Source organism: Passer domesticus, chromosome 9, assembly GCF_036417665.1.
Source record: "Passer domesticus isolate bPasDom1 chromosome 9, bPasDom1.hap1, whole genome shotgun sequence".
Classification (NCBI taxonomy): domain Eukaryota; kingdom Metazoa; phylum Chordata; class Aves; order Passeriformes; family Passeridae; genus Passer; species Passer domesticus.
The window spans coordinates 5,367,935-5,508,668 of record NC_087482.1 but is presented as its reverse complement, the minus strand read 5'-3'; the positions used below and the strand labels follow the sequence as shown (position 1 = coordinate 5,508,668).

The 140,734-nt window shown below is 51.0% G+C and overlaps 1 protein-coding gene and 7 long non-coding RNA genes across 10 annotated transcripts; 6 read left to right on the top strand and 2 right to left on the bottom strand.

Moving 5' to 3' along the window:
- The first annotated feature begins 713 nt into the window (after window positions 1-713).
- LOC135307175 (uncharacterized) lies at window positions 714-1,788 on the top strand. The gene is made up of 4 exons (XR_010367898.1): window positions 714-775; window positions 980-1,051; window positions 1,139-1,240; window positions 1,672-1,788. It is a non-coding gene; the product is annotated as an uncharacterized LOC135307175 (long non-coding RNA).
- A 2,826-nt stretch (window positions 1,789-4,614) lies between these two features.
- Window positions 4,615-5,462, top strand: LOC135307229 (uncharacterized). Its single transcript, XR_010367948.1, has 4 exons — window positions 4,615-4,728; window positions 5,048-5,119; window positions 5,208-5,279; window positions 5,367-5,462. It is a non-coding gene; the product is annotated as an uncharacterized LOC135307229 (long non-coding RNA).
- A 1,665-nt stretch (window positions 5,463-7,127) lies between these two features.
- Window positions 7,128-8,969, top strand: LOC135307119 (uncharacterized). The gene is made up of 5 exons (XR_010367849.1): window positions 7,128-7,170; window positions 7,372-7,443; window positions 7,531-7,629; window positions 8,074-8,187; window positions 8,816-8,969. It is a non-coding gene; the product is annotated as an uncharacterized LOC135307119 (long non-coding RNA).
- Window positions 8,970-44,910: 35,941 nt separating this feature from the next.
- LOC135307127 (uncharacterized) lies at window positions 44,911-45,983 on the bottom strand. 2 transcript variants are annotated; one of them, XR_010367855.1, is made up of 4 exons: window positions 45,909-45,983; window positions 45,636-45,707; window positions 45,447-45,548; window positions 44,911-45,005 (listed from the first exon to the last, which is right to left on the bottom strand). It is a non-coding gene; the product is annotated as an uncharacterized LOC135307127 (long non-coding RNA). The 2 variants fall into 2 exon arrangements; XR_010367854.1 differs by lacking the exon at window positions 45,909-45,983 and having other exon boundaries at window positions 45,636-45,756.
- A 6,459-nt stretch (window positions 45,984-52,442) lies between these two features.
- On the top strand, window positions 52,443-52,927 carry LOC135307403 (uncharacterized). The gene is made up of 3 exons (XR_010368123.1): window positions 52,443-52,569; window positions 52,657-52,728; window positions 52,815-52,927. It is a non-coding gene; the product is annotated as an uncharacterized LOC135307403 (long non-coding RNA).
- Window positions 52,928-55,537: 2,610 nt separating this feature from the next.
- Window positions 55,538-56,437, top strand: LOC135307069 (uncharacterized). The gene is made up of 2 exons (XR_010367805.1): window positions 55,538-55,619; window positions 56,145-56,437. It is a non-coding gene; the product is annotated as an uncharacterized LOC135307069 (long non-coding RNA).
- Window positions 56,438-61,979: 5,542 nt separating this feature from the next.
- Window positions 61,980-66,112, top strand: LOC135307068 (uncharacterized). Of its 2 annotated transcripts, XM_064431740.1 has the most exons (10): window positions 61,980-62,208; window positions 62,310-62,381; window positions 62,469-62,573; window positions 62,873-62,971; window positions 63,140-63,211; window positions 63,855-63,941; window positions 64,145-64,216; window positions 64,303-64,401; window positions 64,982-65,147; window positions 65,678-66,112. In XM_064431740.1, the coding sequence occupies exons 1-10, from the start codon at window positions 62,175-62,177 to the stop codon at window positions 65,778-65,780; spliced, it is 909 nt and encodes a 302-aa protein (XP_064287810.1). In that variant the 5' UTR covers window positions 61,980-62,174; the 3' UTR covers window positions 65,781-66,112. The 2 variants fall into 2 exon arrangements, with proteins under 2 accessions (XP_064287810.1, XP_064287811.1); XM_064431741.1 differs by lacking the exon at window positions 64,303-64,401.
- Window positions 66,113-91,367: 25,255 nt separating this feature from the next.
- On the bottom strand, window positions 91,368-92,181 carry LOC135308383 (uncharacterized). The gene is made up of 3 exons (XR_010368821.1): window positions 92,098-92,181; window positions 91,912-92,010; window positions 91,368-91,467 (listed from the first exon to the last, which is right to left on the bottom strand). It is a non-coding gene; the product is annotated as an uncharacterized LOC135308383 (long non-coding RNA).
- Window positions 92,182-140,734: the final 48,553 nt, after the last annotated feature.

Here is a 140,734-nt window from a genome sequence, read left to right as displayed (position 1 = left end):
CCAGGGCTTTAGGGAGGGTTTCCTCTGTGGGAGGGAGAGAGACCCCACGGGCCCTGGGCTACTCCAGCCACCCCTCCGGAGATGTTGCAAAGGGCCTGCAAAGAGGTTGAAGAGTGACCAGGAGCCAGTCCAGAGCTCCACAGGCCCCTGTGCAGCATTGGCCATCTCCATTCGCATCTGGCTCCCACAGCCTTACCCAACCCCTGCAGTGACCAGTTCCCTAAGTCAGAAGGGGATCCCAGCACACCATGGAAATGGTTCTGATCTCTGCTCCCTTCTAGACTGGAATCATGACATGGGTTTTCAGGAAGTCCTGATGAAGGATGGTTTGAAGTTCCTGGAGGATGCTGGAGGCAAGTTTTCACTCTGCCTTTCCTGAGTAAATAATCAGGATCAATTCAACAAAAGCTCACTTATTAACCAGTTCCCTTAACATAATCTTAAGGTTGAAAGAATCTGGAAACCTTGCCCTGCTCCCTTCTGGAGGCCTGAGGGCTCCCACAGAATCACTGTCAGTGGGAGGAAGGAGCATTTAGCTTTCAATCTTCCTCCTGTGTGCAATGCCAGTGTGTCCTTCTGTGTGCTCTGTGCAGTCACAGAGAAGAGCAGAGAGGGAAGGGGCCGGGCCCAGGGCTGTGCCCCGGGGCTGAGCCTTGTGGGCAGCCTGAGGATCTCCTGCAGTGCCACAGGAGCTCTTCTGTCCTGCCTTTCTTTGCAGCTGAACCTGCCGGTGAAGGTCCCACATCCAGGACTGAGCCTCTGGGAGATGGTGAGGGTAGGTCAAGGCCTTTCCCCTGGGAGAGCTGCCAGCTCAGAGCCCAAAGCTGGGCCAGGGAGGCAGCGCTGCAGGTGCCAGCACAGAACCATGCACGTGTGTGCCCTCGCCCTGCACGATCCCCTCACTGCCGCTGCTGCGGTTCAGTGGTGCCCATGCAGATCAGCAGAGATGGCAGAAGCTTCTGTGGCTGTTGAGTTACAGGTGTGTCTGTGGGGAGGACTTCTCCAGCTCCAGGGCTGGATGCTTGGCCCCAACCCAGCTCCCATGGCATGTGTGAGTAGTGTGACCCTGCTGACCTCAAAGGCTGAGCCCTGCAATTGTGGGATCCATTCCTGGGAAATGGAAGTATTTTTCTCTAAGTTCCTCTGACAGGGAAGATGCAAGACACAAGAGACAAGATATCCCTGGAACCACCCAAACAGACGAAGCAAGAGCTGAAGGAAATGCGGCAGGGAGGACAAGGTGGGTGCATTGCTCTCATGCTTCCCCTGGGACTCAGCAGCCGGGAGCTTTGGCTGCACATCTGGACACGTCGTGCCCGGCACAGCAGGAAGGGATCCATGGCAGCTTCGCTGCCCCGCTGCTGCTTTCACGCCCTGCAGGGCTGTTTCCCAGCCTGGCCTGGCTGCAGCTTCTGCCCAGCCTCTGTATGAAGGCATTTGGCATCAGCTGACAGGCCATGCCCAAACTGCAACACACCCTGAGATCCCCCACAATATCCAACCCTGCAGATTAGGAAAAGGGTGGCTGTTTGGAGGTGGAAGTGCTCTCATTATGCCACTGTTATCTGGACATTTTCCTGCTCCATAAATTTCACAAATATTACCTCTGATGCCACCGCCCAAGTGGGAAACAGCCCCATCTGATGTATCTGTCTCCCTTCCTTTGTCAAGAGATGGACATAGTGCTTCAGTGGAAGGTGGCATTTCTTGAAGGAAGCACTCCATCTTCGGTGCCAGCCCCTGCTGCAGGAAGGAAGGCAATGCCAGACACGGGCACAGGCACAGCAGGTAATTGCTGTGCCGGGCTCAGGCCTGGCCGGGGCTGTGTGGCAGCAGCTCTTCCCCCAGGGCCTGCCCTTGCCCGGCCCGGCAGCAGCCAAAGCTGGAGGCGCCTGGGCTTCCAGGCCTCTGGAGCTGGTTCAGAGCCCCGGGGAAACGGGACTGCTGCAGCAACGTCCCTGGCGCTGCAGCTGCTGCGGAGCTGGCCCTGAGTGCCCAGAGGCCCAAGGCACAGGAGCAGCCCCGAGCGGGAGCCCTGCCACCAGCCCAGGGCCAGAGCCAGCCCTGGCACACAATGGAAACAGTTCTCATCTTGGTTTGCTTCCAGACTGGGAGGCTGGGAAGGATTCTCCATTAGCCTGGCGCTCTGAAGTTGTGAAGCCCTCCGAGCATTCTGCAGGTATGTTCTCACTATCTCTACAAGGCGTAATGTTTGACTGACTGGTCAGGACCAGGTGACAGAAGCTTCTGTGGCTGTTGTGTTACATGCGTGTCTGCAGGGACGACCTCACCAACTCCTACCTTGGATGCTGCACAAAAGGCCAGCTCCCATGGCAGGGGTGAGTAGTGTGTCCCTGCTGACCCCAAAGGCTGAGCCGTGCTTTTGGGAGATCCATTCCTGGGAAATGGAACTACTTTCTCTTAACGTCCTACAACAGGAGATGCCAAAGACATGGCAGGCAAGAAATTTCGGGACCCATTAGAAATCATGTGGCATATGCTGAAGGAACGTCTGCAGAGAAGACAAGGTGGGTGCATTTCCCTCATGCTGCTCCTGGGACTCAGTAGCCGGGGGCTTTGGCTGCACATCTGGACACGCAGTGCCTGGCACAGCAGGAAGGGATCCATGGCAGCCTCGCTGCCCCGCTGCTGCTTTCACGCCCTGCAGGGCTGTTTCCCAGCCTGGCCTGGCTGCAGCTTCTGCCCAGCCTCTGCAGGAAGGCATTTGGCATCAGCTGACAGGCAGCCCCAATTGCACCACAGTCCATGCCCACCCTCAGATGCCCCGCAATTTCCTGGTGTCCAGGCAGATCAGATGTTGGGGCTGTTTGGGGAAGGAAGCAGCCTTGGGTTGTCCCAAAATCCTGGGTGTTTTCTGATCCTTATGCATTCCTTTCACAAGTGATGCCTCCTGAAATTGTCCCCTTCCCCATTCCCAGTCAGGAATGTTTTCATCTGATGCAGCTGTCTCTTTTCCATTCTCCAGAAATCAAAGGAGAGCCTGCGGAGAAAGAAGCATTTCCCGGAGGAAGCAGTGGTTCTGTGCCAGCCTCAGCTCCAGGAAGGGAGGCCATGCCAGGCACAGGCACAGGAGGTAATTGCTGTGCCTCTGGGCCTGAGCCCTGCTGAGGCTTGAGCTGCCCTCTCTGCTGCTTGGCAGTGCGGGCACAGCCTGGACTAGAGCGGCACAGCCCAGGGGAATTATCCCGAGCAGGCTCAGGGCACTCGGGTACTGAGCAGTCCTGCTGGGGTGCCTCCATGGGAGACATGTCCTGAAACCTGGGAGTGACTGCACGGGGTGCCCACGGTGGGGAAAGGACAGAGGGGGAGAGCAAGGCTCCAGTGTGTCCTGAGAGGGCCTGGCTGTTTGCCCTTGGGATCTGGGGGGTTTCCCCACAGAAGGAGGGCAGGAGGGACAGAGGGAGGGCAGGATGGATAGCTGTGGCACTGCCTGCTGCAGTTTTCCCCCATGCTTTAGGGAGGATTTCTTCTGTGTGTGAGGGGGAGAGTTCCAGGTCCCTGCACTGCTGCAGCCACCCCTCCCAGGGATGTTGCTGAGGGCAGGGAAAGAGTGTGGAGAGTGACCAGGAGCCAGCCCAGAGCTCCCCAGGCCCCTGGGCAGCTTTGGCCATGTCTATTCACATCTGGCTCCCACGGCCTTACCCGACCCCCCTTGCAGTGCCCAGTTCTCTGTGGCAGAAGGGGATCCCAGCACACCCTGGAAAGTGTTCTCATCTGTGCTCCGTTCTAGATGAGGGTGCTGGGAAGGCTTCTCCATCAGCTTGGATGAATAAAGTTTTGAAGCCTTTGGAGCCTCCTGCAGGTATGTTCTCAGTGTGCCACCAAGGAAGAATTGTAGACAAGCGGGCAGGCACCAGGTGACAGAAGCTTCTGTGGCTGTTGTGTTACAGATGTGTCTACAGGGAGGACTTCTCCAGCTTCTCCAGCTCCTACCTTGGATGCTATACGCAAGCCCAGCTCCCATCACAGGGGTGAGTAGTGTGTCCCTGCTGACCTCAAAGGCTGAGCCTTGCTTTTGTAGGATCCATTCCTGGGAAATGGAAATATTTTTCTCTAAGGTACTCCAACAGGGAAAATCCAAGATACAACAGATAAGATATCCCTGGAACCATCCAAACAGATGAGGCAAGAGCTGAAGGAACCCCTGCAGACAAGAGAAGGTGGGTGCATTTCCCTCATGCTTCCCCTGGGACTCAGCAGCCGGGGGCTTTGGCTGCACATCTGCACACGCCGTGCCCGGCACAGCGGGAAGGGATCCATGGCAGCCTCGCTGCCCCGCTGCTGCTTTCACGCCCTGCAGGGCTGTTTCCCAGCCTGGCCTTGGCTGTTGCTTCTGCTCAGCCTCTGCCGGAAGGCATTTGGCATCAGCTGACAGGCAGCCCAAACTGTAACACACCCTGAGATCCCCCACTATATCCAGCCCTGCAGATTAGGAAAAGGGTGGCTGTTTGGAGGTGGAAGAGCTCTCATTATGCCACTGGAATCTGGCCATTTTCCTGCTCCATAAATTTCACAAATATTACCTCTGATGCCACTGCCCATGTGGGGAACAGCTCCATCTGATGCAGCTGTCTCCCTTCCTTTGTCAAGAGATGGACATAGTGCTTCAGTGGAAGGTGGCATTTCTTGAAGGAAGCACTCCATCTTCGGTGCGAGCCCCTGCTGCAGGAAGGAAGGCAATGCCAGACACGGGCACAGGCACAGCAGGTAATTGCTGTGCCGGGCTCAGGCCTGGCCGGGGCTGTGTGGCAGCAGCTCTTCCCCCAGGGCCTGCCCTTGCCCGGCCCGGCAGCAGCCAAAGCTGGAGGTGCCTCGGCTTCCAGGCCTCTGGAGCTGGTTCAGAGCCCCGGGGAAACGGGACTGGTGCAGCAACGTCCCTGGCGCTGCAGCTGCTGCGGAGCTGGCCCTGAGTGCCCAGAGGCCCAAGGCACAGGAGCAGCCCCGAGCGGGAGCCCTGCCGCCAGCCCAGGGCCAGAGCCAGCCCTGGCACACAATGGAAACAGTTCTCATCTTGGTTTGCTTCCAGACTGGGATGCTGGGAAGGATTCTCCATTACCCTGGCGCTCTGATGTTGTGAAGCCCCCCGAGCATTCTGCAGGTATGTTCTCACTGTCCCACCAAGGCGTAATGTTTGACTGACTGGTCAGGACCAGGTGACAGAAGCTTCTGTGGCTGTTGTGTTACAGGCGTGTCTGCAGGGACGACATCACCAACTCCTACCTTGGATGCTGCACAAAAGCCCAGCTCCCATGGCAGGGGTGAGTAGTGTGTCCCTGCTGACCCCTCAGGCTGAGCCCTGCTTTTGTGGGGTCCATTCCTGGGAAATGGAACTACTTTCTCTTAAGGTCTTCCAACAGGAGAGACCAAAGACATGGCAGGCAAGAAATTCCAGGACCCATTAGAAATCATGTGGCAAATGCTGAAGGAATGTCTGCAGAGAAGACAAGGTGGGTGCATTTCCCTCATGCTTCCCCTGGGACTCAGCAGCCAGGGGCGTTGGCTGCACATCTGGACACGCCGTGCCCGGCACAGCAGGAAGGGATCCATGGCAGCCTCGCTGCCCCGCTGCTGCTTTCACGCCCTGCAGGGCTGTTTCCCAGCCTGGCCTGGCTGCAGCTTCTGCCCAGCCTCTGCAGGAAGGCATTTGGCATCAGCTGACAGACAGCCCCAATTGCACCACACTCCATGCCCACCCTCAGATCCCCTGCAATTTCCTGGTGTCCAGGCAGATCAGATGTTGGGGCTGTTTGGGGAAGGAAGCAGCCTTGGGTTGTCCCAAACTCCTGGGTGTTTTCCTGATCCTTATCCATTCCTTTCACAAGTGATGCCTCACCTTTCCCATTCCCAGTCAGGAATGTTTCCATCTGATCCAGCTGTCTCTTTTCCATTTTCCAGAAATCAAAGGAGAGCCTGTGCAGATGGAAGCACTCCCCAGAGGAAGCAGTGGTTCCGTGCCAGCCTCTGCTGCAGGAAGGGAGGCCATGCCAGGCACAGACACAGGAGGTAATTGCTGTGCCTCTGGGCCTGAGCCCTGCTGAGGCTTGAGCTGCCCTCTCTGCTGCTTGGCAGTGCGGGCACTGCCTGGATTGGACCGGCACAGCCCAGGGGAATTATCCCGAGCAGGCTCAGGGCACTCGGGTTCTGAGCAGTCCTGCTGGGGTCCCTCCATGGGAGACATGTCCTGAAACCTGGCAGTGACTGCACGGGGTGCCCATGGTGGGGAAAGGACAGAGGGGGAGAGCAAGGCTGCAGTGTGTCCTGAGACGGCCTGGCTGTTTGCCCTTGGGATCTGGGAGCTGTCCCAGCAGAAGGAGGGCAGGAGGGAGTGTAGGAGGGAGGCATAGCTGTGGCACTGCCTGCTGCAGTTTCCCCCAGGGCTTTAGGGAGGATTTTCTGTGAGTTTGAGGGAGAGAGCCCCAGGGCCCTGGGCTACTCCAGCCACCCCTCCCAGGGATGTTGCTGAGGGCAGGTAAAGAGTGTGGAGAGTGATGAGGAGCCAGCCCAGAGCTCCCCAGGCCCCTGTGCAGCTTTGGCCATGTCCATTCCCATCTGGGTCCCATAGCCTTACCCGACCCCCTTGCAGTGCCCTTTTCCCTGTCGCATTAGGGGTTCCCAGCATGCCACAGATATGGTTCTGATCTCTGCTCCCTTCTAGACTGGAGTCGTGACATGGGTTTTCAGGAAGTCCTGATGAAGGATGGTTTGAATTTCCTGGAGGATGCTGGAGGCAAGTTTTCATTCTGTCTTTCCTGAGTGAATAATCAGGATCAATGCAACCAAAGCTCATTTATAAACCATTTCCCTTAACATTATGTAAGGGCTGAAGGATTCTGAGAATCTTTCCCTGCTCCCTTCTGCATCCCTGCGGGATCCCACAGGATCACTGTCAGTGGGAGGAAGGAGCATTTAGCTTTCAGTCCTCCTCCCGTGTGCTGTGCCAGTGTGTCCTTCTGTGTGCTCTGTGCAGTCACAGAGAAGAGCAGAGAGGGAAGGGGCCGGGCCCAGGGCTGTGCCCCGGGGCTGAGCCTTGTGGGCAGCCTGAGGATCTCCTGCAGTGCCACAGGAGCTCTTCTGTCCTGCCTTTCTTTGCAGCTGAACCTGCTGGTGAAGGCCCCACATCCAGGAATGAGCCTCTGGGAGATGCTGAGGGTAGGTCAAGGCCTTTCCCCTGGGAGAGCTGCCAGCTCAGAGCCCAAAGCTGGGCCAGGGAGGCAGCGCTGCAGGTGCCAGCACAGAACCATGCACGTGTGTGCCCGCGCCCTGCATGATCCCCTCACCGCTGCTGCGGCTCAGTGGTGCCCGTGCAGATCAGCAGAGATGGCAGAAGCTTCTGTGGCTGTTGAGTTACAGGTGTGTCTGCAGGGAGGACTTCTCAAGCCCCAGGGCCAGATGCTTGGCCCCAACCCAGCTCCCATGGCATGGGTGAGTAGTGTGACCCTGCTGACCCCACAGGCTGAGTCCCGCTTTTGTGGGATCCATTCCTGGGAAATGGAACTACTTTCTCTTAAGGTCCTCCGAAAGGAAAGACCCAATTATTTGCCGCCAAAACGTCTCATGACTCAGATGAATTCTGGAGACAAACACAGAAGGAAGCAACCCGAGGACAAGGTGGGTGCATTTCTCTCATGCTGCTCCTGGGACTCAGCAGCCTTTGCCTTTGGCTGCACATCTGGACACGCCGTGCCCGGCGCAGCAGGAAGGGATCCATGGCAGCCTCGCTGCCCCGCTGCTGCTTTCACACCCTGCAGGGCTGTTTCCCAGCCTGGCCTGGCTGCAATTCCTCCCCAGCCTCTGCAGGATGGAATTTGGCATTAGCTGATAGGGTGCCCCAACTGTACTGTGGGCCTGAGATCACCTGCCATTTCCCAGTCTCTGAGAAGATCAGGAGGTGCAGCTGTTTGCACAAGGGAGTGCACTGGCCCAGCCCCAATTACCTGGGCTTTTTCTTGGTCTTTACCTGTGACTTAGACAAGCATTGCCTCCTGAAGGTGCCACCTCCCCAGTGGGGAATATTTCCATTTGATCCAGTTGTCCCTTTTTTCCTTTTTCAAGTGATGGAACAAAAGGCTGTTCAGGAGGAGGAACACTCAGGGAGAAGCAGTGGCTCATTGGCAGCCCTAGCTGCAGGAAGGAAGGCAAAGCCAGACACGGGCACAGGCACAGCAGGTAATTGCTATGCCGGGCTCAGCCCTGGCCGGGGCTGTGTGGCAGCAGCTCTTCCCCCAGGGCCTGCCCTTGCCCGGCCCGGCAGCAGCCAAAGCTGGAGGCGCCTCGGCTTCCAGGCCTCTGGAGCTGGTTCAGAGCCCCAGGGAAACGGGACTGCTGCAGCAACGTCCCTGGCGCTGCAGCTGCTGCGGAGCTGGCCCTGAGTGCCCAGAGGCCCAAGGCACAGGAGCAGCCCCGAGCGGGAGCCCTGCCGCCAGCCCAGGGCCAGAACCAGCCCTGGCTCCCGAGTGAGCAGGGGCTGCGCTGGGTCCTGACAGGGCCTGAGCCTGTCCCCTGGGGCTGGGGGTGCTGTCACGGGGCAGGGAGGGCCAGGGCTGGCAGTGGCTGCTCAGGGATGGCTTTGGCCTGTGTCCCTGGCAGCAGCCACTGCCCAAGCAGCTGCGCTGCCCCCGGGCTCTCCTCCCGGCCTGCTGGGCTTTGTTGGCTGGCACAGCCTGTGCCAAGGGCCGGCAAGGTGCCTGCAGGCCCCAGCTCTGGGGGAAACAGAGGACGTCCTGCCCGTATCCACCGTGCTGCCAGCTCAGCAGTGCAGCACAGCATGGTCTCACGGTCCCCATCGCTCCCACAGATGCAGCCGGCACCACAAGACCTGTTCCCAATGCCCAGGATGGCCTCGGAAGGGGTTTCTATCAGGAAACAGGCTACTGGCTAGCAATACTGGCATTTCTGTTTTGTTTGGAGCTTGTCTTCGTGTTGTGCTTGTTTGGAATCCGGTATTTGGAATCGGGAAGGGAAAACAGTGAGTGTTTTGCTGCTCTCCCCCTCAAACAGCTTCTTTTGAAAGTCTAACATGGTCAGGGAACATTCCCATTGAGACTGCAGTGGGGTTGTGGCCAGTCCATGATTGTCCAAATAACTCTGCTGAGGGTTCTGCTCCTGCCCAGTGCTTCCACTGGCCTCTCAATTGCTGGGCCTTGTCCTGGGGGCCCCGCTGGGGCTGCAGCCAGTGCTGGCTCCCACTGAGGCTGCCTGGCCAAGAGCAGCCCCAGGGGCACGGGGCAGAGGCAGAGGGAGGTGGGGAAGAGAAAGAGCAGGGCCGAGGTTGCCCTTGAAAGGCAGAGGTGCTCTGGGGCCCGCTCCTGGCCAGGGACCCTGCCCAGAGCCGTGCCCTGCTGGCCGGGGCCTTGAGGGGCAGCTGTCCAGCTGGGCCCAGCTGTGCCAGCAGCTCCAGCCGTGCTGGGGAGCCTTGCCAGCTCTGGGCCCTGCTGTGCACGAGGGTCCCTGTGTGCCACTGGCAGCTGGGGCCTCAGCCACCTCCTCTCTGCACAGGAGCACCTCGGGACAGGAGTTGAAAGACGGTGGCTGCACCTCACACCCAGAGAGCGTGAGCAGCTCCTCCAGCAGCAGGAACGGCCCGGACAGCCCTCTCAAGTGTTCTGTGAAGAGGACCCCAGAAGAGCCGTCGACAAGGAAGCGTCTTATTGCCCCGTAGATCCCACTGCCACCTGCTCTCCCCATGGGCCTCCCCAAGCTTCCTTTATTCCTTTTTTTCTCTCCGTCTGTCCCATCCCAGCCAACCCGAGTTCCGCTAGGGACCCCAGGACCAGCCCAGCACCTTCCAGCACCTCCTGAGACCAACACATCCCTTCCTCTGCCCCTGAGCCCCCTGGCCTTGCCCTCTAGGCAACACTGAAGGTTGTGGAGGATTTTGTGAACAGCTGGCTAGCTAACAAAGGTCACACTGACATAATACCGTTAATTAAGCAAGAAGGAGACGAGGATAGGAGTCAGCAGTCAGTGTCCAAACCTGGCAAGGGCACTGTGCCCTTGGTGCAACATCAGGATGGGGGAGAGGATCGTTAGTTAGAAACATGAAGAAAATATGTAAACAGCTGCAGCATAGTAGCCTCAAGAATGATAAGGTAGGCGTAGTTAGCTGATAAGTAACTAACCAATAATGAGCTCGCTTTTTGCAATATGTATTAGCCTCATTAACACCAATATAAATGTATGTGCCTATCAATAAAGTTTTGAGATTTGCTGATCACTCATATTGAGTGCCGCATTTCTTCCGCCGATTACCACAAATGGTGACCCCAGACGTGATATCGGTAATGGCAACCACGGTGGATCGGTGAACGAGTTCGGGTCCTACAGCAGCAAGGACGGCGAATAAGCACTGCTGAAAAAGCGAAAAGCGCCGTGCCCTGGGTGACCTTATAGAAGAGCCCGGCCGATACGTGCTGCCGAAACCTTGAAGGGCTGCAACAGCGCTGACGTTCTCAAAAATGGAAATGGAAAGGCAAGCAGCATATGATTTATTTACTTGCTTTTTAAAAAAGCATCAGGTTAAGGGCATAGATTTGCAGAAAGAGCTCCCACAGTTGTTAGCCTATGGGTATGCACAAGGAGTTTTTCAAAATCCTCATACAGTGCATGAATTAACAGAGTGGCGTAAGCTCGGGGACAAGTTGTGGGAGGCAGCTATAGATGAGGATAAAACTGCAAGGAAGTTAGGAAAGCTATGGCGAGTCGTGCACAATGAGTTATTACAACATCAGGTAGAAAAGAAAGCTGCGCAGCAAGCTAGCGTAGCATATGATAAGAATAAGAGTCATGGGGACTGCTACGACTGTCCGTTACCCCCTACCACATCTACAGTCGTTTTGCCACCAACATCGGCTCCTCCTTCAAGCAGCAGCTCACCCCCCGCGGATGCTGTAACAGCACCGTCCGCACCACCTGTGCCATGGCCAGACCCTCCGTTTCCTCCTCCTTGTAATGAGCCGATCCCTGGGGCAAAAAGTGACCTAGCGGGGGCCGTCGCAAGGGAGCGAAGGGAGGCATGGGCGGCGGTAGCAAAAGAGATCATGGATTCGGGGGATAGTGGAGCTATAGCTGCAGCGGTGGAGGTTGCTTGTCCGGTGGTATTTTCGCCTGTGCAGGGGAACAGATATGAAGCCACAATTACAGCGCTGGACTGGAAGCTGCTGTCACAATTACGGTCCACAGTTAGTCAGTTTGGGGTGACCGGTGAGCCCACAAAACAGATACTTGATTACATCTGGGGGACTCAGGTATTACTGCCGGCTGATTGCAGAGGAGTAGCGAAGCTTATCTTCACTCAGCATCAGCAGCTCTTGTTTAATGCACACTGGCAGGCACTTTGCCAGGAATGTGTAGCGACACAACGGCAGCAAGGCGACCCGTTACACGGAATAACCCTGGATGAGCTAATGGGTTCAGGACCTTTTCTTCGTACAGAGCAGCAGGCATTAATTGGTCCTGAAAAATGTCGGGAGGCTATGCGCTTAGTACGAATGGCCATAGACAGGATAAAAGAGCCAGGCGGGGTCCCCTCTTATATGGGAATAAAGCAAGGAAGAGATGAATCATTTGGATCTTTTATAGATAAGGCAGCCGCTGCTATCGAAGGGGCGGGAGTCCCTGACTTTATGACAGGTGCTTTACTGAAACAATGTGCACTCCAGAATAGTAACCAGGCTACAAGGAACGTATTAAATACCTTAGGAGCTAATTGGTCTATAGAGGAAGCGTTAGAATGATTGGCAAATATGCCCATAGGGAATCAGCTGATGTTAGTAGAAGCTATTAAGGAGTTAGGTGTAGGATTGCAAAAACAAGCGGCAGCTTCGCAGAGTCAGGTATTAGCTGCTCTTGCACCCCTACAAGCGGCGGCTATAAATAAGCCACGGGCTCCATCTACTGGCCGATTTAAATGTTACCGGTGCGGAGGCATGGGACATACGCGACGAGACTGTCAGACAGCTGGCGTCTGGTGCCAGAGTTGTCGCTCGGATACCCACAGCACCGGAGCTTGCCGATACCGCTCGGGAAACATAAAGACGAGCGCGTTCAACAGCCGCCGCGCCCAGACACAAGTAGCTGCTGCCAACACCTCGGCCCAGCTGCACTCCAGCCAGCCACTGCCGGGAGCCTCGGGCTGGACGTGGCAGCCTCAGTAGCGATAACACTGATGACCACCCAACCGGAAAAGGTGCCGACTGGAATAAAGGGACCAAGCATCATTAATGGAGAACCTATGGGAGCTTTGCTTCTGGGACGATCGTCGGCCACCATGATGGGATTATTTGTTTTACCTGGAGTAATAGATGCTGATTATACGGGAGAAATCTACGTCATGGTACATACTCCTTTTCCACCGATACAAATCGAGAAAGGGCAGAGGATAGCCCAATTGGTTCCATTGGAGCAGATTGCTAAAACATTGCCCCCTTGTCAATTACAGTCGAGGGGAGAACGAGGCTTTGGTTCCACTGGAGGACTTACTTTATTAACAATGAATTTGAATGATCGGCCTAAGCGCACTGTAACAATAGAGCATCTGGGGGGGAGACAAACCTTGGAAGGTTTATTAGATACTGGTGCGGACTCCAGCATTATTAGTCCAGATTACTGGCCTCACAACTGGCCATTACAGCCAACCACAATGACAGTTACCGGGGTTGGGGGCCTGACACTTGCTAGAAAGTCACCCATGTTGTCTGTAACTATTGATGGAAAAACTTTACGGAATGTTTTTTCAATTGTACCCTTACCCCCTACAGTGCAGTGCCTCATTGGTCGGGACATTCTGGCTCAACTGGGAATAGTGTTGACAAATGAGCACCCTTTGGGCTAGTGGCCATTGCGTGGACTTTCCCGATCCCGCTGACCTGGACCACGGATGTCCCAGTATGGGTTAAGCAATGGCCACTAAAAAGGGAAAGTCTGGAGCAAGCACATATGCTAGTACAAGAACAATATAAGCAAGGTCATTTGAAGTTGTCGACCAGCCCATGGAATACACCTATTTTTGTCATTAAAAAGAAATCAGGAAAGTATCGCTTGCTACATGATTTACGGGCTGTAAATGAACAAATGGAACCTATGGGAGCCTTACAACCAGGCTTACCTAACCCAGCAATGTTGCCAAAGGACTGGCCATTGTTAATTGTAGATCTTAAGGACTGCTTCTTTACTATTGCTCTTCACCCTAGAGATACCCGAAGGTTTGCTTTTACTTTACCGGCATTAAATAGGGAAGAGCCAGATAAGAGGTTTGAATGGGTTAATCTTCCACAGGGTATGAGAAACAGCGCCACCTTATGTCAATTGTCTGTTGACAATGCTTTACAACCCTTACGGCAAGCCTGGTCCGAAACCATCATTTATCATTATATGGACGATATTCTATTTGCTCAGCAGCAACCTCTTACAGGTCAACAAATTCAAAAAATACATGATGCTCTGAAACTACATGGGTTGGTTGTAGCTCCTGAAAAAATTCAACTATCTGCACCCTGGAAGTATCTAGGATGGACGCTTACTGGTCAGGTTGTTACCCCCCAGAAACTGCAATTAAACGTTGAAATACGTACATTGAATGATGCCCAAAGGTTACTTGGTGATTTACAATGGCTGCGTCCTATTGTGGGCATCCCGAATGAGCTATTAGATAAACTTCGACCCTTACTAAAAGGAACTGATCCGGCACAGCCTGTTCATATAACCTCTGAGCAGGTTAGGACATTACAACAGATACTGGACTGTGTGACACAAGGCAGTGTCCGGAGACGAGACCTTTACCTCCCTATACAGCTGACAGTTTGGTGTGGAACTAAATACTTACTAGGTGCACTTACTCAGCAAAACAGAAAAACGGGGGAGGTGTGGGCTTTGGAATGGATATCTCCTCCACTTCAACAGCATAAAACCCTTCTTCAAAAAATTGAAATTTTGGCTGAGTTGCTCAAAAAGGGTCGTGAACGGACACTACAGATCATGGGAAAGGAGCCTGCTCAGATACGGGTACCAATGAAGAAAGATACATTGACCTGGTACCTGTTAAACAGTGTGGAATTACAAGAGGCACTGTTGGGAGCTGGAAGTGTGATTGCCACTGATGATATCCCCAATATACCGTTGAATTGGATAGGGCAACGGGGTTGGATTCAATGCCCAAAAAGGTCACAGAAACCCCTGTCGGATGCTGTAACAGCCTACACGGATGCAGGAAGAAAATCCAGAATTGCTGCAGTGACCTGGCAGGAAAAGGGACAATGGCACCATCACATTCTCCAGGCCTCCGAGTTGGATACTTTACAAACGATGGAGTTATTGGCTGTTGTTTGGGCCATGATGCATTTTTCTGGGCCCCTCAATATAGTGACAGATTCTTTATATGTCGCTGGAGTATGCGAGCGAATAGAAGATGCCTCTATAAAAGAGGTTCAAAACAGGAGGTTACATGAGCTGTTTATACAGTTACAGAGGGCAATTAAACTGAGGAAGTAATCCTTTCTCTGTCATTCATATCAGAAGACATAAGTGGGATATTGGTCTGGGAGAGGGTAATGCATGAGCAGATAAGCTAGTTTCAATCACACATGTGACTCCAATTCCCAGGCAGACTTTGGCCAGAGAGGCACACTCCATGTTTCACCAAAATGCAAAAGGCCTCCATAGGGAATTTCAAATATCTCTAGAAGAGGCACGGGCAATAGTCAAAGCCTGTCCCACATGTAGTCATCATAACGGGGGCTGCGGGTTAGGTCTAGGAGTTAACCCCAGAGGGCTGAATACAAATGAGACCTGGCAAATGGATGTCACACATGTTGCTGAGTTTGGAAGGATAAAGTATGTGCATGTTACTATAGACACCTACAGTCATTTTATATGGGCCACAGCACAAACTGGTGAGAAAGCAGGGCACGTGGAGAGGCATCTCAGTAGCTGCTTTGCTGTAATGGGAGTGCCACGACATATTAAGACAGACAATGGGCCTGCCTACTGCAGCAAAAGAATAAAACAGTTCGTGCAAATGTGGGGGATTGAACACGTGACAGGCATCCCTAATTCTCCGACAGGACAAGCGATTGTAGAGAGAGCTAATGGTACTTTGAAAAAATATCTAGGTAAATACAAAGATATTAGAGAGCCGCAAGAAAGGTTGCTAAAGTGTCTATTTGTCTTAAATCACCTGTGTGTTTTTGGGGAAAGCAAAGTTCCTGCTGTAATTCGTCATTATGTAACAGAGAAAGATAGTGTGAAGCAGGATGTATGGGTAAAGTATAGAGACCCCAAGACAGGACAATGGCAAGGTCCTGCTAAGGTATTATACTGGGGCCGCGGGTATCTTTGTGTTTCTACCCCTACAGGATCCTTGTGGGTAGCTGCTAAATGGACCCCACCAGCCGTGTTAGATGGAACCAGACCCCAGACAACTGAGCGAAGAGGACGGTCGGCGAGTGGAGGCAAAGCTGCTGATCACCATTTGACTGATAGTTCTCAAGCTGAAAGGACACTGTAGCTTTGCCATTGACCGAGTGATTGATCGGTGTCAATCCCTGGACAGTATACTAAGCCTGATTCCGGCACTTCATACATTTTATCATAGAAGGCCTAAGAGATTAGCTTGTATTAAGTGTCAAAATACTCAGTGTGCTGCATGGATATTGTTCTTTTGCGGGGGGTGTCAGCAAACTAAGTGGGTGCATCAGTCACAGTTACCTGAACTGTGGTGCAGAAGCTGTGCATTTTATTGGCAGCGGGACTCCTGGCCAGCAGAACTTCAGACCTTTACAGGATTACCTGGCCGCCAAGGGTTACAGTTGTATGAGTCCCCAGAACAGAAAATTCTCGCATGGTTTAGGTGGGAAACCCAGCACTTTGCCAGACGCGCTTTAGGGCAATCTCAGTCGTGTATCTTACAGTCTAAGTGTGGTCGGGGCATTCCCCTCTCCCAGCTAGATGTAGTAGGTCCGATTCTGAGGGATCAAGATCCTAATCAAGTGTGGGACGATTGTTTAAGGGCTCTAAAAAGATTAAGTCTGGGCAGCTCAAGAAAGAAAAAGGGGAGAGGAAGGAAGAGACATTCTTAACGGTTTGTGGGCAACCTGTTAATTCCCTAAATGTCTGGATGGTTCAAAACAGCGTCCGGGAAGATCAGGGTGATGTGGCAGACTTATGCTGCTGTTTTACTCGTATTTGCCCTCTTAATAGACAGCCCAGACATTGCCAAAGGAGTGGGAACCCACCAAGCATGGGCCCCACCTCAGCCCAAGACTAATATTTGGATCACCATGGCAAATTTAACTAACCAGGAGGCTATTTGCTTGTCGTTATCTTCTCCCGGTAATCCATTTACAACCTGTTTGGTTGGACTGCCGGCAGATCCCTGGCCATGCCCATCGAAAATACCCACCTGCAAAACCAATGACGCCAGGGTCAGTGTAGATAACTGGGACCAATGGATTTCTCATTTTCCTATAGCACCGCAGGAACCCCAAGAGTTGGAACTGTTAGGCTCAGTGATGGCGGATGCATGCCTTAGGTTTAAGCATAAAAGTCAGCTGCCGGCCAAAAACTATTCTACTATTGTAACCTCCAGCATGGCCATTTACCGTAATGCAACAACCTGGTGCAATTATACCACAAAGAGGGTGTCGATCTCATCAAACGACCCTATTCAATTACCAGCAGGTTACTTTTTAATATGTGGGGATCGTGCGTGGCCCGGTGTCCCATCGATGCTGAGCAGGGGGCCATGTACAATTGGAGAGTTGTCTCTCCTCACACCCAATGCGTCAATGATCCTTAATATGAGCCGCCGCTATCACAGAATTAAAAGAATGGCCCATGCGATTACTGCTGACTGCAAAGATGATGTAAAATTTTGGTCCCCAGGGGCCATAGTGGCAGCATCCTTTTTAGCTCCAGGGGTATCGGCAGCAGGTGCCCATGCCATTTTAAACAAGCTAGGATGCTGGCTGGCTAAACAAACTAATGCCACCTCTTTAGCACTTTCTAGCCTTTTGCTTGATGTTGATTCTATTCGCCATGCAACGCTTCAGAATAGAGCTGCAATTGATTTCCTTTTACTGGCACAGGGCCATGCTTGTGAAGATTTTGAGGGCATGTGTTGCATGAACCTCTCTGATCATTCCCAGTCCATCAACTCCCAGCTCTCTGAGCTGCGAAGGTTAACTGGAAACTTACAGGTAGAATCGGACTCTGGCATTGATGAGTGGCTCAAATCATTAGGCTTGGGATCATGGTTGCGCTCTATTGTTAGAGTCATTATTATAGTAGGCATTATGGCTTTGTTAGTAGTGTTAGTTTTGCCTTGTTTTTGCATGTGCTTACAGAACATGGTTCAAAGAATGATATTTGCTGCATCTAATCAGACTATGCTTGTGCAACAGAAAAACAGGGGAAGTGTGGAGGATTTTGTGAACAGCTGGCTAGCTAACAAAGGTCACACTGACATAATACCGTTAATTAAGCAAGAAGGAGACGAGGATAGGAGTCAGCAGTCAGTGTCCAAACCTGGCAAGGGCACTGTGCCCTTGGTGCAACATCAGGATGGATCGTTAGTTAGAAACATGAAGAAAAGATGTGGACAGCTGCAACATAGTAGCCACAAGCATGATAAGGTAGGCGTAGTTAGCTGATAAGTAACTAACCAATAATGAGCTCGCTTTTTGCAATATGTATTAGCCTCATTAACACCAATATAAATGTATGTGCCTATCAATAAAGTTTTGAGATTTGCTGATCACTCATATTGAGTGCTGCATTTCTTCCGCCGATTACCACAGAAGGTGACACCCCACCCCACCCTCCCCGCCCCTCCAACTCCCGCTTGCAGGGTAGGCAATGGCCCATTCCTGTGTTCAAGTAAAGAGATGGATTTGTGTCCTAGTTTGAAAGCAAAACCAGTGTGAGGCTCTCTTGTTTAAACTGCGACCCTTTGGACGAGGCACGAGGCTTGACTCCATTTTGATCAGAAGGCTGATTTATTATGTTATATATTATACTAAAATACTACATTACAACTATACTAAAAGGACAGAGAGAAGAAGATCAGAAGGCTACCAAGACAAGAATAGAATAGGAATCAATAACAAAAACCTGTGACTGCTCACAGCCTTGGCACAGGTGGCTGTTGATTGGTCACTGATTGAAAACAATCTACATGAACTAATGGAAGATGCACCCGTGGCATTCCACAGCAGCAGATAGCCATTGTTTACATTTCTTTCCTGAGGCTCTCAGCTCCTCAGGACAGGAAAAATCCTAGCAGAGGCTTTTTCCCTAAATTATCATGGCAACATCTCACCCTTTTAAATTATTAAATTAAATAGAAAAAGAAATGTTTGCAATTTCTTCTACTAGGGCTTTGTAGAAGAGAGAACAACACCTCTTGAGGTTCATCTGTTGCCAATCAAAATCTCAATCATTTGCTGATGTGGAATGGTCAGGGAAATTCTTCACCTGTAGAACATTCAGGGAAATTCTTCACTTATCAAACATCTAATTATATCATATCACTAAAACAATCTTAAAAAATAAGAAAATGCAAAAACTCATGCAAGGAAAGTTCATTGTTTCAAGTCCAAGCAGCTGAATTTCAGGACAGAGTCCATGGACTGAAGATGTTCTTTTTTGACATCTCTGGAAGTCCCCTTTGGTCCTGAAACAGGCTTGCAGAATTCTGAAACAAAGAACTGCTAAAGAAAACAAGAATTAGCAAACAATTCATTGACAGTCATGAAACAATTCAGAGAAAATTTCTGGAATGCCCTGGCCACAGCCCTTCATTGAACCGCTTGGGCTGAGGCTAATTTTTGGCTTTTCAATGCTTTTGAGCTGCTAGCTCTTTCCACTTTTCTTTATTATTATTATTATTTTTTTTTTTCATTAGAAGAAGAGTAGCAGCAGCAGAGTGTCTCTAGGACCCTTGGGTGGCTCTGGTCCTGGTGGGCGGACCAGAGAACTCAGACTTGGCTCACAGAATGGTGGCCTAGGTTCTTGTGGGGAAAGCAAAGCTTTTGAACTCAGCACTGGACGGGGCGATGGCCCCGGCCCAGGGAAATGAGTTAAACGGCTTAGAACTAGCTTGTGAGGCGGGCTCTGCACGCTCAGAACTTGGTAGGACTATGCTGCTAGTGTTTTGAGAGTAGAAATGACGAAATGTTTTTTTTAGAAGCACTGGTGCACACTGGCAGCTGGAGAAGAGAAGTTTTCTCAGGAATTGTTATTTTAGATTTGAGGGTTTCTTGTCTCCAGAGCAAGCGAGCAGTGCTTGCTTTGCTCTGTGTCTCTTGTTTTTGTAAGGTAAATGTTATTTTTTCTGCTTTTTGCTTTTTGGCACTACTTTTATCTCTACTGGGTTGGGAACTAGAGGTAGATGTTACAGGAGCCAACTCCCCCACGCCGCTGGGGCGCTCGGGGGAAGGCAGGCACTTTAACTTCTAGGGAGAAGCTCTCGACTATACGCAAAGTGATTTAAAAACTATATTGATTTTGAACACAGCCAGCCGAACTGCTCCTGCAGTCAGCTGGAGGGTTATGCTTTTTTTACGGAAGGACAGGCTTTTCGCAGGGTTTGATGTGAATGATGGAGTTTCGGAAACCTGCGGGACAACTGGGGTGGGTGGTGCAGGCAGCACGGGCGCTGGTGTCGACTTTTGAGGCGGTCCCGTGGGCTCAGCACTATTCTCAGCAAGCTCTTGCACTGCAATTGGATCGGCAGGGAGCGGCGGGACAGGCGGGGGCGGCGGGCTCGGAGCGGGGTCGGCCCGCGCAGGCGCCGCCTGCACCGTTGCGAATTCAGTTGCCGGCTGGGATGCAGAGAAAGAAGACACGGAGGCAGCTCCTGCAGCTCCCGGGAGCAGCAGCACAGCCGGGGAATCACTGTTGTTGATCGCGCTGCCTGGCAACACGGGCGGATCGGCGGGAGGCGGTTCCGGGTGCCGCGGCGCAGGCGCAGTTATCAGAGCCGGCGGAGCTGGCCCGGGCGGCTGCGGGGCCGCGGGCGGAGCCGGCTGAGGCGGAGCCGCGGGGTCCGGCGCCTCCCGCGGGGCTGGCTGAGGCGGAGCCGCGGGGTCCGGCGCCTCCCGCGGGGCTGGCTGAGGCGGAGCCGCGGGGTCCGGCGCCTCCCGCGGGGCTGGCTGAGGCGGAGCCGGATCCGCTCCCTCCCGGGGTGGGGGAAGCGGAGAATTCCGCGGTGAAGTGGGCGGGGCCGGCCCGGAAAGCGGCGGGCTCGGCTCCCCATCCCCCCCAAGAGAAGGAGCGGCGGGGGAAGGTAGATCTGTTTGCTCCGAGGGAGCGGAGAAAAACTTTTGCTCAGCTGTGGGCAGTGCGGGGGGAATGCAAACTCGCGGTTCGTCTTCTTTGAGAGGCTTCTCTCGTGCCGAAGCTGGCGGGGACAGAAAACGACTGCGCGCCCGAGCCATGATGTCCCTCGCATTGTGCCATTTTGCGAAAATAACAAAATAAATGTGCATGTGCACTAGAAACACCTCTGGGTACCCAACACCCTGGCCTTCTGCCCAATGAAAAGCAGTGTTCAAGACCTCCCAAAAATCTAAATCAAGGGAGTAAACGACATTTGTAAAAAAATCTATGAAATTTTGCCCATCTGAAAAACTCACAACACTCTCTCTCCCACGTATGATGAGTAATTCTGTCCTCGCGTCCCCATCTGCACCAGAATTTAATAACTTTCTCCTCTGACGCAGTAAACGGAACCTGAGCTTCCGAAGGTACATTTTCCCAACTTTCCTCCCACCTTCTGCGAATGGCAGGATCTTCAGAAAGGGAAAAAATAACAGTACCTCTAGACAGTGTCCTTGTGGATCCAGCTGTGCAGCTCTGCTGCTCTGCGGTCTCTGGACACAATCTCCAGGAAAGTCCAACAGGTTCTCCTGTTCGCCTTGGCTGTGAACTCTGCCCATCTTCAGGGTCTCGTTTCTTCAGCTCCAGGCTAGATTCCATGGTCACTCTTGGGGTGACCATCAGTTTCACACGTCCAGGGGTCACCAATTGTTGCTTTGACTTGGGCCCCTGGTGCGAGGACACGAGGCTTGACTCCATGTTGATCAGAAGGCTGATTTATTATGATATATATTATACTAAAATGCTACATTACAACTATACTAAAAGAACAGAGAGAAAGATCAGAAGGCTACAAAGACAAGAATAGAATAGGAATGAATAACAAAAATCCTGTGACTGCGCACAGCCTTGGCACAGGTGGCTGTGATTGGTCACTGATTGAAAACAATCCACATGGACCAATGGAAGATTCACCTGTGGCACTCCACAGCAGCAGACAGTTATTGTTTACATTTCTTTCCTGGGGCCCTCAGCTCCTCAGGACAGGAAAAATCCTAGCAGAGGCTTTTTCACTAAAAATCCTGGCAACAGAACGTTGTCAATACAATTTTTGTGAAATCTACATGAGAATCTGAGGAGATTACTACACAGCTTGGATGCTAGAGGAACTTCTGCAAATAGGTTACAGGGTATTTATTTAACTGATTCAGAACTTTGCTTCAGCTGGCAATAGTTCGAGAATTTTATTTTCTAGTGTCTTTTGGTGGCCCACATTAAAAAACAAAAAAACCACCACAAAACAAAAAAAAACCCAAAGAACAAGTTCTGTCCTTTTCCAATTTCAAACAGATATTCTTTTTCTTTACCCATGAATTATGACAAAGCAAGTGACGTTCAAAGTCAGCATTCAGAAAGAGCCCTGAGAAGAGACTAGATGTATGCCAATTCCCTCTTGCTATTCAGCTGATTTTATATACTAGCTTTCTGTGTCTCTAGCTTTTTATATGATCTCTGTTACTACAGCCACTTCCAAATCTTGGTAAAAATTAGTAATTTCTCCACCTTCACTTTGTGGGAAATTGTGGGGGCAAAAAAGTAGCATTGTTTAGTCCAAGTTCAAGCAGAAAAACAGAAATTCAGAAATACATTCTGACCCTTGGCCAGTTTTAATTTTTATTTAACAGCACCCACAAGGACACCGTCCCCAAGTGAGGGGAGTGGGGCACGCAGAACTCACCGATTGTGAGGTCACGGGCACATCTCCAGGGAGGCCTGAGGTATAACCGTTGCTGTACATCAACATTGCACTCAGAGCTGAGGACAGGATCCCGAGAGGGAGCTTGCCCAAGGCTGCTGAGCGAGTTTTGGTGTCTCTGAGGCATCTCCCTTCACTCAAGGAAGGATTGGAAGGCTTTGTCAGGAGGAGAAAGGCCGGCAGTGCTGTGGCACAGACCGTCCAGACATTCCTCCGTACCCACAATGGTGCAGCAGAACGCTGCTAAGAGGCGTCCCCCTGGCAAGGAGCGAGGTGAGAGCCAAGTCTCCCTCCCCACAGATGGCAGAGGGGGAGCGGCCAAGAGCAGCAGAAAGGGGAAACAGGAGATCCACAGAATCACCCCAGAGTAGAGGCCCTCCTCTCATGGGCCAGAGGAGCCAGGCTGGGCTGTGGGCACCGGCACTTCCCCTGCCCTTTAGCCAGCCAGCAGGGCCTTGGGGACAATGCTGCAGGGACATTTCCTGAGCTCTACAAGGTGCTCACTCCCCCTGCCCTCTCTCTCTCTCCCCAACGCACACCGTGTCACCGGGCAGAGGCAGACGCAGAGAGCGGCAGCTGCCTCTCCGGACATGCCAGGCTGGACCAGGCTCGTCGCCGTTCATGGAGACAGCAAGCACAAGACTCGGGCAGCCAGAAAGGAAAACGCATCCGGCTCAACCGCGTGCCACTGCTGCGTGCTGAGACCAGCAGCCCCAGCACCGCCCCTCAGGCGGTGTCAGGGCAGTCCCAGGCCGTGGGGCTGGTCACCAGCAGCAGCAGCAGCTTGCCCTGCCGAAAGCAGGGCCTGAAGCGAGGCCACCCACGGGGAGACACGGAGCCTCAGGCACCCAAGAGCCCACTGGCAAAGCGCCGCAGGTTGGAGGATGGTCCAGCCCCTCAGGAGGTGTCAGGGTGGTCCCAGGCCGTGGGGCTGGTCACCAGCAGCAGCTTGCCCTGCCGAAAGCAGGGCCTGAAGCGAGGCCACCCACGGGGAGACACGGATCCTCAGGCACCCAAGAGCCCACTGGCAAAGCACCGCAGGTTGGAGGATGGTCCAACCCCTCAGGAGGTGTCAGGGTGGTCCCAGGCCGTGGGGCTGGTCACCAGCAGCAGCTTGCCCTGCCGAAAGCAGGGCCTGAAGCGAGGCCACCCACGGGGAGACACGGATCCTCAGGCACCCAAGAGCCCACTGGCAAAGCGCCGCAGGTTGGAGGATGGTCCAGCCCAGAGTGCTGGTACCACCAGCCAGGTGGCATTGAGGCTGTCCCAGGAATCACAGTCTTCCAGGAAACAAACAGCCCCATACATACCCCCCTGGATCTTGCCCCGCTCCCAATCCGGGCCAATTCGTGTGAGGCACGTCTTGCGGCGGCAGCTGCGAGATAAAAAGCCCTACAGTCGGCCTGAAAACCAGGGCAGGACCAGACGAGCACCCACCCCTGTTGTTTGGCCCCCTCATCCCTCAAAATAAAGTTTTCTGGTTTGTTTCTTTGAACTGGGAGATGCCACATTCTTTTTTCCAGTCGTCTGCAGCTGATCTCCAAATAGGGGCCCCAAGCTCAGTGGGACAAGTGTGTGCCTTCAAGGACTCACCTGTCCCACGGCAACACCCAGCGTCACCACGTTCCATGGCAACACCCAGTGTCACCATGTCCCCTGGTCTGGAGATACCAGCCCTGCTTCTGCCAGGGAAAAAACAGAACTGTGCAAAAGGAGCACGGGGATTTTGCAAGCATTCCTGGCTGAGGCAGCCTCAGTGGGAGGGCACAGCTCTGCCTGCTGCAGGTGCCCAGGAGGGAAAATCATGGATGCAGTAGGATTATTCCCCTCCCAACCCAGCCCAGGCACAGTTCAATCTACCACTGCTGCCACTGGGGTTGCACGTACCAGCCTGGAGAGTAACTGGAATAAGAGAGAGTAACTTCCCAGCATCAGTGCAGCTGATGCTGGGAAGGTAAAACTAAACCCAGTCCCGCCCCCAGTAAAAATACACTGCACCTGAAAAAAAATAGCCAGCACCCTCCTGTTCTCTGCAAATGGGACCAAAAATTTCAAAAGCATTAAAAAACTTAACCAGGCTTTGGAGCAGTTACAGGTCAGACTACATGAGGCTGGAAAAGATTGTACAGGTGACAGTTCTCAGAGGAAAATTAGCAGGAAATCCCTTCTTTCTGCTATTAAAATCTCAGGCTGTTGCCATGAGACACTCAAGCCACAAGAAAAGTACTTCAGCACCAGCATCCAACTGAGCACCTGTTTGATCCACTTCAGTGGAAAGCCATCACTTTGCCAGCAGAATTCCTCCTCTGGGTTACACACAACATATTTTTTTTCTATCTGGGAGTGCCACTGGATTTTTTTACCTAGCATTTAATATTAAATTGTGGAAGTATTTTAAATTAAAAGGGAATGAAAAGATGGACCCACGAGATGGGACAGGAGGAAGCCGGGCAGCCCTTTAAAGAGGGAGATGCTAAGCTGTACATCCAGGAGAGCTCCTCTGAGCACAGAGCAGCCACAGAGCACATCTGACCACAACATTTCTAGTTCACCTGTGTCCTTATAAATGGGAAAAGAACAAAACAGTGGCAGGAAAGGAGGCAGAAGTCAACTGTGAGAGTTTCATTCACAACACATGATACTCAAAATCAGAATGAAGGCCTATCAAGGAACACCAATAGCTATGAAAATATATGTAAGCAGCACAGACAGGTGCTATGTATGTCCCTTCTGCTTCCCAGCCTCAATGCAGACTCAGTTTCAGGATGCAGCGGCATCCCAGGAAGCTGCAAATGCTCAGGAGTGCAGTGGCTCGTGCCTCACTGATAACCACTTGGAAAAACATACTGTTTCATATAAATTAGAGGAAACCTAGGAATCTAGCCTAAATCAAGTTCTAGGCAAGACCCCAACCAACATAAAATATGGAGAGGCACAAAAGTGCCTCCATTTTCCACTCCACCTCCCTTGAACTCAGCAAGAACTAATCCCCAAACCTCACAGCCGGAGGCAAATGCAGTTGGTTGGGAGAGGAAATCTAAAGTCTCCTTGCGAGGCAGCTTTCCAAGGCTGAGCCCCAGGAGAGGCAGCTCCCGCAGCACGTGTGCAGGTGGCACAAAAAGAACCTGTGTGCCATGACCAGCAGGACAGTGCCAGCCAAAGGGCTGCCTGAGGATGGCCACCGATGGTTTCACTGCCAGCCCTGGCTGAGGGGAAACCTGGACACAGGACAAGGCAGAGAGGGGCCATATGTTCTACTCCTTCTCAAAACAAGTTGCTGTTTTTGTTTCCAAGCCTAGCACTCTTTGGATCTAATTAAATTTGAAGAGGGAAATGAGGAGTAAGCAAAATTCTTGGACAGCAGGCTGGTTTGTTCAGCTAGCTGGGGCTGCAAGCCATGCGTGAAAAGCAACGTCAGGTGCTAAAGCAAATCTCTGTGTCCTTCAACAGCAACAAGAGAAGTGTGAACAAGACAGAGAATATACCTATTTTAGGAATGTAATTGTTTTATAGGAAACACACCAACACCCAGTGTTCTTCTAATCTTGCTTTTTAATACTCAGCGCTTGTAAATTTCTTCAATCTGGGAAGTCCAAGATTTCATCTGATAGCATAAATATTTGTTCCGCACCATTTGGGGGGTTTTTTTTAATTCTTAATGTTTATATAAATATCACTTAGCGAACACTGGACCTGTGAAGAATTAAGGAAATATGCCTTTAACTACTCTGTGTAGGTCACCTGCAACAAATTTCATGGCAGAGGAGCTTCTGGAAGCCCCTGGTTTACCATCACTACCAAAACTTGGTAGCGATCTTCCAGAGACCCACCATGGAGAGGCCAAACAACTGTTACTGGTCTCAAAACAAAAAGAAAATTGCTCCATGGAGCTTAAGAGAGCATGCTGTCTTGGCATTAATTCCTACCAAGTCTGCTGACAGTACAGGGCAGTAAATAATGCAGATTTCTAATTTATACCTCTTAAAGCACAGCCTAAAAATAGGAAAGACTCCTATAACAAAGAATCCTCCATTGAGTGCTCAAGAAGGAATTCTTACATCTTCTTCAAGACCACACATAAACCAGGTGGAATCAGTTCTGAAGTCAGATTTTAATAGCTCTGAGAGAGATTTTCTTTCACAGTTGCATTATTGAAGCCATGTAAACTCCTGGAATCCATATCATCTTCTAACTATAAGCTGCAGAGATTAAATTTCTCACTGTGTGGAGAAATACCTGATTCAGTTTGTTTTGAATCTGCTGCCTGTCAACTTTTTTTGATCTTGTCAAAGGCTGTCTGGGGAGAATGTTGTCAATACAATTTTTGTGAAATCTACATGAGAATCTGAGGAGATTACTACACAGCTTGGATGCTAGAGGAACTTCTGCAAATAGGTTACAGGGTATTTCTTTAACTGATTCAGAACTTTGCTTCAGCTGGCAATAGTTCGAGAATTTTATTTTCTAGTGTCTTTTGGTGGCCCACATTAAAAAACAAAAAAACCACCACAAAACAAAAAAAAAACCAAAGAACAAGTTCTGTCCTTTTCCAATTTCAAACAGATATTCTTTTTCTTTACCCATGAATTATGACAAAGCAAGTGACGTTCAAAGTCAGCATTCAGAAAGAGCCCTGAGAAGAGACTAGATGTATGCCAATTCCCTCTTGCTATTCAGCTGATTTTATATACTAGCTTTCTGTGTCTCTAGCTTTTTATATGATCTCTGTTACTACAGCCACTTCCAAATCTTGGTAAAAATTAGTAATTTCTCCACCTTCACTTTGTGGGAAATTGTGGGGGCAAAAAAGTAGCATTGTTTAGTCCAAGTTCAAGCAGAAAACAGAAATTCAGAAATACATTCTGACCCTTGGCCAGTTTTAATTTTTATTTAACAGCACCCACAAGGACACCGTCCCCAAGTGAGGGGAGTGGGGCTCGCAGAACTCACCGATTGTGAGGTCACGGGCACATCTCCAGGGAGGCCTGAGGTATAACCGTTGCTGTACATCAACATTGCACTCAGAGCTGAGGACAGGATCCCGAGAGGGAGCTTGCCCAAGGCTGCTGAGCGAGTTTTGGTGTCTCTGAGACATCTCTCTTCACTCAAGGAAGGATTGGAAGGCTTTGTCAGGAGGAGAAAGGCCGGCAGTGCTGTGGCACAGACCGTCCAGACATTCCTCCGTACCCACAATGGTGCAGCAGAACGCTGCTAAGAAGCGTCCCCCTGGCAAGGAGCGAGGTGAGAGCCAAGTCTCCCTCCCCACAGATGGCAGAGGGGGAGCGGCCAAGAGCAGCAGAAAGGGGAAACAGGAGATCCACAGAATCACCCCAGAGTAGAGGCCCTCCTCTCATGGGCCAGAGGAGCCAGGCTGGGCTGTGGGCACCGGCACTTCCCCTGCCCTTTAGCCAGCCAGCAGGGCCTTGGGGACAATGCTGCAGGGACATTTCCTGAGCTCTACAAGGTGCTCACTCCCCCTGCCCTCTCTCTCTCTCCCCAATGCACACCGTGTCACCGGGCAGAGGCAGACGCAGAGAGCGGCAGCTGCCTCTCCGGACATGCCAGGCCGGACCAGGCTCGTCGCCGTTCATGGAGACAGCAAGCACAAGACTCGGGCAGCCAGAAAGGAAAACGCATCCGGCTCAACCGCGTGCCACTGCTGCGTGCTGAGACCAGCAGCCCCAGCACCGCCCCTCAGGCGGTGTCAGGGCAGTCCCAGGCCGTGGGGCTGGTCACCAGCAGCAGCAGCAGCTTGCCCTGCCGAAAGCAGGGCCTGAAGCGAGACCACCCACGGGGAGACACGGATCCTCAGGCACCCAAGAGCCCACTGGCAAAGCGCCGCAGGTTGGAGGATGGTCCAACCCCTCAGGAGGTGTCAGGGTGGTCCCAGGCCGTGGGGCTGGTCACCAGCAGCAGCTTGCCCTGCCGAAAGCAGGGCCTGAAGCGAGGCCACCCACGGGGAGACACGGATCCTCAGGCACCCAAGAGCCCACTGGCAAAGCGCCGCAGGTTGGAGGATGGTCCAGCCCAGAGTGCTGGTACCACCAGCCAGGTGGCATTGAGGCTGTCCCAGGAATCTCAGTCATCCAGGAAACAAACAGCCCCATACATACCCCCCTGGATCTTGCCCCGCTCCCAATCTGGGCCAATTCGTGTGAGGCACGTCTTGCGGCGGCAGCTGCGAGATAAAAAGCCCTACAGTCGGCCTGAAAACCAGGGCAGGACCAGACGAGCACCCACCCCTGTTGTTTGGCCCCCTCATCCCTCAAAATAAAGTTTTCTGGTTTGTTTGTTTGAACTGGGAGATGCCACATTCTTGTTTCCAGTCGTCTGCAGCTGATCTCCAAATAGGGGCCCCAAGCTCAGTGGGACAAGTGTGTGCCTTCAAGGACTCACCTGTCCCACGGCAACACCCAGCGTCACCACGTTCCATGGCAACACCCAGTGTCACCATGTCCCCTGGTCTGGAGATACCAGCCCTGCTTCTGCCAGGGAAAAAACAGAACTGTGCAAAAGGAGCACGGGGATTTTGCAAGCATTCCTGGCTGAGGCAGCCTCAGTGGGAGGGCACAGCTCTGCCTGCTGCAGGTGCCCAGGAGGGAAAATCATGGATGCAGTAGGATTATTCCCCTCCCAACCCAGCCCAGGCACAGTTCAATCTACCACTGCTGCCACTGGGGTTGCACGTACCAGCCTGGAGAGTAACTGGAATAAGAGAGAGTAACTTCCCAGCATCAGTGCAGCTGATGCTGGGAAGGTAAAACTAAACCCAGTCCCGCCCCCAGTAAAAATACACTGCACCTGAAAAAAAATAGCCAGCACCCTCCTGTTCTCTGCAAATGGGACCAAAAATTTCAAAAGCATTAAAAAACTTAACCAGGCTTTGGAGCAGTTACAGGTCAGACTACATGAGGCTGGAAAAGATTGTACAGGTGACAGTTCTCAGAGGAAAATTAGCAGGAAATCCCTTCTTTCTGCTATTAAAATCTCAGGCTGTTGCCATGAGACACTCAAGCCACAAGAAAAGTACTTCAGCACCAGCATCCAACTGAGCACCTGTTTGATCCACTTCAGTGGAAAGCCATCACTTTGCCAGCAGAATTCCTCCTCTGGGTTACACACAACATATTTTTTTTCTATCTGGGAGTGCCACTGGATTTTTTTACCTAGCATTTAATATTAAATTGTGGAAGTATTTTAAATTAAAAGGGAATGAAAAGATGGACCCACGAGATGGGACAGGAGGAAGCCGGGCAGCCCTTTAAAGAGGGAGATGCTAAGCTGTACATCCAGGAGAGCTCCTCTGAGCACAGAGCAGCCACAGAGCACATCTGACCACAACATTTCTAGTTCACCTGTGTCCTTATAAATGGGAAAAGAACAAAACAGTGGCAGGAAAGGAGGCAGAAGTCAACTGTGAGAGTTTCATTCACAACACATGATACTCAAAATCAGAATGAAGGCCTATCAAGGAACACCAATAGCTATGAAAATATATGTAAGCAGCACAGACAGGTGCTATGTATGTCCCTTCTGCTTCCCAGCCTCAATGCAGACTCAGTTTCAGGATGCAGCGGCATCCCAGGAAGCTGCAAATGCTCAGGAGTGCAGTGGCTCGTGCCTCACTGATAACCACTTGGAAAAACATACTGTTTCATATAAATTAGAGGAAACCTAGGAATCTAGCCTAAATCAAGTTCTAGGCAAGACCCCAACCAACATAAAATATGGAGAGGCACAAAAGTGCCTCCATTTTCCACTCCACCTCCCTTGAACTCAGCAAGAACTAATCCCCAAACCTCACAGCCGGAGGCAAATGCAGTTGGTTGGGAGAGGAAATCTAAAGTCTCCTTGCGAGGCAGCTTTCCAAGGCTGAGCCCCAGGAGAGGCAGCTCCCGCAGCACGTGTGCAGGTGGCACAAAAAGAACCTGTGTGCCATGACCAGCAGGACAGTGCCAGCCAAAGGGCTGCCTGAGGATGGCCACCGATGGTTTCACTGCCAGCCCTGGCTGAGGGGAAACCTGGACACAGGACAAGGCAGAGAGGGGCCATATGTTCTACTCCTTCTCAAAACAAGTTGCTGTTTTTGTTTCCAAGCCTAGCACTCTTTGGATCTAATTAAATTTGAAGAGGGAAATGAGGAGTAAGCAAAATTCTTGGACAGCAGGCTGGTTTGTTCAGCTAGCTGGGGCTGCAAGCCATGCGTGAAAAGCAACGTCAGGTGCTAAAGCAAATCTCTGTGTCCTTCAACAGCAACAAGAGAAGTGTGAACAAGACAGAGAATATACCTATTTTAGGAATGTAATTGTTTTATAGGAAACACACCAACACCCAGTGTTCTTCTAATCTTGCTTTTTAATACTCAGCGCTTGTAAATTTCTTCAATCTGGGAAGTCCAAGATTTCATCTGATAGCATAAATATTTGTTCCGCACCATTTGGGGGGTTTTTTTTAATTCTTAATGTTTATATAAATATCACTTAGCGAACACTGGACCTGTGAAGAATTAAGGAAATATGCCTTTAACTACTCTGTGTAGGTCACCTGCAACAAATTTCATGGCAGAGGAGCTTCTGGAAGCCCCTGGTTTACCATCACTACCAAAACTTGGTAGCGATCTTCCAGAGACCCACCATGGAGAGGCCAAACAACTGTTACTGGTCTCAAAACAAAAAGAAAATTGCTCCATGGAGCTTAAGAGAGCATGCTGTCTTGGCATTAATTCCTACCAAGTCTGCTGACAGTACAGGGCAGTAAATAATGCAGATTTCTAATTTATACCTCTTAAAGCACAGCCTAAAAATAGGAAAGACTCCTATAACAAAGAATCCTCCATTGAGTGCTCAAGAAGGAATTCTTACATCTTCTTCAAGACCACACATAAACCAGGTGGAATCAGTTCTGAAGTCAGATTTTAATAGCTCTGAGAGAGATTTTCTTTCACAGTTGCATTATTGAAGCCATGTAAACTCCTGGAATCCATATCATCTTCTAACTATAAGCTGCAGAGATTAAATTTCTCACTGTGTGGAGAAATACCTGATTCAGTTTGTTTTGAATCTGCTGCCTGTCAACTTTTTTTGATCTTGTCAAAGGCTGTCTGGGGAGAATGTTGTCAATACAATTTTTGTGAAATCTACATGAGAATCTGAGGAGATTACTACACAGCTTGGATGCTAGAGGAACTTCTGCAAATAGGTTACAGGGTATTTCTTTAACTGATTCAGAACTTTGCTTCAGCTGGCAATAGTTCGAGAATTTTATTTTCTAGTGTCTTTTGGTGGCCCACATTAAAAAACAAAAAAACCACCACAAAACAAAAAAAAAACCAAAGAACAAGTTCTGTCCTTTTCCAATTTCAAACAGATATTCTTTTTCTTTACCCATGAATTATGACAAAGCAAGTGACGTTCAAAGTCAGCATTCAGAAAGAGCCCTGAGAAGAGACTAGATGTATGCCAATTCCCTCTTGCTATTCAGCTGATTTTATATACTAGCTTTCTGTGTCTCTAGCTTTTTATATGATCTCTGTTACTACAGCCACTTCCAAATCTTGGTAAAAATTAGTAATTTCTCCACCTTCACTTTGTGGGAAATTGTGGGGGCAAAAAAGTAGCATTGTTTAGTCCAAGTTCAAGCAGAAAACAGAAATTCAGAAATACATTCTGACCCTTGGCCAGTTTTAATTTTTATTTAACAGCACCCACAAGGACACCGTCCCCAAGTGAGGGGAGTGGGGCTCGCAGAACTCACCGATTGTGAGGTCACGGGCACATCTCCAGGGAGGCCTGAGGTATAACCGTTGCTGTACATCAACATTGCACTCAGAGCTGAGGACAGGATCCCGAGAGGGAGCTTGCCCAAGGCTGCTGAGCGAGTTTTGGTGTCTCTGAGACATCTCTCTTCACTCAAGGAAGGATTGGAAGGCTTTGTCAGGAGGAGAAAGGCCGGCAGTGCTGTGGCACAGACCGTCCAGACATTCCTCCGTACCCACAATGGTGCAGCAGAACGCTGCTAAGAAGCGTCCCCCTGGCAAGGAGCGAGGTGAGAGCCAAGTCTCCCTCCCCACAGATGGCAGAGGGGGAGCGGCCAAGAGCAGCAGAAAGGGGAAACAGGAGATCCACAGAATCACCCCAGAGTAGAGGCCCTCCTCTCATGGGCCAGAGGAGCCAGGCTGGGCTGTGGGCACCGGCACTTCCCCTGCCCTTTAGCCAGCCAGCAGGGCCTTGGGGACAATGCTGCAGGGACATTTCCTGAGCTCTACAAGGTGCTCACTCCCCCTGCCCTCTCTCTCTCTCCCCAATGCACACCGTGTCACCGGGCAGAGGCAGACGCAGAGAGCGGCAGCTGCCTCTCCGGACATGCCAGGCCGGACCAGGCTCGTCGCCGTTCATGGAGACAGCAAGCACAAGACTCGGGCAGCCAGAAAGGAAAACGCATCCGGCTCAACCGCGTGCCACTGCTGCGTGCTGAGACCAGCAGCCCCAGCACCGCCCCTCAGGCGGTGTCAGGGCAGTCCCAGGCCGTGGGGCTGGTCACCAGCAGCAGCAGCAGCTTGCCCTGCCGAAAGCAGGGCCTGAAGCGAGACCACCCACGGGGAGACACGGATCCTCAGGCACCCAAGAGCCCACTGGCAAAGCGCCGCAGGTTGGAGGATGGTCCAACCCCTCAGGAGGTGTCAGGGTGGTCCCAGGCCGTGGGGCTGGTCACCAGCAGCAGCTTGCCCTGCCGAAAGCAGGGCCTGAAGCGAGGCCACCCACGGGGAGACACGGATCCTCAGGCACCCAAGAGCCCACTGGCAAAGCGCCGCAGGTTGGAGGATGGTCCAGCCCAGAGTGCTGGTACCACCAGCCAGGTGGCATTGAGGCTGTCCCAGGAATCTCAGTCATCCAGGAAACAAACAGCCCCATACATACCCCCCTGGATCTTGCCCCGCTCCCAATCTGGGCCAATTCGTGTGAGGCACGTCTTGCGGCGGCAGCTGCGAGATAAAAAGCCCTACAGTCGGCCTGAAAACCAGGGCAGGACCAGACGAGCACCCACCCCTGTTGTTTGGCCCCCTCATCCCTCAAAATAAAGTTTTCTGGTTTGTTTGTTTGAACTGGGAGATGCCACATTCTTGTTTCCAGTCGTCTGCAGCTGATCTCCAAATAGGGGCCCCAAGCTCAGTGGGACAAGTGTGTGCCTTCAAGGACTCACCTGTCCCATGGCAACACCCAGCGTCACCATGTCCCCTGGTCTGGAGATACCAAAGGAGCACGGGGATTTTGCAAGCATTCCTGGCTGAGGCAGCCTCAGTGGGAGGGCACAGCTCTGCCTGCTGCAGGTGCCCAGGAGGGAAAATCATGGATGCAGTAGGATTATTCCCCTCCCAACCCAGCCCAGGCACAGTTCAATCTACCACTGCTGCCACTGGGGTTGCACGTACCAGCCTGGAGAGTAACTGGAATAAGAGAGAGTAACTTCCCAGCATCAGTGCAGCTGATGCTGGGAAGGTAAAACTAAACCCAGTCCCGCCCCCAGTAAAAATACACTGCACCTGAAAAAAAATAGCCAGCACCCTCCTGTTCTCTGCAAATGGGACCAAAAATTTCAAAAGCATTAAAAAACTTAGCCAGGCTTTGGAGCAGTTACAGGTCAGACTACATGAGGCTGGAAAAGATTGTACAGGTGACAGTTCTCAGAGGAAAATTAGCAGGAAATCCCTTCTTTCTGCTATTAAAATCTCAGGCTGTTGCCATGAGACACTCAAGCCACAAGAAAAGTACTTCAGCACCAGCATCCAACTGAGCACCTGTTTGATCCACTTCAGTGGAAAGCCATCACTTTGCCAGCAGAATTCCTCCTCTGGGTTACACACAACATATTTTTTTCTATCTGGGAGTGCCACTGGATTTTTTTACCTAGCATTTAATATTAAATTGTGGAAGTATTTTAAATTAAAAGGGAATGAAAAGATGGACCCACGAGATGGGACAGGAGGAAGCCAGGCAGCCCTTTAAAGAGGGAGATGCTAAGCTGTACATCCAGGAGAGCTCCTCTGAGCACAGAGCAGCCACAGAGCACACCTGACCACAACATTTCTAGTTCACCTGTGTTCTTATAAATGGGAAAAGAACAAAACAGTGGCAGGAAAGGAGGCAGAAGTCAACTGTGAGAGTTTCATTCTCCACGCATGATTCTATGCAAGAAGCACTGGAGAAGTGCATGGGGTAAGAGTTCCGCAAGTGCCAGGCTCTTCTGCAGCAGAAAAGGTCTAAAAAAATCAAAATTCTAGCAAGCAAAATAAATCCATCCTTTAGGGCTTGTAAATACTCCGATGAATCTCAGTTACTTTGGGACAAAAACAAACACAGGGCAAACTTTCCCAAGTATGGTTTCATGACAAAATTCCCATTTGTCTGCTCCTGTTTGTTGGAGAAGACAAGGTTACAAGCTGCCCAGCTCAAGAAGGAAAGGAGGATCTACACTTCCCTGTCATATTTTCCTACTGACAAAGGATTTAAGACAGAGAATTTGGGTAAATGGAAGGATAAGACTGGAGTACGGATGAAGTTTCACATCTAAGATACTTCATTTGCTAAAATAGAAGCACTTTTGTTGTACATGGATCTCCTTGCTAAACCTCTTTGTCTTCAAACTCCCTTCCTCCATGGCAGAACTGAGCAAGCTCCATGTGTCAGAGCTTCGAGTTAAAAGCTCTGTGAAGAGTTAGTTTTAATGGATCCATTTCCAGTCCGTGGGGTTGCTGTCATGAGGAGCTCAGGTGGCTTTTTGTTGAGATCAAAATCAATGAGCCATTTGTCCCAGCTCCACCTGTCCTGAGGCAGGACTGGCTCCACTGTGCCATTTCTAATGAAAATTGAACCTCCTAAAGAAGCCAGGCCAAAATCACAAGAGAGTAGTCACAAAAATTAATTTCGGCAGTTTACTGGGTATTGATCTAACAGCTACCAGCATCCCAAAGTCCAGGCAACAGTTAACAAGGCTCTTTGCTCTGTAAACGGCCTTTCAATTGGTAGTGTTTCATACCCATGCAGAAAAACAAAAAGCCACTTCCACTGTAGAAACATGAGCTGCAGCTATGCAGTAAGTTGTGCTCAGTAGCTGACCTGCTGCTTTAGTTTTGGGGCAAGAGATACTGCCATAAAATTTCACAAGGAAACTATCAAGTATCTAAACTATGCAGCATTATGTTATTTTCTACCTCCAGTATTGCCAGCACATAGCTTAAGGAAGACAGGTATTTACCAGCCACCATAGATGAAAAAATTAGAATGAAAAATGGCTTTTAAGGAAATCAGAGTGATGGCCACCAGTCATTTTCCAGCTTTGCAGGATTTTGGTTCACAGTCAATCTAAACAAGCCTGCATATGTCTAGCAAGAAGGAAATCACAGAAACATTTCATAGATTGTAGCAGTTTGTTTGGGGGGGGGGGGGTTCCCCGGGGAGTCCCCGGAGGGCCCCCTGGGCTGTGAGTTCGCTGGCAGCAGCAGGCACGCAAGGAGACTCCACATGGCTTCTGAGGGTGCTGATTAGATGAGGGTTTATTGGGGGCCCCAGCCCCGGGTGTAACATGGTTTCAGACGGAGAAGGGGGAAAGGCAAAAGGAAGGGGGAGAGAGGGCGAGCCTAGGGGAGAGATGGGCCATGAGAGAATCTGGTCTTCCTCGCACAGCTTAAGAGGAAAATTCAAAGTGGGCACGAAATAAGATTTGGGCCAATGGGATTGCAGATTCATGGGACTTCAGGGGAGGAACACAGCTTGGAATAAATCATACATTTTTGAGGGGTACGTTTTCAAGATAGAGCATACCATTTGAATGAAATGCAACACCACAATAGATTAATATGATAGATGATAGATAGATAGATAGATAGATAGATAGATAGATAGATAGATTGACAAGGAAAATAGAGATATATGAATGCACATGCCTGTATAACTATGTATAGAAAAGGATGGGGAAGTGAGAGGTTATTCTTTTCCACACATGGGAAACTGTCTTTTTCCCAGAAAAATCAGCTTCCTTCTTCAGTGACCACCAGGGTATCTGAAGACCCCACCAAGAAGGCCCTGTGATGCCATTGGCCTGTGCATCCAGCAAGTCAAGAAAGTAAGGCCTGCCTCTTAATACTACAGTGGTATTAAATAGGTTTATTCTTGGTTTTTGGTACAAAGAGGAACAAACTGAAGCCACTTGCCATAAAATGCCTGCACAAGCACCAGTGCAAATCACAGCCAAAGGAAGGATGAAGCCAAGGTGTCCCACAACCACAGCCCAAGCGGCCAGACATCCTCCTTCAACCCTGGCTGCATTGAAGCCCCACTGACTGCCAAGAAGAAAAGCACCCTACTGAGAGCTAGCAAACTTAACCCTCTGGCAGGACACAAATTCAGAGGGAAAAAAATTTTAAAATCCCCACACCACCAGACACACTTCCCAGTGAGAAGGGTTGGAACACTCTGCCCCTCAGCACTTCCCCGGCAGGCAGATTCCCAAAGGTGCTGGGAGCTAAGCTGTGCCCTGCGAGGGAACAGAGCCAGCCTCCCTTCAGTGGCAGAAGGCGCGGCCTCAGCTGTAGCCCCGGGTGCCTGCGGTGGCCCAGGGCACGGCCATGGCTGTCAATGTGTTGGGCTGCAGCACAGGGCAGGCCGGAGCTCAGCAGCCTCAGCAGAGCCCAGGGCCGCGGCCCTTCCCTGCCAGGGCCCGAGCCTGGCCCGGCCCGGCCCGGCCTGAGCAGCCCGGACTGGCCCAGGGAATGGGCTGCGCCCGCCCTCTCTGCCCACAGGCTGGGCCCAAGCCTTTGCAAGAGGCTTTCTCCCAGCTTGGCAAAACCTCGGCCAAGTGTCCCTGTGCCGTGCTGAGAAGAGTAAAAAACCACTTCAAATTTAACCCTGCTGCCCAACGCATGAGGGATCCCTGCACACCTGAGGAGAGGCCATCAATACTCCTTTGTGCCTCATGAGGGATCCCTGCACGCCTCTGCAGGGACCCCAAAATATCCCAGTGTGGCTCATGAGGTCCAGGCCCAGCTGATGCCAAAGAAGGAAACGTGTCCTCAGCGCAGGGACGCTCAGCATGGGCTCCCCCATCCCCTCGGGGCCCCGCCGCTGGGCACAGCAGCCCCTGCCTGGCTCCTGCCTGCCCACACCGTGGGCATCCACGGCTGCTCCTGGGCACGGAGCTCAGCCAGTGCTGATGCCGGGTGGGCTTTGCTGCTGCTACCACATGGACAAAACTGTGAAAACTCTAATTCTTTATTTAAACATAAAATGTGGGACAAGCCCTGCCCTGCCAGACAAGGGGTGCCCACCTTCAGTCCTGGCCGGGGAACAGGACCAGGGGGCTCAGTGGGAGAGGGTCTCGTTGAGGAGGGGTGGGTTTTGGGACGGCCGCATGCTGGGGATGCAGCCATGGCAAGGCAGATAGGGGCAGAAGTGAAGAGCTGGGGTAAACTATCAGGTTGTCATTGCCTCTGTTTGTAGGTTTGTCTTCTGAAGATACACACGATCACCTGTGAAGAGAGGAGGTGGCTGAGGCCCCAGCTGCCAGTGGCACACAGGGACCCTCGTGCACAGCAGGGCCCAGAGCTGGCAAGGCTCCCCAGCACGGCTGGAGCTGCTGGCACAGCTGGGCCCAGCTGGACAGCTGCCCCTCAAGGCCCCGGCCAGCAGGGCACGGCTCTGGGCAGGGTCCCTGGCCAGGAGTGGGCCCCAGAGCGCCTCTGCCTTTCAAGGGCAATCTCAGCCCTGCTCTTTCTCCTCCCCACCTCCCTCTGCCTCTGCCCTGTGCCCCTGGGGCTGCTCTTGGCCAGGCAGCCTCAGTGGGAGCCAGCTCTGGCTGCAGCCCCAGCGGGACCCCCAGGACAAGGCCCAGCAATTAAGAGGCCAATGGAAGCACTGGGCAGCAGCAGAACGTTCTCCTCAGCAGAGTTATTTGGACAATCATGGAGTGGCCACAACTCCACTGCAGCCTCAATGGGAATGTTCCCTGTCCACGTTAGACTTTGAAAAGAAGCTGTTGGAGGGGGAGAGCAACAAAACACTCACTGTTTTCTGTTCCAAGAATACCAGATTCCAATGCAGCACAATATGAAGACAAGCTCCAAAGAAAGCACGCCTGCCAGTAACCCTAGCCAACAGCCTGTTCCCTGACAGAAACCCCTTCTGAGGCCATCCTGGGCATTGGGAACAGGTCTTGTGGTGCCGGCTGCATCTGTGGGAGCAATGGGGAGCGTGAGCCCGTGCTGTGCTGCACTGCTGAGCTGGCAGCACGGTGGATACGGGCAGGACGTCCTCTGTTTCCCCCAGAGCTGGGGCCTGCAGGCACCTTGCCGGCCCTTGGCACAGGCTGTGCCAGCCAACAAAGCCCAGCAGGACGGGAGGAGAGCCCGGGGGCAGTGCAGCTGCTTGGGCAGTGGCTGCTGCCAGGGACACGGGCCAAAGCCATCCCTGAGCAGCCACTGCCACCCCTGGCCCTCCCTGCCCCGTGACAGCTCCCCCAGCCCCAGGGGACAGGCTCAGGCCCTGTCAGGAGCCAGCGCAGCCCCTGCCCAGTCGGGAGCCAGGGCTGGCTCTGGCCCTGGGCTGGCGGCAGGGCTCCCGCTCGGGGCTGCTCCTGTGCCTTGGGCCTCTGGGCACTCAGGGCCAGCTCCGCAGCAGCTGCAGCGCCAGGGACGTTGCTGCACCAGTCCCGTTTCCCCGGGGCTCTGAACGAGCTCCAGAGGCCTGGAAGCCGAGGCGCCTCCAGCTTTGGCTGCTGCCGGGCCGGGCAAGGGCAGGCCCTGGGGGAAGAGCTGCTGCCACACAGCCCCGGCCAGGCCTGAGCCCGGCACAGCAATTACCTGCTGTGCCTGTGCCCGTGTCTGGCTTTGCCTTCCTTCCTGCAGCAGGGGCTGGCACCGAAGATGGAGTGCTTCCTTCAGGAAATGCCACCTTCCACTGAAGCACTATGTCCATCTCTTGACAAAGGAAGGGAGACAGCTGCATCAGATGGGGCTGTTCCCCACTTGGGTGGTGGCATCAGAGGTAATATTTGTGAAATTTATGGAGCAGGAAAATAGCCAGATTACAGTGGCATGATGAGAGCACTTCCACCTCCAAACAGACACCCTTTTCCTAATCTGCAGGGCTGGATATAGTGGAGGATCTCAGGGTGTCTTACAGTTTGGGCTGCCTGTCAGTTACAGAATCACAGAATCATGAGGTTGGAAGAGACCTCTAAGATCATCAAGTCCAACCTATGCCCTAACATCTCAACTAGACTATAGCACCAAGTGCCATGTCCAGTCTTTTTTTAAACACATCCAGAGATGGTGATTCCACCACCTCCCTGGGAAGACAATTCCAGTGCTTTATTATTCTTTCAGTGAAAATTTTTTTCCTAATATCTAACCTATACTTTCCCTGACGTAGCTTGAGACTGTGTCCCCTTGTTCTGTCAGTTGCTGCCCGGTGGAAGAGACCGACCCCCACCTGTCTACAACCTCCCTTCAGGAAGTTGTAGAGAGCAATAAGGTCACATCTAAGCCTCCTCTTCTCCAGGCTAAACAACCCCAGCTCCCTCAAACGTTCCTCGTAGGGCTTGTTTTCCAAGCCCCTCACCAGCCTCGTTGCTCTCCTCTGGACACGCTCAAGTATCTCAATATCCTTCCTAAATTGAGGGGCCCAGAACTGGACACAGTACTCAAGATGTGGCCTCACCAGTGCCGAGTACAGGGGAAGAATGACCTCCCTGCTCCTGCTGGTCACACAATGCCTAATGCAGGCCAGGATGCCGTTGGCCTTCTTGGCCACCAAGGCACATTGCTGGCTCATATCCAATCGGCTGTCAACCAGCACCCCCAGGTCCCTTTCTGCCTGAACACTATCCAGCCACACCGTCCCCAGCCTGTAACGCTGTAGGGGATTTTTGTGGCCAAAATGCAGAACTCGGCACTTAGACTTATTAAACTTCATACTGTTGGACTCTGCCCATCCATCCAACCGACTAAGTCTCTCTGCAGAGCCTTCCTTCCTTCCAATAGATCAACACAAGCTCCCAGCTTAGTGTCGTCTGCAAATTTACTAATGAAGGACTCGATGCCCTCATCCATGTCATCTATAAAAATATTAAATAGAACTGGTCCCAGTACAGACCCCTGAGGGACACCACTGGTGACTGGCCGCCAGCTGGATGCAGCACCGTTCACCATCACTCTCTGGGCCCAGCCATCCAGCCAGTTCCTAACCCAGCGAAGAGTGCTCCTATCCAAGCCACGGGCTGCCAGCTTTTCCAGGAGTGTGCTGTGGGAGACAGTATCAAAGGCCTTGCTGAAGTCTAAATAGACAACATCCACAGCCTTTACTGCATCCATCAGACGAGTTACCTGGTCATAGAAGGAGACCAGGTTGGTCAGACATGACCTACCCTTCATAAACCCATGCTGACTTGGTCTGATACCCTGGCCATCCTGTAAGTGCTGTGTGATAGCACTTAGTATGAACCGTTCCATTATCTTACCTGGTACTGAGGTCAGGATAACTGGCCTGTAATTACCAGGATCCTGCTTCCCACCTTTTTTGTAAACAGGTGTCACATTGGCCAGTTTCCAATCATCTGGAACCTCACCAGTGAGCCACGACTCCTGGTAAATGATGGAGAGCGGCTTGGCAACCTCATCTGCCAGCTCCCTCATCACCCTAGGGTGGATCCCATCTGGTCCCATTGATTTATAAATATCCAAGTGTCCCAGCAGTTCTCAGACTGCCTCCTCTTGGATAATAAGAGGACCATTCTGATCCCTGGCACCACCTACCAACCCTTGAGGACAGTTGTCATGAGGATAAGCTGTCTTACCACTAAAGACTGAGGTGAAGAAAACTTTAAGCACTTCCGCCTTTTCCGCATCTTTAGTAACTAGTTTGCCTGCTCCATCCAATAAGGAACCGAGGTTGGTTATACCCTTCTTTTTACCATTAATATATTTGTAAAAACTTTTTTTATTATTTTTAACAGAAGTTGCCAAGTTGAGTTCAAACTGAGCTTTGGCCTCCCTAATTTTTTTTCTACATGCCCTGGCAGCACCCTTAAATAATTCCTCAGAAATCACTCCCTCCTTAAAAAGATGATACATCTTTTTCTTATTTCTAAGTTCCTTCAAAACCTCATTACTCATCCAGACTGGACGTTTGTCTCGTCTACTCATCTTTCGGCACACAGGGACAGTCTGTTCTTGTGCCCTCAAGATCTCTGCTTTGAAGCACACCCATCTCTCCTGGACTCCTTTGTTTTTAAAGGCTCTTTCCCAAGGAATTCTCTGGATAAGTCTTTTAAATAGGCCAAAATCTGCCCTCCGGAAGTCCAATGTAGAGATCTTATTGATATTCCTCCTTATTTCACCAATTATTGGGAATTCTATAGTTTCATGATCACTATGCCCCAAGCGGCCTACAACCTCCACATCACCTACCAGTCCATCTCTATTTGTAAACAATAGGTCTAACATAGCCCCTCCCCTGGTGGGTTTGCCCACCAGTTGTGACAAAAAGTTATCCTCCACACATTCTAAAAACCTTCTACATTGCTGGTTTTTTGCTGTATTGAGTTCCCAGCAGATGTCTGGTAGGTTGAAGTCACCCACAAGAACAAGGGCTGATGATCCTGAGACTTTGTTCAGTTGTTTATAGAATAAGTTGTCCACCTCTTCATCCTGGTTGGGTGGACGATAGCAGACTCCCAGTAGGATGTCAGACTTGTTGGCCTTCCCCTTAATTTTTACCCATAGGGACTCAACTTCATCATCATTAGTCTCAATACCTGTGACATCCAAAACCTCCCTAATATAAAGGGCCACCCCTCCACCTCTTCTCCCTTTTCTGTCTTTTCTGAAGAGCTTGTAGCCATCCAGTGCAGTGCTCCAACTATGTGAGTCATCCCACCACGTTTCTGTGATGGCAACTACATCATAGTCCTGCTGATGCACCATGGCCTCCAGCTCTTCTTGTTTGTTACCCATGCTGCGTGCATTGGTATGCATGCATCTCAGCTGGGCTGCTTTCTCCCCTAACACAGTCTTACCACCCTTGGGCCTGCTTCCAAACAGCCCAGTTGCATCCCCTTCCCCCTTCAAACCTAGTTTAAAGCCCTCTTAATAAAGTCTGCCAGTTCATGAGCTAAAAACCTCCTACCCTTAACAGAGAGATGTACCCCATCTGATTCCAGTAGAGCAGGTGCCATAAAGGTTGCTCCATGATCAAAGAATCCAAAATTTTGCCAATAACACCAACCCTTGAGCCATTTCTTACTGATATACGTTTTCCTATTCCTTTCATTATTTTTCTCTGCCACCAAAGGGACTGAGCAGAACACTACCTGTGCACCTGTCCTATCAACCACTTGACCCAGTGCCCTAAACTCCCTTTTAATCACCTTGACACTCCTCTTTTCAATCTCATCACTGCCAGCTTGGAGTATCAGCAGTGGGTAATAATCAAAGGACTGAATCAGCCTAGGAAGTTTCTAAGTGATGTTTTGTACCTGGGCCCCAGGGAGGCAGCAGACCTCCCTGTGGGATGGGTCAGGTCGACATACGGGGCCCTCCGTCCCCCTCAGAAGGGGATCACCCACCACGATTACCCTTCTTTTTTTCTTGACATTAGAGGTGGTAATCCTTTTTTTAGGCAAGTCATAATTGGGAGGCTCACTGGGTAGGTGATTTTCCTCTAAATCATCTCTCTGGCTGTCTAGATCCAGTGCCTCATACCTATTCTGAAGTGGCACCTGGCTAGCGGATGGGGGGCAGGAGGGACTTTTGTTATTACCACCCCGAGCAGGGACCCATTTCCACTCCCCTTCATCTACCAGCTGCCCCTCTATTGCCTGAGAGTGAAAGACATATGAGCCCTCTGACTCCTGGTGGACCTCCCTTAAAGATGTAAGGGCTGAACTCCACCAGTCTATTTCCTTTTCACTATCCCTGATACTCCTTAACCTTTCGACTTCTTCCCTAAGCTCAGCCACTAGCGAAAGGAGGTCATTCACTTCTTCACACCTCAGGCAGGCCTTCTCCATAACATCCCCTGAAGCCACTGATAAGCTCAAACACTCCGGGCAGGAATGGGTCTGTACGGACGCATCCTTTTTGGAGGGCTCTACTTGGTCATGTACACTTGTACCAACCACAGATTTTGACTGGGTTAAAACCATTGCCTAGGAGAAAGCCCAAAATCAATCAACCAGTAAAACAATACTTCACCAAGCTAGCTGGAACCTGCAGCCCCACCTGCTTGCCCTGCCTGCGCGAACTGCTGCGCAAACTGCTGTGACCCTGTTTACCTGCTCCTGTTCGCCGCACTCTGGGTCGCCGCGCTCCCCAGAGGTCTCCTATAATGGGTAACTCCGGAACAAGGAAGCTCCACCTCCTGCTCCTGAGTGGCTCACAAAGCAAAGCCCCACACCTGTTCAGTATTACCTATAATGGGTCACTCCGGAACAAGGAAGCTCCACCTCCTGCTCCTGAGTGGCTCACAAGCAAAGCCCCACGCCTGATGCCAAATGCCTTCCTACAGAGGCTGGGCAGAAGCTGCAGCCAGGCCAGGCTGGGAAACAGCCCTGCAGGGCGTGAAAGCAGCAGCGGGGCAGTGAGGCTTCCATGGATTCCTTCCCGCTGTGCCGGGCACGGCGTGTCCAGATGTGCAGCCATAGCCCCCGTGTGCTGAGTCCCAGGGGAAGCATGAGGGAAATGCACCCACCTTCTCTTGTCTGCAGGGGTTCCTTCAGCTCTTGCCTCATCTCTTTGGATGGTTCCAGGGATATCTTATCTGTTGTATCTTGGATTTTCCCTGTTGGAGTACCTTAGAGAAAAATATTTCCATTTCCCAGGAATGGATCCCACAAAAGCAAGGCTCGGCCTGTGGGGCCAGCAGGGACACACTACTCACCACTGTGATGGGAGCTGGGCTTGAGTGCAACATCCAAGGTAGGAGCTGGAGAAGTCCTCCCTGTAGACACATCTGTAACACAACAGCCACAGAAGCTTCTGTCACCTGGTTCCTGCCCGCTTGTCTACAATTCTTCCTTGGTGGCACACTGACAACATACCTGCAGGAGGCTCCAAGGGCTTCAAAACTTTATTCATCCAAGCTGATGGAGAAGCCTTCCCAGCAACCTCATCTGGAACGGAGCACAGATGAGAACACTTTCCAGGGTGTGCTGGGATCCCCTTCTGCCACAGGGAACTGGGCACTGCACGGCGGTCAGCTAAGGCTGTGGGAGCCAGATGTGAATAGATATGGCCAAAGGTGCACAGGGGCCTGGGGAGCTCTGGGCTGGCTCCTGGTCACTCTCCACACTCTTTCCCTGCCCTCAGCAACATCCCTGGGAGGGGTGGCTGGAGCAGCGCAGGGCCCCCGGGTTCACTCCCTCAGACACAGAGGAAATCCTCTCTAAAACCCCGGGGAAAACTGCAGCAGGCAGTGACACAGCTATCCATCCCGCCCTCTGTCCCTCCTGTCCTCCTTCTGCTGGGAAAGCTCCTAGATCCCAAGGGCAAACAGCCAGGCCCTCTCAGGACACACTGCAGCCTTGCTCTCCCCCTCTGTCCTTTCCCCACCGTGGGCACCCCGTGCAGTCACTGCCAGGTTTCAGGACATGTCTCCCATGGAGGGACCCCAGCAGGACTGCTCAGGACCCGAGTGCCCTGAGCCTGCTCGGGATAATTCCCCTGGGCTGTGCCTGACTTGTCCAGGCTGTGCCCGCACTGCCAAGCAGCAGAGAGGGCAGCTCAAGCCTCAGCAGGGCTCAGGCCCAGAGGCACAGCAATTACCTCCTGGGCCTGTGCCTGGCATCGCCTCTCTTCCTGCAGCAGAGGCTGGCACGGAACCACTGCTTCCTCTGGGAAATGCCGCCTCATGCCCAGCCTCTGCATCCACTTCTGGAGAAAGGAAGAGGGACAGCTGGATCAGGTGGGGCTGTTCCCCACTGGGGAGGTGGCGCCTTCAGGAGGGAATGCTTGTCAAAGACATGGCTAAGAATCAGGAAATCCCTATAAACTTTTTGGGAAGGCCAGGGCCCTCCCTTCTCCAAACTGCTGCCCTTTCTGTTCTACCCGGTGACTGGAAAATTGCAGGGGATCTCAGTCCTGTGCTGCAATTAGGTGGCCTGTCAGCTGATGCCAAATGCCTTCCTGCAGAGGCTGGGCAGAAGCTGCAGCCAGGCCAGGCTGGGAAACAGCCCTGCAGGGCGTGAAAGCAGCAGCAGGGCAGCGAGGCTGCCATGGATACCTTCCCACTGTGCCAGGCACGGCGTGTCCAGATGTGCAGCCAAAGCCCACAGATGCTGAGTCCCAGGGGAAGCATGAGGGAAATGCACCCACCTTCTCCTGCCTGCTGCATTTCCTTCAGCATTTGCCTCATGTTTTCACATGGATCATGGAGTTTCTGGTGTCCTGTAGCTTGGTCCTTCCCCCTCAGAGGACCTTAGAGCAACAGAATTCCATTTCCCAGGAACAGATCCCTCAAAAGCAGGGCTCAGCCTGTGGGGTCAGCAGGGACACACTACTCACCCCTTCGATGGTTGCCAGGCTTCTGTGTAGGAATCAGCAAAGGAGCTGGACAAGTCCTCCCTGCAGACACACCTGTAACTCAACAGCCACAGAAGCTTCTGCCATCTCTGCTGATCTGCACGGGCACCACTGAGCCGCAGGAGCGGTGAGGGAATCACACAGGGCGAGGGCACACACGTGCATGGTTCTGTGCTGGCACCTGCAGCGATGCCCCCCTGGCCCAGCTTTGGGCTCTGAGCTGGCAGCTCTCCCAGGGGAAAGGCCTTGACCTACCCTCGGCATCTCCCAGTGCCTCAGTCCTGGACGTGGTTTGGGAAGCTGCACCACCTTCACCAGCAGGTTCAGCTGCAAAGAAAGGCAGGACAGAAGACCTGTAAATCCACCAACAGAAACACCAGCCAAACCTCACTAAAAAGTCACCACTACTCCTTGAAGTAAAATAGACTGATGCATGTTAATACCTAAGCTTGTAAGCTGTAAAACCCATTGTTATGAGAAGTAAAATATTTTATTTTAAACTATATTATTCATGAGGTTGTTTTAAGTGAACTGAATATTTAAGGTGTGATATGCAACTTTATTTCAAAAAATAAAATATTTTAGTGCTTTTGTTATAACAGACAAAAGAAATAGAAGTAAAAGCTAATGAAACACTGTAAAGAATATATTAGAACAATAATATGATTCGTGAAAAATCGGAAAAAAAGTAAGTATATAAGATACAAACCAGATTTAAGTTCCAAGAAACACTAAAAGTAACATTACATCAGATAGGATATAAGAAAAGCCGTTAGATATTTAATAAGGATCAAATTAAAATAAAGGAAAAAAGCCAAGTATAGCTGAAAGAAAGAGAAGTGTACAGAATAATTACAACTTTAGAGCTAAAATGTCAAAGAAATAAAACTATAACAATTAGAAATAAGCAGATGCTAGCCTAAATCCTGAAAAACAATTTAAAAGGCTCTTATAAATCTTATGAAGTAAATACTGAGAATGAGACGAATGACATCAGTGACTAGATCCCAAGGTGTAAGCTCTGCTACCACGAAGATACACATCTTGGCCCTTTGGCTGCAACCCAAAGGGTCTTTGAGAGAGGTAGAGTGTTAAAACTGCAGAGGATTATTGTCACTGTATCAGTCATCCAAGCCCAAAAAGAATGAGCCATATGCACACTCCCAAGTTAGTGCAGTACGCTATAAGTTTAACAAAATCAGAATGTGCACTATGAGTAGTGAAAGACACTGGAATAAAGAAAATGTGAAATAGAGCAAAAAGAAGAAAATGGCAAAATTTGTAAGCAATATATTAAAACCTTTTCTTCTGTAAGAGCTAGAGAAGAAATAAATCCTGAGAGTTCGAATAAAGCAAATTGCTCAAGAGTTAAGAAAACAAGTACATGAGACAGTTCTAAAGACGTATTTTAGCAGGCAACATAAGAAAACATGAAAAACTTATTTTAGAAGTATTACCAGCCTTAAATGACTATGGAGTCAAAATATATCTAAAGTACAATAAGCACATGCATTGATATAAAAAAAATATGATTGACAATCCAAAGAAAAGAAATTAAAGATTTAGAATAATCTACCTTATGAGAAGAGCTGTTAATTTTAGACCCTGACTAGTAGTATAAAAGTGTACTTGTTAAGTTTTATAAATACTAAATATAAAATTCAAAAATAAGTAAGCTTTGTCAAAGTGTATCCTAAAAGTACAAATTTAATAAATTAATAGAGAAAGGGAGGGATTCTGATAGATTGTATGTACAAATTCATGCTGAGACTACAGTAATCTCGCCTAATGAAAATCCTAGCATACCAAAAGACTGTTCCGGGCAATCAATATGCACCAAAATCCTAGCCTGAATATTCATCCCCGGAAATGCTGATTCCAGAAGATTATTTCTCTGACCAAATCTCAGCAATGTGCATTCGACATGCATCATCTATAAGATAAATGTGTGCCTCCTAGAATGCATATTGCAGGAGATTTTCCTCTAACAAAGTGAATTTTTTACCAGTTTTGGGGAAACTCTCAGCAAGAGCTGCAGCAAGAAGGAAAAACTACATGAAAATGCAGAAAGGATAAGATCAACCATAAGAAAGCAGAAAAACGCCTGCCCCCAACAACCCTTGGAGCTTGGAAATGGACAAAAACACGTTGTGAAAGCTGTCCCTTCGTGGTGCACAGGGGAGAGAAATGCCCCACCTGTCTCACCTGACGCTGTCAGCCTGGTAGAGGGCCAATCTGATATTTGCTTCTAGACATTCTAAGACTGTATTTTAATTATGAAATAAATTCTCCTTATTAATCAAAAAAAGCTAATTCATTTAAAACATGCAGGACTCCTGGGACCCTCATCAGGGACCCCAAAATATCCCTTTGTGCCTCTTCAGGTCCAGGCCCAGATGATCCCCCAGAAGGAAATGTGCCCTCAGCCCAGGGACGCTCAGCATGGGCTTCCCCATCCCCTCGGGGCCCCGCCGCTGGGCACAGCAGCCCCTGCCTGGCTCCTGCCTGCCCACACTGTGGCCATCCACGGCTGCTCCTGGGCATGGAGCTCAGCCAGTGCTGCTGCCGGGTGGGCTTTGCTGGTGCTACCACCAGGACAATGTGGTCACAGCTGCATCTCTCTACTGCAACAGAAGAGCTGATTTGGGAAGTGCTGTGCTGCCCCATTTCTTCAGCCCCACTAGCTGCCCACACCCACAGTGGCACTGGGCCGCCCCCAGAAAACTGTCGAATCTGGGCTGTGGCTGCAGGGCACAGCTGCTCTACAGCACAGGTGGACTGCCTTGGGGGTAGGACTGCCCTGAGGGTAGGGACAAGGAACAGGGTGAGGTCTGCTCTATGTTTTCCGAAGGTGATTACTCTACAGGCCATCAGGGCCAGACCAACACTGCACTAAAGGCATACACCAACTTACAAACTTGGGAGACTCCCAGGGGAGGATCCAATCTTTAGCCAATTGGGAGAAACTGAGGGTGGAACACCAGGCGGGGAATACAAGGTTTAAACCAATTGGGGATTACAGGGGAGGGGAAGAACTTAAACAAACCAATGGGGTTCTGAAGGATACAAAATTGATAGGAAAATTTCTAGAGAAAGGGGCAGGCTTGGAGAGGGACTGACATGCAATGGGAGGAGGAACAGTGAACAAAAGGGCAGGTCTTTGGGGAGATGGACAAGTGGGGCAAAACCAACACATGGGGTAAAGGAGCAAGCCCTTGGTAATAAAATATGCTATAACAATAGAAAATAAGGGGAGGGGTATAAAACTGACTGCTAGGACCGAATTACAATCAAAGACATGAACTGCAATGCCGAAGCTCTGAGTTGAGGTTCAGTTGAGCACTTCCAAATAATTTCCTGGCAGAAACAGATAGCCAAACTTGCCTTTATCACATGCAAACAGAGGGTTCCCCAACAGCAACCCATTCTGAGGCTCTTCTGGGAATGGGAAACACGTGTTGTGGTGCTGGCTGCATCTGTGGGAGCGATGGGGAGCGTGAGCCCGTGCTGTGCTGCACTGCTGAGCTGGCAGCATGGTGGATACGGGCAGGACGTTCTCTGTTTCCCCCAGAGCTGGGGCCTGCAGGCACCTTGCCGGCCCTTGGCACAGGCTGTGCCAGCCAACAAAGCCCAGCAGGCCGGGAGGAGAGCCCGGGGGCAGCGCAGCTGCTTGGGCAGTGGCTGCTGCCAGGGACACGGGCCAAAGCCATCCCTGAGCAGCCACTGCCACCCCTGGCCCTCCCTAACAAATTCTAGGTTCCATCTGTGAATTGCATGCTACACTTTCCTTCATGTTTTTCCCAATACCAGGAAGTTTCTATATATAGTAATGCCCTTGAGAATCTCTGATTATTTTCAGGTTTTATTTTCTTTTTTTTTTTTTTAATTGAGACAGATGAAACAGCCTTATTGGTTTTAGTTTTGGCAGGTTTTTTTTTTTTTTCTCAGCATGATGGTTTACTTATTATCTACATTTAAACTTGTTTTTATTTATGGTTATTTTTGTTCCCCAAGCAATTATTTTGACAGTCTTTTGTTCACTTCTTACTTAATGTTCCATAGATGAATAGCTTGGACTCTCTTTTTATAGGAATATAAAGATCTCAGAAAGCTCTATTTCTAATTTTGATAACATTCTCTCTCCCCGCTCCTAGCTTTTACAATGATCATTTTTGAAACATCACTGAGGATACGTGGAGTTATTTGGGAAATAACCAATAGTCTTGGCTTAACCTGGGTATTGGATTATTATTTTCAGTGCTATAAACCTACATTGCTTCAAGGTTCACACCACGGTCCTGATTTGTGGCTCACCGCATGGATGACTGTCTGAATTAAAAGAATGTTTGTGAGGCAGCTGAAGAGCTTAGACCTCAGAGATTAAAATTCCTGGGAGGAGGAGGTGGAGGAAGAAAGGATAAAATCCTGATTCAAAGGGTTTTTTCTCACTTCTAGTATGCCAGAAGTATGGTAGACTACACCTGTCTTCAGATGTCATTTACTTACAGAACAACTCTCTACAGTGTCAGACTCCAGGAGAAATGACTCAACACTTTGCCTCCCAATGCATCAGCTTTAATTCTAGTGAGAGATAGGCCTTAATTACAGTCCGATTAGAGCAAATCAACAAAGCAGTCTTGCCATTGTGAGAGTGGCAAGAGGAATTTGCTTGTGAAGAGATGACTATGTCACACTCAGTAATGAACAAAATTTGCCCTGACTTGGAAGAAAGTAGACAAGGAGCAATGCAGTATTTGGGTTTTATCCAGGGATAAATGGGGCAAGAAGCTGTAACAACTTAACCTGTTTTACAGAACACAAGTACTGATACGGCCAATAATGCACCCACATGAAGGGATCTTCAGGACATTCCTTTATTTCTCTAACCAGGAATGGGCAGCAAAATGCTGGCATTTATCTGAACTGGAAGCCGTGTTCCTCTCCTGTTTCTCCTAGAGCACACTGTGTGTTATTTGCAGACTTCACTGTCCAGCCCATCAATCCTCTCGTGGCCAATTGCTAAATGGCACAACTACCAAAATACAGATGCCAGCATAATCAGCCCAGCACTAATGCAGCACTGCTTTGATGGTGCACAGGAGCACAGAATGGCTTGGGTTGGAAGGGACATTTAAAGGCCATCTAGTCCCAATGGCCTGCAGTGTGCAGGGACACCTTGAACTAGGTCAGGTTGCTCTGAGCAGGAGTTTGAATGTCTGCAGGGATGGATGTCCACCTCTCTGGGCAACCTGTGCCAGGTTTTCATAACAAACAGTGTAAAAAATGTGTTTCTTTCATCTAGTCTGAATTGACCATCTTTTAGATTAAAACCATTCCCCCTCGGTTTGGTCACAGAAGACTCTACTAAAAATTCTGTCCCATCTGTTTACAAGCCCCCATAAGGCCCTGAAAGGCAGCAATCAGGTGTCCCTGGAGTCTTCTCTCTTCCAGGCTGAACACTGCCAGCTCTCCCAGCCTGTCTCCAAAGCAGAAGGGCTCCAGCCCTCAGAGCATTTTGTCCCTCCTCTGGACTAGATCCAACAGGTCCATGTCCTTCCTTTCTTGGGGACCCAGAGCAGGATGCAGTACTCTGTCGTGGTAGAGACGGAGACACTACAAAGCAACACAGTCCATTTCCAGAAGGCTTCAAACCCTGTTTTTATTCTAGCCTGCATGCTTTTTATGCATTCTTACAAAGCTCTTATGTTTACACTTTATTCATTGGTCACGAGAGACAAGCAAAATGCTCAATGGAAGAGGGATTTGCAGGTTTCTCTTATTTATTCTTTCTTTCTTGGTTTTCATGTCAAAAACATTGGTAGGAAATTCTTTCAGGGGTAAACATGGATCTTGTTATCAAACTTCTCGATGGCTCACAGAAATCACTATAAAACCTCTTCCAGAGTACTCCCAGTAGGGTCTCACCTGAGCAGAGGTGGGGAATCACCTCCTTCAACCTGCTGGGCACTGTCCTTTGGATGCACATGGCTGCCTCATGTCCAGCCTCTCATCTGGCTGCAACACCAAGTCCTTCTCGGCAGGGCTGCTCTCCATCCCTTCATGTCCCAACCTGTGAGATCAGCTGAGCTGGGACTGTGTCACAGCCCTTGGGCAGAGCAGCTGGACAGGATGAGTTCCCTTCCGAAGAAGGCAGATCCAGCTCCAAAAACAACTCCACCCTGGCCATGAGGTCACAGAAGGCTCTGAGATCACAGAGGTGCCAGAGCCCCGCGGTTGCACAGCAGCACAGGGAGCCAGCAGTCAGTCCCTGAGCACAACTGTTGCGGCAGCAGCAGCGGTGGCAGCAGCGGTGCTGACATTGGGACAGCGGTGTCGGGACAGCGGTGGCAGCAAGAGTTGCGGGACTGGCAGAGGGCAAGGCAGCATGGCCCTTGCTCTGCGCCTCTTCCTCCTGCTCCTCCTGGCCGTGGCCCTGTCTACCAGGGCTGCCCAGGCTGCTCCACTCCAAGTGTGGCGAGCAGGTGAGCCGGCAGCCTGGCTGCCCTTTCCCGGGACAGCGCTCCCTGCTCCCTGGGAAGTGCTGAGGATGGTTTTGCCCAGGGCTTTGGGGAGGGTTTCCTGTGTGGGAGGGAGAGAGCCCCCATGGTCCCTGGGCTCCACCAGCCACCACTCCAGGGATGTTGCAAAGGGCCTGCAAAGAGGGTGGAGAGTGACCAGAGATAGCCCAGAGCTCCCCAGGCCCCTGTGCAGCTTTGGCCTTGTCCACTGACATCTGGCAGCCAAGGCATTACCTGACCCCCTTCCAGTGCCCAGTTCTCTAAGGGAGAGGGGAATCTCAGCACACCATGGAAATGGGTCTGATCTGATCTGTGCTCGCCTCTAGATGAGCATACTAGGAAGGCTTCTTCAGCAGCTTGGCTCCATGAAGATTTCCAGTCTCTTAACCCTCCAGCAGGTATGTTGTCAATGTTGCTAAAAGAATAATCATTGAGAACCTGGCAGGAAGCAGGTGACAGGAGCTTCTGTGGCTGTTGAATTACAGGTGTGTCTGCAGGAATGACTTTTCAGGCTCCTTTCCTGGTTGCTGCACATAAGCCCCGCTCCCATCGCAGGGGTGAGTAGTGTGTGCTTGCTGACCCCACAGGCTGAGCCCTGGTTCTGTGGGATCCATTCACCTGAAATGCAAATGCTTTTCTTAAGGTCCTCCGAGAGGGAGGAACAAACCTAGAGGAGACAGCAAGTCCCTGGAGGCATCCAAACAGATGGACAGGATCTGGAGTGACCTGGAGAGACAACGTGGTGGGTGCATTTCCCTCATGCTTCCCCTGGGACTCAGCAGCCGGGGGCTTTGGCTGCACATCTGGACACGCCGTGCCCGGCACAGCGGGAAGGGATCCATGGCAGCCTCGCTGCCCCACTGCTGCTGCTGCTGCTTTCACGCCCTGCAGGGCTGTTTCCCAGTCTGGCCTGGCTGCAGCTTCTGCCCAGCCTCTGCAGGAAGGCATTTGGCATCAGCTGCCAGGGAGCCCAAACTACACCATGGCCCACCTGAGATCCCCTGCACTTTCCCAGTCTGTGAGCGCATCTGGAGGGGCAGCTCTTTGGAAGAGACAGGGCCCTGGTCTTTCTCCTTAATCTTATCCATTACTTAGACAAGCATTGCCTCCTGAGGATGCCACATTCCCATTGGGAAACAACCCCACCTGATTCAGCTGTCCTTTTTCCTTTCTGCAGACATGGAAGGAGAGCCTGTGCTGAAGGCTGAGTTTCCCGGAGGAAGCACTGGCTCCATGGCAGCCTCTGCCCCAGGAAGGGAGGCGCTGCCAGGCACAGGCCCAGGAGGTAATTGCTGTGCCTCTGGGCCTGAGCCCTGCTGAGGCTTGAGCTGCCCTCTCTGCTTTTTGGGAGTGCAGGCACACAGCATTACCTGACCCCCTTGCAGTGCTCGGTTCCCTATACAAGGGGATCCCAGCACAGCATGGAACAGTACCCATCTGTGCTCCTTTCTAGACTGGGAACGTGACTTGCATCACTGAGAAACACTGTTAAAGCACAGTTTAAGGATGTTGGAGCTTGGTGATGGTAGGTTTTCAGCAACTCTTTGCTAACAGAGCAATCATTGTCCAAGTGTAATCATTGTCCAGAGTAATATTCCTCTGTCATTTCCCTTGAGATCGTCTGAAGTTTGATGAATTGTGGAAATCCTGGCCTCCAAATTTCTACTCTTGTACCCAACAGTGATCCCACAGGATGGCTGTCAGTGGGAGGAAGGAGCATTTAGCTGTCCATCTTCCTCCCGTGTGCAATGCCAGTGTGTCCTTCCATGTGCTCTGTGCAGCCAGGGAGAAGGCCAGAGAGGGAAGGGGCCGGGCCCAGGGCTGTGCCCCGGGGCTGAGCCTTTGGCAGCTCCTTTGCCAGCCCCGGGGAGCCCGAGCTGCTCCTGCTGCCACTGCCAAGCCCTGGCCCTGCCCGGGTCTGGGTTTAGAGCTGCTGGCAGCTCCAGGGAGTCCTTTCTGCCCCGAAAGCCCTGCAAGGGGCTCCTTCCATCCCAGTGTGGGGCCATTGCAGGCACGAGGTCCCCCTGCTCCTGAGTGGGAGGCAGAGCTGAGGGAGTGCCTTGGAGGGCACCAGTCACCCAAGTGCCCTCACTTGCACTCGGGCCTGAGGGAGAACCTTCAACAGTGTCACAGCAGCTCTTCTGACCTGCCGTTCTTTGCAGCTAACCCGGTTGGTGAAAGTGATCTGGCTTCCCAACCCATGTTCAGGATTGGACCTCTGGGAGATGCTGAGGGTAGGTCAAGACCTTTCCCCTGGAAGAGTTGCCAGCTCAAGAGCCCAAAGCTTGGCCACAGAGGCACCGCTGCAGGTGCCAGCACAGAACCATGCACGTGTGTCCTCTTCCCCTGCGCGATCCCCTCATGATTTCTGCTCAGCCCTGGCAGCTGTCTGGGGAAGGGAGGGCCCTGGCACTGCCACAAAAGCCCAGATACTTTGTAAATCTTTTCCCAATTTTTGATAAGCATGCTGCCCTGAAGATGCCAGCAAAGGAATGGGGAATTGTTCCATCTGATCCAACTGTCCTTTTTTGTTTCTCAAGTGATGGACCAAAAGGCAGGGCTGAAGGAGGTGTTTCCCCAAGGAAGCAGTGGCTCATTGGCAGCCCCTGCAGCAGGGAGGAAGGCGATGCCAGACACGGGCACAGGCACAGCAGGTAATTGCTGAGCCGGGCTCAGCCCTGGCCGGGGCTGTGTGGCAGCAGCTCTTCCCCCAGGGCCTGCCCTTGCCCGGCCTGGCAGCAGCCAAAGCTGGAGGCGCCTCGGCTTCCAGGCCTCTGGAGCTGGTTCAGAGCCCCGAGGAAATGGGACTGGTGCAGCAACGTCCCTGGTGCTGCAGCCGCTGCGGAGCTGGCCCTGAGTGCCCAGAGGCCCAAGGCACAGGAGCAGCCCCGAGCGGGAGCCCTGCCACCAGCCCAGGGCCAGAGCCAGCCCTGGCTCCCGACTGGGCAGGGGCTGCGCTGGGTCCTGACAGGGCCTGAGCCTGTCCCCTGGGGCTGGGGGAGCTGTCACGGGGCAGGGAGGGCCAGGGCTGGCAGTGGCTGCTCAGGGATGGCTTTGGCCTGTGTCCCTGGCAGCAGCCACTGCCCAAGCAGCTGCGCTGCCCCCGGGCTCTCCTCCCGGCCTGCTGGGCTTTGTTGGCTGGCACAGCCTGTGCCAAGGGCCGGCAAGGTGCCTGCAGGCCCCAGCTCTGGGGGAAACAGAGGACGTCCTGCCCGTATCCACCGTGCTGCCAGCTCAGCAGTGCAGCACAGCACGGGCTCACGCTTCCCATTGCTCCCACAGATGCAGCTGACCCCACAACACGTGTTCCTGATGCCCAGAAAGGCCTCGGAAGGGTCTTCTATATGGGAACAGGCTGCTGGGCATGGGTAATGGCAGGCCTGCTTTTTTTGGACCTTATTCTCATGTTGTGCTGTGTCAAAATCTGGTGTAACTGGAAGAAGAAATGGTGAGTGGTCATCTTTCCCTGAAAGAGCTTCTTTTGAAAGTCTGATGTAGACAGGAAGCATTCCCATTGAGGCTGTAGTGGAGTTGTGGCCAGTCCATGGTTCTCCAAACAACTCTGCTGAGGGTTCTGCTGCTGCCCAGTGCTTCCATTGGCCTCTCAATTGCTGGGCCTTGTCCTGGGGGCCCCGCTGGGGCTGCAGCCAGAGCTGGCTCCCACTGAGGCTGCCTGGCCAAGAGCAGCCCCAGGGGCACGGGGCAGAGGCAGAGGGAGGTGGGGAGGAGAAAGAGCAGGGCCGAGATTGCCCTTGAAAGGCAGAGGCGCTCTGGGGCCTGCTCCTGGCCAGGGACCCTGCCCAGAGCCGTGCCCTGCTGGCCGGGGCCTTGAGGGGCAGCTGTCCAGCTGGGCCCAGCTGTGCCAGCAGCTCCAGCCGTGCTGGGGAGCCTTGCCAGCTCTGGGCCCTGCTGTGCAGGAGGCTCCCTGTGTGCCACTGGCAGCTGGGGCCTCAGCCATCTTCTCTCTCCACAGCCTCTGGAACTTCACAAGACCAGCCAAATACCTCCATCAGGGAGAAGTGGGCCTGTCATCGTGCATCTCAGTGCCAGTGTCCATTGTCCCTTCCAGAGGTGTATTACCAGATTGTAGCTGGAAGTATGCTACAACCAGTACCTAGAACAGAACCGACTCTCCCTGAAGGGACTGGCCTAGCTGCCCATCCAGGACAGGCGGTGCAGCCCTCTAGCCAGGGAATGGATTATTCAAAAAGTTGTATTTACTTGTAAAAATTTAAATGTTTATTAAAAGCCTTATTTGAAATATAACAGGACACTGAATATGGACAATGTTACGTGGCCGGGAGTAGAGGATTTTTCCCACCACGTGCTCATCCACACAATGGAGGTTGCACCTTTTAACTCTTTTGCCCTTCTTAAAGTTCTGTCTATCGACTCCTTCTTTGATGTCCAGTGCTGGAGTTTACTTCCTTACATCTCGCTTGGAGGTCAGGTGCTGTTGTCGTAGAAAGGTGACCCTCTTAAATATGCCAAACTCAGGTAATCCCAAGATAACAACACAACAGAGGGTAAAACATATCTATAAATGTATAAAACTTCTCTTAACATATATGCATGATATTTCTCCTTTATTGTGAGAGTCAACTGTCACATTGCTCATCTATCACAGGCTTGAGTCCAGCTTCAGCTCAGGTGTCTGTGTGCTACCACCAGCACTGGCGGAGCTGCTCGTCTGGGCACAGCCAGGCATGGGCAGGCAGCAGCTGGGCATGGGGCTCATTCGACCAACAGCACTCTCATGTTATCTTTGTCTTTCATTTTAAAACATTTAGATATGTTTTTCCTTTGTAGAATTGAGAAATGTTTTTCATAGAATACAGAAACCAGATATTTGTTCCCCTTTCCTCCAACAGTTCTGTATTTGACAAAGTAGTTTTACAGTCAGGGAAACCTAGAATATTCTGACACTTTGGCAATAAACGTAAAATTGCCTTTAATTCTTAATCTTTAGTCTTACACAGCCCAGACAAGACCAGCACAGCTCAGGGGAATTATCCCAAACAGGCTCAGGGCACTTGGGTTCTGAGCAGTCCTGCTGGGGTCCCTCCATGGGAGACACATCCCGAAACCTGGCAGTGACTGCATGGGGTACCCATGGTGGGGAAAGGACAGAGGGGGAGAGCAAGGCTCCAGTGAGTCCTTAGTGGGCCTGAGCCTGTCCCCTGGGGCTGGGGGAGCTGTCACGGGGCAGGGAGGGCCAGGGCTGGCAGTGGCTGCTCAGGGATGGCTTTGGCCCGTGTCCCTGGCAGCAGCCACTGCCCAAGCAGCTGCGCTGCCCCCGGGCTCTCCTCCCGGCCTGCTGGGCTTTGTTGGCTGGCACAACCTGTGCCAAGGGCCGGCAAGGTGCCTGCAGGCCCCAGCTCTGGGGGAAACAGAGGACGTCCTGCCCGTATCCAGCGTGCTGCCAGCTCAGCAGTGCAGCACATCACGGGCTCACACTCCCCACGGATCTTGTAGCGGTTCAAAGCAAGACAGGAACACATGCCCTGATTCCACTTTGATGAATCCCAATGATTTTCTGCTTGCAGGATGGGCACAAGCAGTGCATCATAGGAATAGCCAAGACTCTGTTCACTGTTTCACTTGCCATGGCCTCTTTCACAGTTGTATCTTTCTCCCTTCATATGTCCTGACAAACACCTAAGGGAGAACTGGACCTCTAATTGCGTCGCACATCTCCATGCCCATGCCTGATGTCCCTGTGCCAGCTGCTTTAACAGCTTGTTGCTGTGCAGATGCTGCCTCCAGCCAGACAAGGTCCTCTCCCCTTGAAGGCACTGGCCCTGCTCTCTGGCCCCTACTGAAGGTGGGCAGGGCTTGGCCCAGCTCTTCTCTTGCAATACAGAGATGGAGCTGTCACCCCAGTGTGCGGGTGGTAGCAGCAGCAAAGCCCAGCCAGGATCAGCACTGGCTGAGCTCCGTGTCCAGGGGCAGCTGGGGATGGCCACGGTGTGGGCAGGCAGGAGCCAGGCAGGGGATGCTGTTACCAGTGGCGGGTCCCTGGGGAGGATGGGGCAGCCCATGCTGAGCGTCCCTGGGCTGAGGGACATTTCCTTCCCTGGGACCATCTGGGCCTGGACCTCCTCCAGTGGCATGCCCAGGAAAAGAGGGAAGCCATCAAGAGCCTGTGAGTTACACAGGGATGGGGTGCAGCTTCCTCCCTCCTTGGTTAGCGGGCGGATTAAAAGAGGCCTCTAGGATTTGTGGCAAACAGGAGTGGGCAAACAGGGCCGTGGCATGTTTCTGAGGGACAATTCACGAGGCAGTGTGCACAGGCAGGGCAAGCAGGCAGGGTTGCAGGTTTTCTTGCTAGGAAGGTTTACTGTGTGTTGTTTGCAGTGTTTCTGTTGTTTGGGTGGTTTTGGGGTTTCTGGTAGTAGTGGTTTTTACACAATCGAAAACTGTAGTTAGTACAAGTGCATGTAACTAGATGGAACCCTCCAAAAAGGATGTGTCTCTCCTGACCCATTCCTGTGCAGAGTGTTTGAGCTTAGCAGTGGTTTCAGGGGGCAGTGTGGAGAAAAGCTGCCTGCGGTGTGAACAGGTGAATCATCTCCATTCACTGGTGGCCGAGCTTAGGGAGGAAGTTTAAAGACTGAGGAATATCAGGGAAAGTAAAAGGGAAATAGACTGGTGGAGTTCAGCCCTTCCATCCTTACGGGAGGCGCAGCAAGAGTCACAGGACTCCTATGCTGCCGGGGTCGGCTGTCAGTTGTCTCTGCCCCAGCATGGGAAAAGGTGGTTTTGGGCAGGCCGCGCTCTCGAAGAAGGAGTCTGGAATCTTGCTTTTCGGTCTTGAGTTGCGTTTATTGTTCCTTATCTACAAAGTTTTTCTCTCTGTCCAGCCGAGGTCTGATTAGCAAGACAGCCAAGGGCACTCTCTCCCGTCCATGGGGCGGTTGTCTATTTTATAGTGAAAACTACGTATTAGATATTTACCTTTAATTTCCAATAATTTCTGCCCTTGTTGGCAAGTGCACCTTCTCTATGAACCAATCCACACATGCCAACATCATCCTGAACATGGATGCCAAGGAGAAGAAAGAAGAAGGACAGGGCACGCCCAAATTCCTCTATCTTAGAACTCCTGACCCCCACGTACAGAATTTCAAACCCCCCTGTACAACATACAAAACCCCCCTGTACAGTGCTCCAAAGTTTTTCCCTTCACCCTGTGATTCCTACTACTATGCTACTTAAAGTTTTGTGGCCTGTCATTCTTTATATAAGGTTGGCAATTTGCTCTATGAATTAAGGTTGAATTTCCAGGTGTCTTTGGCTTCCTGCCAGGGTCTCTGAGCCCCTGCCAGGGCTTTGAGACATCCAGGGCATCCAGAGACATCCTCTGGGTTCCGACACTATGCTGCACACTGTCAGGCAAGAGAAGGACACCTGGTAGATGAAGGGGAGTGGAAATGGTCCCTGCACGGGGAGGTTATGATAAAAATTCCTCCCGACCCCCGTCCCCTAGCCAGGGGCCACTTCAGAATAGGTATGAGCCCCTGGATCTAGAGAGTCAGCCAAATGATTAAGAAGAAAATTATCTGCCCAGAGAGCCTCCAAATTATGATTAATCTGTAACATGGATTGCCACCTCTAACATCAAAAAGGAAAGACGGGTAATCGTGGTGGGTGATTCCCTTCTGAGGGGAACAGAGGGCCCCATGTCAACCGGACCCACCCCACAGAGAGGTCTGCTGCCTCCCTGGGGCCCAGGTGCAGGATATTCCTGAGGGACTTCCTGGGCTCATTCAGTCCTCTGATTATTATCCACTGTTGAAACTCCAGGCTGGCAGTGATGAGATTGAGAAGAGGAGTGTCAGGACCATTGAAAGTCACTTTAGGGCACAGGGACAAGTGGTTGATAGGACAGGGACACAAGTAGTTTTTTCCTCTGTCCCTTTGGTGGCTGAGAAGAATGGTGAAAGCAATAGAAGAGCTCATATCATCAACAAGAGGCTCAAGGGTTGGTGTCCTTGGCAGAATTTTGGATTCTTTGATTATGGCGCAGCTTTTATGGCACCTGGCCTGCTGGAACCAGATGGGCTCCATCTCTCTGTTAAGGGCAGAAGGATTTTAGCTCATGAGCTTGCAGAACTTGTTGAGAGGACTTTAAACTCAGTTTGAAGAGGGAACGGGATGCAGCTGGGCTGTCTGGAAGCAGGCCCAAGGGTGGTAAGCCTGAGTTAGGGATGAAATCAGCAGCCCAGCTGAGGTGCATGGATCGCAGTGCACACAGCATGGGTAACAAACAGCAAGAGCTGGAGGCCATGGTCCAGCAGCAGAGCTGTGATGTCATTGCCATCACAGAAACGTGGTGGGATGCCTCACATGGCTGGAGCACTACACTGGATGGCTACAAGCTCTTCAGGAGAGACAGGAAAGGGTCTCTTCCAACCTGGTCATTCTGTGAATTCTGTAAGAATTCTTAGCATCTCCAGGGACACAGCCTGACCAGCAATGTCAGTAGGCAAAAAATAAGGTTTCACTGAAGAATGGACCTTTGATGAAACAATATATTTACAGTCAGGGCAGTCCATTCATAGAGATGGAGGCACACTCTGGGGGTACAGCTGAGGCCATGAGGTCACAGCAGGGCTCTGGGGTCATAGCAGGCTGAGGTCACAGCAGGCCCTGAGGTCACAGAGGTGCCAGAGGTGCCAGAGCCCCGTGGTTGCACAGCAGCACAAGGAGCCAGCAGTCAGTCCCTGAGCACAACTGTTGCGGCAGCAGTGGCGGTGGCAGCAGCGGTGCTGACGTTGGGACAGTGGTGTCGGGACAGCGGTGGCAGCAAGAACTGCGGGACTGGCGGAGGGCAAGGCAGCATGGCTCTTGCTCTGCGCCTCCTACTCCTGCTGCTCCTGGCCGTGGCCCTGCCTGCCAGGGCTGCCCAGGCTGCTCCGCTGCAAGCGCGGCGAGCAGGTGAGCCGGCAGCCTGGCTGCCCTTTCCCGGGACAGCGCTCCCTGCTCCACGGGAAGCGCTGGGGATGGTTTTGCCTGTGGGAGGGAGAGAGTCCTGATGGGCCCTGTGCTGCTCCAGCCACCCCTCCAGGGATGTTGCAAAGGGCCTGCAAAGAGGCTGGAGCGTGACCAGGAGCCAGCCCAGAGCTCCCCAGGCCCCTGTGCAGCTTTGGCCATGTCCATTCACATCTGGCTCCCACAGCCTTACCCAACCCGTGCCCTGTTCTCTCAGGCAGGAGGGCATCCCAGCACACACAGAAATGGTTCTGATTTCTGCTTCCCTTCAGATTGGGATCCCAACTTGCATTATCTAGATGCCCTGTTGGATGACAGCTTCAGAATGTTGGAGAATGCTGGAGGCAAGTTCTGGTGTGCTTTCCCTGACAGGATAATCAATGTCCATGTGGCAAGAGCTCACTCATCCTCCATGTCCTTGAACGTAATCTCATGGCTGAAGAAATATGGACATCTTGCCCTGCTCCCTTCTGCAGTCCTGAGGGATCCCACAGGATCACTGTCAGTGGGAGGAAGGAGCATTTAGCTTTCAAACTTCCTCCCATGTGCAATGCCACTGTGTCCTTCCATGGGCTCTGTAGCAGCTGCCGAGAAGAGCAGAGAGTGAAGGGGCCGGGCCCAGGGCTGTGCCCCGGGGCTGAGCCTTTCACAGCTCCTTTGCTGGCCCCAGGGAGCCTTAGCTGCTCCTGCTGCCACTGCCAAGCCCCGGCCCTGCCCGGGGCTGGCTTTAGAGCTGCTGGCAGCTCCAGGGAGTCCTTTCTGCCACGACTGCCCCGCAAGGGGCTCCTTCCATCCCAGTGTGGGGCCACTGCAGGCATGAGGTCCCCCTGCCCCTGCTCCAGAGAGGAAGGCAGAGTTGAGGGAGTGCCTTGGAGGGCACCAATCACCCAGGTGCCCTCACTGCCACTCGGGCCTGAAGGAGAATCTTCAGCAGGGTCACAGGAGCTGTTCTGTCCTGGCTTTCTTTGCAGTTGAACCTGATGATAAAGGCGATCCAGCTTCTAAACCCATGTCTGTGAATGACCGTCTGAGAGATGCTGAGGGTAGGCCAAGGCCTTTCCCCCGGGAGAGCTTCCAGCTCAGTGCCCAAAGCTGAGCCATGGGGGCAGAGATGACAGAAGCTTTTGTGGCTGTTGAGTTTCAGGTGTGTCTGCAGGGAGGACTTTTCAGACTCCTTTGCTGGTTACTGCACGCAGGCCTGGCTCCCATCGCAGGGGTGAGTAGTGTGTCCCTGCTGACCTCACAGGCTGAGCCCTGCTCCTGTGGGATCCATTCCTGGGAAATGGAACTATGTTGCTGTAAGGTCCTCCGAGGGGAAAGAACAAAGCTACAGGACACAAGGAATCCCATGAGCCATCTGAACACATGAGGCAAATGCTGAAGGAAATGCAGCAGGCAGGAGGACAAGGTGGGTGCATTTCTCTCATGCTTCCCCTGGGTCTCAGCAGCCAGGGGCTTTGGCTGCACATCTGGACACGCTGTGCCTGGCACCCCGAGATCCCCTGCGATTTTGCAATTTCTGAGCAGATCAGGAGGCGCAGCTGTTTGCAGGAGGGAAGGCCCTAGGCAAAGACCCCAAAGCCCATCTGATTTCCTGAAGCCTATCCATGAGTTTGACAAACCTTGCCTCCTGAAGATGCCACCTCCCCGCTGGGGAGCAGCTCCATTTGATCCAGCTGTCCCTCTTCCTTTCTCCAAAAATTAAAGGAGAGCCTGTGCAGATGGAAGCATTTCCCAGAGGAAGCAGTGCTTCCATGCCAGCCTCTGCTGCAGGAAGGGAGGCAATGCCAGGCACAGGCACAGGAGGTAATTGCTGTGCCTCTGGGCCTGAGCCCTGCTGAGGCTTGAGCTGCCCTCTCTGCTGCTTGGCAATCCTGGCATGCAGCAGGACCTGACCCCCTCGCAGGGTTCAGTTCCCTAGAGAAGGGGATCCCAGCACACCATGGAACGCTTCCCATCTGTGCTCCTTTCTAGATTGGGATCGTGACTTGCATCATTTGGAAATGCTGGTAAACCATGGTTTAAGGATCTTGGAGCTTGATGAAGGTAGGTTGCCAGCAACCCTTTCCTAACAGAGTAATCACTGTCCAAGTGTAATCATTGTCCAGAGTAATATTCCTCTGTCATTTCCCTTATGATCCTCTGAAGTTTGATGGATTCTGGAAATCCTGGCCTCAAAGTTTCTACTATTGTGCCCAACAGTGATCACGCAGGATCGCTGTCAGTGGGAGAAGGGTGCATTTAGCTTTCAGCCTTCCTCCCATGTGCAATGCCAGTGTGTCCTTCCGTGTGCTCTGTGCAGCCAGGGAGAAGGGCAGAGAGGGAAGGGGCCGGGCCCAGGGCTGTGCCCCAGGGCTGAGCCTTTGGCAGCTCCTTTGCCAGCCCTGGGGAGCCTGAGCTGCTCCTGCTGCCACTGCCAAGCCCTGGCCCTGCCCGGGTCTGGCTTTAGAGCTGCTGGCAGCTCCAGGGAGTCCTTTCTGCCCCGACTGCCCCGCAAGGGGCTCCTTCCATCCCAGTGTGGGGCCACTGCAGGCACGAGGTCCCCCTGCCCCTGCTCCTGAGTGGGAGGCAGAGCTGAGGGAGTGCCTTGGAGGGCACCAATCACCCAGGTGCCCTCACTGACACTCGGGCCGGAAGGAGAATCTTCAGCAGGCTCACAGGAGCTGTTCAGTCCCGCCTTTCTTTGCAGCTGAACTTGATGAAGATGATGATGTCGATGAAGATGATCTGGATTCCCAACCCATACCCATTACTGAGCCTCTGGAAGATGCTGAGGGTAGGTCAAGGCTTTCCTCCGTGGGAGAGCTGCCAGCTCAAGAGCCCAAAGCTGGGCGAGGGGGGCATTGATGCAGGTGCCAGCACAGAACCATGCACGTGTGTGCCCTCGCCCTGCACGATCCCCTCACCGCTCCTGCGGCTCAGTGGTGCCCGTGCAGATCAGCAGAGATGGCAGAAGCTTCTGTGGCTGTTGAGTTACAGGTGTGTCTGCAGGGAGGACTTTCCCAGGTCCATTGGTGGATGTTGCACGCAGGACCAGCTCCCGTCGCAGGGGTGAGTAGTGTCTGCCTGATGACCCCACAGGCTCAGCACTGGTTTTGTGGGACCCATTCCTGGGAAATGGAAATATTTCTGTTAAGGTTCCCTGAGAATGGAGAAAATACCTAGAGGAGACAGTAAGTCCCTGGAGGCACCCAAACCCATGGAGAAGTTGCCGGGTGATCTGGAGAGACGCCGTGGTGGGTGCATTTCCCTCATGCTTCCCCTGGGACTCAGCAGCCGTGGGCTTTGGCTGCACATGTGGACACGCCGTGCCCGGCACAGCGGGAAGTGATCCATGGCAGCCTCGCTGCCCCGCTGCTGCTTTCACGCCCTGCAGGGCTGCTTCCCAGCCTGGCCTGGCTGCGGCTTGTGCCCAGCCTCTGCAGGAAGACATTTGGCATCAGCTGATAGGCAGCCCAAACTGCACCATGGGCCTGAGATCCCATGCGATTTCCCAGTCTCTGGGTAGATGCAGAGAGGCAGCTCTTTGCAGGAGGGAGGGCCCTGGAGCAGCTCCAAAACCCTGGGCATTTTCCTTGTCCTTATCCATGTCTTTGACTAGTATTGCCTGCAGCAGAAGGGCACAGCAGAGAGGAATTACAGCGTGCAGCCTCAGGGGCTCGGGCACTGAGCAGTCCTGAGCCAAGGGGTGGCAAGGTGCCTGCAGGCTTCAGCTCTGGGGGAAACAGGGAGTGAGAACGTCCTGCCCGTATCCACCGTGCTGCCAGCTCAGCAGTGCAGCTCAGCACAGGCTCATGCTCCACATTGCTCCCACAGATGCAGCCGGCATCACAACACATGCTGACAACATCTGGGAAAGCACGAGAAGAGTTTTCTGCTGGGGAACACCTTGTTTGAAGAAGTTGATGGCCATTGTGGCTGGTGCAGCACTGTGCCTGATGATGTGCTGTGCTGCAATCTGGTATTGCTGGAAGAGAAACTGGTGAGTGTTATGCTGATCTCTAGCTCAAACAGCTTCCTTTAAAGGCTGCTCATAGTCAGGGAACATTCCCAGAGAGGCTGCGGTGGAGTTGTGGCCACTCCATGATTGTCCAAATAACTCTGCTGAGGGTTCTGCTGCTGCCCAGTGCTTCCATTGGCCTCTCAATTGCTGGGACTTGTCCTGGGGGCCCCGCTGGGGCTGCAGCCAGTGCTGGCACCCACTGAGGCTGCCTGGCCAAGAGCAGCCCCAGGGGCACGGGGCAGAGGCAGAGGGAGGTGGGGAGGAGAAAGAGCAGGGCCGAGGTTGCCCTTGAAATGCAGAGGCGCTCTGGGGCCCGCTCCTGGCCAGGGACCCTGCCCAGAGCCGTGCCCTGCTGGCCGGGGCCTTGAGGGGCAGCTGTCCAGCTGGGCCCAGCTGTGCCAGCAGCTCCAGCCGTGCTGGGGAGCCTTGCCAGCTCTGGGCCCTGCTGTGCACGAGGGTCCCTGTGTGCCACTGGCAGCTGGGGCCTCAGACACCTCCTCTCTCCACAGGCATCACATTGAAGAAAAACTGAAAGCTGCTGGCTGGTCACGAGATCTTTACTGCTGGAAGAGCAACAGCAGCATCTCCGACTCGGACGAGTTTTCGTTTTAGCACCTCCAATCTCTACGGTGACTCAAGGTCGCCTCCTTCCAGGGCTGAAGGCGAAAGTCTCCAGGAAAGGCTGTGGGAAGTTCTCAAGTGAAGACTGACTGAGAGCTTCCAAAATCAGCTTCAAAATTTTCAAAGTAGTTTTGGAATCTGGAGAAGACAACCTTATTTTCTATTAGCTTTTAATTTTTAGAAATATTTAGAAATAGTTTTTGTAGAGACAAATCCCCCAATGTTTCTTCCCCATTTCCACAATATGTCTGTGTTTTTGAAAGTAGTTTTATAGTTCTAGAAAGGTTTTTTGCACTAATACAATAAAATAAAATGGCATTTCAGTGGTAATCTTTACTCTGCAAAGAACTAAGACACCCTAAGACACCCAGCCTGGTGCAGAGGCAAAGATCTTTTCCCACGGGAACTTTGTACCTCGTCACAACCAAGTCACGTAAAACCTTTTCCCAGATATTTCCTGGGATTCTTGACCAGCTCACCTCTTAGGCTTCAGAGGCAAACTTTGAGCACAGTGGGAATCTCTTCAAGTCACCATCTTTGTTTGCTTCTGCAAGAACTGCCTCAGTTCCAGAGCAGGGGCTTCACTCAGCTTCCTGCTGCCCCCGGGCTCTCCTCCCGGCCTGCTGGGCTTTGTTGGCTGGCACAGCCTGTGCCAAGGGCTGGCAAGGTGCCTGCAGGCCCCAGCTCTGGGGGAAACAGAGAACGTCCTGCCCACATCCACCATGCTGCCAGCTCAGCAGTGCAGCACAGCACGGGCTCACGCTCCCCATCGCTCCCACAGATGCAGCCGGCACCACAACACGTCTTCCCGATGCCCAGAAGGGAATTGGTTTCTGCCAGGGAACACACTGCTGGCTAGAGTTAATGACAAGCCTGGCTTTTCTATGGCATGCAGGGCACTAGGGGACCCCTGTAAGGATGGCACTTGGCCGGGGTCCCTCATGAGGCACACCAGCTGGAGGGGGGGTTTTGTAGGTGTTGGGTTTTGCAGGAAGGCATGCAGGGCTTTGCGTCCTTTGTAGAGTGGTGCATGGGGCTGGGGTTCCTCGTCAGGTTCTCAGGGGATTTGATATCTCTTCTGTGGCATACAGGGGACTGGATACATCTGTAAGGCTGGCAGGGGCATGAGTACCTCGTGATTAACGTGGTGGTTTAGTGCTTGCCATCAAGGCCTGGAGAGGAGCTGAGTCCTTCCTAAGGTGGGCAGGAGGCTGGGCTCTTTTGTGAGGCATACGAGGCTGTCCTGGGGTCTCTGCACTGGTGTGCACGGATTCCCTGTGAGGCACACAGGGATATTTTGGGGTCTCTGCTGAGGGGTGCAGGGATCTCTCAGGAGGCATAAAGGAGTCTTGATGGTCTCTACTAAGGTGTGCAGGGATCCCTCATGAGATGTGCAGCGGGGTTTTTCAGTCTCCTCAGCGCAGCAAAGGGCCACTCTGGGTGGAGGCTGTGCAAAGTGGGCAGAAAGCTTCCTGCCAAGCCTTGCGGCCGGCGGGCGGGCGGAGCCCATCCTTGGGGGTCGGGCGGGGTCTCTGGAGCCGCCGCACCCTTGTCGGGCAGGTCCCGGCCCCGGCGGGGAAGGGCCGCGGCCCCGGGCTCCGGCGGCGCTGCCGAGCAGCGGCGGAGGCACAACAAGGGCCCCACTCCGGCCTGGCCCTGTGCTGCAGCCGAGCACAGGGACAGCCACGGCCGCTCCCTGCGCCACAGGCGGCACCGGGGCTGCAGCTGAGGCCGTGCCTGCTCCCACTGAGGAAGGAGCTCCTTGCAATGCCCACTTCCCTAAAGCACGTGGGCAAGCCAGCACAGCATGGAAACGCTTCTGAACTGTGTTCCCATGGACACTGGGATCGAGAGATGGATTGACTGGAAGTCCTGGTCCGTCACTGTGTGAAGATCATGCTGCATGCTGGAGGCAACTTCTCCATGTCCCTTTGCTGACAGAACAATCACGGATTAGCAATTGTGGCCAAGAGCAGCCCCAGGGGCACGGGGCAGAGGCAGAGGGAGATGGGGAGGAGAAAGAGCAGGGCTGAGATTGCCCTTGAAAGGCAGAGGCGCTCTGGGGCCCGCTCCTGGCCAGGGACCCTGCCCAGAGCCGTGCCCTGCTGGCCGGGGCCTTGAGGGGCAGCTGTCCAGCTGGGCCCAGCTGTGCCAGCAGCTCCAGCCGTGCTGGGGAGCCTTGCCAGCTCTGGGCCCTGCTGTGCACGAGGGTCCCTGTGTGCCACTGGCAGCTGGGGCCTCAGCCACCTCCTCTCTCCACAGGAGCACCTCGGGACACGAGTTGGAAGACGGTGGCTGCACCTCACAGCCAGAGAGCGTGAGCAGCTCCTCCAGCAGCAGGAACGGTCTGGACAGCCCTCTCAAGTCTTCTGTGAAGAGGACCCCAGAACAACCAACTACGAGGGAACCTCCTTTTACCCTGTAGATCCCACTGCCACCTGCTCTCCCCATGGGCCTCCCCAAGCTGCCTTCATCCCTTTTTTTCTCTCCATCTGTCCCTTCCCAGCCAACCCGAGTTCCTCTAGAGACCCCAGGACCAGCCCAGCACCCTCCAGCCCCTCCTGAGACCAACACATCCCTTCCTCTGCCCCTGAGCCCCCTGGCCTTGCCCTCTAAGCAACACTGAAGGTGACACCCCACCCCACCACCCCACCCCCCCCCGCTTGCAGGGTAGGCAATGGCCCCTTCCTCTGTTCAAATAAAGAGATGGATCTGTGTTCTGGTTTGAAAGCAAAACCAGTGAGCGACTCCAAGTCAGAAATACAATTTTTTTGGAAAAGGGGAAAAAAACCCTCAAAACACATGCAATAATACAAAAGAAAAACCACTGACAGGGTCAGAATACAGCCTGACACCCTGCTAGTTGGGGTGGTGGTAGCAGTCCAGATGAAATGGACTTGTGGAAGTGGTGATCCTGTAGAAACCATCTGGTAGCTCTCATCCTCTGGAAAAGCAGTGGGTAAGGGCGGCGGTTCCTCTGGGAATCCAGTGGAAAGACTGCTTGTTGTGTCCCAAAACAAGATTATATCCAGCTGGGGATGCTTAGCTCCTCCCCCATGGGCAGAGCATCTCACAGTGGGCTGATATCATTCTGCCTCATGCTGTGGGTCCTTGATTAGCCATTAAACAGAAATGGCTCTGGGAGGGAGTTATCTTTGAGTCAGGTTGCAAGACATTGATGGGCCCATTAACAGGAGATAAGGAAGAAACAATGCCCCTCCTGGTTTCAGCAGCTCTTCAGGATGGGATTAGAACACATTTTTATATTGTAACCTAGGACATAATCCACCCCCTATTCTATTACCATCTATACCCAAACTAATATCCTCTTACTATATTTATGTGTATATATATATATATATATATATGTATAATATAAAATGAAACTTTACACACAATTGTCGCTTAAAATTAGGTTAGATTTTCTTGTGGTACACAACGGCTTTCCTTGTCCTTCTGCATTACCCAGCCAGTGCAACCAGGTCCTTGAGCAAAAAAATCGCACAGATGGGTTTGGCCCTGCTTGCAGTGGGATTAATCCAAACAGTCTTTCCTAAAATACCTTTCATGTGTATCACAGGAACTTTGTCTCCATCCCCTGTGTGCAGGGGTTCAGACTGGGCAGCACCAGGATTGATAGGTCCTCAGGTGTTGACCATCCAGATGGCTTTTGCTAAGTTCAGTTCCCAGTTCCTGAAGGTTCCTCCACCAAGTGCCTTCAGGATAGTCTTAAGTATTCCTTTGCATGGTTCAACTTTCCCGGCAGCTCGTGCATGATAAGGAATATGATATGTCCTTTCAATACCATCTTCTCTGGCCCAGGGGTTGATAAGCCTTTTCTTGAAATGAATTCCATTGTCTGACCTAATTCTCTCAGGGGTGCCTTGTCTCCACAGGATTTGCTTTTCCAGGCCCAAGATGCTGTTCCAGGCAGTAGCATGAGGCACAGGGTAGGTTTCCAACCACTCTGTGGTAGGTTCTACCATGGTCAGCATGTAGCGCTTGCCTTGGCGGGTTTGGGGAAGCGTGATGAGGTCAGTTTGCCAGGCTTCCCCATACCTGTACTTCAACCATCGCCCACCGTACCACAGAGGCTTCACCCGCTTGGCCTGTTTGATTGCAGCGCAGCTCTCGCAGTTGTGGATGACCTGTGAGATGTTGTCCATAGCAAGGCCCACCCCTCGGTCACGGGCCCATCGCTATGTTGCATCTCTCCCCTGACGACCAGAGGCACCGTGGGCCCAATGAGAGAGCTAGGAATGATTCTCCCTTGTGCTGCCAGTCTAGATCCACCTGTGATACTTTCACCTTGGCAGCTTGGTCCACCTGTTTGTTGTTGTGATGCTCTTCATTAGCCCGACTCTCGGGTACATGCACATCCACATGTCGAATCTCACGGTCAGCCTCTCTACTCGGGTGGCAATGTCCTGCCAAATCTTGGTGGCCCAGATGGGTTTCCCTCTGCGCTGCCAGTTGGCCTTTTTCCAGCAATGCAGCCATCCCCACAGAGCATTAGCTGCCATCCATGAATCAGTGTAGAGATAGAGCCTCGGCCACTTCTCTCGTTTGGCAATAGCCAAAGCCAGCTGGACGGCTTTAAGCTCTGCAACCTGACTTGATCCAGCTTGTCTCTCAGTAGCTTGTGCAACTTGTCCTGTGGGGTTCCATGCTGCAGCTTTCCATTTCCGGTTAGTGCCTATAATTCAGCAGGAACCATTAGAGAAGAGGGCATATTGTCTGTCAGGCTCCGGTAGCTCACTATATGGTGGGGCTTCCTTGGCACGTGCCACTTGCTCCTCTTCTTCTTCAGAAGACAATCCAAAAGTCTCCCCTTCAGGCCGGTTTGATAGAATTTCCAGAATGCCAGGGCCATTCGCATTTCCAATCTGGGTGCGCTGCGTGATGAGGGCAATCCATTTGCTCCATGTGGTGTCGGTGGCGTGATGTGTGGAAGGAACATTTCCTTTAAACATCCAGCCCAGCACTGGTAGCTGGGGTGCCAGAAGCAGCTGCGTTTTGGTGCCAGTTACTTCTGAGGCAGCTTGAACTCCTTCGTAGGCAGCCAAGATTTCCTTCTCTCTGGGAATGTAGTTTGCTTCAGAGCCTTCATAGCTCCATCTCCAGAGTCCTAGTGGTCAGCCTTGAGTCTCACCAGGCACCTCTGCCAAAGACTCCAGGACAAACCATGGTTCCCAGCTGCAGAGTTGAGCACATTCTTCACCTCTGGTCCCATCCTGACTGGGCCAAGAGCTACCGCATGAGCGAATGCCTGCTTAATCTGGGCAAGGGCTTGTTGCTGTTCAGGACACCAGTGGAAATCGTTCTTCTTGTGGGTAACAAGGTAGAGAGGGCTCACAATCTGCCTGTCCTCGGGAATATGCATTCTCCAAAAGCCTACGGCACCTAGGAAAACTTGTGTTTTCTTCTCCTTGGTAGGTGGAGACAGAGCGGTGATCTTGTTGATTAACAGGATGATAAGGAAGAAACAATGCCCCTCCTGGTTTCAGCAGCTCTTGAGGATGGGAATAGAATACATGTTTATACTGCAACCTAGGACAAGTGGTCACCCCAGTGTCCAGGTGGCAGCAGCAGCAAAGCCCACCCAGCACCAGCACCGACTGAGCTCCATGCCCAGGAGGAGCCGTGGATGCCCACGGTGTGGGCAGGCAGAAGCCAGGCAGGGGCTGCTGTTGAAATGGAGGTTTTGGGGGATTCAATTAAGTTAGCAATATATGGACTAAGCATTTAAATTTTAAATTGTAGAATTATGTGTTGAATTTTAACCTTTTACTTAAGAAACCTCTGCCAAGGTACAAAGGGCATAGGAAAATGCAAATTTCTGAAGCTTCTTGCTATGAAGGACAATACCAGTGTCATAAACAAGGCAGGAGATCTTTCTCCTTTTTAATGCCTTTATTAAAAACATTCAGCTCAGGCTGGGGAGAAAGGACAGGTCGCCCGCACCCCTGCTGCTCCCAGGAGTGGCACAGAGGAGGAGGATGCTGCAGCTGTGTCCGCTGGTATGCAGGCAGAGCTGGGGCTTCCATCCTCGAGGGAGTAGTGGGAATTCCACTTTTTTGGTCTAACATTCCAGGTCCTCTTTCTAGCTGACATCCTTTCAGGTTAGGGTGAGGAGTAAAAAGGATCTTAGCAGATACTAAGGATTAAGTTCCTCGCCTTTAGACATTACTTAGGTTTCTTTATTCCATGTTGGCTTCTTGTTTTTAGTTTTTTTTTTTCCTGGAAAATTGCAAACTGTGGTGAAATGCATTCTTATCTGCATACTAGCTCTGATGTCACCTCCCCCTGCTACCTTCAGGCTCCTGGGAAGCAGCAGGGGGACAACTGCGCTTGATTTCTAACCATTAACAGGTAATTGAAGAAAAACTATTAACAAGAGGTGATTGCAACATGAAGCTATCAACAACAAATAGTCAACATTTCAACTCTCAGCAACTGGCCCAACCGGTTTAACTTTGCAGCCTTAAAAAAAAAATGGATAATTTGTTGGGGAGAACACCCCAGGTGTGGAGACACGAGGCTTGTCTCCATTTCAGAAGGCTGATTTATTATATATTCTATTAAAATACTACGTTAAAACTATACTAAAAGAACAGAGAGGAAAAAATGACCAGAAGGCTACAAAGAAGAAGAACAGAATGGAATGCATAACAAAAATCTTGTGACTGCTCACAGGCTCAACACAGTTGGCTGTGATTGGTCATCAAGTGAAAGCAATCCACATGGACCAATGGAAGATGCACCTGTTGCATTCCACAGCAGCAGATAGTTATTGTTTGCATTTCTTTCCTGAGGCCCTCAGCTCCTCAGGAGGGGAAAAATCCTAGGAAAGGATTTTTAATAAAATATCATAGCTCCAGATTACTTTTTTACTCATAAGACCAGGAGAAGACCAGGGAATTCAGGAAACCTAGACTAAGGAGCTCCTCTGTCTCCAAGCTGATGGACAGAAGTGGTATGTATTCCTTTCACTTTTTTTAGGGTTGGCTACTGATAAGTCACATAAGAGACGTCTTTGTGTGCAGTTTTGCACAAGCAGTTTGCAAGCCATCGTCTGCCGGGGAGAGGCCGGTGGCTGGGGGTCCCCAGCTGACAGAGCAGCTGGCGGAGCGTTGGTTTGAACTGTGATTGTGTATGGTTATCACGTCTGGACGTGCGTGCTTGTGTGTGTGTGTGGGTGTGAGTGAACGGTGAAACACGCTGCGGGGAGTGAGGTCTTGGTTTAGTTTCTCTGGTACCTGTTATGAATAGAAAATTGTATTTTTTTTAGTTTCAGAGGTAAAAAAAAAAAAAAAAAGCAAGTCAAACAGGTCATACTCCTTTAGGTTCCCTGCCAAAGAAAAGCTCTTCGAATACCTGTTAATGGCCGGTGATTAACTGATTGTTTCCCTGATGCTGGCCACTTACCAAAAAAAAAAGACACCAGGACAGACCCCTCCGAGGTAACGAAAATAGGAGTGACATCGGAGCCAGTATGCAAATAAGAAATGCAGTGCACCTTGGGTTTTTACAGTTTTACAGTTTTTACAAGAAAAACCCCTAAAATCACGAGCCAACAAGTGACTTAAGTGACGTCTAAGGATGGGAGCATAGTCCCGTACCTGCTTGGACCTTTTTATTTTCTCACCCTAACCTGAAAAGAAACTGTTTAAAGAGACCCCCCAGGTTTTTAAACAAACAAACCAAGGACTCCACGACTCTCCCGTGAGGACAGAGTCCCCAGTTCTGTCTGCAGACCAGTGGACAAACCTGCATCATCCTCCTCCTTCGTGCCAAGCCTGGGAGCAACGGCGGCGAGGGCGCAACCCGTCGATTTCTCCCCACCTGAGCTGATTCTTCTTAATAAAGGCATTAAAAAGGAGAAAGATCTCCTGCCCATTTATTTCAGTAACTGTGGTTTTTCAAAGAACATTTCAAGGGCGCCGGGTCGCCATGAGCGTGGCGCAGGTCGGCGCAGCGGGCAGAGGCGGCGCAAAGCCGGGACAGCGGCCGCCAGCCGGCAGCGCCTGGGAGAGCAAGCAGCGCATGCCCAGCGCAGGCAGCCCCTGGCCGGCAGCACATGTGTGGTGCAGGGCGGCTCTAACGAGTGGGGCCAGCGCGGTGCAGGGCCATGAGCTGGGCCTTGCCAAATTGCTCTCGGGGCAGCTGGCCGACAGCACGGCTGGCAGGCACTCGGGGCATAAGCTGCGGTTTGTAGGGTTGCTTTGAACACCGCTAGCTGATAGCACAGCTAGCAGGAGCACGGCACAAGTCGGCATTTGCAAGCAAGCGCCGCTGGTTGGTAAGGGGCAGGAACCACCTGAAGGCAGCCAGCAAGCCCGCCTGGGCTAAGAGTTAAGTGTTTGCAGTGCGATAACACTGCCCTTCAGTCTTGACAGCTGTTACTAGGAGAGCCTTTGCATTAAGGGGTTTGCTGGGGTTGTTTTGGGGTTTGTTTTTTTTTTTCTACAAGCGAGAGGTGATTTGCCCACGGTGGCTGCCTAACTTCAAACCTGGGCTGGGAGAGCCCGGCCTCCGAGACATGCTCTACACAGGTGGTTTCAGCTTGAACCCAGTCAGTCTCTTCATTCGTCAGGGGCTGGGTAGTCATAGAACGGGAGGACGGAGGGAGAGACAGAGTGTTTTTGGGAGGGATATACCCCAGTTCAACACGTTGCTGTCGAGCCTTTGACTGGGAACACCCCGCAGCTGAAAGAGTGCTTAGAAACGCCTTGACCTGGGGGCTTGAAGGGGTGATTCCCTGTTTTGTGTGCAGACTGACAGCTTTTCACTGGGAGTCAGACTGGCACACAGCTTGGGTTCTCCTTCAGTGCAGAAAGTGTCAGAGGAGGTGGTATTGTGTTTCATATAGACAAAGGCCTGCATGCCATGCATGTACCCCTGAACTGCCAAGATACTATAACCAAGAGGTACATGCAAGGTGTGAAATAGTGAATTTAATCTGTGGAAAAAGTCACCTAGACCCTGAGACATGGGAAGACATCTTTGAAGAGGATTGGGAAAGGACAAAGGAGTGGCACAGCCGTATTAAAAGGAAGAATTAAGGAATTTTTTCCTTTTCTTTTCTCCCCAGTGGTTTGGATTGTACCCGTAGGAGTTTGTAACTTTGTGTGGGACAAAGTTTGGAGCAAACAACAAACAAGGAAAAGTTAATGGTGGATTGTTATATATTAATTATTAAATTAAGTTGTATTTAATGTAAATAACATATAATTAATTAAAATATTATTGATTGTTAAATTGGTTATAAATATTTCTATACATTGATTATTTGATTAATTATTACTTTTTAAAAATAACTCAGGAGAAGGGGGGAAAAAACGAGTTTTGATTTGAGACTCACATCTGGACATTCGGAACTGAGTAAGCTAAAGCTTGCTCTAAAAAGACATCATGGGAACAAGGCAGAGTAAGGAAGTACCTAAAGCCAGCCCATTAGGGTGTGTCTTAGCACATTGGAGAGAAATAGCAGGCAAAGGGGGCACTCAAAATTTTAAAAAGCCTAATTATATATTGCTCCCATTGGTGGCCATTCTATCACCTGGAGGATGGGGCAAGGTGGCCTCCTACAGGTACATTGGGATATAATATCCTGTTACAGCTAATGTTGTTTCTGTGGAGGGAAGGGAAATGGGAGGAGGTTTCTTATTGTGATATGCTTTTCTCCCTCCAAAATAACCCTGATTGGCAAAGGGACTGTGGCATCAGAGCCCCCTCTGACCCCCTCGTTTTGGCTCTTGAAGGAGAAAACAGAAGCAAAATTGGAGAACTGAAATGGGGCTGCTCAGCCTGTAGCATAAGACAGAGATGCAGCAGGACAGATAAAGTTTATCGCACAGCACTAGAGGAACAAGAACAAGATCTAGCTGACCTATTTAGCCCTCACTTGGGAGGGCAGGGGGGAAGGGGTAGAGACTTGGGAGGGGCTCCATCTACACCACCTACACCTTCTACACCACCTCCAGCAGCTAGTCAACCTCTTCCACTATTCGTCCTACTCCTCCTCCTCCTCCTTTGGAGAAGACACCAGCTCCAACCCCTCTAGGCAGCCCAATAGCATCCCGAACCAGAGGACAAATACTGCAGGCCCCTTTGCAGGTGACAGTAAAACCAGGCAGAGAAAAGATATTAGTTAAGGTGCCCTTCTCCACCCTTGATTTGGACGCTTGGAAAAGGATTGCAGGAAATTACCAAAATCACCCAATAAACATTGCTAAATGTCTAGGATACATTATGAAGCAGCACAATCCAGACTGGGGTGCTATTCAATTGTTATTAGACACATTCACTGAAACAGAAAGCTAGATGGTTTTAAAGACAGCCGGGAACCAGGTAGCAGACCACTTTAGACAACAACCAGGGGATCTAAAGGAACATTTTCCACTTCAGGACCCAGGCTGGAACCTGAACCAACCAGTGCAAAGACAGAGGCTAAAAAATTATAAGGATTGGCTTCTATTGGGAGTGGAAAGAGCAATGCCTGAAATTATAAATTGGTCAGCTTTATATGCTATTAAACAGGCACCCTCAGAATCCCCCAGAGAGTTCCTAGACCACCTGAGAAACACAATGTGATGCTATACACCACTGGACCCTGCATCTGATCTGGGGATATGCTGGAACCCAGGACACCCCTCTGGGTGCCCTGGATGACACGTGCCCCTGGCAGAGGGCTGGGGAATCCTGGCAGGAAGCCAGAGACACTTGGGATTTTGATCTTAACCCATGGAGCAAATTACCAACCGTTGTATGAAGAATCACAAGTCACGGAAGTTTAAGTAGAGTGATAATGAATTAATCCTAGGGTGAAAAGTGGAATTTCAGGGATTTTACTAGAGAGGATCTAGGAGGCAAGATGGAGGGATTTGGGCGTTGTCCTATTTTTCTTCCTTCTTCTTCCTGGCTTCCATCTTCTTGGTGATGGTGGCACATTTGGATTGGTTTAGACTAGAAGTAGACAGTCTAACAGAGGTGATAGGTATTGGAAAATAATGACAAATAAAGTACATGTAATTCCTCGTATAAAATGTAGACACCAGCCCAGGGGCGGGCAGCGTGCCCATGACAGACCTGCAGATCAGACCTCTGCAGTTCTGAAAAAGAATGGTTTAGATAAGAGACAATAAACAACCTTGTGAACCAGAGCTGAAGAATTGCAACTCTTTCTTCCACCGTCGGGCTGGGAAAAAAGAACCCTCGGGGAGGGTCATCCTGACTGCAGGAAACCCGAGAGGGATACAACAACTAATTAATCTATTTTTGGGACAGTCCAAGGGGGATATTTGGTGCAAACTCTAAAAAGTCTGAGAAGAAGATATACGGAATTTAGAAACTTTATTGGTGGAGGCTTGGAGAGTCTTTAGCAACAGAGAAGAAGGGGATAAACAAGGGATGAAAAACTTAATAGCAATAGTGCAGGAGGAATGGAAAGAAAGACGTGAAAGCGGGCAGGGAGCACCCAGGCAAGGCCCTCCTCGATCCGGCAGAAATCAATGTGCAAACTGTAAGAAACAGAGCCATTGGAAGAAGCACTGTCCAGAGCAGAAAGAGAATGGTCAAGGGAATCAAAGGAGAGGAGGGGTGGTTGCCCATGTGCAAGACGATTAGGGGGGACTGGAGGAGACTACCCCAGCAGGCTCTCTGGTTGTCAAACTAAAGCTGGGGGAAATGGAAAAAGAAGGGAAATTCCTAGTCAACCTTTAAAAGCGAGTACCTTCCTGGGGCAAGGTACTCGCTTCTAAATACAGCCTTGATGCCCGTAGGGGATGATTATGCTACAGTTACGGGAGCGACTGGCCAAACTGAAAAGGCATTTTTCTTTAGGCCACTAAAATACAAACTGGGAAAACAGTGGGGGATCCACAAATTTCTATATATGCCCAACTCCCCTGAGCAACTTCTGGACAGAGATTTGCTGGGACAATGACCGCCAACTATTGCATTCAAAAATGGGGAAATTACTCTGGAGGGAAATGATCAAGAGTATGTAGAAATATTGAGTTTGATATTAACCACTAGTCAAGTCACAAGGGAAACTGAAATCGATGAAGACGTAAAGAATCAGGTGTTCCCTGGGGTATGGGCCTCTGATGTATCAGGGAGAGCAAAAAATGCTCCGCCTGTTCAGATCAGACTAAAAGAGGGAATGCAACCTGGCAGAGTTAAACAGTATCCCCTGAGGAAGGAAGATAAGGAAGGAATTAGCTCAGTAATTGAGAAGTTTTTGCATCTAGGATTATTAAAAGAATGTCAATCTGATTTTAATGCCCCTATCCTACCAGCCAGCAAACCTGATGAGTCATACAGCTTAGTACACGATCTGCAAGCCATGAACAAGGTAACTGAGGATCTGTATCGTGTGGTGGCCAATCCCTACACGATATTAAATTGCTTAACACCTGAACTAACTTGGTTTACCGTTTCAGGTTTAAAAGACGCCTTCTTCTGCCTTCCTATCCACCTAGCCAGCCAGAAAATTTTTGCATTTGAATGGGAAAGTCCTAAAAGTGGGCAAAGAATTCAACTTACATGGACAGTACCCCCACAGGGATTTAAAAACTCACCCACTTTGTTTGGAGAACAACTTGCAAAGGAATTAGAGGCCTGGGAAGCCCCTCCAGAGGAAGCGAAGCTGCTACAAAGATGACATCCTCATAGCCACACGGACAAGTGAAGCATGCGTGGCCTGGACGGTAAGCCTCTTGAACTTTCTGGGACTCCAAGAGTACCGGGTATCAAAGAAAAAGGCTCAAGCAGTAAAACAGAAATTAACTTATCTGGGATACAAAGTCAGTACTGGACAATGTACCCTGGGCCAAAGCCGGAAGGAGGCAATATGCCAGACCCCAAAACCTCAGACTGCAAAAGAACTAGGAACTTTCCTGGCGATGACGAGGTGGTGCAGGTTATGGATCTGTTACTATGGACTGTTTGTTAAGCCCTTATATGAACTTATTGCAACTGAAAGCAGGGAAATCCAATGGACAAAGGAAGCTATGCAGGCCTTCCACCAGCTGAAGAAAGCCCTCATGTCAGCTCCAGCTCTGGGATTGCCAGACGTGAGTAAGCCTTTCCTCTTGTTCTCCAATGAGAAGCAAGGAATGGCCTTGGGAATATTAGCACAGGACCTTGGCCCATACCGGAGACCAGCTGCTTACTTCTCTAAGCAATTGGATGCAGCAGCTAAAGACTGGCCTGGATGCCTCAGAGCTGCTGCAGGAGTTGTACTGAATATCCAAGAGGTAAGTCAATTCACCCTGGGCCACAAAATGACTGTGCCAGTGTCTCACACGGTGTCTGCAGTGCTGGAGGTGAAAGGCAGACATTGGCTTTTCCCACAACGATTTCTGAGATACCAAGCTATTATGGTGGAGCAAGATGCTGTGGACATTGTGGTGACTAATATTGTCAATCCAGCCTCCTTCCTCAGTGGAAACCAAGGGGAGCCAGTGGAGCATGACCGCCTGGAGGTACCCCCGGTACTCGGGGTACAGGGCTCGATGCATCAGTACATGATGTGCAGGCTGGAGACTATGTATATGTTAAGTCTCTTACAGAGAAGGCCCTGCAACCACAATGGGAGGGACCATACCAAGTGCTCCTTACTACCTTCACTGCAATCAAGACTAAGGAACAAAGTGCTTGGATCCACCACAGCCGTGTTAAGAAAGCTCCAGAAGCCCCTTGGAGAATAACACCGGGTGATGGTAAACTGAAACTGAAACTTACCCGCACAAAATGAATGCATCATGGTGGGTGGGGATTTGTGCTGAAGTGTTGTTTACAATCATTGCTGTAATCCAAAAATTAGAAAGTACTCCTAGCCAGAACAATGCTGAATGGCCTTGGTCCCAAGCCCTTACTCAATAGACCGGATCCATGGGTAAACCTTCCCATTTAAAAGGTTTAAACCTAACAACTGTGGTCATGTGCAAAAAGCAAATATAAAAAACGCTGCAGTGGCAGAAACAGAGGTTGTGGTGACTTCAAGGGACCATGGGGGAGGTAATTAAGATAGAGTGTAGAATGATTATTGGGACTACCTATAGTAAAGCAACCCAAATCAGTGTAAATAAGCACTGGAAGATTTGTAATCGTCCAAATGAATTGGACTGTTGGCACAACTTCACATTAAGACAAACCGTCAACATGGTTTGCCTCTGGGCCTGCAACACTATTGGGCTGTCTTTCAAATTTAAAATAAATGCTATAGCTAAGCCTGTTACAACCCACCCCAGCACTCAAGGACAAACCCAAAATATGCCATTGAAGCTTGAACCTAGAGTTTATGAAATTGGCCCATACATAATAAGGAATACGGGTCAACAACAACTGTTATTTAATCCAGAATTATGACATGTCAAACTGTTAATGCAAACTACTATCTCGACAGTTCAGCCAGCTTGTTCCCCCTTCATAAGATCATCCTTCAAGGGATGGACAAGATGGCTACAAAAACACGCACACTTCAGAGACAGAATGCAAAGGGATTTAACCAAGATGTTAGGGACTGGGCTAGGGGTTTTGAATAGGATTGACTCAGAAATATTAATGAACAAATTAGCTGTAGCAGCTAGCCATCCAATAAAATTAAAACAGCCTTTACAGTCATCTCTTTTGGCATAGGAAAACAGTCAGTGGCAAGTCTTGAGGGTGCTGCCGAAATGGAGAGATATTGAAGATCAAGACCATAGCTTGCTAGCAGACACATTAAAGGGGGCACAGGATAACATATCTTCAGCCCTCAGCTATATGCAAACACAATTATGGGTACAGTCAACAGCTGCTTTAATCATAAGAGAAGGAAGTGAAAGAGTCTTTCCCACTGAAGTGCAAAAGGTGGTCTGGGGCAGTGCTACAGACATTGAGAAAGATTTCCAGTCTTGGTGGACCATGGTAATTTTACATATAATCCCTCCACTAACACAGCTCCAGCCTTCGTGCTCACTCTGCATAATGGCACAGTTCACGCTATTCACGCCATTGCTGCCTTAGGGCTCAGTCACGAGCAGCCAGCATTATACCCCTCAGAATACAGGGTATGGGCTTGGAAAATCCAGGGGAGATGGCAAACCATAAACTTGGAACCTTGCATTGCTCAAGAACAACAGGGATTCATCTGTGACAGTAATGTGATTAGTGCTCAAGACATATGCCTTGACAATGACCAAGGCATTTGCCACTTTGAGATCCACCCAGATACCAACCAAGAAACGGTACTAGTGTATATAGGTGATGGCTGTGTGTGTTTAAGGACTGTGTGTGTGATGTCATAGAAATTGATAAGAACAAGGTTGCCGGGGTCAGGATTTTCACCCGCTCGACCCCGGCTAGATGTTCCTCTTCACTAGATAGAAGGAGGGCAGCTTGAGTCCTGGATAATTTCAACTGATTTATTGCAGGGTCCAAAAAGGATAGGAAAACATGGAGGGTAGGCTGAGGGACACACAGTGAGTCGAAGGGACAGCAGGGATGGTAACACCAGCAGAGGGATACCAGGGCGAGTGCGAGATCTCTGGGGAAAGTTACAGATTTTGTGCACAGCTACATGGAGGGGGATGGGAGGGGAAAATTTTCACAGGAGTAACTAATGAAAGATACAAAGGGTACAGGATGAGTGAGGTGGGAAAGGGAGTACAGCATTCGAACCATGGGAAAGGAATGAATTTTCCCTGACTTAGACAATGGTGCTTTCCCAGGGCATTCCTGAGATAGCTTTCTCACCCATGACCCCCACATCTCCCCCTTCTTTCTTTATTAAATAAATTTTTCCAAGTGACTTTTCTATTACTCTTTTCAAACAACTCAGGGCAACCATTATCATAAAAATGACAACTAAAATCCACACCAAATTTTTGAGAATTGGTACAAGCCACCCGGGGATTCCCCACTGTGTGAGTGCTTTACCTACTACATTGATGTCTCTGGTCTCCGTCATGAGGTCTTGCACTTGGTTTCGAATTTGCTGAATGCTGGCATGTATGGAGGTGCTTTTAGATGTTAAATTAAAATAGCACAGACCAGCAAAGTCCTGACAGCTGTGACCGTGCGCCAGAAGGAGAAAATCAATGTCAGCTCTATTTTGTAGGGTGGCGTGCCTGGTGGTTTCTTCTTCCGTGAGCAGATCTGACAGGGCTGCGGAGGCAGCTTTGGCCTGATGGCTGAGCCAACACCCCAGGTGGGAAATTTCACCGAGAGCCTTTGCAGCTGCGTACCAAGGTAGAAAAATGGATGCAGAGACTCTTTTGGATTCGCTCCAATTATAAATTTTGTCATCGCAATTTGGGTCGAATTGACTGTAAGATTTCTTTTTGATGCCAATCGTTCTTGATTCTGCCAATTTATAATTTGTGATGTGTTTGGGGTGAGGACAGTCAGCTGTTCGAGGCTGCAGGGACCTCCTTTGATCTTTGATGGGATCCCTGCCCACACTCTGTCGCCGCAGATAAGAAACACGCCTCTCGGTGACACTCTGGGAACATTACTGGACTCAGATGGTGTGCTAGAGGTATACTTGCACCATGTGGCTGATTATACTTTCTGCTATTAGGTGTTACATCTTTCTGAGTTATTGTGCCTGAGACTGCAGAGTCATGCCAAATGGGTGTGTTTTGTAGATAGAAAAACCTAACACAGTATGCAGCTGGAGCAGAGCCCAAGAGATCTAACTCCTGAGGCTCTTGTCTGGCATGTGGTAAAATCTTTGTCCAGGTGTCCCAGGTGTCAACCGGATTTGGTTTCTTCCCCGCATATGGATAATCTTTTTGCGACAGAGGCATTCCCACCAGGCACGTAGATAGAGGATTGTCCACGCTGCCCATTGACAAGCAGATCTTGTTTCAGAGTTTTCGCCAGATTCTGCCATACATTTTCTGTCGGTTGTTGCACCATCCACCCTTCTGCTATCCACGGATGGAGCAGAATGGTGATTGCAGTGAAAAGCACTTGTTTGAATTTCATTCTTTCCAGGGTGGCCTTCCAGGGTGATTTTGCTGTAGCAAATAGCAAGAGAAACATATGACATTAAATTTCTGTACACTCTTTCAGTCACTCTCCTCACCCTCCCCCTTTTCTAATAATCGTAGGACACAAGCAGGAAAGAGAGGCGTGGGGACTTGTGGGATGGGTTGGGGGCAAGGTATGTGGGAAAAGGGATAGGGATAGTTGGGGAGGAAAGGAGGGGTTCTGCAGCAAGGTATGAGAGGGGAAAATATTTTTTTGTGATGAGAGTTCGTGCTACAATGTTGGGAATTCTGGTCTTCTTCTTCCGATGCTTCCAAGCGACTGCATCTGCTGCGGTGTCTGGCTGATCAGATGCAGCTTGGCTTTTCCTGGGTGGGTCAGCAGGCTGATTTGCATCCTGGTAGGTTTTGACAAAGTGGCCTGGAATCCAGTTCGGCCCTGTTTCTGTTGAAACGCACACGTACCATTGGCCCCAGGTTATTAGTGGAAAAGGACTTTTAATTTGGTGGGACTCAGGGTCTCTGATGAGCACAGGTGGGCGTTCTTTGAGATGGGCAAATGTGTTGTTATGCAAATGCCAAAGGATTGGAGGATTTGGCTCTTTTGAATGGCAGTTAAGAAAAGTGAGCACATATAGTGCTTTGCAGAGTCTTTCTTGAGGTGTCATTAAAAGGGCAGAATCTTTTTGTAAACCTAACAGGTTGTTAATTTCTTTGTGTGTGCCTTCTATTATTGATTGTCCCTGAGGGTTGCGAGGAATGCCGGTGGGATGGGGATTTCCCCAAGCTGAGAGAAAATTTTGAAATGCTTTGGAGGTGTAACTTGGTTCATTATCTGTCTTAATCTTTTTTGGAACTCCTAGGGTAGCAATGGTCATGTAAAAGTGCTTGGTGACATCTTTGGCTTTCTCTCCTACATGCAGAGATGCAAAGATTGCACCAGAAAATGTATGTATACATACGTGAATATATTTTAATTTCCCAAAACATGGGTAATGAGTAATGTCTGACTGCCACAGGTCAAATGCATTCAGTCCCCTAGGACTGATACCTGTTAATACTGTTGGAAGGGCATGGGATTGGCAATTTGGACATGTGGCTACAATGGCACGGGCTTGTTCTTGTGACAATTTCAACTGACGTGCCAGGGCTGGCATGTTTTGGTGGTAGAACAGGAGGCTCAATTGTGCTTGTTTAAAAATGTCAGGTAAAGTTGGTGAAGTAATTGTGGTGGTGACTGTCATTGCCAATGCATCTGCCCTCTGGTTCCCCTCAGTAAGGAAGCCAGGCATGTCAGTGTGGGATCTTACATGTAGAATATGATAGGGTTGCTCTCGATGAGAGATGAGCCAAATTAATTCTGAAAGCAAGGAAAACAGCTGTTTGTTTTGCACGTCTTTGAGCAGAGCATGCTCTGCTCCATCAGCTATCCCGGCAACATAAGATGAATCAGTCACTAAGTTAAATGGTTGCTGGAATATCCTGAAGGCCCTCACAACTGTAAAAAGCTCCGCAATCTGGGGGGAACCTTCGATGGTCTGAACATCAGATTCCCACTTTTGAGTGTTCATGTCTTTCCAGGTAAATACCAATCTGTAGGACCTGCCAGCCCCATCAGTGAACACTGTGACAGCGCCTTTAATAGGAAGATGACTTTGGAAAGTTTTTGGAACTACATGGAACGAATCTTTGAATAATTTGTGCTTTGGGTAGTGAATTGAGACTTTCCCGAGATAGCTATCTAAAGCAATTTGGATGTTTTCATTTGTTTTTAATAAGGCGTCCAATTGACCTAACTTCAAAGGCAGGTAAATGCATGAGGGATCACAGCCTACGGGGCTTCAGAGGCGATGGTGACTTTTGGCAATTAATTTTGCTAGCAACTCTGATGGTGTATACACTGTTTTCGCAGGCTGATGTGGGAGAAACAACCACTCGAGTATGATGAGTGGGTCTTTCTGTGTTGTGTCCCACTGAAATAGGAGCCCATGAAAGTGTGGGCACTTTCCCAGGATGACAAATTCAATCGGAAGGTTTTTTCTGACATGTTGAGCCTGTCGTGTCCTCATTGCCTCTGCTACTTTCTGCAATGTTTCCTCTGCCTCTGGTGTCAGGGTCTGTGGGGCTGTGGGGTCGGTGTCTTTCTTCAGCAAGGAGAACAGTGGAGCCAGCTCTTGCCTTGTCAAGCCGAGCAAAGGCCGGACCCAAGTGATGATCCCACAAATGCGTTGAATGTGCTCTAGAGCCTGTGGCTGTTCATTTATAGAAAAAATCTGTGGTGTTACAGTTCTCCCAGTGATGAGATACCCAAGGTATCTCCACAGTGCTGACATTTGTATTTTGTCCTGAGCAATTACAAAACCTGCTTTCTCAATAGTAGAAACAGTCTTTTCGAGAGCGGCACTAAGGTAACTTTTGGTGGCAGCACAAATAAGTATGTCATCCATGTAATGGACTATGATAGCTTCAGGAAACTGATTCCTGACAGGTGATAAAACCTGAGCAACCTACATTTGGCATAACACGGGGCAGTTTTTCAATCCTTGAGGATTGATACCCATTGATACCTTTTAAAAGTCTCACTTCTGTTCAGAGATGGTACTGAAAATGCAAATCTGAGGGCATCTCCTGGGTAAAGTGGGATGTTAAAGAAGCAGTCCTTGATAGCAAGGACAGCAAGCTGCCAATCGTGGGGAAGCATAGAAGGGGAGGGGAGGCCAGGCTGAAGGGGACCATATCCTCAATAACCTCATTAATTTTTTGAAGGTCTTGGAGCAGACACCAACTGCTTTTGCCAAGCTTTCGGATGACAAAATCTGAGGTATTTCACGGGCTAGTTGATGTAACTAATTGCCCGAGTTGTTCTTGCTCCTTGACTGATTCGATGAGCGCATTTAATTTGTCTGATGGGAGGGGCCACTGATCCACCCACATCGGAACATCGGTTTTCCAATTCAGTGGTGGGGAAATTCTCTCTGCAGTGGCCCATGCCAAAAATCCCACTTGGGGTCAGGGATATAAAGGCAGGCACCTCACTGGGATAAAACATCCCTGCCAAATAGGGAGATATTGGATGACACGACAAATGGTTGGATGGTGGAGACTTGCCCCTCAGGCCCCTCTACGCTTACAAGATGAGGACTTTGCATGGAATTGACAGCTCCACCAACACCGGAGATTGTGCCACAAGGGGACACCAGTGCCCAGTCGCGGGGCCACTTTGCCCTGGGGAGGATAGTAACGTCCACTCCTGTGTCAGCCATGAGATGAAGTTCAATGGATTTCCCATTTTTGGAAATACAAGAATCAATCAGGGGTTTGTCTTTACAAATCTAGTGACATGCAAACGCATCAAAATTTGAATCAGGTTCAACCTCTGAATCCTGGCCGGTTAAAATTAACATTTGTGCAAAAGGTGCAAATTTCAACAATGTAAATGGTGGATTGTAACAAACAACTGACACAGTAATTTCATTGCCTGGATTTACAGTCACAACTTCTGGTAATATACTTACCTGATCTGGAGTGTGTTCACTGTCCCCAAACAGCAGGACTGTAGTTGGTTGAGGGTGGAAAGGGGGCTCAAGGTACCCAGCTGGAACTCAAACTAGATCTTCGTCGGGGAAAAGCAGATGGACAGAACTTACTAACATTGGTCGGAGGCTTTGGGGAAAGTTCCGGTTCTGCGGAACAACTGGAGTCCGTCCTCATGACTGCGGTCCTCTGCGAGGAGCCTGTTGGGGCGGGGGACTCCTGGATGGCTGGCAGCTGAGGTGGGCTTTGCAGGCAAGGCCCGTAATTTGCTGTTGTTGCGCGGCGTGGCCCCATGCTCTGCTAAGCATTTCCCTGGGTCGGCTCATAATATTGCTGCTGAAAGTTGTATGTGGGCCGATAGGGCTGTTGGAAAGGAGGAGGCCTAGGAGGTGGAACATAGTTAATAAATTGCCCAACAGGAAGGTGAGGACAGTCTTTCTGGAAATGTCCAAGTTGGCCACAGTAAATGCAACGGACATTGCTAATGTTTGTCATGGCTTCCCTCACTCCCTTGCTCACTGCAAAAGACACCAGGGCCAGCACTTTGGGGACAGAGGCTCCTGTTCAGGGTGGTGGCACTATGTCCCTAGCAACAAGCTGATAATGCAGCTGTGGCAGGGATGTTGGACATGGCTTAGGGATGGCTGATGAGAGGCGCAGGTGCAGGTACAGGTCTCCCTGATGGAACTCTTTGGCCGGTCTTGTGAAGCTGCAGAGACGCTCCTGTGGAGAGAGGAGGTGGCTGAGGCCCCAGCTGACAGTGGCACACAGGGACCCTCCTGCACAGCAGGGCCCAGAGCTGGCAAGGCTCCCCAGCACGGCTGGAGCTGCTGGCACAGCTGGGCCCAGCTGGACAGCTGCCCCTCAAGGCCCCGGCCAGCAGGGCACGGCTCTGGGCAGGGTCCCTGGCCAGGAGTGGGCCCCAGAGCGCCTCTGCCTTTCAAGGGCAATCTCGGTCCTGCTCTTTCTCCTCCCCACCTCCCTCTGCCTCTGCCCCGTGCCCCTGGGGCTGCTCTTGGCCACAACTGCTAATCCGTGATTGTTCTCTCAGCAAAGGGGCATCGAAAAGTTGCCTCCAGCATGCAGCGTGATCTCCACACAGTGACGGACCAGGACTTCCAGTCAATCCATCTCTCGATCCCAGTGTCCATGGGAGCACAGTTCAGAAGCGTTTCCATGCTGTGCTGGCTTGCCCACGTGCTTTAGGGAAGTGGGCATTGCAAGGAGCTCCTTCCTCAGTGGGAGCAGGCACGGCCTCAGCTGCAGCCCCGGTGCCGCCTGTGGCGCAGGGAGCGGCCGTGGCTGTCCCTGTGCTGGGCTGCAGCACAGGGCCAGGCCGGAGCGGGGCACTTGTTGTGCCTCCGCCGCTGCTCGGCAGCGCCGCCGGAGCCCGGGGCCGCGGCCCTTCCCCGCCGGGGCCGGGACCTGCCCGACAAGGGCGCGGCGGCTCCAGAGGCCCCGCCCGACCCCCAAGGATGGGCTCCGCCCGCCCGCCGGCCACAAGGCTTGGCAGGAAGCTTTCTGCCCACTTTGCACAGCCTCCACCCAGAGTGGCCCTTTGCTGCGCTGAGGAGACTGAAAAACCCTGCGGCACATCTCATGAGGGATCCCTGCACACCTTAGTAGAGACCATCAAGACTCCTTTATGCCTCCTGAGAGATCCCTGCACCCCTCAGCAGAGACCCCAAAATATCCCTGTGTGCCTCGCAGAGAATCCGTGCACACCAATGCAGAGACCCCAGGGCAGCCTTGTGTGCCTCACAAAAGACCACAGCCTCCTGCCCACCTTAGGAAGGACTCAGCTCCTCTCCAGGCCTTGACGGCAAGCACTAAACCACCACGTTAATCACGAGGAACTCAAGCCCCTGCCAGCCTTACGGATGTCTCCAGTCCCTTGTATGCCACAGAAGAGATCTCAAATCCCCTGAGAACCTCACGAGGAACCCCAGCCCCATGTACCATTCTACAAAGGACGCAAAGCCCTGCATGCCTTCCTGCAAAACCCAACACCTACAAAACACCCCCTCCAGCTGGTGTGCCACATGAGGGACCCTGGCCTACTGCCATCCTTACAGGCTTTTATATGGCATGCCCAATGCCCGGCATGCCATAGAAAAGCCTGGCTTGTCATTAACTCTAGCCAGCAGTGTGTTCCCTGGCAGAAACCAATTCCTTTCTGGGCATGGGGAAGACGTGTTGTGGTGCCGGCTGCATCTGTGGGAGCAATGGGGAGCGTGAGCCCGTGCTGTGCTGCACTGCTGAGCTGGCAGCACGCTGGATACGGGCAGGACGTTCTCTGTTTCCCCCAGAGCTGGGGCCTGCAGGCACCTTGCCGGCCCTTGGCACAGGCTGTGCCAGCCAACAAAGCCCAGCAGGCCGGGAGGAGAGCCCGGGGGCAGCGCAGCTGCTTGGGCAGCGGCTGCTGCCAGGGACACGGGCCAAAGCCATCCCTGAGCAGCCACTGCCACCCCTGGCCCTCCCTGCCCCGTGACAGCTACCCCAGCCCCAGGGGACAGGCTCAGGCCCACTAAGGACACACTGGAGCCTTGCTCTCCCTCTCTGTCCTTTCCCCACCATGGGCACCCCATGCAGTCACTCCCCAGGTTTCAGGATGTGTCCCCCATGGAAGGACCCCAGCAGGACTGCTCAGAACCCGAGTGCCCTGAGCCTGCTTGGGATAATTCCCCTGAGCTGTGCTGGCCTTGTCTGGGCTGTGTAAGACTAAACATTAAGAATTAAAGGCAATTTTACTTTTATTGCCCAAGTGTCAGAAGATTCTAGGTTTCCTTAACTGTAAAACTACTTTGTCAAATGCAGAACTGTTGGAGGAAAGGGGAACAAATATCTGGTGTCCGTATTCTATGAAAAACTCTTCTCAATGCTACAAAGGAAAAATATATCTAAATGTTTTAAAATGAAAGACAAAGATAACATGAGGGTGCTGTTGGTCTGATGGGCCCCATGCCCAGCTGCTGCCTGCCCATGCCTGGCTGTGCCCAGACGAGCAGCTCCGCCAGTGCTGGTGGTAGCACACAGACACCTGAGCTGAACCTGGACTCAAGCCTGTGATAGATGAATAATGCGACAGTTGACTCTCACAATTAAAGGATAAATATCATGCATATATGTTAAGAGAAGTTTTATATATATATAGATATATTTTACCCCCTGTTGTGTTGTTATCTTGGGATTACCTGTGTTTGAGACATTTAAGAGGGTCACCTTGCTACGACAGCAGCACCTGACCTCCAATCGAGATGTAAGGAAGTAAACTCCAGCACTGGACATCAAAGAAGGAGTCGATAGACAGAACTTTAAGAAGGGCAAAAGAGTTAAAAGGTGAGACATCCATTGCGTGCATGAGAATGTGGTGGGAAAAATCCTCTACTCCCGGCACAGTAACATTGTCTTTATTCACTGTCCTGTTATATTTCTAATAAGGTTTTTAATAATCATCTAAAATTTTTACAAGTAAATATAACTTTTCGAATAATCCATTCCCTGGCTAGAGGGCTGCACCTCCTATCCTGGATGGGCAGCTAGGTCATTCCCTTCAGGGAGAGACGGATCTGTTCTAGGCAGTGGTTGCAGCATACTTCCAGCTACAAGCTGGTAATACACCTGTGGTAAGGACAACGGACACTGGCACGGAGATGCATGATGACAGGCCAAGTTCTCCATGGCTGAGGTATTAGGCCGGTCTTGTGAAGTGGGAGAGGTGCTCCTGTGGAGAGAGGAGGTGGCTGAGGCCCCAGCTGACAGTGGCACACAGGGACCCTCGTGCACAGCAGGGCCCAGAGCTGGCAAGGCTCCCCAGCACGGCTGGAGCTGCTGGCACAGCTGGGCCCAGCTGGACAGCTGCCCCTCAAGGCCCCGGCCAGCAGGGCACGGCTCTGGGCAGGGTCCCTGGCCAGGAGCGGGCCCCACAGCGCCTCTGCCTTTCAAGGGCAACCTCGGCCCTGCTCTTTCTCCTCCCCACCTCCCTCTGCCTCTGCCCTGTGCCCCTGGGGCTGCTCTTGGCCAGGCAGAGTCAGTGGGAGCCAGCTCTGGCTGCAGCCCCAGCGGGGCCCCCAGGACAAGGCCCAGCAATTGAGAGGCCAATGGAAGCACTGGGCAGCAGCAGAATCCTCAGCAGAGTTATTTGGACAATCAGGGACTGGCCACAACCCCACTGCAGTCTCAATGGGAATGTTCCCCGACCACGTTAGACTTTCAAAAGAAGCTGTTTGAGGGGGAGAGCAACAAAACACTCACTGTTTTCTGTTCCAGAAATACCCGATTCCAAAGCAGCACAACATGAAGACAAGCTCCAAAGAAAGCACGCCTGCCAGTAACCCTAGCCAGCAGCCTCTTCCCTGACAGAAACCCCTTCCGAGGCCATCCTGGGCATTGGGAACAGGTCTTGTGATGCTGGCTGCATCTGAGGGAGCAATGGCGAGCGTGAGCCCGTGCTGTGCTGCACTGCTGAGCTGGCAGCACGGTGGATATGGGCAGGACGTTCTCTGTTTCCCCCAGAGCTGGGGCCTGCAGGCACCTTGCCGGCCCTTGGCACAGGCTGTGCCAGCCAACAAAGCCCAGCAGGCCGGGAGGAGAGCCCGGGGGCAGCGCAGCTGCTTGGGCAGTGGCTGCTGCCAGGGACACGGGCCAAAGCCATCCCTGAGCAGCCACTGCCAGCCCTGGCCCTCCCTGCCCCGTGACAGCACCCCCAGCCCCAGGGGACAGGCTCAGGCCCTGTCAGGACCCAGCGCAGCCCCTGCCCAGTCGGGAGTCAGGGCTGGCTCTGGCCCTGGGCTGGTGGCAGGGCTCCCGCTCGGGGCTGCTCCTGTGCCTTGGGCCTCTGGGCACTCAGGGCCAGCTCCGCAGCAGATGCAGCGCCAGGGACGTTGCTGCACCAGTCCCATTTCCCCGGGGCTCTGAACCAGCTCCAGAGGCCTGGAAGCCAAGGCGCCTCCAGCTTTGGCTGCTGCCGGGCCGCACAAGGGCAGGCCCTGGGGGAAGAGCTGCTGCCACACAGCCCCGGCCAGGGCTGAGCCCGGCACAGCAATTACCTGCTGTGCCTGTGCCCGTGTCTGGCATCGCCTTCCTTCCTGCAGCGAGGGCTGCCAATGAGCCACTGCTTCTCCCTGAGTGTTCCTCCTCCTGAACAGCCTTTTGGTCCATCACTTGAAAAAGGAAAAAAGGGACAACTGGATCAAATGGAAATATTCCCCACTGGGGAGGTGGCACCTTCATGAGGCAATGCTTGTCTAAGTCACAGGTAAAGATCAGGAAAAAGCCCAGGTAACTGGGGCTGGGCCAGTGCACTCCCTTGTGCAAACAGCTGCACCTCCTGATCTTCTCAGAGACTGGGAAATGGCAGGGGATCTCAGGCCCACGGTACAGTTGGGGCACCCTATCAGCTAATGCCAAATGCCTTCCTGCAGAGGCTGGGGAGGAATTGCAGCAAGGCCAGGCTGGGAAACAGCCCTGCAGGGCGTCAAAGCAGCAGCGGGGCAGCGAGGCTGCCATGGATCCCTTCCCGCTGTGCCGGGCACGGCGTGTCCAGATGTGCAGCCAAAGCCCCCGGCTGCTGAGTCCCAGGGGGAGCATGAGGGAAACGCACCCACCTTGTCCTCGGGGTGCTTGCTTCTGTGTTTGTCTCAGGAATTCATCTGCCTCATGAGATGTTTTGGCTGCAGTATCTTGGGTCTTTCCTTTTGGAGGACCTTAAGAGAAAGTAGTTCCATTTCCCAGGAATGGATCCCACAAAAGCAGGGCTCAGCCTGTGGGGTCAGCAGGGACACACTACTCACCCCTGCCATGGGAGCTGGGTTGGGGCCAAGCATCCAGCCCTGGAGCCTGAGAAGTCCTCCCTGCAGACACACCTGTAACTCAACAGCCACAGAAGCTTCTGCCATCTCTGCTGATCTGCACGGGCACCACTGAGCCGCAGGAGCGGTGAGGGGATCGCGCAAGGCGAGGGCACACACGTGCATGGTTCTGTGCTGGCACCTGCAGCGCTGCCTCCCTGGCCCAGCTTTGGGCTCTGAGCTGGCAGCTCTCCCAGGGGAAAGGCCTTGACCTACCCTCAGCATCTCCCAGAGCCTCAGTCCTGGACGTGGCTTGGGAAGCTGCACCACCTTCACCAGCAGGTTCAACTGCAAAGAAAGGCAGGACAGAAGACCTGTAAATCCACCAACAGAAACACCAGCCAAACCTCACTAAAAAGTCACCACTACTCCTTGAAGTAAAATAGACTGATGCATGTTAATACCTAAGCTTGTAAGCTGTAAAACCCATTGTTATGAGAAGTAAAATATTTTATTTTAAACTGTATTATTCATGAGGTTGTTTTAAGTGAACTGAATATTTAAGGTGTGATATGCAAATTTATTTCAAAAAATAAAATATTTTAGTGCTTTTGTTATAACAGAGAAAAGAAATAGAAGTAAAAGCTAATGAAACACTGTAAAGAATATATTAGAACAATAATATGATTCGTGAAAAATCGGAAAAAAAGTAAGTATATAAGATACAAACCAGATTTAAGTTCCAAGAAACACTAAAAGTAACATTAAATCAGATAGGATATAACAAAAGCCGTTAGATATTTAATAAGGATCAAATTAAAATAAAGGAAAAAAGCCAAGTAGAGCTGAAAGAAAGAGAAGTGTACAGACTAATTACAACTTTAGAGCTAAAACGTCAAAGAAATAAAATTATAATAATTAGAAATAAGCAGATGCTATCCTAAATCCTGAAAAACAATTTAAAAGGCTCTTATAAATCTTATGAAATAAATACTGAGAATGAGATGAATGACACCAGTGACTAGATCCCAAGGTGTAAGCTCTGCTACCAAGAAGATACACATCTTGGCCCTTTGGCTGCAACCCAAAGGGGCTTTGAGAGAGCTAGAGTGTTAAAACTGCAGAGGATTATTGTCACTGTATCAGTCATCCAAGCCCAAAAAGAATGAGCCATATGCACACTCCCAAGTTAGTGTAGTACGCTATAATTTTAACAAATTCAGAAGGTGCACTATGAGTAGTAAAAGACACTGGAATAAAGAAAATGTGAAATAGAGCAAAAAGAATAAAATGGCAAAATTTGTAAGCAATATATTAAAACTTTTTGTTCTGGAAGAGCTAGAGAAGAAATAAATCCTGAGAGTAGAATAAAGCAAATTGCTCAAGAATTAGAAAACAAGAACATGAGACAGTTATAAAGACACATTTTAACAGGCAACATAAGAAAACATGAAAAACTTATTTTACAAATATTACCAGCCTTAAACGACTATGGAGTCAAAATATATCTAAAGTACAATAAGCACATGCATTGATATAAAAAAATATAATTGACAATCCAAAGAAAAGAAATTAAAGATTTAGAAGAATCTACCTTATGAGAAGAGCTGTTAATTTTAGACCCTGACTAGTAGTATGAAAGCGTAGTTGTTAAGTTTTATAAATACTAAACATAAAATTAGAAAATAAGTAAGCTTTGTCAAAGTGTATCCTAAAAGTACAAATTTAATAAATTAATAGAGAAAGGGAGGGATTCTGATAGATTGTATGCACAAATTCATGCTGAGACTACAGTAATCTCGCCTAATGAAAATCCTAGCATAACAAAGGAGGGTTCAGGGCAATCAACATGCACCAAAATCCTAGCCTGAATATTCGTCCCCAGAAATGCTGATTCCAGAAGATTATTTCTCTGACCAAACCTCAGCAATATGCATTCGATATGCATCATCTGTAAGATAAATGTGTGCCTCCTAGAATGCATATTCCAGGAGATTTTCCTCTAACAAAGTGAATTTTTTACCAGTTTTGGGGAAACTCTCAGCAAGAGCTGCAGCAAGAAAGGAAAAAATACATGAATATGCAAAAAGGATAAAAACAACCATAAGAAAGCAGAAAAACTGCTGCCCTCCACAGCGCTTGGAGCTTGGAAATGGACAAAAAAGACTTTGAGAGAGCTGTCCCTTCGTGATGCACAGGGGAGAGAAATGCCCCACCTGTCTCACCTGACGCTGTTAGCCTGGTTCAGGGCCAATCTGATATTTGCTTCTAGATTTTCTACGACTGAATTTTAATTATGGAATAAATTCTCCGTATTAATCAGAAAAAGCTAATTCATTTAAAACATCCGGGACTCCTGGAACCCTCATCAGGGACCCCAAAATATCCCTTTGTGCCTCTTCAGGTCCAGGCCCAGATGATCCCCCGGAAGGAAATGTGCCCTCAGCCCAGGGACGCTCAGCATGGGCTCCCCCATCCCCTCGGGGCCCCACCGCTGGGCACAGCAGCCCCTGCCTGGCTCCTGCCTGCCCACACCGTGGCCATCCACGGCTGCCCCTGGGCATGGAGCTCAGTCACTGCTGGTGCCGGGTGGGCTTTGCTGGTGCTACCACCAGGACACTGGGTCACAGCTGCATCTCTCTACTGCAATAGAAGAGCTGATTTGGGAAGTGCTGTGCTGCCCCATTTCTTCAGCCCCACTAGCTGCCCACCCCCACAGTGGCACTGGGCTGCCCCCAGAAAACTGTCGAATCTGGGCTGTGGCTGCAGGGCACAGCTGCTCTACAGCACAGGTGGACTGCCTTGGGGGTAGGACTGCACTGAGGGTAGGAACAAGGAACGGGGTGAGGTCTGCTCTATGTTTTCCGAAGGTGATTATTCTACAGACCATCAGGGGCAGACCAACACTGCATTAAAAGCATACACCAACTTACAAACAATGCAGGGTCCCAGGGCAGGATCCAATCTTTAGCCAATTGGGAGAAACTGAGGGTGGAACACCAGGCGGGGAATACAAGGTTTAAACCAATTGGGGATTACAGGGGAGGGGAAGAACTTAAACAAACCAATGGGGTTCCGAAGGATACAAAATTGATAGGGAAGTTTCTAGAGCAAGGGGCAGGCTTGGAGAGGGACTGACATGCAATGGGAGGAGGAACAGTGAACAAAAGGGCAGGTCTTTGGAGAGATGGACAAGTGGGGCAAAACCAACATCACAGGGGGGAAAGGAGCAACCCATTGGTAATAAAATATGCTATAGCAATAGAAAATAAGGGGAGGGGTGTAAAACTGACTGCTAGGACTGAATTACAGTAAAAAATTTTGTTATATTTCTCCAATTACTGTATCATGAAAGAAAACCAAGCAAATTAAATGTTGCAGCAATTTTAATGAAGTAGCTGAAAAGTATATGAAATTGAATCCACTCAAAATATTGACAATATAATTTGGTTATGATAAGGGATAATTTGGTTCTTATAATAGCACATAAGGAAAAATAACCGTGCGGGGTACACGGGGGGTACGGAGGGCAGGGCTTGACCCCTGTCCCCTCACATACAAATTGCCAAGCCTAAAATTCTCCTTTTTACACTGTACATCATCACCATCTCTTCCCATTTTCAATTTGTCACACTTGTATCTCCACATTCATTATCACTTTTACCACGCATGCTCCACCGTTTTTTAGGTGGTTGCACTGTTCTTTGGGGTCATCTCTGATGAAGGCCTCTCCTCTTCCTCAATGTCCTTTGATTCACCTTTTGGATTACACATGCGCACCAAGCTGGTATAATATAAGCCAAAGCTAATATCATACAAGCCAATACTATGTTCTAGCATCAAAGCAATAAATCTCCTATAATTAACATTTTCCTGGATGTCCAACCAAACTTTCCTCTCTTCCAACTAAATTCAGTAATACTTATCTCTTGCTTCTTCCTGTTCTGAACATCTGCAGGAGAAGGGGGGGAGCCCCTCCTCTCCCTTTCTTCCTTGGCATTACACCTTCTAACTGTTTTACTGTTTCCAAATATTAATTATTATATCAATATTGATTACTTTACAATTTTATCAGCAGGAATCACACCTATTTATTACAACATGAACTGCAATGGAGAAGCTCTGAGTCAAGGCTCGGATGAGCTCTTCAAATAATTTCCTGGCAGAAACAGATAGCCAAACTTGCCCTTATCCCATGCAAACAGAGGGTTCCAAAAATAGCAACACCTTCCGAGGCCCTTCTGGGCATCGGGAACACGTGTTGTGGTGCCGGCTGCATCTGTGGGAGCAATGGGGAGCGTGAGCCCGTGCTGTGCTGCACTGCTGAGCTGGCAGCACGGTGGATACGGGCAGGACGTTCTCTGTTTCCCCCAGAGCTGGGGCCTGCAGGCACCTTGCCGGCCCTTGGCACAGGCTGTGCCAGCCAACAAAGCCCAGCAGGCCGGGAGGAGAGCCCGGGGGCAGCGCAGCTGCTTGGGCAGTGGCTGCTGCCAGGGACACGGGCCAAAGCCATCCCTGAGCAGCCACTGCCAGCCCTGGCCCTCCCTGCCCCGTGACAGCTCCCCCAGCCCCAGGGGACAGGCTGTCAAAAAGTCCACAGCCAGCAAAGAGATTGTCCCAGGAATTGTGTGCTGCTTTTCCTTCCTGCAGTTGGTCCCAGAAACATCCATCAGACTGCTGTAAATGCCCACACATGGTCTGATCAACCCCTATGCTTTTCCAGTCTGCTCTCTGAAATTCTGCAACAAATCCACCAATAAATTCCAGGTTACCTCTGTTTATTGTACACTACAGTTTCCTTCATTTTTTCCGAATAGCTGGAAGTTTCTATATATAGCAATGCCCTTGAGGATCTCTGATTCTTTTCAGTATTTTTTTTTTCTATTCAGACATATGAAACAGCCTTATTGGTTTTTATTTTGGCAGGTCTGGTTTTTTTTTCTTAGCATGATGGTTTACTTATTACCTATATGTAAACTTGTTATTATTTATGGTTATTCATTCCCCAAGTAATTATTTTCACAATCTGTCATTCACTTCCTAGTTAATGTTCCATACATGAACAACTTGGACTCTCTTTTTATAGGAATAGAAAGATCTCAGAAAGCTGAATTTTTTATTTTGATGACACTCTTTCTGCCCACTCCCACCTATAACGGTGATTCCTTTTGAAACATACCTGAGGACATGTGGAGTTTTTGGAAAATGCTTAGCTTAACCTGGGTATTGGATTATTATTTTCAGTGCTATAAACCTACATTGCTTCAAGGTTCACACCACGGTCCTGATTTGTGGCTCACTGCATGGATGACTGTCTGAATTAAAACAATGTTTGTGAGGCAGCTGAAGAGCTTAGACCTCAGAGATTAAAATTCCTGGGAGGGGGAGGAGAAAGAAGAAAGGATAAAATCCAGATTCAAAGGGTTTTTTCTCACTTCTAGTATGCCAGAAGTATGGTAGACTACACCTGTCTTCGGATGTCATTTACTTACAGAACAACTCTCTACAGTGCCAGATTCCAGGAGAAATGACTGAACACTTTGCCTCCCAATGCATCAGCTTTAATTCTAGTGAGAGGTAGCCTTAATTACAGTCCAATTAGAGCAAATCAACAAAGCAGTCTTGCCATTGTGTGAGTGGCAAGAGGAATTTGCTTGTGAACACATGAATATGTCCCACACAGTAATGAACAAAATTTGCCTTGACTTGGAAGAAAGTAGACAAGGAGCAATGCAGTATTTGGGTTTTATCCAGGGATAAATGGGGCAAGAAGCTGTAACAACTTAACCTGTTTTACAGAACACAAGTACTGATACGGCCAATAATGAACCCACATGAAGGGATCTTCAGGACATTCCTTTATTTCTCTAACCAGGAATGGGCAGCAAAATGCTGACATTTATCTGAACTGGAAGCCGTGTTGCTCTCCTTTTTCTCCTTGAGCACACTGTTATTTGCAGACTTCACTGCCCAGCCCATCAATCCTCTCGTGGCCAATTGCTAAATGGCACAAGTACCAAAATACAGGTGCCAGCATAATCAGCCCAGCACTAATGCAGCACTGCTTTGATGGTGCACAGGAGCACAGAATGGCTTGTGTTGGAAGGGACATTTAAAGGCCATCTAGTCCCAATGGCCTGCAGTGAGCAGGGACACCTTGAACTAGGTCAGGTTGCTCTGAGCAGGAGTTTGAATGTCTGCAGGGATGGATGTCCAGCTCTCTGGGCAACCTGTGCCAGGTTTTCATAACAAACAGTGTAAAAAATGTGTTTCTTTCATCTAGTCTGAATTGACCATCTTTTAGATTAAAACCATTCCCCCTCGGTTTGGTCACAAAAGACTCTACTAAAAATTCTGTCCCATCTCTTTACAAGCGCTCAGAAGGCCCTGAAAGGCAGCAATCAGGTGTCCCTGGAGTCTTCTCTCTTCCAGGCTGAACACTGTCAGCTCTCCCAGCCTGTCTCCAAAGCAGAAGGGCTCCAGCCCTCAGAGCATTTTGTCCCTCCTCTGGACTAGATCCAACAGGACCGTGTCCTTCCTGCCTTGGGGACCCAGAGCAGGATGCAGTACTCTGTCGTGGTAGAGACCGAGACACTACAAAGCAACACAGTCCATTTCCAGAAGGCTTCAAACCCTGTTTTTATTCTAGCCTGCATGCTTTTTCTGCATTCTTACAAAGCTCTTATGTTTACACTTTATTCATTGGTCACGAGAGACAAGCAAAATGCTCAATGGAATAGGGAGTTGCAGGTTTCTCTTATTTATTCTTCTTTCTTGGTTTTCATGTCAAAAACATTGGTAGGAAATTCTTTCAGGGGTAAACATGGATCTTGCTATCAAACTTCTCGATGGCTCACAGAAATCACTATAAAACCCCTTCCAGAGTACTCCCAGTAGGGTCTTACCTGAGCAGAGGTGGGGAATCACCTCCTTCAACCTGCTGGGCACTCTCCTTTGGATGCACATGGCTGGCTCATGTCCAGCCTCTCATCTGGCTGCAACACCAAGTCCTTCTCGGCAGGGCTGCTCTGCATCTCTTCATGCCTCAACCTGTGAGATCAGCTGAGCTGGGACTGTGTCACAGCCCTTGGGCAGAGCAGCTGGGCAGGATGAGCTCCCTTCCGAAGAAGGCAGATCCAGCTCCAAAAACAATTCCACCCTGGCCTTGAGGTCACAGAAGGCTCTGAGATCACAGAGGCGCCAGAGCCCCGTGGTTGCAGAGCAGCACAAGGAGCCAGCAGTCAGTCCCTGAGCACAACTGTTGCGTCTGCAGCAGCGGTGGCAGCAGCGGTGCTGACATTGGGACAGCGGTGTCGGGACAGCAGTGGCAGCAAGAGCTGCGGGACTGGCAGAGGGCAAGGCACCATGGCCCTTGCTCTGCGCCTTGTCCTCCTGCTCCTCCTGGCCGTGGCCCTGCCTGCCAGGGCTGCCCAGGCTGCTCCGCTGCAAGCGTGGGGAGCAGGTGAGCCGGCAGCCTGGCTGCCCTTTCCCGGGACAGCGCTCCCTGCTCCCCGGGAAGCGCTGGGGATGGTTTTGCCCAGGGCTTTAGGGAGGGTTTCCTGTGTGGGAGTGAGAGAGCCCCCATGGTCCCTGGGCTCCTCCAGCCACCCATCCAGGGATGTTGCACAGGGCCTGCAAAGAGGGTGGAGAGTGACCAGAGCCAGTCCAGAGCTCCCCAGGCCCCTGTGCAGCTTTGGCCTTGTCCACTGACATCTGGCAGCCAAGGCCTTACCCGACCCCCTTACAGTGCCCAGTTCTCTAAGGGAGAGGAGGATCCCAGCACACCATGGAAATGGGTCTGATCAGATCTGTGCTCCCCTCTAGATGAGCATACTAGGAAGGCTTCTTCAGCAGCTTGGCTTAATGAAGATTTCCAGGGTCTTAGCCCTCCAGCAGGTATGTTGTCAATGTTGCGAAAAGAATAATCATTGAGAACCTGGCAGGAAGCAGGTGACAGGAGCTTCTGTGGCTGTTGAATTACAGGTGTGTCTGCAGGAAAGACTTTTCAGGCTCCTTTCCTGGTTGCTGCACACAAGCCCCGCTCCCATGGCAGGGGTGAGTAGTGTGTGCCTGCTGACCCCACAGGCTGAGCCCTGGTTCTGTGGGATCCATTCACCTGAAATACGAATGCTTTTCTTAAGGTCCTCCGATAGGGAGGAACAAACCTAGAGGAGACAGCAAGTCCCTGGAGGCATCCAAACAGATGGACAGGATCTGGAGTGACCTGGAGAGACAACGTGGTGGGTGCATTTCCCTCATGCTTCCCCTGGGACTCAGCAGCCGGGGGCTTTGGCTGCACATCTGGACACGCCGTGCCCGGCACAGCGGGAAGGGATCCATGGCAGCCTCGCTGCCCCACTGCTGCTGCTGCTGCTTTCACGCCCTGCAGGGCTGTTTCCCAGTCTGGCCTGGCTGCAGCTTCTGCCCAGCCTCTGCAGGAAGGCATTTGGCATCAGCTGCCAGGGAGCCCAAACTGCACCATGGCCCACCCTGAGATCCCCTGCACTTTCCCAGTCTGTGAGCGCATCTGGAGGGGCAGCTCTTTGGAGGAGGCAGGGCCCTGGTCTTTCTCCTTAATCTTATCCATTACTTAGACAAGCATTGCCTCCTGAGGATGCCACATTCCCATTGGGAAACAACCCCACCTAATTCACCTGTCCTTTTTCCTTTCTGCAGACATGGAAGGAGAGCCTGTGCTGAAGGCTGAGTTTCCCAGAGGAAGCAGTGGCTCCATGGTAGCCTCTGCTGCAGGAAGGGAGGCGATGCCAGGCACAGGCCCAGGAGGTAATTGCTGTGCCTCTGGGCCTGAGCCCTGCTGAGGCTTCAGCTGCCCTCTCTGCTTCTTGGGAGTGCAGGCACACAGCATTACCTGACCCCCTTACAGTGCTCGGTTCCCTATACAAGGGGATCCCAGCACAGCATGGAACAGTACCCATCTGTGCTCCTTTCTAGATTGGGAACGTGACTTCCATCACTGGGAAACGCTGTTAAAGCACAGTTTAAGGTTGTTGGAGCTTGGTGATGGTAGGTTTTCAGCAACTCTTTGCTAACAGAGCAATCATTGTCCAAGTGTAATCATTGTCCAGAGTAATATTCCTCTGTCATTTCCCTTGACATCCTCTGAAGTTTGATGGATTGTGGAAATCCTAGCCTCCAAATTTCTACTCTTGTACCCAACAGTGATCCCACAGGATGGCTGTCAGTGGGAGGAAGGAGCATTTAGCTGTACATCTTCCTCCCATGTGCAATGCCAGTGTGTCCTTCCATGTGCTCTGTGCAGCCAGGGAGATGGGAAGAGAGGGAAGGGGCCGGGCCCAGGGCTGTGCCCCAGGGCTGAGCCTTTGGCAGCTTCTTTGCCAGCCCCAAGGAGCCTGAGCTGCTCCTGTTGCCACTGCCAAGCCCTGGCCCTGCCTGGGGCTGGCTTTAGAGCTGCTGGCAGCTCCAGGGAGTCCTTTCTGCCCCCACTGCCCCCCAAGGGGCCCCTTCCATCCCAGTGTGGGGCCACTGCAGGCACGAGGTCCCCCTGCTCCTGAGTGGAAGGCAGAGCTGAGGGAGTGCCTTGGATGGCACCAGTCACTCAAGTGCCCTCACTGCCACTCGGGCCTGAAGGAGAATCTTCACCAGTGTCACAGCAGCTCTTCTGTCCTGCCGTTCTTTGCAGCTAACCCGGTTGGTGAAAGTGATCTGGCTTCCCAACCCACGTTCAGGATTGAGCCTCTGGGAGATGCTGAGGGTAGGTCAAGGCCTTTCCCCTGGAAGAGTTGCCAGCTCAAGAGCCCAAAGCTTGGCCAAGGAGGCAGCGCTGCAGGTGCCAGCACAGAACCATGCACGTGTGTCCTCTTGCCCTGCACAATCCCCTCATGATTTCTGCTCAGCACTGGCAGCTGTCTGGGGAAGGGAGGGCCCTGGCCCAGCCACAAAAGCCCAGATATTTTGTGAATCTTTTCCCAATTTTTGATAATCATGCTGCCCTGAAGATGCCAGCAAAGGAATGGGGAAATTTTCCATCTGATCCAACTGTCCTTTTTTGTTTCTCAAGTGCTGGACAAAAAGGCAGGGCTGAAGGAGGTATTTCCCCGAGGAAGCAGAGGCTCATTGGCAGCCCCTGCAGCAGAAAGGAAGGCGATGCCAGACACGGGCACAGGCACAGCAGGTAATTGCTATGCCAGGCTCAGCCCTGGCCGGGGCTGTGTGGCAGCAGCTCTTCCCCCAGGGCCTGCCCTTGCCCAGCCCGGCAGCAGCCAAAGCTGGAGGCGCCTCGGCTTCCAGGCCTCTGGAGCTGGTTCAGAGCCCGGGGAAACGGGACTGGTGCAGCAACGTCCCTGGCGCTGCAGCTGCTGCGGAGCTGGCCCTGAGTGCCCAGAGGCCCAAGGCACAGGAGCAGCCCCGAGCGGGAGCCCTGCCGCCAGCCCAGGGCCAGAGCCAGCCCTGGCTCCCGACTGGGCAGGGGCTGCGCTGGGTCCTGACAGGGCCTGAGCCTGTCCCCTGGGGCTGGGGGAGCTGTCACGGGGCAGGGAGGGCCAGGGCTGGCAGTGGCTGCTCAGGGATGGCTTTGGCCCCTGTCCCTGGCAGCAGCCACTGCCCAAGCAGCTGCGCTGCCCCCGGGCTCTCCTCCCGGCCTGCTGGGCTTTGTTGGCTGGCACAGCCTGTGCCAAGGGCCGGCAAGGTGCCTGCAGGCCCCAGCTCTGGGGGAAACAGAGAACGTCCTGCCCGTATCCAGCGTGCTGCCAGCTCAGCAGTGCAGCACAGGACGGGCTCACGCTCCCCATTGCTCCCACAGATGCAGCCAGCACCACAACACCTGTTCCTGATGCCGAGGATGGCCTCGGAAGGGGCTTCTATATGGGAACAGGCTGCTGGGCAGGGGTAATGGCAGGCCTGCTTATTTTGGACCTTATTCTCATATTGTGCTGTGTCAAAATCTGGTGTTACTGGAAGAAGAAATGGTGAGTGGTCACCTTTCCCTGAAAGAGCTTCTTTTGAAAGTGTAATGTAGACAGGAACCATTCCCAATGAGGCTGCATTGGAGCTGTGGCCAGTCCATGGTTCTCCAAACAGCTCTGCTGAGGGTTCTGCTGCTGCCCAGTGCTTCCATTGGCCTCTCAATTGGTGGGCATTGTCCTGGGGCCCCACTGGGGCAGCAGCCAGTGCTGGCTCCCACTGAGGCTGCCTGGCCAAAAGCAGCCCCAGGGGCACGGGGCAGAGGCAGAGGGAGATGGGGAGGAGAAAGAGCAGGGCTGAGATTGCCCTTGAAAGGCAGAGGCGCTCTGGGGCCCGCTCCTGGCCAGGGACTCTGCCCAGAGCCGTGCCCTGCTGGCCGGGGCCTTGAGGGGCAGCTGTCCAGCTGGGCCCAGCTGTGCCAGCAGCTCCAGCCGTGCTGGGGAGCCTTGCCAGCTCTGGGCCCTGCTGTGCAGGAGGGTCCCTGTGTGCCACTGGCAGCTGGGGCCTCAGCCACCTCCTCTCTCCACAGGAGCACCTCTGGAACTTCACAAGTCCAGCCAAATACCTCAGTCATGGAGAACTTGGCCTGTCGTCGTGCATCTCTGTGCCAGTGTCCATTGTCCCTTCCACAGGTGTATTACCAGCTTGTAGCTGGAAGTATGCTACAAGCACTGCCTAGAACAGATCCGTCTCTCCCTGAAGGGACTGGCCTAGCTGCCCATCCAGGACAGGAGGTGCAGCCCTCTAGCCAGGGAATAGATTATTCGCAAAGTTATATTTACTTGTAAAAATTTTAGATGTTTATTAAAACCCTTATTAGAAATATAACAGGACAGTGAATAAAGACAATGTTACTGTGCCGGGAGTAGAGGATTTTTCCCACCACATTCTCATCCACACAATGGAGGTTTCACCTTTCAACTCTTTTGCCCCTCTTAAAGTTCTGTCCATCGACTCCTTCTTTGATGTCCAGTGCTGGAGTTTACTTCCTTACATCTCGCTTGGAGGTCAGGTGCTGCTGTCGTAGCAAGGTGACCCTCTTAAATGTCTCAAACTCAGGTAATCCCAAGATAACAACACAACAGGGGGTAAAACATATCTATAAATATATAAAACTTCTCTTAACAAATATACATGATATTTATCCTTTATTGTGAGAGTCAACTGTCACTTTACTCATCTATCACAGGCTTGAGTCCAGGTTCAGCTCAGGTGTCTGTGTGCTACCACCAGCACTGGCGGAGCTGCTCGTCTGGGCACAGCCAGGCATGGGCAGGCAGCTGCTGGGCATGGGGCCCATCAGACCAACAGCACCCTCATGTTATCTTTGTCTTTCATTTTAAAACATTTAGATATATTTTTCCCTTGCAGCATTGAGGAGAGTTTTTCATAGAATACGGACACCAGATATTTGTTCCCCTTTCCTCCAACAGTTCTGTAATTGATAAAGTAGTTTTACAGTCAGGGAAACCTAGAATCTTCTGACACTTTGGCAATAAAAAGTAAAATTGCTTTTAATTCTTAATGTTCAGTCTTACACAGCCCAGGCACGACCGGCATAGCTCGGGGGAATTATCCCAAACAGGCTCAGGGCACTCGGGTTCTGAGCAGTCCTGCTGGGGTCCCTCCATGGGGACACATCCCGAAACCTGGGAGTGACTGCATGGGGTGCCCATGGTGAGGACAGGACAGAGAGGGAGAGCAAGGCTCCAGTGTGTCCTTAGTGGGCCTGAGCCTGTCCCCTGGGGCTGGGGGAGCTGTCACGGGGCAGGGAGGGCCAGGGCTGGCAGTGGCTGCTCAGGGGTGGCTTTGGCCCCTGTCCCTGGCAGCAGCCACTGCCCAAGCAGCTGCGCTGCCCCCGGGCTCTCCTCCCGGCCTGCTGGGCTTTGTTGGCTGGCACAGCCTGTGCCAAGGGCCGGCAAGGTGCCTGCAGGCCCCAGCTCTGGGGGAAACAGAGAACGTCCTGCCTGTATCCACCGTGCTGCCAGCTCAGCAGTGCAGCACAGCACGGGCTCACTCTCCCCACGGATCTTGTGGAGGTTCAAAGCAAGACAGGAACACGTGCCCTGATTCCACTTTGATGAATCCCAATGATTTTCTGCTTGCAGGACGGGCACAAGCAGAGCATGATAGGTATAGCAGAGCCGCTGTTCACTGTGTCACTTGCCATGGCCTCTTTCACAGTTGTATCTTTCTCCCTTCATATGTCCTGCCAAACACCTAAGGGAGAACTGGACTTCTAATTGCATGGCACATCTCCAGGCCCATGCCCGATGTCCCTGTGCCAGCTGCTTTAGCAGCTTGTTGCTGTGCAGATGCTGCCTCCAGCCAGACAAGGTCCTCTCCCCCTGAAGGCACTGGCCCTGCTCTCTGGCCCCTACTGAAGGTGGGCAGGGCTTGGCCCAGCTCTTCTCTTGCACTAAAGAGATGGAGCTGTCACCCCAGTGTCCGGGTGGTAGCAGCAGCAAAGGCCAGCCAGGATTAGCACTGGCTGAGTTCCGTGCCCAGGGACAGCTGTGGATGGCCACAGTGTGGGCAGGCAGGAGCCAGGCAGGGGCTGCTGTGACCAGTGGCGGGTCCCCGGAGAGGATGGGGCAGCCCATGCTGAGCGTCCCTGGGCTGAGGGACATTTCCTTCCCTGGGACCATCTGGGCCTGGACCTCCTCCAATGGCATGCCCAGGAAAAGAGGGAAGCCATCAAGAGCCTGTGAGTTACGCAGGGATGGGCTGCAGCTTCCTCCCTCCTTGGTTAGCGGGCGGATTAAAAGAGGCCTCTAGGGTTTGTGGCAAACAGGAGTGGGCAAACAGGGCCGTGGCGTGTCTCTGAGAGACAATTCACGAGGCAGTGTGCACAGGCAGGGCAAGCAGGCAGGATTGCAGGTTTTCTTGCTAGGAAGGTTTACTGTGTGTTGTTTGCAGTGTTTCTGTTGGTTGCTTGGTTTTGGGGTTTCTGGTAGTAGTGGTTTTTACACAATCGAAAACTGTATTTAGTACAAGTGCATGGAACTAGATGGAACCCTCCAAAAAGGATGTGTCTGTCCTGACCCATTCCTGTGCAGAGTGTTTGAGCTTAGCAGTGGTTTCAGGGGGCAGTGCGGAGAAAAGCTGCCTGCGGTGTGAACAGGTGAATGATCTCTTTCACTGGTGGCCGAGCTTAGGGAGGAAGTTTAAAGACTAAGGAGTATCAGGGAAAGTGAAAGGGAAATAGATTGGTGGAGTTCAGCCCTTCCATCCTTACGGGAGGCCCAGCAAGAGTCACAGGACTCCTATGCCGCACACTCTCAGGCAAGAGAAGGACACCTGTAGATGAAGGGGAGTGGAAATGGTCCCTGCATGGGGAGGTTATGATAAAAATTCCTCCTGACCCCCATCCCCTAGCCAGGGGCCACTTCTGAATAGGTATAAGCCCCTGGATCTAAAGAGTCGGCCAAATGATTAAGAAGAAAATTATCTGTCCGGAGAGCCTCCTAATTACGATTAATCTGTAACATGGATTGCCACCTCTAACATCAAAAAGGAAAGACGGGTAATCGTGGTGGGTGACTCCCTTCTGAGGGGAACAGAGGGCCCCATGTCAAGGGGACCCACCCCACAGAGAGCTCTGCTGCCTCCCTGGGGCCCAGGTGCAGGATATTCCTGAGGGACTTCCTGGGCTCATTCAGTCCTCTGATTATTATCCACTGTTGAAACTCCAGGCTGGAAGTGATGAGATTGAGGAGTGTCAGGAGCATTGAAACGGACTTTAGGGCACAGGGACAAGTGGTTGATAGGACAGGGACACAGGTAGTCTTTTCCTCAGTCCCTTTGCTGGCTGAGAAAAATGGTGAAAGTAATAGGAGAGCTCATATCATCAACAAGTGGCTCAAGGGCTGGTGTCATTGGCAGAATTTTGGATTCTTTGATCATGGCGCAGCTTTTATGGCACCTGGCCTGCTGGAACCAGATGGGCTCCAGCTCTCTCTTAAGGGCAGAAGGTTTTTAGCTGATGAGCTTGCAGAATTTGTTGAGAGGGCTTTAAACTAGGTTTGAAGAGGGAACGGGATGCAGCTGGGCTGTCTGGAAGCAGGCCCAAGGGTGGTAAGCCTGAGTTAGGGATGAAATCAGCAGCCCAGCTGAGGTGCATGGATAGCAGTGCACACAGCATGGGTAACAAACAGCAAGAGCTGGAGGCCATGGTCCAGCAGCAGAGCTGTGATGTCATTGCCATCACAGAAATGTGGTGGGATGCCTCACATGGCTGGAGCACTACACTGGATGGCTACAAGCTCTTCAGGAGAGACAGGAAAGGGAGAAGAGGTGGAGACGTGGCTCTTTTTATATTAGAGAGGCTTTGGACACCATGGATATTGAAACTAATGATGATGAAGTGGAATGCCTATGGATGAGAATGAGGGGGAAGGCCAACAAGGCTGACATCCTACTGGGAGTCATCATCCACCCAACCAGGAAGAAGTGGTGGACAACTCATTCTATGAACAGCTAGAGGATGTTTCAGGATCATCAGCCCTTGTTCTTGTAGGTGACTTCAACTTGCCAGACATCTGCTGGGAACTTAATACAACAGAAGAAAATGCAGCCCAGGAAATTTGTAGAGTGTGTGGAGGACAAGTGTTGGTTGCAGCAGGTGGGTGAGCCCAGCAGGGGAGGGACTATGTTAGATCTGCTGTTTGCAGATAGATGTGGGCTGGGGGGACATGTGGTGGCTGGAGCCCGCTTGGGGCATAGTGATCATGAAATGATAGAATTTGTTGCATTGCAAGCTGATCTGTAGTCAGCATTAATCAAGTTCTAATAAGCAGTCCAGCTCAGCTCCATGAACTAGCCTCTGTGTCTGACTGACAGAAGCTCACATGCAGTGGGAACTCTCCTAGGATGCAGACATTGTCTTGGTTCAGAGTCTGGGGGCACACAGATAGACCAATGAGCTGTCTCGGCCCAGGAGATTTGAATGGGCTATAAAAGAACACTCCGGACAATAAACAAGGCTGTTTTTCTGAGGAAACACGAGTGGTCTGTTGTATGTTATGTCTCAGACAGGGGAACACCAATGTATGAAGAATTCTTGGTATTTTGTGAAAACAGGAGGAACATCAATAAGACTTTTACACATGACTTTCAGAGGGCAGACTTTGGCCTGTTTAGGAGACTTCTTCAGAGAGTTCCTTGGCAAGCAGCCCTTAAAAACCAAGGAGTCCAGGAAAGGTGGGCATGCTTCAAACCAGAGATCTTGAGGGCACAGGAACAGTCTGTCCCTGGGTGCCGAAAGATGAGTCAATGAGGCAAACGCCCAGCCTGGATGGGCAAGGAGGTTTTGGAGGAATTTAGGAATAAAAAGAGGATGTGTCATCTTTGGAAGGAGGGTCAAGTCTCTCAGGAAGTTTTTAAAGGAGCTGCTAGAGCACGTAGGAAAAAAAAAATTAGGGAGGCCAAAGCTCAGTTTGAACTTAAAATGGTGACTTCTGTAAGGGATAATAAAAAAATGTATTTACAAATATATCACCGATAAAAGGAAGGGTAAGACCAACCTTTGTTCTTTGTTTGATGTGGGAGGGAATTTAGGAACTGCAGATGAGGACAAGGCAGAGGCGCTGAACACCTTCTTTGCCTCAGTCTTTAGTAGGAAGACGACTTGTCCTCAGGACAAGTGTCCTGCTGGGCTGGTAGATGGTGTCCGGGAGCAGAATGGGCCCTGTTAGCCAAGAGGAGGCAGCCAGAGAACTGCTGAGCTGCTTGGATGTTCCTAAATCTATGGGGCCAGATGGGATCCACCCCAGGGTGATGAGGGAGCTGGCAGATGAGCTGCTGAAGCCGCTCTCCATCATTTACCAACAGTCCTGGCTCACTGGTGAGGTTCCAGATGACTGGAAGCTGGCCAATGTGACGCCCATGTACAACAAGGGTGGGAAGGAGGATCCTTGTAATTATAGGCCAGTCAGTCTGACCTCAGTACCCAGTAAGGTGATGTAACAGTTTATACTGAGTCATCACACAGCACTTACAGGATGGCCAGGGTATCAGACCCAGCCAGCAGGGGTTTAGGAGGGGTACGTCGTGTCTGACCAACCTGATCTCCTTTTATGAGCAAGTGACCTGCCTGATGGATGCAGGAAAGGCTGTGGATGTGTCTATTTGGACTGCAGAAAGGCCTTTGCACTGTCTTCCACAGCACGCTCCTGGAAAAGCTGCAGCCCAGGGCCGGGAGAGGAACACTCTTTGCTGGGCTCAGAACTGGCTGGATGGCTGGCCCGGAGAGGGGTGGTGAACGGTGCTGCACCCAGCTGGCAGCCAGTCACCAGTGGTGTCCCTGCGGGCTCTGTGCTGGGGCCAGCTCTGATCAATGGTTTTATTGACAACATGGATGAGGGGATTGAGTCTTTCATTAGCAAATCTGCAGACAACACTAAGCTGGGAGAGTGTGTTGATCTGTTGGAAGGTAGGAGGGCTCTGCAGGCAGACCTGGAATGGTTGGAGGGATGGGTAGAGTCCAGTGGGATGAAGCTCAGTAGGTGCAAGTGCCTAGTCCTGCACTTTGGCCACAAGAAGCACCTGCAGTGTTCTAGGCTGGGGATAGTGTGGCTGGACAGTGGCCAGGCAGAAAGGGACCTGGGGGCACTGGTCACAGCCAGCTGAACATGAGCCAGCAGTGTGGCCTGGTGGCCAAGGAGGCCAATGGCTCCTGGCCTGTGTCAGGAACAGCGTGGCCAGCAGGAGCAGGGAGGTCATTCTGTCCCTGTTCTTGGCACTGGTGAGGCCGCACCTCGAGTGCTGTGTCCAGTTCTGGGCCATCAGTTTGGGAAGGACATTGAGTCGCTCGAGCACATCCAGAAGGGGCAACGAGGATGGTGAGGGGCTGGGAGCACAAGCCCTGGTGAGGAATGACTGAGGGAGCTGGGGGTGTTTACCCTGGAGAAAAGGAGACTCCGAAGTGACCTTAATCACTCCACAGCTCCCTGAAGGGTAGTTGTAGTCAGGTGGGGTTGGTTTCTTTCTCCAGACAGCACTGACAGAACCAGAGGACACAGTCTCAAGCTGCATCAAGGGAAATGTAGGTTGGATATCATGAAAATATTTTCCACAGAAAGAGTGATAAAATTCTGGAATGGCCTGCCAGGGGAGGTGGTGGAGACACCATCCCTGGATGGGTTTAAAAGAAAGACTGAATGTGGCACTCGGTGCCATGGTTTAGTTGTGGTGTGGGGACATGGGTTGGACTGGATGATCTTGAAGGTCTCTTCCAACCTGGTCATTCTGTGAATTCTGTATGAATACTGAGCATCTCCAGGGACACAGCCTGACCTGCAATGTCAGTAGGCGAAAAAAAAGTTTTGTGAATGGCCCTTTGATGAAGCAAAACATTTACAATCAGGGCAGTCCATTCATAGAGATGGGGGCACACTCTGGGGGTACAGCTAAGGCCATGAGGTCACAGCAGGGCTCTGGGGTCACAGCAGGCTGAGGTCACAGCAGGCCCTGAGGTCACAGAGGTGCCAGAGGTGCCAGAGCCCCGTGGTTGCACAGCAGCACAAGGACCCAGCAGTCAGTCCCTGAGCACAACTGTTGCGGCAGCAGCGGCTGTGGCAGCAGCGGTGCTGACATTGGGACAGCGGTGTCGGGACAGTGGTGGCAGCAAGAGCTGCGGGACTGGCGGAGGACAAGGCACCATGGCCCTTGCTCTGCGCCTCCTACTCCTGCTGCTCCTGGCCGTGGCCCTGCCTGCCAGGGCTGCCCAGGCTGCTCCGCTGCAAGCGCGGCGAGCAGGTGAGCCGGCAGCCTGGCTGCCCTTTCCCGGGACAGCGCTCCCTGCTCCCCGGGAAGCGCTAGGGATGGTTTTGCCCAGGGCTTTGGGGAGGGTTTCCTCTGTGGAAGGGAGAGGGTCCCAAGGGGCCCTGGACAGCCCCATTTCCCTTTCCTCTCCCAGAATGTTACACAGGGCAGGGAAAGAGGGTGGAGAGTGGCCAGGAGCCAGCCCAGTGTTCCCCAGGCCCCTGTGCAGCTTTGGCCAAGTCCATTCACAACTGGCTCCCATGGCCTTTCCTTTCCCATTTCCTGTACCCAGCTCCCTGAGGCAGAAGGGGATAAAACACAGCATGGAAATAGTTATGATCTCTGCTCCCTCTAGATTTGGATGGCGACATAAATTATTTGCAAGTACTGGTGAATGACACTTTAAAGATCTTGGAAAATGCTGGAGGCAAGTTCTGAATTTCTGTTTTATCTGATAGAATAATCAGTGTCAATGTGGCAAGAGCTCATTCATGCCACTTTCCTCAACGTTCTGTCAGGGTCGAAAGGCTGAAAAATTTGCTCTGCTCCCTTCTGGAGCCCTGAGGCATCCCACAGGATCGCTGTCAGTGGGAGGAAGGAGCATTTAGTTGTCAGTCTTCCTCCTGTGTGCAATGCCAGTGTGTCCTTCCATGTGCTCTGTGCAGCCACAGAGAAGAGCAGAGAGGGAAGGGGCCGGGCCCAGGGCTGTGCCCCGGGGCTGAGCCTTGTGGGCAGCCTGAGGATCTCCTGCAGTGCCACAGGAGCTCTTCTGTCCTGCCTTTCTTTGCAGCTGAACCTGCTGGTGAAGGTGGTGCAGCTTCCCAAGCCACGTCCAGGACTGAGGCTCTGGGAGATGGTGAGGGTAGGTCACGGCCTTTCCCCCTGGGAGAGCTGCCAGCTCAGAGCCCAAAGCTGGGCCAGGGGGGCATCACTGCAGGTGCCAGCACAGAACCTTGCACGTGTGTGCCCTCGCCCTGCGCGATCCCCTCACCGCTGCTGCGGCTCAGTGGTGCCCGTGCAGATCAGCAGAGATGGCAGAAGCTTCTGTGGCTGTTGTGTTACAGGTGTGTCTGCAGGGAGGACTTCTCCAGCTCCTTTGCTGATTCCTACAGAGAAGCCTGCCTCCCATCGCAGGGGTGAGTAGTGTGTCCCTGCTGACCCCACAGGCTGATCCCTGCTTTTGTGGGATCTGTTCCGAGGAAATAGAAATATTCCTCTTAAGGCCCCTGAGAATGGAGAACAAACCCAGAAGGAACAGTAAGTCCCTGGAGGCATCCAAACACATGGAGAAGATGCTGAGTGATCTGGAATGATGCCGTGGAGGATGCATTTCCCTCATTCTTCCCCTAGGACTCAGCATCTGGGGGCTTTGGCTGCACATCTGGACACGCCGTGCCAGGCAGAGTGGGAAGGGATCCTTGGCAGCCTCTCTGCCCCGCTGCTGCTTTCACGCCCTGCAGGGCTGCTTCCCAGCCTGGCCTGGCTGCGGCTTCTACCCAGCCTCTGCAGGAAGGCATTTGGCATCAGCTGACAGGCAGCCCAAACTGCACCACAGGCCATGCCCACCCTGAGAGCCCCTGCGATGTTGCAGTCTCCAGGCTGATCACTAACGGCGGGTGTTTTGATGAAAGTGGGCCCTGTCCTACCTAGGATGTTTATGTCTTTGACAAGAATTGCCTCTTGAAGATGCCGCCTCTCCAGTGGGGATCAGTCTTACCTGATGAGCTGTTGCTTTTCCTTTCTCCACAAGTGGATGGAGAGGCTGTACAGAAGGCGGCGTTTCCCGAAGGAAGCAGTGGCTCCATGCCAGCCTCTGCTGCAGGAAGAGAGGCGATGCCAGGCACAGGCATGGGAGGTAATTGCTGTGCCTCTGGACTTGAGACCTGCTGCGGTTTGAGCTGCCCTCTCTGCTGCCTGGCAGTGCAGGCACAGCCCAGGGGAATTATCCCGAGCAGGCTCAGGGCACTCGGTACTGAGCAGTCCTGCTGGGGTCCCTGCGTGGGAGGCAGATCCTGAAACCTAGGAGCGACTGCATTCCCATGGTGGGGAATTGACAGAGCAGGACAGGAAGTCTCCAGTGTGTCCTGAGGGGCCTGGTTATGTCCTCTCCATTCAGGGAGGAATTTCAGGGGGAAGAGGAATAGAGGGAGAGAAGAAATTAGGAAGGGAGGGAGAGAGGGCAGAGGGAGGGAGGGATGATTGTGGCAGTGCCTGCTGCATTTTTTCACTAGTGCTTTAGCAAGAGTTTTAGCTCTGGGAGTGGGAGAGCCCAAATGCACCCCGGGCTGCTCCAGCCACCTCGCCAGGGATGTTACACAGGGCCTACAGAGAGGATGGGGATTGGCCAGGAGCCTGCCCAGAGCTCCCGAGGCCCCTGTGCAGCTTTGGCCACGTCCATTCACATCTGGCTCCCACAACCTTACCCGACCCACTTGCAATGCCCTGTTATCTGAGGCAGAGGGGGCCACAATACACCAGGGAAATGGTTCTGATCTGTGCTCCCTTCTAGATCGGGATGGCAAATTGCACTATTTGGATGCCCTGCTGGATGATGGCTTAAGGCTCTTGAAGAATGCTGGAGGCAAGTTGTCCCTGTGCCTTTCTTAACAATATCCTGACAGCGCTGCAGGTGCCAGCACAGATCCATGCATGTGTGTGCCCTCGCCCTGCACGATCCCCTCACAGCTCCTGCGGCTCAGTGGTGCCTGTGCAGATCAGCAGAGATGGCAGAAGCTTCTGTGGCTGTTGTGTTACAGGTGTGCCTGCAGGGAGGACTTTCCCAGGTCCTTTGGTGGATGTTGCAGGCAAGCCCAGCTCCCATCGCAGGGGTGAGTAGTGTGTCCCTGCTGACCCCACAGGCTGATCTCTGCTTTTGTGGGATCTGTTCCTGGGAAATGGAACTCTGTTGCTCTAAGGTCCTCCGAGGCAAAAGAACAAAGCTACAGGTCACAAGAAACCCCATGAGCCACTCAAAATCACGGGACAAATGGTGAAAGAATTACTGCAAACCGAACAAGGTGGGTGCATTTCCCTCATGCTTCGCCTGGGACTCAGCATCCAGGGCCTTTGGCTGCACATCTGGACACACCGTGCCCGGCACAGTGGGAAGGGATCCATGGCAGCCTCTCTGCCCCACTGCTGCTTTCACGCCCCGCAGGGTACTTCCCAGCCTGGCCTGGCGGCAGCTTCTGCCCAGTATCTGCAGGAAGGCATTTGGCGTCAGCTGACAGGGAGCCCAAACTGCTCCACGGGCCTGAGATTCCCTGAAATTTCATAGTCTCCAGGATGATCACTAAGAGCGGGTGTTATCATGAAAGTGGACCCTGGCCTACCCAGAAAATTGTGTGGATTCCTGATCCTTAACCATGACTTTCACAAGTACTGGCTGCTGAAGATGCCACCTCCCCAATGGGGAACAGCCCCACCTGATCCAGCTGTCCCTCTTCCTTTCTCCAGAAGTGGATGGAGAGGCTGGGCAGAAGGCGGCGTTTCCCGAAGGAAGCAGTGGCTCCATGACAGCCTCTGCTGTAGGACTGGAGGCAATGCCAGGCACAGTCACAGGAGGTAATTGCTGTGCCTCTGGGCCTGAGCCCTGCTGAGGCTTGAGCTGCTCTCTCTGCTGCCTGGAAGTGAGGGCACAACCCAGGGGAATTATCCCGAGCACGCTCAGGGCACTCAGGTACTGAGCAGTCCTGCTGGGGTCCCTGTGTGGGAGACACTTCCTGAAACCTGGCAGTGACTGCTCGGGGTGCCCATGGTGGGGAAAGGACAGAGGGGCAGAGCAAGGCTCCAGCGTGTCCTGAGAGGGCCTGGCTGGGTCCCCTTGGGCTGTGGGAGCTCTCCCAGCCCAGATGGAGGAAGGGCGGCTGGGAGGACAGGCAGGAAGGAGTTTGCGAGGGATACTTGCAGCACTGCCTGCTGCAGTTCTCCCCAGGGATTCAAGGAGCATTTTCCTTGTGCGACTGAGAACTGCCACGGGCCCTGGGCTGCTCCAGGCACCTCTCCAGGGATGTTGCACAGGGCCTGCAAATAAGATAGGGATTGACCATGAGCCTGCCCAGAGCTCCCCAGGCCCCTGAGCAGCTTTGGCCTTGTCCATTCACATATGGTTCCCATGGCCTTACCTGATCTATATGCAGTGCCCAGTTCCCTGAGGCAGAAGGGGATCCCAGCACATCATGGAAATGGTTCTGATCTTTGCAAACTTCTAGGTTGGGATCAAGACATGGATTATCTGGGAAAGCTGCTGGATTATGGCTTGAGACTCATGGGAAATCCTGGAGGCAAGTGCTCAATGTACCTTTCCTGAGAGAATACACAGTGACCAGGTGGCAAGAGCTCATACATTTGCCCTTCCACTTAAGATCTTCTGAAGGTTGATGGAATATGGAAAATTTGCTCTGCTCCCTTCTGGAGCCCTGAGGGATCCCACAGGATCACTGTCAGTGGGAGGAAGGAGCATTTAGCTGTCCATCTTCCTCCCGTGTGCAATGCCCATGTGTCCTTCCATGTGCTCTGTGCAGCCACAGAGAAGAGCAGAGAGGGAAGGGGCCGGGCCCATGGCTGTGCCCTGGGGCTGAGCCTTGTGGGCAGCCTGAGGATCACCTGCAGTGCCACAGGAGCTCTTCTGTCCTGCCTTTCTTTGCAGCTGAACCTGCTGGTGAAGGTGGTGCAGCTTCCCAAGCCACGTCCAGGACGGAGCCTCTGGGAGATGCTGAGGGTAGGTCAAGGCCTTTCCCCCTGGGAGAGCTGCCAGCTCAGAGCCCAAAGCTGGGCCAGGGGGGCATTGCTGCAGGTGCCAGCACAGAACCATGCACGTGTGTGCCCTCGCCCTGCGCCATCCCCTCCCTGCTCCTGTGGCTCAGGCACGGCAGCGGTTTGGAAACAGGAGAGCCCTGACCCTGCCCTGAAAGCCAAGACATTTTCTGAAACGTATCCCCATGTTTAATGCACATGACATCCTGAAGATGCCAGCACCCAAATCAGGAACTCTTCCATCTAATCCAACTGTCCTTTTTCCTGTCTGAAGTGATGGACCAAACATCTGTGCAGAAGGAGGCACATCCTGGAGGAAGCATATCCTCATGGGTAGCCCCTGCTGCAGGAAGGAAGGCGATGCCAGACACGGGCACAGGCACAGCAGGTAATTGCTATGCCAGGCTCAGCCCTGGCCGGGGCTGTGTGGCAGCAGCTCTTCCCCCAGGGCCTGCCCTTGCCCGGCCCGGCAGCAGCCAAAGCTGGAGGCGCCTCAGCTTCCAGGCCTCTGGAGCTGGTTCAGAGCCCCGGGGAAACGGGACTGGTGCAGCAACGTCCTGGCGCTGGAGCTGCTGCGGAGCTGGCCCTGAGTGCCCAGAGGCCCAAGGCACAGGAGCAGCCCCGAGCGGGAGCCCTGCCGCAAGCCCAGGGCCAGAGCCAGCCCAGGCTCTCGACTGGGCAGGGGCTGCGCTGGGTCCTGACAGGGCCTGAGCCTGTCCCCTGGGGCTGGGGGAGCTGTCACGGGGCAGGGAGGGCCAGGGCTGGCAGTGGCTGCTCAGGGATGGCTTTGGCCCGTGTCCCTGGCAGCAGCCACTGCCCAAGCAGCTGCGCTGCCCCCGGGCTCTCCTCCCGGCCTGCTGGGCTTTGTTGGCTGGCACAGCCTGTGCCAAGGGCCGGCAAGGTGCCTGCAGGCCCCAGCTCTGGGGGAAACAGAGAACGTCCTGCCTGTATCCACCTTGCTGCCAGCTCAGCAGTGCAGCACAGCACGGGCTTATGCTCCCCATTGCTCCCACAGATGCAGCCAGCACCACAACACGTGTTCGTGATGCCCAGGATGGCCTCAGAAGGGGCTTCCATATGGGAACAGGCTGCTGGGCAGGGTTAATGGCAGGCCTGCTTATTTTGGACCTTGTTCTCATATTGTGCTGTGTCAGAATCTGGTGTAACTGGAAGAAGAAATGGTGAGTGGTCATCTTTCCCTGAAAGAGTTTCTTTTGAAAGTGTAATGTAGACAGGAAGCATTCCCACTGAGGCTGCAGTGGAGTTGTGGCCAGTCCATGGTTCTCCAAACAACTCTGCTAAGGGTTGTGCTGCTGCCCAGTGCTTCCATTGGCCTCTCAATTGCTGGGCCTTGTCCTGGGGGCCCCGCTGGAGCTGCAGCCAGTGCTGGCTCCCACTGAGGCTGCCTGGCCAAGAGCAGCCCCAGGGGCTCGGGGCAGAGGCAGAGGGAGGTGGGGAGGAGAAAGAGCAGGGCCGAGATTGCCCTTGAAAGGCAGAGGCGCTCTGGGGCCCGCTCCTGGCCAGGGACCCTGCCCAGAGCCGTGCCCTGCTGGCCGGGGCCTTGAGGGGCAGCTGTCCAGCTGGGCCCAGCTGTGCCAGCAGCTCCAGCCGTGCTGGGGAGCCTTGCCAGCTCTGGGCCCTGCTGTGCACGAGGGTCCCTGTGTGCCACTGGCAGCTGGGGCCTCAGCCACCTCCTCTCTCCACAGGAGCACCTCTGGAACTTCACAAGACCAGCCAAAGGCCTCAGTGCGGGAGAACTGGGCCTGTCATCATGCATCTCCGTGCTAGTGTCCATTGTCCCTTCCAGAGGTGTATTACCAGCTTATTGCTGGAAATATGCTGCAGCCAGTACCTAGAACAGAACCGTCTCTCCCTGAAGGGCCTGGCGTCGCTCTCCATCCAGGACAGGAGGTGCAGCCCTCTAGCCAGGGAATGGATTGTTCCAGAAGTTATATTTACTTGTAAAAATTTTAAATGTTTATTAAAAACCTTATTAGAAATATAACAGGACACTGAATAAGGAAAATGTTACGTCGTCGGGAGTAGAGGTTTTTTCCCACCACATGCTCATCCACACAATGGAGGTTTCACCTTTTAACTCTTTTGCCCTTCTTAAAGTTCTGTCCATCAACTCCTTCTTTGATGCCCAGTGGTGGAGTTTACTTCCTTACATCTCACTTGGAGGTCAGGTGCTGCTGTCGTAGCAATTTGACCCTCTTATATGTCCCAAACTTAGTTAACGCCAAGATAACACATCAGGGGGGAAAACATATCTATAAATATATAAAACTTCTCTTAACATATATACATGACATTTATCCTTTAATTGTGAGAGTCAACTGTTGCATTATTCATCTATCACAGGCTTGAGTCCAGGTTCAGCTCAGGTGTCTGTGTGCTACCACCCGCACTGGCGGAGCTGCTTGTCTGGGCACAGCCAGGCATGGGCAGGCAGCAGCTGGGCATGGGGCTCATTCGACCAACAGCACTCTCATGTTATCTTTGTCTTTTCTTTTGAAACATTTAGATATGTTTTTCCTTTGTAGCATTGAGAAATGTTTTTCATAGAATACGGACACCAGATATTTGTTCCCCTTTCCTCCAACAGTTCTGTATTTGTCCAAGTAGTTTTACAGTCAGGGAAACCTAGAATCTTCTGACACATTGGCAATAAATAGTAAAATTGCTTTTAATTCTTAATGTTTAGTCTTACTCAGCCTGGAAAGACTGGCATATCTCAGGGGAATTATCCCAAGCAGGCTCAGGGCACTCAGGTTCTGAGCAGTCCTGCTGGGGTCCCTGTGTGGGAGACACATCCCGAAACCTGGGAGTGACTGCACGAGATGCCCATGGTGGGGAAAGGACAGAGGGGAAGAGCAAGGCTTCAGTGTGTCCTTAGTGGGCCTGAGCCTGTCCCCTAGGGCTGGGGGAGCTGTCACGGGGCAGGGAGGGCCAGGGCTGGCAGTGGCTGCTCAGGGATGGCTTTGGCCCATGTCCCTGGCAGCAGCCACTGCCCAAGCAGCTGCGCTGCCCCTGGGCTCTCCTCCCGGCCTGCTGGGCTTTGTTGGCTGGCACAGCCTGTGCCAAGGGCCGGCAAGGTGCCTGCAGGCCCCAGCTCTGGGGGAAACAGAGAACGTCCTGCCCGTATTCACCGTGCTGCCAGCTCAGCAGTACAGCACAGCACGGGCTCATGCTCCCCATCGCTCCCACAGATGCAGCCGGCACCACAACACATGTTCCTGATGCCCAGAAAGGCCTCAGAAGTGTCTTCTATATGGGAACAGGCTGCTGGGCAAGGTTAATGGCAGGCCTGCTATTTTTGGACCTTATTCTCATGTTGTGCTGTGTCAAAATCTGGTGTAACTGGAAGAAGAAATGGTGAGTGGTCATCTTTCCCTGAAAGAGCTTCTTTTGAAAGTCTGATGTAGACAGAAAGCATTCCCACTGAGGCTGCAGTGGAGTTGTGGCCAGTCCATGGTTCTCCAAATAACTCTGCTGAGGGTTCTGCTGCTGCCCAGTGCTTCCATTGGCCTCTCAATTGCTGGGCCTTGTCCTGGGGGCCCCGCTGGGGCTGCAGCCAGTGCTGGCTCCCACTGAGGCTGCCTGGCCAAGAGCAGCCCCAGGGGCACGGGGCAGAGGCAGAGGGAGGTGAGGAGGAGAAAGAGCAGGGCCGAGATTGCCCTTGAAAGGCAGAGGCGCTCTGGGGCCCGCTCCTGGCCAGGGACCCTGCCCAGAGCTGTGCCCTGCTGGCCGGGGCCTTGAGGGGCAGCTGTCCAGCTGGGCCCAGCTGTGCCAGCAGCTCCCGCCGTGCTGGGGAGCCTTGCCAGCTCTGGGCCCTGCTGTCCACGAGGGTCCCTGTGTGCCACTGGCAGCTGGGGCCTCAGCCACCTCCTCTCTCCACAGGAGCACCTCTGGAAATTCACAAGACCGGCCAATGGCCTCAGTCATGGAGAACTGGGCCTGTCATCTTCAATCTCCGTGCCAGTGTCCGTTGTCCCTGCCACGGCTGCATGATCAGCTTATTTCTGGGCATGTGCTGCTGCCACCACCACCCAGAACAGGAGCCTCTGTCCCTGAACGTGCTGGCCCTGGTGTCCAGCCAGGACTGAAGGTGGGCCCCTCCTGCCAGAGAAGGTCTTGATCAGCATCTTTCACTTCTGCTCTCTATGTGGTGGCACCAGCCCTGCCTGTGCTGATTTTCTGGGCACAGCCAGATTTGTGCTGGCAACAGCCGGGCATGGGTCTCCTGAGACTAGGAGCTACTATAGTTATTTTTAATTTTGCAAGATTTAGGAACATTTTTCATAGACTATTCCCCTAATAGTTCTTCCCCTTTTCCACAATAGTTCTATATTTTTCAACGTAGTTTTAGAATTTGGAAACACATAGAACATTTTCACACTTCTAGAATTAAAAAACTATTACATTTAATTGGTAATCTTTATTCCTGGAAGAACTAACTTCACTGAAGAAACATAGTCTACTGCAGAGGCTCATTGCCCAGGGCAGATTTGTATCTTCTCACAAGTAACGAAGAACCTTTTTTCTCATATTTTCTGGGATTTCTGAGAAGCTCGCCTCTTGGTCTTCAGAGGCAAATTTTGAGCACAGTAGGAATCTCTTCAAGTCATCATCTTTGTTTGTTTCTGCCAAGAACTGCCTCAGTTCCAGAGCAGAGGCTTCTCTCAGCTTCCTGCCGCCCCGCTCCCCCCAAGCCTGTCCTGAGCCCTCTCCTGCAGCTGCTGCACTGCCATGGAGCTGCTGTAAAACACAACAGCTCTGCCACAGCCGCGCAGCTGGATTGGAAAAGCTTTCTGGCCATGCTTACATTAGGCTGGTGGCTTCTCGAAACACAAGCTGAGCTTCTGAATGCTGTGCTTCACTGGCACAGTAACTGATGCTGCCTTTCTCATGGAGCCTAAACTCCCATGGGTTTTCAACGCTTTCTGGCCAGCATACGGCCTGGAAAACCATTTAATGCAGCCCTTTAGTACTGAAAATTACCCAGTCTGTGTATCAAAGGAATTTGTTTAAATGCTGGAGCCCACCAGATCATCCTTCCAGGCCATAATTTACTCCCCCGCGCCTCCCCCTCCATGACTGACAAACAGCACCTTTGACAGTTCTTTCCTCCAGAAGCTGAATGGCACCATTTTATTTGGGGGAGGAAAATAAAGGAAATGTTCTGGGATACCATCATCATCATCATCATCATCATCATCATCACAATGAGCCACAAATTAGTTAAATTACATCAACATCTCAGACTGTGGACTTATTTCTCAGAGTGCAGCACTGGCTGTACTACCCCTTGAAACTGCAGATGTGCTACAGTCTTTAAAATCAGGTGGATGCAGACGAGATTTGGAGCCAAGCACAGCTCTGGGAGAGCTTTAGGGATTGGGCCTCCATGGGCACCGCTGTGTGCCTGGAGTAACCTGCCCCAAGCCATCTGCCACCTGAAGAGCCAAGTGGGGCACGGAAAAGCACAGGCTGCAGAGGGGCTGGGAGTGCAGGGAGCCCATCCTGGTCAGGACTAACACGCTCATCCCACCTTTGAACTGGGTTTGGATGGAGACCAGAACTAATAGCTGGCAAAAGGAAAAGAGGGTACAAAGGTCCCTGGAGTCCCCTGCCCCAGTACCTCAGCCAGTGGGGAAAGGAAGAGGCCAACATGTGGCCGGGGGTTTAAAAGGAGGCTGTGCTCCCCACGAGCTGAGAGAGACAACCCCACAAGCAGATGTCCCAATGGACTCGCTCCCTATGTTCAAACAAAGCTGCAGGACTTCTCTGGCTCCTTTATGGACACTGGCTTTTCACAGCGTGATTTTTATGCACACCTGTTTTCTTGTATCAGACTATCAGCAGCCTGCAGTGACTCACTGCCACTCTGGTCTGCAGGGGAAATGGAACTAATTTCCATTGGGGCCCTCCCAGAGGGAAGAACAAACCCAGAGGAGACAAACAACCCCTGCAGGCATCCAAACTTCTGCACCAGAGGCTGAGTGAGCTGCAGAGGGGGCCTAGTGGGTGCATTTCCCTCAGCCTTCTCCCGAGACTCAGCAGCTGGGCACTTGCACTGCACATGGGTGTTGGATAATATGCCAAGTTTAATTTTTGTTTCATGTCTCCAGTCAGGCTTGGTTTGCCTTTGCCTTGGGGAAAGGAATTCTCATGGCTTTTTTAAGGGATCTTGCACCACTCTCAAGGGAAATGAGCTTAACATCTCAATGAACTGGGAATAACCCAAAAGGTCCCCAAAAAGATAATGACCATCAAGAACACATCAATGACCATGAGCAAACATCAAGGAACATCTGCCCCAGACACTGCCCCCTGGCATAGTTGGAGACACCTGGTCTGCAAGAGGCTGAGACGAAAATCAAGGAGGGTGGACTTTTTATTAACATCAGAGGCCAAGAAATCTGGGTCCAGGAGGAAAACAAATACTAAAAACTATGTGACGTGAGACCAACAAATATTAAATGAATGGAAAATTGCATCTAGTTGAATATTAGGAAGTCTGAAGCTTAATTATGGAGCTCTGTGTATTGTGATGTGTTTTTTCTTTTATTAATTTGATTTGTAATTTTGAAGTTTCCTTATGCTGTTCCTTTTGTCCCTGCCCTTTTCCCAGAACTTTCAGCACTTTTCTTTTATTAGATGCCAGTTTCTCCCAGAGGCTGCCTCCCCTCGAGAATTTTCAGTTTTGTATTTCTTCAAACTTTATTTGTTCACTGAAACTGTTTTGCTCCCTTGAAGTTCTTTATTGGTTTCTACATTGTATTTCCCGCCTTGTTTTTACTCCCAATTTTCCTGATTTGTTAAAGGTTGTATCCTCCCGCTGGGACCTGCCCCTGTCTATAAGTTACTGTTTGCCCTCAGTTCAGCGTCCTGGGATGATGAAGAGGGGAAGTTTTACCATCAAATAAAGTTACCCCGGGACCCGTGTTGCTGTTCCTTTGTTTCATGCTGTGCCATCACTGGCAGCTGGGATTTAGTGGAGCTCGGGGGAGGGGGATTGTTGCCCCTCTGTCACCATCCAGCTGGGCCAAGCAACAGTGATGTGTAGTTATGTTATTGTAGTTTAGATGTCCTCTGTTCTCCCCATAGTTCCCTTTCCCCCCATGTGTTGTTACCATCAGGCAGCCCGGGTTGTCAAGGCCAGGTAGAAGAAGGCGTGCACGTGTCCCTTACCTGGGGCAGTTGGGAATGGAGAAGCTTGTTGCCAAGGGGGTGCAGCATGGCAACACCTGATCTCCCATCAAGTTACAAGAAAGCAATCTCCACCAATAAATGGCAAAGAAGAGCTGACAGACTTTGGCAGGGCCCAGGGCTGTCAGAAGCAACTCTCAGGGGTAGAAAAGTCTGAGTACCAATCTTGAAAATTAATCAGACACGTGGTCTCCATGAGGCCAGTTCCCAGCACTGCAAATTTTTTCTTATGTTGTCCTTTGCTGTATTTTTGTTAAGGTTTAATAAACCTTTTTTAAATTTTCAAAGTGAGCAGTTGTTTCTCACTGATAGAACTACTGTCAATATGCTTTTGCTTTGTGTGATTGGTCAAAAAACTTTTGAAGTAAGTTGTAACATTAAGTTCTTGGTCTGCTGCCAGGGATGTGAGCTGCTGGCATCTTCCCATTGTCATAACCATGTAATGGGACTGATGCTGGAAAAGAAACAGCTCGAGACGTGTTCCCCAGCAGTCCCATCCCGTTCGTGATTTGTACGTAGACCCCCCCGGCCGGCAATAAATGGTGCTCCTCAGTGAGGAGGATTTTTAGACTAGGGGCATTTAAAACATAAAAAATAAGACCGTGGACAGTGCTATTGCCTGAGGCCCAGGCTGTTAAAAGGAGGAATGGATCATGCCCTTTGTTGTCTATCGCTGGTATCCTTGTAAGTAACAAGTAGCAGTTTTAGGGGCTCCTGGGCAATGAGATGGGAAACCATCTATCTAGAACAGGAGGGGATGTCTTTTACTGGCTTCAGACAATTTTACAGAAAAAAGGATATTCAGACAGCTCAAAACATGAACTAAAAGACTTATTAATCTGGGTAAAAGTGAATACTCAAAATATAGACTTGAAGTCTGCTTTTGCCTTTGATTTCTGGGACCAGATAAACTGGAAAATTTACAATCTAATCTCTCTCAAAAGGAAGAGACTTTAGTCAAACCTGTTTCCAGAGCTTTGTCATAGAGCTTTAAACAGAATGATCGTAACAGAGACTTTCTCAAACACCAAACCAGAACACATAGTTCTAAGATGTTAATTCCGAGTGTTTCTAGGTCTTTGTCCTCCTCTGGGAGGATCTGGGGTTGTGTTTGTAGCTCTTTCCCTTCTCCTGGCATGTCTGGGGTTTCCCCAGGCAGTGTGAACAGCATCCTAATCCCCGCAAAAGGGGAATCAGATCAGCTTCCAGCTTCGGTTGTGTCCTCTGTTTCTTCCAGGATTCCCTGTGCCTCTGATGCTGTCACCGGGCGTCCTGCATTCCTCCACAAAATCACCCACCCCTGGATTTCCCGGGAAAGCATGCGGGATTTTCGTTGCGCTGCGAGAATTTGGGGGGTCAGGAGTCGTGTTCTGGGGAGATTGGGAGTCAAACGGGTGTGAGAGATGAGAGTTTGGGGAAGGTTTGCAAAACAAGGGCTGCTGTTTCTGCGCCCTGTTCCTCTTCCAAACAAGTTGTGGTTGGATCTTGTTCTGAAGTTGTTCAGCGGGGTCTGCCAAGGGGGGCTCCAGATCCGCTTTGCCTGGCCAAGGGGCTGTGGGAATCACCCCTGCCATGGTTTCTTCCCGGGAAGTCATTCCCTCAGATTGGGCTCAGGCGGGCAGATTGTTTTGCAGTTCTGAGAATTCTTTTCATAGAGATTCCTCCACCAAGCCTCTTCCAGGGTTTTTGCCACTTTTAGCACCCCAGACTCTGGTTACAGCTGCTGGGCAGGCTTTAGATTTAGCTCTGCCTGCAGGGAAGCAGGCAGGGGACAAACAGAAGCAGCGGGAGGCAGCCAGGAGTCGAGCAGAGCTGGGATGGCTCTGCCCAGAGAGATTGTCAAAAATGCGTATTTTATGATTGGCTTTTCGTAAATATTAAAATGAATCTTTTATGTGTTATGCTACAACGTTATGCTGTATTAATTTTCTTAAGTAGTGTGTTAAATATAGTTGGAGGTTTTATCATAATAGAAAGTTAAAATAGAAAGTATGCTATGTATGACATTTTTTTAAAGAAAGGACTTGCACCAGGTAGCAGCCACAGGACACCTACAACTTTCCGAGAAAGAGAATTTATTGTTCCCTTATCAGCAGTAAACTAACTTCTTCCTGTCTCACTCAGACATGAAGTTGGCATTAGCATTAAGACAAAGAAGTTGACGATGAACAGACAGAATCCTGTGTTTGAATAGAATTTATGCATCATGTATGAGATGTATGAATATGCAATAGGCTGTTGTTTTTAAGGGTTGGTCCTCTGTTAACAGGTGTCCTTTTTCGGGCTTGTGTTGCCCAGAAAAAGGTACACGGAAGTCTGTAACTCTTTGTTTTTATTGTCTCATATTATCTGAATCCAAATTGTCCAAATTTTTATTACTCTAATTATAGTACTATTGTTATAACCATTTTATTATGATTAAACTTTTAAAAATTTTAAAAACAAGTGGTTGGCGTTTTTCACAGCAATTATTAAAATGAATGCTATATGTGTTATGTTAGAAAGTTATGTTGTATTAATCCTTTTAAGTAGTGTGGTAAATAAAGTTTTTCATCTACAGCATAATATTAAAATAGACCCTATATGATGTAAGATATGTTTTGTAACTAGCTCAAGGAATCTGTGAGAGAATGAAGAAATTCTGCGCATAGATATAACAGCTCCAAGACACCAAAATTCCACGAGAAGAATTATTAACTTCTTATCGGGAAGAACCAGACTTCTTCCAGACTCGAAAGAGGCAGAGGAATTGATTTACAAAATGAGGGGGGAGCAGAAGTTAAGCAGAAGACACCCTTTGTTTGAAAAGAATTTTTGAATCATGTATGAGATATATGAATATACAACAGGCTATTGCTTTTAAGGGTTAATCCTTTGTTAGCAAGCCATGCTTTTGGGGCCTTGGTGCCCAAGAAGCATCTGGACAATCAGAGTTAGGACAATAAAGGAGAATAAAAAGAAAAAAATTGCTTTTTATTCTCCTTTATTGTCCTAACTCTGATTGTCCAAATTAATATTGCTCTAATTTTTATTACTCATTTTAAAACTATTTTATTTACTATTAAACTTTTAAAATTTTAGAACAAGTGACTGGCATTTTTCGCAAGTGGTTATGTAATTTATTATATCAGCAAGTGTGTAACCAAGAAAGCCCTAATGCAGAAGTAGAGTTAGTTACTTGCTGGGTCAAATTCTTAGAAGGAGATTCAAAGGTATACAAAGTAAAAAAAAGATAAAGAGCAGAAATCTGAGGGAAAGGATAAAGAAAACAAGAGAGTTATTCAAAAGAGGTGGGATCCCCTTGATTATGTAGCCCCACCAACTCTTCTTCCCAACTATCAAGCCACCCCCCCCTGCTTAACACCCAGCCTCCTGCTTCTCAAAACCAACCTTTACCCCCTCCAGTGATCCCCGCCTCTCCTCTGTATCCTCAGGGAATCTCCATGTCATTTTTACCCCCTCCAACAACTCCACTCCCCCATATATATCCACCCCTTGATGCTTTTCCTCTGCTGCCCCCTACACCCACTAACCTGCAGCATGCTCAACCTCTAAGTCAAAATACAACACTTTTCCCTGAGAAAAAGCCTCTGCATATATCCTCCAACCTAACAACTGCACCTTTCCGAAAATGATAACAAAGAATTAGTGAGCCAGTCGAATAACCCTTCAGATGCTGGCCCTTACTGTAATACCAGATCAAAAAGGGGTGTAAGGCCAGAGGTAAATCTGGACAGGCTGTTTCCCCTGAGGGAAGTCCCTCTAGGAGGGGGCGTAGGAGGAATAGGTTTGTAAATGCACCCCTGACAGCCTCTGAAGAAAGAACCTTGAAAAAGGAACTGGGTAACCTGGTAGAAGATCCCATTGGGACAGCACAGCAATGAGATCAGTTCCTGGGTCCCAATATATATACCTGGGGGGAGCTGCATTCTGTTATGAACATCCTCTTCTCCCCAGAGGAAATATGCCTCATTAGGCCAGCAGGGTTAAGATCTGGGAGAAGGAAAACTACACCAGACCCCCAGGTGAGCAAAAGCTGCCTGTAGTGGACCCAAATTGGAATCCCATCCAGGAAGAGGGCCAGGGAAACATGCAAGACTACAGGAACCTAATTATAAGAGGCATAAAAGAATCTGTACCCAAAAGCAGCAATTAGCATTTGATGGGAGTCAAGAAAAGGATGAGTCCCCGGGGTCATGGCTAAATCGATTAAAACAAAATTTTCAGTTACATTCCAGCATTGATCCTGATGGACCAGAGGGCCAAGTATTATTAAAAGTATGGTTTGTTACCAAAGGTTGGCCTGACATCGGGCAGAAATTAGAAAAATTAAAAGACTGGAAAAATTGGAAGACTGGCAAGAAAGGGGAATTAAGGATCTGGGAAACTCTGAAAATTTATTTAAGGAGACATGAGGAGAACAGAACAAAAGCAAAAATTATGGTGGCAGTAAGAAGAGGAAGCCTAGAAGTGGGAAGAGGGGAGCCAAAAGGGGGAGCAGAAAATAAAGTGAAGCTGGGTAAATGGAAAAAACCACCATTAGATTATGTGTATTGCTGTTACTGTGGCTAAAGAAAGCATGTTAAGCAGTCCTGTAAAAAAATTACAAATGGATGAAGCAATTGAGAAAGAACAGGACACCCTAGTATTGTAAACAAAGGGCCCCAATGTAGGCAGGGATGACGTGGAGGACTCCATGTTCTCCAAAAGCAAATTTATTACTTTATAATACTATATTATATTAAAGAATACTATACTGTACTATACTAAAGAATACCGAAAAGATACTTACTCAATGCTAAAAAGATAATAATGAAAACTCGTGACTCTTTCCAGAGTCCCAACACAGCTTGGCACTAATTGGCCAATGAGTCAAAACAACTCACACCAGAGTCCAAAGCGGCAATCACCCTTGGGTAAACAATGTCCAAACACATTCCAGACGAGCACAACACAGGAGCAGCAAAGGAGATAAGAACTGTTTTCCTTTTCTCTGAGGCCTCTCTCACTACCTTTCAGCTTCCCAGGAGAAAAACCCTGGGCAAAGGGATTTTTCAGAGAATCTGAATGTCACACCCTAGAGAAGATTCTGAGAGGAGATGATGATTAGGGGTGTCAGGAGTCAACACTGTGGGGGATGAGATTGGACACTAGATAGAGCCCCTGATAAACTTAGAAATTGGTCCCCAGAGTGAAGAATATGAGTTTTTAGTGGACACAGGTGCTGATCGATCCTGTGTGACAAAGCTTCCCAGAGGGGCTCAGCTAAGCAAAAAGATCTGCCAAATGTGGGGAGCAAAAGGGGAACCGTTCAGAGCCCAGGTTACAGAGAGCATAATTATAAAAGGCAATTCAAAGGAATGTAGGGATGATTTCCTTTATATCCCAAAAATAACTTGTAACTGGGGCGAGGCTTGCAAGTAAAGATGGGAATTGCAGTAGTGCCAAAGGAGGGGAGGATTTGGTACCCCAAATAATGTTATTAACTGGACAGGATTTGGGAGAAATTAACCCAGTAGTCTGGGTGGAAGGAGGAGGGCCAGGGTTGTTAAACATCCCACCAATTAAGACAGAAATGCAGTCAGAAATTCCCCCTGCTCAGGATAAACAATACCCCATCTCCCCTGAAGGCCAGAGAGGACTAACAGCTGTGATACAGGGACTCATGGAAGAAGGCATACTAGAACCATGCATGTCACCACATAATACACCAATGTTGGCTGTCAAGAAGGCTGACGGAACCTATGAATTGGTGCAGGATTTGAGGGAAATTAACAAACAATTTCCAGATAGCCAATAGTATCAAATCCATATCCTCTTCTCAGTCAAACTCCACAAGAGCATGCATGGTTCTCAGTAATAGATTTGAAGGATGCCTTCTGGGCCCGTCCATTAGAGGTGGGGAGCAGGAATTTGTTTGCCTTTGAACGGGAAGACCCACACTGCAAATGTAAACAACAACACAGGTGGACCTGCCTCCCACAGGGATTCACAGAGTCCCCTAACCTATTTGGACGAGCCTTAGAGGATCCTTTAAAATCCTCTGTACCTGGGGAAGAAATACAAATTCTACAATATGTGGATGACCTGCTAATATCAGGCAAAGATCAAGAACAAGTCAAACAGGCCAGTATAAGTTTACTAAACTTTCTGGCAGATAAAGAATTAAAAGGATCAAAGAAAAACCTCCAATTTGTAGAAGAAGAGATAAAGTACCTGGGACATCTAATTGGAAAAGGGTAGAAAAAGCTCAGTCCTGAAAGAGTTGTGGGGATCCTGTCAATTCCACCACCCAAGACTAAAAAATATGTAAGAAAGCTAATAGGTCTAATGGGCTCTTTTATATTTGTCCTGGGTTGACTATATGATGCTTTTATCCCCAATCGTCTTGTTCTGTTTATACTGAATAATAAGTTTTACACCTTTAAGACTCTCTTCCAGACAGTGAGGAGGGGAGGGAAGAAGCGCGCAGTTTGTTTTCAGACTGCTCTCACTCCTCCACATTCCTGCTCCTGGACTGTGTTGTCTGCGGATGGACAGACAGCCGGACAGAGCTCCTTTTTTCCCTTTTTCTTGCTTTTAGTTAGTTTTAGCTAGCTGAGGCAAAGAAGTTCTCTGCATTGTGATTTTTTTCCTTTTTTCTTGGACCTGTTCAAGCCTGCTCTGGACTGAACACCCAGAAGAGCACCGGCAGCTCCACCTGTGGCCCCCCTGGCCGGGCCTGGGCCACGGCGTTTCCAGCACCAGAGAGACTGATCAGAGACTGAGTGAGCCGAGCTGCAACCTGGGGAGGGGACTGTTCTGAGTTTGCTTTCTTTGGAGCAGTGAGAAGTTTTATTGTTAATATTGTTTGGTTTCTATTGTTTAATAAACAGGTTTCTTTCCACTTTTCTCCAAGGAGATATTTTCTCCCGAACCGGTTGGAGGGGGGAGGGGCAACTGAATCTGCTTTTGTAGAGAAGCCCCTTTGGGGGTTATCTCCCAAACTTGCCCTAAACCAGGACAATATTATGGATTGATCAGTATACTCAAGCTGTAAAATTTTTGTATGAAAAATTAACAAGCACAGAACCTGTAGTCTGGACTCTGGAGGATACCGAACGGTTCCAAGACTTAAAGGCTCGATTGACGAAAACCCCAGTTTTGAGTCTGCCTAATTGAAGAAAACCATTTGATCTGTTTGTTAATGTTAATGAATGGATAGCATATGGAGTGATAACCCAAGGCTGGAGGGGAAAGCAGGAAGCTGGTGGCTTATCTGTCAAAATTATTGGATGTGGTTGCAAGAGGGTGGCCAGCCTCTATTCAAGCTGTGTCAGCCACAGCTACCTTATTAGAAGACACTCCAAATCCTACATTAAATGGAAGGATTTCAGTACACACATCCCATTATTTGAGGACAGTGTTAAGCCAAAAACTCCTCAGTGGCTAACACACAGCTGAATCCTGAGGTATGAAATAACCCTGATGAATGTCAAGAATCTAGAGACTGTCACCTCAAAAGGTTGAAACCCTGCTCAATTCTTAACCGGGGAACCAAAAATGGAAAATTTAGATCATAATTGTATAGAGCTAATTGAGATGCAAACAAATGTAAGAGAAGAGCTAGAAGAAGACCCCTTACCATATGGAAGGATCCAGTATATAGATGGATCCTCCCAAACAGTAATGGGAAAATGGGCATCAGGATACGCCATTATTGAAGCAGAGGAAAACAAAGAAAAAGGGAAATTACCCTCAAATTGCTCTGCACAAACTGCGAGGTATATGCCCTAAAGAGAGGTTTTGATTTATTAGATGATATAGGGACAATCTCCATGGATTCTCAATATGCCTTTGGGATAGCTCATACCTTTGGAAAAATCTGGCCAGAGAGGGCATACCTTAACTCAAAGGGGAAAAATCTGGCACATGAAAGTCTGATAGGGAAGCACTTGAATCCCTCAGAGGACCAAAAGAAATTGCCACAGTCCATATTAAAGGCTACTAAAAAGGGGATACCCCTGAAATCCAAGGAAACAAATTAGCAGACCGGGCAGCCAAAAAAGCAGCCTTTGAAATGCTGGACTCAGTCATAGTCCTAAGGGTAAAAAAAGACCAGGGGAAAATAAAGGAAGAGGGGGTTCCAGTTTTCAAGGACAAGGAGCTAAAAGAAATAGAGCAAATGGGAGCAGTAAAAACAGGGGATGGAAAGTGCTGGACCCCAGATGGATGATAAATATTCAACTGAATAATAACCAGGAAAGTGATGGAAGAGATATACCAATTAACTCACTGGGGAACACAATGAATATATGATCATTTCCTGAAATATTGCATGGGGACAGGAATATATGAAATGGCCAGATCCATCACAGGAGAATGTCTAACCTGCCAAAAAGTCAACAAAAAGGTAATGTGAAAAACAACTCCAAGAGGGAGGAAATTAGCCATAAGACCTTTCCAGAGTATTCAGGTTGATTTTACTGAATTAACTCCAGCCCCAGGGTATAAACACCTATTGGTCATAGTTAACCACCTAACCCACTGGGTTGAAGTGTTCCCCACAAGAAACTCAAACTGTGACAAAAGTTCTCTTGGAAGAAATTCTTCTGAGATATGGGCTAGTAAATCTTATTGATTTGGACTGTGGCCCCCACTTTACATCCAGTGTTCTGCAACAAGTCATCAGGGCCCTGGGAATAAAGTGGGAGTTACACACCCCTTGGCACTCTCAGAGTTCTGGGAAGGGCGAGAGGGTGAATCAAACCTTAAAGCATATCTTAACAAAATTGGTCTTAGAAACCCAATAGAACTGGGTCAAATGTTTACATCTAGCCCTATTACAAATAAGAACAAGAGCCAGAACAGATCTAGGGGTCTCTCCTTATGAAATGCTGCTTGGGCTGCCTTTCTTGCTTACCCTGTACAGTACCAGGGAACATCTAGAAGGGGGCATGACAATGCAAAAATACTTAGAAACAGTAACAGCAACCCTGGAAGAACTAAGGGAAAAGGGACACCTTCCCCAAACTTCCCCACTGAACTGTAAAATACGTAGTATTAACCCAGGAGACCGGGTATTGATTAAATCATGGAAAACCTCTCCACTCACTGCTCGCTTTGAGGGCCCCTTCCAGGTGCTGCTTACAACAAACACCGCAGGAAGAACAAAGGAGCGGGGGTGGACACATGCAAGTCCAGTGAAGGGTCCAGTACAACCCCCAAATGAGGCAAGCAAATGGACTATAGGCAGCAGAGACAATAAAGACTTGAAATTGGTCCTGAGGAAAACAGCAAAAGAAGCGCAACCCTGAACACAACCCCCCACGGGAAGCATCTACATTGTTATCCTTAAATCCTTAAAGCTTGTTAATGTTTGTTATAGTACAAGGTCAAGTTTTGTTCAGCTAAGAATGACAATCAAAATAAGATCTCAGTTTCTGGTACTGTTCCATAGAGCACTCTCCTTGCAACCCTAATTGGGACCAAATTGAAGAAAGGGAGTCAGTACAATAAAGGTCATGGCAGAATGTCTCCAGAAGAAGGGAAAACCAGAAGTGGGAGGCAAGACTGGATTGGGAACTACCTCCAGGAAATACTCTCTGGGCACCGAGAAAACCCCTGTGGTTCGAGAGGTGAGGAGGCCAGCCCGTACCAGACTCCCACTGGTAGCAATGCTACTACTCACCCACTTTGGAGGAAGTGGAGGAAACACTTGTGAGAAGTGTTACTATCCCTTGTATAGAGGAGATACAGTACGTGTATTCATCAGAGTACACACAGACATGAATCCCAAATGCATCGATCACTCCCAGTTAACAACCTGTAAAGAAGAAAATAAACTATATGGGCTGGCTAAAAATATTGCAAACCCAAGCCAGAGGATGTCAGGAGAGTGCCCTGTGAAAGAAAGATGGGTATGCTTTGAACAAGGAAGTGAAACCACAAGGAAAGTGATACATTCAAAGAGAAAGAAGTGCAATTGAAAAGACAAAGGGATAGAGAGGGACAAATATACAGAAAGAATCTTTTTTATCAATATGGTACAAAAGAATTTAATTTGACTCATTGTTGAGTGTGCAGGGGGACACACTTAAGTGAAATTTGGCCATGGGACAGTATCAGTTTAGGTCCCCTAGACATTTTTAAATGGATTACATCAAGAAAAAGCACAGTGGTACCCAAAAGAAGGGAAGGTGAGTGGAAGCTTAAATCAACAACAACAGAGGAAGAGTTCAATAACATTAAAAAGTGTGTGCTGGATTGGCACGGCTAACAAATCAGCCATGGCATTGCCTTCTGCTAAAAAATCTGGAAGAGAAGAATGTGAGCGAATGTGCATTACAAAGTAAAGTTCTTGTTGAATGGAAAGAAGTAGGATTAACTTTTTAAGCAAACCGTATAACTGATCATCAGAAACTTCTTTCAGCAGAGATCCTTCTGCTCTTTCCACCACACCTGCAACGTAAATTGAATCCGTTACTAAATTAAAAGGAAATGTGAATTTTGAAAAGACCTGTACAACTGCTGCTAGCTCTGTAATCTGTGCAGAACCATCTACTTCCTCAATATCTGATTCCCATTTTTTTGTCTCTGAATTTTGCCAAGCAATCACAGACCTTTTAGACTTCCCAGAACCGTCTGTAAAAAATGTGATTGCCTCGAGGGGTGCATTATTTCTTAAAGGCTTATGAATTAATTTTAAAGATGAACTTAATAGCTCATGTTTGGGACAATTGACTGAAATTTTTCCTGCAAAATTTTCCAAAGCAAATTGCATAACTTCTGAATTTTGAATTAACCATTCTAAATAGATGGATGTGACAGGCAGGAAGATTTCTGCAAAATCTTTTCCTGCAAGGGAAAGCATTCAAGATCTAGCCTTGATAATCAATTGTGAAATAACTTCAGGGCAAGTTGTTATAGTTTTACCCAATTGACGCGATAGGAAAACCCACTCTAAGATTATCAGATGGTCCTTCTTCTCTAGATCCCACTGGAATATCAAACCATGAAGCTGTGGACTGTCTCCTAAAACTGCAAACAAAAAAGACAGGTTAGGATTATACTGATGAGCCTGGCACGTCTGGATGGCTCTCATCACTTTGTCCAAAGCATTTTGAGTTTCTTTGTTGAATTCTCACAGTGAGTTTAAGGCTGTGTCTCCTCTCAACAAATCTGCCAGAGGAGCCAAGTCCTGATTTGAAAGGCCTAGTAGTGGATGAAGCCAGTTCAGAGTCCCCACCAGCTGCTGCACTTCATTCAGTGTCTTTGGATTTGTCCTTACCTGGAGTGGCTGCGGGGTTACCGTTTGTTCTGTCGTCCTGTATCCTAAATATTTCCAGGGAGGAAGTGTCTGTATTTTTTCTTTCGCTACAGTGAGTCCTGCTTTCTCCACTGCTGAGATGACCTGATCTGTTGTCTCCTGCATTGATGTTTGGTCCTTGGCTGCTACTAAAATATCTTCCATGTAATGTAATATGAGAGAATTTGGATATTGTGCACGAACTGAGGAAAGTATTTTTGCAACATACCACTGGCATATACTCGGGGAATTTCTCATTCCTTCTGGTAGAGAAAGCCAATGATATCTTTTCAAGGGTGCTTGCTGATTTATGGATGGGATGGAAAATGCAAATCTTGGTGCATCATCTGGATGCAAGGGAATATTGAAAAAACAGTCTTTTAAATCAATAACACTTAACTTCCAATCTTTTGGAATCATAACAGGAGAGGGTAAACCTGGTTGTAAAGAACCCATTTCTTGAATCACTTCATTAACTTTTCTGAGATCCTGCAACAACCTCCACTTCCCACTGTTTGGCTTTTTGATTACATAAACTGGGGTGTTCCAGGGACTAGTAGTTGGAGTTAAGTGACCTTTGTTTAACTGTTCCTGTACCAACTGCTCTAAAGCAGCAAGTTTCTCTTTGGGTAAGGGCCACTGGCTGACCCAGATGGATGTATTAGATGTCCATGTCAGTTTTAAAGTGTTATGTCCATCAACAGCTTTTGTTAAAATCCAGTTTCTAACCTCAGACCCCATTGCGACAAAATGTCCCGGCCCCAAAGAACAAAATCAGCTCCTACAACGAATGGTCTTGTGGTGGCAACACGACCTGCAGGCCCCTCAAATGTGCCTGAGTGGGAGCTTCGAGAGCTCTCACAGTGACCACCAATAGCTGCCAGCTGAGCCAGCGCAGGCACCGTGGCCCAGTCCTGTGGCCATTCCGGTGTCAGATGCCGTCTGCTCCGGGATCTGTCAGGCCACTGAGGGTGATGGCTGCCCGAGGGGCTGCAGCACACAGGTGAGCTGAGGCCGCCCGCGGCTGATGAGCCTGGTCCAGGCCATGGCAGCTGTGCTGTTCTGGGACTCTGGTAGGAGGAAAGCTTGTGCTGTGGTCAGTCCTTTGGGTAAAAAGCATGGAGGGTCTGGACACAAAGCTAAGACTGTAATTTCCTGTGAACAGGTGACAGAGAGCACAGCTGGAATGACATAAAAACCTTCTGCATGGGATCTGCTCACTCCCACGATGAGGAACTGACGTGGTTGTGGTTCAGGCCCCAGCTGTCCTGTGGGCACTGTGTGAGCAATGGCATTGGTCAGCACCACTGGCTGGGCTGGGGACAGCTCCAGTCTGGCACCTGGGGACATTGTGGTCGGCAGTCCTGCACAGACGTGCTGCAGCTCTGACCGTGGTGGCCTGTGGTGCTCTCTGCCCCTGGTGCAGGGTTCCTGTGTCATGGCAGCCACTGCCCCGTGCCGGGCTGCACGTTTCCCGGCAGATGGCACGGACAGCCCTGTGCTGGGTGACAGCTGTTAGCACGTGACAGAAACCTCTGCATCCACTGTTTCTGGGCAGTGGCCTTCTGCGGGCCCCAGGACATCCCCTTTGAAATGACCTCTCTGGCCACACGAATGGCACGTGTCCCTTGGAGTCTGCTGGTTTTCAATTGCACCTCTGAATGCTCTTAGAGCCTCTGCTAGGGCTTGTGTTTGCATTTCTGCTGCTTTTTCCTGCTGCTTTGGGGTGTTTTCCTGAGCTGCTGTGATGGCACTGGCCAGCACTCTGCCTGCATGGCTGCTGCAGGCTCAGGGGTGCCCAGGCGGTTCAAGCATCCACGAGCTGGGTCAGGCTGGGCTCAGGACCCTGTGGCAATGCACCTAATACTTTTTTGCAGCTCGGGTTTGCATTAGAAATTGCGAGCCATTTTAATAACTCTTGTCTGGCTCCGTCTATTGGAATCTGCTTTTCCAATGCTATTTTCAAACGGTCCAAAAACTTAATATAAGGCTCATCTATTCTGTGTTTTATTTCTGTGAAATCTAATTCTGGTTTGTTGCCATCAGGAACCTGTAACAAAGCTGTTTTTGCTGCTTCTTTGATATCCTGTAATACTTGTTTATTGAGAGTTCGGGCTTGTGTTTGAGGATCTGTATGAGCTCCTCCACCTGAGCTGATCTATAGTCAAATTTGCAGTAGCTGTAGTTCCTGCATAACCTCCTAAAAGGTCATTTAACAAACGTTTCCATGCCAGTTCCCACAGAGAAAATTCTCTTGGGGACAGCAGGGATGTGCAAAGCTGCTTTAAATTGTGTGGAGTAAATACATTTGCTGTAAAGGTGGCTTGTAAAAGACTTCTGAAATATGCAGAATCGCTACCATACAAACGAGAGGCTTTGCAAATCTCTTTTAACTCAGCAAAACTGATCTGCTGCCAGCTCCCTCTCGGTGCAGGACCTGCTGTGCACCTCACAGGAAAAACTTTTAACTTCGATGCAATTTCCCACTCTCCTTCCTGAACTGCATCCTTTCTTATCCTCTGCCAGGTATCTGTGACTCCTTGTGTGTTAAACTCTTCCTTAGATTATTTGGAATTACAATGTGGAGCATAAGAATAATTTATTTTTTGTTCCGGCAAGGTGTCTGATATGGGCGCCGCCATCTTGGACAGGGTGACTTCCGGGGCATCACATCCGGTTCCCACGCTCGGCAGGGAGGGGGCGTGCCCTCCCGGGCTGTGGGCGGGGAGCAGGGGCGGGGACACTGCCCGGGCTCCGCCCACAAAAGGGGCGTGTCCCTGCTCTGATGGGCAGGAGCTCAGGGAGGAGCCACCCAGGGACTGCTGGGAGCCCGGGGAGGAGGGTGAGCCACGCCCACGAAGGGCGGGGCTGGGCCGGGGCCATCATGGCGTCTGCCATGAGCTCCTCTGTTCTCAGAGTGGACACAATCGGCTCGGCTTTTTTCCATTGTACTGCCAAAATTCACCGATTTCGAGCGCCAAAGGGAGCTTTTCAGAGGGAATACAGAGGACTTAGGTATGGCAGGGATTGTGAAAGATGTGGTTTGCAGAGGAGCCTGGCCAGGGCTGGTCTGCTCCCCTCTCTCCCAGGACGGGGGTGGGGAAGGGGGAGGGCGGCTGGCCTGGCCACCTCCCGGCCGCTCCTCCGGGGTTTCTGGTTCTCGACTGGGATAAGGGAAGGCTTCTGGGTCCCCTCAGAACTCCTCTTTCTCCTCTCCTCCCGGTCCTGCTGTTGCTGCCTGCATTCTGCCCTGTCCCTGATCTTTGCTTGCTTGTGTGCATTCTTTGCTTGCTTTGCACTTTCCATTGTTACAAATTTTAAGACTGTCCTGAATATTGGACGCAGCTTTAAGTTGGACTTCTTATTCTTTTCCATGTTATGTAATTTCAGTCCGACCGAATCCCAGAAGTCTGGATCGAGTTTCTGAGACATGTCTGAGTTTGGGAACTCTGTTAAGACCCATTTTACAAGCTTTTTAAGCTGTTTGTTGTCAAACTGAATATCTTGAATTTCTAACTTATAATTGAAATATGAAAAAAAATCCTGCTCAGCTACTGACAACCGATTTCCCATGGTGGCACTCACCAGAGTTTTCCAGTTGTCCTTCTTGGTATGAAATTCTTCCCCGGTCCTGGGTCACAACAGTGACAAATCAGCTGAGCTGAGCGACAGAGTCCTCTGAGGCTGCGGTGCTGCTCCAGTCCCGTCTCCAATTACAGCCTCCTCTTCACCAGTATGAGGCTTTGATTCAAGATTCCCTCTCAATCTCAAATGCCTTCTTCTGGGTTTTCTATTTTAAAGGGACAAAAAACTCAGGTGCAGGCCTGCTCCCCCAAAACACGCAAATATCAAGTAAAAATGTCCTATTTTGATGGAGGTAATAAAAAAATCCCTAGACCATCTTCCTCAATATGAGAAATACTGTCCGGGCGCCACGTGCTGGGTTCTTTTTTCTCGGGCCGGGTGTTATAAACCTTCAAAAGGGAACGCAGGACACCCAAGGACAGCTTAGCTATTACCTTTGGCAAATAATGAGCAGGATGGCTTCTGCTGCAGTGTTAGAAACAAAAAGGTTTAATAAAAGGCAAAATGACAAATAGAAAATCCGATCCAGGTACAGCAGTCTGCCACTGGTATAAACACCTTCACAAAAGCCTCGTGGTCCTTTTGTCCTCCTCTTTTCTACCTGATGGGCCAGGCAGGACCTTTTCGCTTCTATCCAATTAGGTGACCCCAAGGTTTTAGTGAAGCCTCTGGGGTCTTATGAGGTGGCTTTTCACCTGATAGTTGGGAGAAACTTCTGGGCTTTTTTCCTTTTTTGGGGGACAAAGGCTAGCTTTGCCACTCTGTCATTAGGGGGGCACTCTCCTACACCTCCCCACTGGGGAACAGCTCCATCTGATCCAGCTGTCCCTCTTCCTTTCTCCAGAAATGAAAGGAGAGCCTGTGCAGAAGGAAGCATTTCCCAGAGGAAGCAGTGCTTCCATGCCAGCCTCTGCTGCAGGAAGAGAGGCGATGCCAGGCACAGGCCCAGGAGGTAATTGCTGTGCCTCTGGGCCTGGGCCCTGCTGAGGCTTGAGCTGCCCTCTCTGCTGCTTGGCAGTGCGGGCACAGCCTGGACTAGAGCGGCACAGCCCAGGGGAATTATCCCGAGCAGGCGCAGGGCACTCGGGTAACTGAGCAGTCCTGCTGGGGTCCCTCCATGGGAGACATGTCCTGAAACCTGGGAGTGACTGCACGGGGTGCTCACGGTGGGGAAAGGACAGAGGGGGAGAGCAAGGCTCCAGTGTGTCCTGAGAGGGCCTGGCTGTTTGCCCTTGGGATCTGGGTGGTTTCCCCACAGAAGGAGGGCAGGAGGGACAGAGGGAGGGCAGGATGGATAGCTGTGGCACTGCCTGCTGCAGTTTGCCCCCGTGCTTTAGGGAGGATTTCTTCTGTGTGTGAGGGAGAGAGCCACTGGGCCCTACACTGCTCCAGCCACCCCAACAAGGAATGTTACTGAGGGCAGGGAAAGAGTGTGGAGAGTGACCAGGAGCCAGCCCAGAGCTCCCCAGGCCCCTGTGCAGCTTTGGCCATGTCCATTCACATCTGGCTCCCACGGCCTTACCCGACCCCCTTGCAGTGCCCAGTTCCCTGTGCCAGAAGGGGATCCCAGCACACCCTGGAAAATGTTCTCATCTGTGCTCCATTCTAGATGAGGTGTCTGGGAAGGCTTCTCCATCAGCTTGGATAAATAAAGTTTTGAAGCCCTTGGAGCCTCCTGCAGGTATGTTCTCAGTGTGCCACCAAGGAAGAATTGTAGACAAGCGGGCAGGCACCAGGTGACAGAAGCTTCTGTGGCTGTTGTGTTACAGATGTGTCTACAGGGAGGACTTCTCCAGCTCCTACCTTGGATGCTGCACTCAAGCCCAGCTCCCGTCACAGGGGTGAGTAGTGTGTCCCTGCTGACCCCACAGGCTGAGCCCTACTTTTGTCGGATCCATTCCTGGGAAATGGAAATATTTTTCTCTAAGGTGCTCCAACAGGGAAAATCCAAGATACAACAGATAAGATATCCCTGGAACCGTCCAAACAGATGAGGCAAGAGCTGAAGGAACCCCTGCCGACAAGACAAGGTGGGTGCATTTCCCTCATGCTTCCCCTGGGACTCAGCAGCCGGGAGCTTTGGCTGCACATCTGGACACGCCGTGCCCGGCACAGCAGGAAGGGATCCCTGGCAGCCTCGCTGCCCCGCTGCTGCTTTCACGCCCTGCAGGGCTGTTTCCCAGCCTGGCCTGGCTGCAGCTTCTGCCCAGGCTCTGTATGAAGTTATTTGGCATCAGCTGGCAGGCATCCCAAACTGTAACACACCCTGAGATCCCCCACAATATCCAGCCCTGCAGATTAGGAATAGGGTGTCTGTTTGGAGGTGGAAGTGCTCTCATCATGCCACTGTAACCTGGCCATTTTCCTGCTCAATAAATTTCACAAATATTACCTCTGATGCCACCACCCAAGTGGGGAACAGCTCCATCTGATGCAGCTGTCTCCCTTCCTTTGTCAAGAGATGGACATAGTGCTTCAGTGGAAGGTGGCATTTCCTGAAGGAAGCACTCCATCTTCGGTACCAGCCCCTGCTGCAGGGAGGAAGGCGATGGCAGACACGGGCACAGGCACAGCAGGTAATTGCTGTGCCAGGCTCAGCCCTGGCCGGGGCTGTGTGGCAGCAGCTCTTCCCCCAGGGCCTGCCCTTGCCCAGCCCGGCAGCAGCCAAAGCTGGAGGCGCCTCAGCTTCCAGGCCTCTGGAGCTGGTTCAGAGCCCCGGGGAAACGGGACTGGTGCAGCAACGTCCCTGGCGCTGCAGCTGCTGCGGAGCTGGCCCTGAGTGCCCAGAGGCCCAAGGCACAGGAGCAGCCCCGAGCGGGAGCCCTGCCGCCAGCCCAGGGCCAGAGCCAGCCCTGGCTCTCGACTGGGCAGGGGCTGCGCTGGGTTCTGACAGGGCCTGAGCCTGTCCCCTGGGGCTGGGGGAGCTGTCACGGGGCAGGGAGGGCCAGGGGTGGCAGTGGCTGCTCAGGCATGGCTTTGGCCCGTGTCCCTGGCAGCAGCCACTGCCCAAGCAGCTGTGCTGCCCCTGGGCTCTCCTCCCGGCCTGCTGGGCTTTGTTGGCTGGCACAGCCTGTGCCAAGGGCCGGCAAGGTG

Excerpts from the sequence above, each read along its gene's own strand:
- LOC135307068 (XM_064431740.1), top strand. The coding sequence starts at position 62,175 with ATGTCTGTGAATGACCGTCTGAGAGATGCTGAGG. Across the intron at positions 62,574-62,872 it reads GCAGCAGGCAGGAGGACAAG|GAGAGCCTGTGCAGATGGAA; the intron begins GTGGGTGCATTT and ends CAAAAATTAAAG. Across the intron at positions 62,972-63,139 it reads GCCAGGCACAGGCACAGGAG|ATTGGGATCGTGACTTGCAT; the intron begins GTAATTGCTGTG and ends GCTCCTTTCTAG.